General features: G+C 41.5%; 12 protein-coding genes across 40 annotated transcripts in view; 6 read left to right on the top strand and 6 right to left on the bottom strand.

The window, feature by feature from the left end:
* Positions 1–13,404: 13,404 nt before the first annotated feature.
* On the bottom strand, positions 13,405–40,169 carry atf7ip (activating transcription factor 7 interacting protein). 6 transcript variants are annotated; one of them, XM_061273348.1, is made up of 14 exons: positions 38,466–38,739; positions 24,126–24,617; positions 23,688–24,057; positions 22,400–22,575; positions 21,959–22,096; positions 21,774–21,845; positions 21,569–21,669; positions 19,415–19,482; positions 18,359–19,000; positions 17,660–17,761; positions 17,495–17,569; positions 16,969–17,048; positions 16,545–16,679; positions 13,405–14,300 (listed from the first exon to the last, which is right to left on the bottom strand). In XM_061273348.1, exons 2-14 carry the CDS (start codon positions 24,609–24,611, stop codon positions 13,842–13,844), a joined length of 2,904 nt encoding a protein of 967 aa, XP_061129332.1. In that variant the 5' UTR covers positions 24,612–24,617; positions 38,466–38,739; the 3' UTR covers positions 13,405–13,841. The 6 variants fall into 6 exon arrangements, with proteins under 6 accessions (XP_061129332.1, XP_061129333.1, XP_061129329.1 ...); XM_061273349.1 differs by lacking the exon at positions 16,545–16,679 and having other exon boundaries at positions 38,466–38,738; XM_061273345.1 differs by lacking the exons at positions 13,405–14,300; positions 38,466–38,739 and adding an exon at positions 40,058–40,169 and having other exon boundaries at positions 15,122–16,679.
* Positions 40,170–41,832: 1,663 nt separating this feature from the next.
* Positions 41,833–55,806, bottom strand: septin3 (septin 3). 8 transcript variants are annotated; one of them, XM_061273352.1, is made up of 15 exons: positions 53,640–55,806; positions 49,880–50,065; positions 48,930–49,161; positions 48,739–48,851; positions 48,297–48,668; positions 48,120–48,179; positions 45,457–45,867; positions 45,046–45,174; positions 44,393–44,474; positions 44,161–44,298; positions 43,793–43,910; positions 43,533–43,628; positions 43,356–43,452; positions 43,222–43,273; positions 41,833–43,080 (listed from the first exon to the last, which is right to left on the bottom strand). In XM_061273352.1, exons 2-15 carry the CDS (start codon positions 49,956–49,958, stop codon positions 42,960–42,962), a joined length of 2,100 nt encoding a protein of 699 aa, XP_061129336.1. In that variant the 5' UTR covers positions 49,959–50,065; positions 53,640–55,806; the 3' UTR covers positions 41,833–42,959. The 8 variants fall into 8 exon arrangements, with proteins under 8 accessions (XP_061129336.1, XP_061129334.1, XP_061129335.1 ...); XM_061273350.1 differs by having other exon boundaries at positions 48,120–48,668; XM_061273351.1 differs by lacking the exon at positions 53,640–55,806 and adding an exon at positions 50,976–51,170 and having other exon boundaries at positions 48,120–48,668.
* A 624-nt stretch (positions 55,807–56,430) lies between these two features.
* On the bottom strand, positions 56,431–59,598 carry serhl (serine hydrolase like). The gene is made up of 12 exons (XM_061273359.1): positions 59,392–59,598; positions 59,041–59,178; positions 58,499–58,612; positions 58,221–58,262; positions 58,118–58,137; positions 57,940–58,014; positions 57,730–57,836; positions 57,583–57,662; positions 57,475–57,509; positions 57,322–57,398; positions 57,146–57,233; positions 56,431–56,822 (listed from the first exon to the last, which is right to left on the bottom strand). Exons 1-12 carry the CDS (start codon positions 59,447–59,449, stop codon positions 56,682–56,684), a joined length of 975 nt encoding a protein of 324 aa, XP_061129343.1. The 5' UTR covers positions 59,450–59,598; the 3' UTR covers positions 56,431–56,681.
* Positions 59,599–60,249: 651 nt separating this feature from the next.
* mb (myoglobin) lies at positions 60,250–61,663 on the top strand. The gene is made up of 4 exons (XM_061274701.1): positions 60,250–60,310; positions 60,654–60,760; positions 60,842–61,061; positions 61,315–61,663. Exons 2-4 carry the CDS (start codon positions 60,678–60,680, stop codon positions 61,453–61,455), a joined length of 444 nt encoding a protein of 147 aa, XP_061130685.1. The 5' UTR covers positions 60,250–60,310; positions 60,654–60,677; the 3' UTR covers positions 61,456–61,663.
* A 687-nt stretch (positions 61,664–62,350) lies between these two features.
* pane1 (proliferation associated nuclear element) lies at positions 62,351–66,269 on the bottom strand. The gene is made up of 6 exons (XM_061275287.1): positions 66,087–66,269; positions 65,539–65,615; positions 64,973–65,071; positions 64,486–64,565; positions 64,285–64,376; positions 62,351–63,616 (listed from the first exon to the last, which is right to left on the bottom strand). Exons 1-6 carry the CDS (start codon positions 66,141–66,143, stop codon positions 63,467–63,469), a joined length of 555 nt encoding a protein of 184 aa, XP_061131271.1. The 5' UTR covers positions 66,144–66,269; the 3' UTR covers positions 62,351–63,466.
* Positions 66,270–66,674: 405 nt separating this feature from the next.
* On the bottom strand, positions 66,675–71,147 carry zgc:158803 (LUC7 domain-containing protein). Its single transcript, XM_061274672.1, has 10 exons — positions 70,619–71,147; positions 69,800–69,894; positions 69,258–69,356; positions 68,920–69,030; positions 68,693–68,836; positions 68,424–68,600; positions 68,146–68,294; positions 68,035–68,064; positions 67,786–67,941; positions 66,675–67,389 (listed from the first exon to the last, which is right to left on the bottom strand). The coding sequence occupies exons 1-10, from the start codon at positions 70,677–70,679 to the stop codon at positions 67,152–67,154; spliced, it is 1,260 nt and encodes a 419-aa protein (XP_061130656.1). The 5' UTR covers positions 70,680–71,147; the 3' UTR covers positions 66,675–67,151.
* Positions 71,148–71,505: 358 nt separating this feature from the next.
* smdt1b (single-pass membrane protein with aspartate-rich tail 1b) lies at positions 71,506–72,814 on the top strand. The gene is made up of 3 exons (XM_061274673.1): positions 71,506–71,697; positions 72,340–72,503; positions 72,585–72,814. The coding sequence occupies exons 1-2, from the start codon at positions 71,536–71,538 to the stop codon at positions 72,475–72,477; spliced, it is 300 nt and encodes a 99-aa protein (XP_061130657.1). The 5' UTR covers positions 71,506–71,535; the 3' UTR covers positions 72,478–72,503; positions 72,585–72,814.
* Positions 72,815–72,820: 6 nt separating this feature from the next.
* Positions 72,821–85,139, bottom strand: LOC133151538 (TRIO and F-actin-binding protein-like). 3 transcript variants are annotated; one of them, XR_009713931.1, is made up of 14 exons: positions 85,023–85,139; positions 83,695–84,056; positions 82,695–82,774; positions 82,034–82,333; positions 81,512–81,668; positions 80,553–80,704; positions 80,282–80,433; positions 79,151–80,163; positions 78,938–79,077; positions 78,526–78,673; positions 78,380–78,457; positions 77,854–77,903; positions 77,700–77,768; positions 77,223–77,293 (listed from the first exon to the last, which is right to left on the bottom strand). XR_009713931.1 is itself a non-coding variant. In XM_061274660.1 (13 exons), exons 3-13 carry the CDS (start codon positions 77,878–77,880, stop codon positions 72,928–72,930), a joined length of 1,683 nt encoding a protein of 560 aa, XP_061130644.1. In that variant the 5' UTR covers positions 77,881–77,903; positions 78,380–78,457; positions 78,526–78,587; the 3' UTR covers positions 72,821–72,927. The 3 variants fall into 3 exon arrangements, 2 of the variants coding, with proteins under 2 accessions (XP_061130644.1, XP_061130645.1); XM_061274660.1 differs by lacking the exons at positions 78,938–79,077; positions 79,151–80,163; positions 80,282–80,433; ... (4 more) ...; positions 83,695–84,056; positions 85,023–85,139 and adding exons at positions 72,821–73,056; positions 73,147–73,233; positions 74,073–74,177; ... (3 more) ...; positions 75,700–76,285; positions 76,926–77,020 and having other exon boundaries at positions 77,204–77,293; positions 78,526–78,587; XM_061274661.1 differs by lacking the exons at positions 78,938–79,077; positions 79,151–80,163; positions 80,282–80,433; ... (4 more) ...; positions 83,695–84,056; positions 85,023–85,139 and adding exons at positions 72,821–73,056; positions 73,147–73,233; positions 74,073–74,177; ... (3 more) ...; positions 76,129–76,285; positions 76,926–77,020 and having other exon boundaries at positions 77,204–77,293; positions 78,526–78,587.
* Positions 85,140–88,016: 2,877 nt separating this feature from the next.
* On the top strand, positions 88,017–90,351 carry LOC133151539 (ATP-sensitive inward rectifier potassium channel 12-like). Of its 9 annotated transcripts, XM_061274670.1 has the most exons (5): positions 88,086–88,108; positions 88,553–88,620; positions 88,668–88,684; positions 88,794–89,845; positions 89,930–90,351. In XM_061274670.1, exons 1-5 carry the CDS (start codon positions 88,086–88,088, stop codon positions 90,180–90,182), a joined length of 1,413 nt encoding a protein of 470 aa, XP_061130654.1. In that variant the 3' UTR covers positions 90,183–90,351. The 9 variants fall into 9 exon arrangements, with proteins under 9 accessions (XP_061130646.1, XP_061130654.1, XP_061130649.1 ...); XM_061274665.1 differs by lacking the exon at positions 88,668–88,684 and adding an exon at positions 88,705–88,753 and having other exon boundaries at positions 88,817–90,351; XM_061274667.1 differs by lacking the exon at positions 88,668–88,684 and having other exon boundaries at positions 88,705–89,845.
* Positions 90,352–103,380: 13,029 nt separating this feature from the next.
* On the top strand, positions 103,381–107,815 carry LOC133151858 (transcription factor Sox-10-like). Its single transcript, XM_061275246.1, has 4 exons — positions 103,381–103,515; positions 103,783–104,394; positions 104,686–104,957; positions 105,832–107,815. The coding sequence occupies exons 2-4, from the start codon at positions 103,958–103,960 to the stop codon at positions 106,611–106,613; spliced, it is 1,491 nt and encodes a 496-aa protein (XP_061131230.1). The 5' UTR covers positions 103,381–103,515; positions 103,783–103,957; the 3' UTR covers positions 106,614–107,815.
* An 802-nt stretch (positions 107,816–108,617) lies between these two features.
* rnaseh2a (ribonuclease H2, subunit A) lies at positions 108,618–113,491 on the top strand. Of its 5 annotated transcripts, none has more exons than XR_009713864.1 (10): positions 108,618–108,747; positions 108,947–109,078; positions 109,236–109,307; positions 109,501–109,627; positions 109,699–109,786; positions 109,995–110,132; positions 110,215–110,302; positions 110,385–110,508; positions 110,935–111,864; positions 111,962–113,129. XR_009713864.1 is itself a non-coding variant. In XM_061273936.1 (10 exons), the coding sequence occupies exons 2-9, from the start codon at positions 108,952–108,954 to the stop codon at positions 111,083–111,085; spliced, it is 915 nt and encodes a 304-aa protein (XP_061129920.1). In that variant the 5' UTR covers positions 108,618–108,747; positions 108,947–108,951; the 3' UTR covers positions 111,086–111,104; positions 113,363–113,491. The 5 variants fall into 5 exon arrangements, 4 of the variants coding, with proteins under 4 accessions (XP_061129920.1, XP_061129921.1, XP_061129919.1 ...); XM_061273936.1 differs by lacking the exon at positions 111,962–113,129 and adding an exon at positions 113,363–113,491 and having other exon boundaries at positions 110,935–111,104; XM_061273937.1 differs by having other exon boundaries at positions 110,935–111,104.
* Positions 113,492–116,380: 2,889 nt separating this feature from the next.
* mast1a (microtubule associated serine/threonine kinase 1a) overlaps positions 116,381–130,392 on the top strand; it is a 34,320-nt gene continuing 20,308 nt past the window's right edge. Inside the window, exons 1-2 of one of the 3 annotated variants that reach the window (XM_061273917.1) lie at positions 116,381–116,992; positions 124,325–124,353. In XM_061273917.1, coding sequence (XP_061129901.1) covers positions 116,954–116,992; positions 124,325–124,353 — 68 coding nt within the window. In that variant the 5' untranslated portion in view covers positions 116,381–116,953. Of the gene's footprint in view, positions 116,993–124,321; positions 124,354–127,163; positions 127,235–130,392 lie in introns of those variants that run through there. The other 2 variants (XM_061273916.1, XM_061273918.1) reach the window with 2 other exon arrangements.

The following is a 130,392-nucleotide window of genomic DNA, read 5'->3' as shown; positions in this document are numbered from 1 at the left end:
GGAGAGGGAGGTGACAGGCAGAGAGAAACACTATTAGTCATAGCTTGTTGGGAACATAATGCTGAGTTTTTTTCTTGCAGCTGCAAGTGTGTTTGCATGCATGATTATTATGATTACAATATGGACAGGTATTAGACTAGATTGTCTTTATTGGCTATGGGCGAGTTTCGCTTGACATAGCTCATGAGCAGCCTCATTGTTCTCACTTGTTGCCTGCTTTTTTAGCAGCATTTCCCACTGCAGCTGTTTTTCTGAACTTGTTTTTGGACCAACCTGATCTCCGACTCTACCTGTTCTCCCGATCTCTGCCGGCTGCTTGAGCTGCTTTCTAAGTCCCTACCGCCTTGCTTAGCTGACATTGGAAATTGGATTTGGATTTGGGGATTTTGGACTATTTGGGATGACCTTATACCCCCTGATTACTGGCTTTGGACCCAACTTGGAAGTTTGACTCTTATATAGAGAATATAGGAGGTCTGATAACGACAGATTAGTCAGTCTCAATGACGGATGCATAATTGTAATTGTAAACTAGCTAAATTCTCCACGAGGACCCAAGCCAAGCGAGAGAAAGAAAAGGAGGAGGAGGAAGCGAGTGGGAGGAAGGCAGCAGAGAGCAGAGGAGAGAATAAATAGAGACATCCACAAAGAGAGATGGAGGTGGAGGAAGAAACGGCAAGAAGAAACCCTGAAGATGTATCGGGAAAGAGCTGCTGAGGGGCGACACAAAGCACGCGGAAATTTGTGGAAAAGAGGACGTGAAAAGCATGATGACGAAAAAGAAGAACACAGGGTTAAAGGAGGATGCTCGGATTACTTCAACAAAAAAGTGGGAAAAGGATGCGAAATGTACAAAAGCGCAATTGAATCCACAGAGCCAGGTCAAATGAAAGAAGCTATTCCCAAAAAAAAAAAAAAACATCAAGGCTATAAGTATGACAAGTACACAGAGCGACAGTCGCCCATTTGAATTCGTATGTGTAACAGTCGTGCTCTGTTGCCATAGTAACAATTCAAATGTGCTCGCGCAACACGGCGATGGACAGGAAGATTCAACTTGTGAGCCGCGACGCCTCGCATGTCCTCGCCCGATAAGGCGCTATTTTATTTCTTATTTTGCCAAATACAAAGCTGTCCATAAAGAATTGTACACACGCTGTACTACATTGCAGATGGAGATGAGCCAGCGCTCCGCCTTTTAGTGTCCCTCACATTAAAAATGAATCTCCAGACAGCTACAGGCACGATGGAGGCTGACTTAGATGCTGTTGGCCCATTTGGACTAATCAGTACCATCCAACATCTCCACTATTATAAAGGGCTCCCTAATTAATACCTTTTAAATGGCGGGTGTCACAAGTGGATCATTTAACTCGCAGACATCCAACCCTGCGGCGAGTCGAGACCTCTCGCTTGATGAACGCTGACAGCGTTTACGCGGCAATTACAGCCACATAGAGAGCAGCAGCATCCAAAAGTGAGCGCAGCTGCACAATAGCACACTTGGGTGTGCGTGGACGTACAACTCGTAGGAAAATGCGGTCAACTCAAAGCTTCTCATGGGTACACTGATGCATGAGCACAGTATCAACGGTTCATGAAGAAGGTCAAGCACCTTTTGCGTCCTTGTCATTTGACAGCTGAGCCCTCAGTTTGCAAAATATGAAGAAATGCTACGTGCCCCTCATCTAAGGTTTACAAAAAAAAGCACAGATGGAGGAAGCTTATCAAATGGCCCAAACCGCCAACGGAATCTCTTCGTCAACCTGCCGATAAATATTCTGCGTGATCCATCGAGCTATGGACAGTTCATCTGAGTCAAATACTGCACGTTCAACATATTACCGTAATTTTCAGATTATAAATCGCACCGGAGTATAAGTCGCACCAGCCATAAAATGCCCAAAAAAGTGAAAAAAAAACATATATATATATGTATATAAGTCGCTCCTGAGTATAAGTCGCCCCCACCACCCAAACTATGAAAAAAAACGTGACTTATAGTCCGAAAATTACGGTACTCTAGTGTTTGCCAACATTTATTGACCAATAATGTGCACTAGCTCATTCTCACTATAGGTTGCTGGTATACAGTTAGAATAGCCACGACCAAATATTTTTCGAATCGATTATTATATCAATTATCTAATCAATTAATTGAGAAATTGAATAACATTTTGATTTGCATTACAACCCCCCCCCTTTTAGTGTTCATTAACCAATTGTTGCTAATTTTGTATTGTTTACTGACAACTAAACTTTGCTTTCCATATATTTTAATTCAACAAAAGATCATTAGTCTGTTTTCATGAATACTTACTGATAGTGCAGAAAATCCAGAAGAAGATTTTCAGACGGAACGCACCTCCAGATTCTAACGCACGTAGGCGCTCGTAATCGGCCTCGACAATGTCCCTCGAGATTTGAGGTGGTGGGCGCCGCTTTACAGTAGGGCGCGTGAAAGGCATTGCGGATAACGCAAGCTGACGGGCGTATCTATTTACATTAAGTGGGCAGTCAATTGCAGGTAAAGGCGTCATCTCAGTTTACTGACAACAGGCCACATCATTTACATATAATAAATGATTTCAAGGATCATACAAAGCATTTTGAATAGTGTCACATCTCTGAAAAACCTTTAAATGAAAATCCAAACATCTCACAGGAGAGATTAGAAGGAGTCGACAGCATTTGGCATTTTCACATTGTGTCACAGCGTGTCCCCCAATAATTCAGAAATGTTCAGCAATGCTGTTTCACATTCTTAATAGGTCAATCGTCAGCTGTTGATCATGCCTATTATCATTCCACTAACAAGACACGTCGGTTTATTATATCGCCCAGTAGGTCCTCATTATGTTGAAGAGCAGAAACACAGAAATAACAGGAATTAATAAAGGGCATAAAAAATGGATTTGTTGATGCGTTATTTGGTTCAAACATTGTTTTATTATTGTTATTATTCGACTCTCATTCACATTCACACAACAGTTGAGAGAATATTTAGCCACCAAATAAATCCTCAAATCCTTCTATTTAATTACAACTTAATGATTTGTAGGGAAAACCTTTTTGTTTTCCACAATGTGCCGGCTAAAAAAAAAAAAAAACAATCAAAGAAAAGATTTAATCTGTAGTATCCAAACGACAACAACAAAATCCCAGTGCCATGGTTTGTGAATGACACTGGGTGGCAACGACGTCGTGCACGACTCGGCAGCGCTCAGTCAGGTAATGCGATGTCATGCGGCTGTAATGACTCGATCCCTGCATGAGGAATGGAAGTCAAGACATTTTCTATTTGCAGCCTCTGTAATTAATCAATTCAAAAAGTCAAAGTGACGGAACGTATGCCAAAACCTTTTCCAACGTTGGCCACTTATGCAATAGACCACGACAACTAAATCACAGACTGGAAAGACAGGTTGTCACAAGTATTAAAAAAAAACACTTTCTAATTGAGTTGTCAACTGAAGGAATCAAAGGTTTGTGGTAAAAAAAAATTGATGAATGCAGTCAGAGCTTACAATTGTAACGCCTCCAAACACAATTAGCCAACAGGTTTTTTGATTCGCTGAAAATGGACCTCATATATCACCATATATCACACAAAACACAGCCATCTGACTGAGCATTCAGTTCACAACCCTCTTTGATTCGCTTTAACTGCAACTCTTTTGTGACGGTAGTTGCTGCTCTTTTATTACCTCCGGCCGGCCGGCGGCTTTGTTTTGAAATCGGCAAAGAAAGTGTGTTTGCAATATTTTAATATTTTATCACCTGCTCTTACAAATGGACTACTAACACATTAATTGGTACGAGGCTATTAAGTATAACAATGACTGCAGTGATTTAATACACAGCAACTAACACTCAAATGTTGTGAACTAAACTCGTGAAATTTAGGGCAAAAATAATCATCCCCATCACACTATGCTCAACCGATGCTTAACATACAGGTGGTGTTCAAAATGAGCCATCATGGCGTTAGCAACAGTTAGCATCTTGTCTACAAGCCAGAAAAACAAGGGGGAACATTACTTCACTGACAAAGTTCTTATGATTACATGCACTTTTGCCGGGTCAAGAATCCTCTCTTGGCTAATGAGACACACTCCACATCTCCAATGTCGCGCTGAGGCTTCCTCGGCTCTTTAAATAACGCAATCTGCTCTCTTCGGCTCAAGCAAATAGACGAGACGAGGCAGTGCTGATACACACGCTCGCTCACATAGATAGCGCTAGCGGCGTGATAACCAAACACACACACGTTAAGGGATGGGGGAAAGGTTGAGGGCCCATCTATTCCCTGGGGTCTTCATTACCTCATTGAAGTCATTTATTCCACCAAGCTTATAGTATATCTGCTGCTCTGGAATTAAGTTAGCAGTCGATAGACGTTTCGCTCGACGGAAGCGAGGGCCGCTTAACCCTCGGAGGGTCTCGGCCATCATGGTTTCAAAGCTAAACAATATGCTGCCCACTTCTGCTGTATGTTTAATATGTCAAGAGAGTTCTTGCTGGTTTCTAGTCAGCTTTCAGTTATTCTGCATGAGATAGGAAAAATGTTTCCTCGCACAATCAGAAGCAGTAACGCTGTCTTGGGCTGATGTGTGACATCTTTTTGTGTGCCCATTCAAATTTGGTGCCCGGGTCAGAGTGGAGCAGCTGTGTTCTGAATGATGTTTGGCTGAAGAGATGGACAGTTTTTTATTCAAAGAGACGTCATACGTACTGTGGGACACATCTTGTTCTTTGGGACGTGTCGTTGGGGAGAACGCCCAAGAACTAGTGCATAACACTTCAATATATTCAAAATGTGCTGATGCTAATTATTTCAAGGGCTGTCCCTCAGGACAAGATCTTTGCACTAAACTAGCATTGAGCAATTTTTAAATTATTTTGTATGTAATTGTTGATTGGTCATGTTGGATTGGTGTAAAGTTTTGTTCGGGCTTATAATAATAGTTACACAATAACACAAAATAAACCGAGCACCGCGGAAGACTCATCCACGCCACCATCGACTGTTGATGAACCAGATCTCACATTTTTGATGACATGGTATCGACTGAGTGCCCATTAGGATGGAAAGAGGAGCAGAAAAACTACGGCCGGGGTTCTCTATCAAATTGTCATTTTACCGTTAGTGTACTCATTAGTTCGCAGTAATGGGACCTGGTACCATTAAAAACGCTTGCTTGCCTCCATCTCGTCAAAGGATGCTCACTCAAAATCAGCCTTGAGAGTGGTGAGATAAATTCCATGAACCATGTTCTCGCCTCACAAAAGGAAAAGAATATGTGATGCCATAAGATTTTTTTTTTTTGTGCTTATTTTTGATCTGTTTCACTTGACATCACATAGCTCCACCTTCCAGGCTTGCTACTTGCCCCTTTGAAGGGAGCATTGCTCACTTTTAGCCTTCCTCCTGACCAGTGATCCCCTGTGCCCTGCATCTTCCAGACGCCCGGGAACTCACTAACAACCGCCGCTCTTTCCTCTTACAGCTGTGTCACCCCTGCAGGGAAAGAGCCGTGCCAGTCTGCAGCTTTCTGCTTTTCAAAAATCCCTGATCTTCTGCCACTAATTTGGCGACAACCTGCAGTCGCCAGTGTGTGTCTACAAAGGACATATTAACAGGAACAGGTGGTGGCACAGATACAGCTGTTCATTTGCATTAGATTAGCTAAAGAAAATATCGGCACATGGACGCTAACTGTTAGCTTGCGTGCCTGCGGGATTTCCAATTGTTTCCATTCAGTTAGCGGAGACTGATTTGAATACCGTATTTTCCGCACTATAAAGCGCACCGGATTATAAGGCGCACCTTCAATGAATGGCCCATTTTAAAACTTTGTCCATATATAAATCCATATATTTGGACATGCCTGCTGCAGTGACTCAATATTGGTCCATATATAAGGTCCATTTTGAGAAGATTTGAGGTTTTTAGATGCGCCTTATAGTGCGGAAAATACGGTACATAACGAGTCATTCCTGTAGTTTAACACTCCTCACAACTGAGGCTAGCAATAAACAGTTTGAAGCCTCTTTAAAAAAAAAATACTGACATCTGACAAACTTCCACTTGTTGTGAGTGAAGTGAGCTCCAGCAGCGTCCAACAAGTCAAACAATTGTTGACTGGCATACTTCACTGGCTCCCCATTAAAGGTCAGCTATTGATTGCAATTCAGCCAATTACTTTCAGAAGCTTGCAATCAGATCATGTTCCTCCATCTTCGATTCCCACGAGGGAGACGCAGAGGTCTATGCCGGCCGGGGGTTTGACGCTTTCTTGTGAATCCTCATATCTATTTTCTGTTCAGCGTTTGGAGGACCGTGGCATCCAATATTGCTTGGTCTTGTTCCGCTGTCACCCAACAGCTCCCTTTCATCTTCGCACTTCAACCCTTTGCTCAGCTCACGCTTCTAATCTTTCTTTTTTGTTCCATCTGTGTGGAAAAGCGTCAAAGGAGCGTTAAAAGACCCCCTTTGGACGCGACATGCAAAGTGGCAGTTCTTGATGGAATTTGTGATCGTGTTATTCGTTGTCACTCACAACCAGGACGCAAAAAAGGCTGCAGCGTCTGGGAGAGAGAGAGAAAGCAACTGAACGAGAAAAAAAAAATCACTTGTGTTGCACACATTGCAGATCTGTGGTGCAGATCTGGGGAGGCGAGCGGCGTTTGAGCAGCACGCCAAGGAGCGCAGCAGCGTGGGTAGAGGCGGCATCGCAGCATCGGGCCCCCTCCTCTCTATTCTTAGCTCTTCCTCCTCCTATCACAGTCACACATGACGAGGTGTAGGGAGGTAGAATACTTTTTTTTAATATAGAATAGGAGTCGTACTCGCCTATCCGTTTTCAGGTTGGTTATTTATGTTGCTAATGCAATTGAATAGAATTTAAAATGGTGGTGGTGCTTTAAAGCTCTGGGGGTTCATCATCACCTGTAATCCTTCCACGACTTAATCAACATTTGTAAAGCCGCACTTTGTGACCCATCGGGCCAACATCTTGTTGCCCTCAACCGTTGCCACCCTGCACACAGTCAGGACACCCAAGGGGGGGGGGGGGGGGGGGGGGGGGTTGTTGCCCGGCTCCCGTAATCCCTTCAATCTTCAATACGCAAAGTGAAAAGATGCAACATCGCAGCTCGGCAATGTCAGGGCCTCCTTGTCGCTAACGCTCTCAATGTGAGAGCGACGCCTGTGCACAGAGCTGTTGGCATCCAGTTCACACATCCTTGAGTAGGGAGCTTGTCCTCCAAACAGAGTTCAAAGTCAGTACGCTGCAATGTCAGACCACCATAAGGAGTCCGACAAAATATCAATAACAATATGTGGCCTATGTACTCCCCCCAACATATGGTCAGATTAAAAAAAATAATAATAAAGAAGATTCGCCATTTGGATCCGCTCTTCTAGTTTTTGCTCCAAGAAGATAAAAAAGATAGGCAAGGAACAGAATCCGCGCAAGGCAGGAGGCCAAAGAGAGATCTGCGAAGGATACACGCTCTTTGAGCTTTCCGGCGAATCGCTCGTTTATGTCCACCGAGTGTCTTGAGTGCTAGCAAAATAGTATTCAATTGGCAGAATATCATCAGTAAATTATGGTTTATGATTTTTTTTTCTAAATTCTAAGCAGTTGAGAAGAAGGGATGTGATTTCTAACGATGTAATAATTCAGAAGTTATTCTCGCTAAAAAAATAACAAGAACTTGGGTCAGTTGTCTTCATAGTGTTTGCTTATTTGCGAGAGTTCCTTGGTGATGCAATATTCCTTTTTTCGCCTGCAGTGTTTTACATCTTCATGCATATTCTTCCATACAATTCCCACCATTTTTAAAATGTTCCTTTCATCCATCTGAGTCACTATGAAGAGAGAAAAAAAATAACTAGCATCTCATACCATCGCGCTTGCTGCCTTTGTACAGTCGCTTTTGTCTAGACCCGTTTTCCCAGTGTGAAGCCGCGTGCTTATTGAAGTCAGAACCTTGTTATCGCTTAGCTCAATAGTTGAAAAGACTAGAAACAGAAAGACTAAATTCCAATAACATGTCAAGGGAGGCTGCCACTGTTCACATGAACTGAAATACAGCACGTTAATAAGATGCTTTGTGTTGTGTATCAATTGATAAAGAGTAGCAACGTTTATTTTGATTTGAAGGAAGCATCTACTGTCATGTCAATCTAATCAGCTCAGTAGTGCTGGATGGATGGTATAATTCAAACTGGTAGTGATGGGACTGTTTTATTAACCTCAGAAGACGTACTCATTTGCCCAAAACAGCGTCAACATTTTGACTCAAATTACTCAATAATCTTTGGCCTACCTTGAACATTGCCAGCCCGGATCTCCTCACTTCTCTTCACAACTGGCATGATGGAGTGAGCTGGGATTCGATTCCTCCTCTCATAGCCTCGGATGAAGGGTGGGTGGGTGTTCACAGGAAGTCACACACGGGAAGACTGATGGGGTGAGAGCTTTTTTTTTGTCAAGTGTGAGCTGCCAGTGAGTTTGTAGATTCAATTGAGCGATGTCAACTTTTGGAATGGTAACCAAGATAAAGTCAAGTTGGTGGGAATTTTAACTTGCTGCTAAATGTGAATCACGAGGAGGTAAAAGATGTGGGCCGAGGGTGATGGAACATGATGGCGAGATGTTGCTTCATTGGCATTTTTTTTTTTCTTCTCTCGCCTGCTCCGGCGCTGGTGACAGCTCTGCCAGGTCTCCTCCCAGAAGTCTGTGCGAAACACGGTTGCCGTGGAGATGTGAAGGCGATGAGAAGCAGTGTACCCTATGTATTTATATATACTCCTCTTCTTTTCTTCTGTTCTTTTTCCTCATGGACTTTCTATGCCACGGTTGACTTCAGTTTGTAGCCAGACGTGTTTTAGCGCTTTATGGGCTCAAGACTCACACTTGTCTTCTTCAGTCTGAATGAGAGAAGAAAGAGAAGGAGAGTTACAAAATGAATTGTTGGTGGAAGGATGAACATTCTTTGTTTAATTTAAAAATTGAAACACATAGTATGATGTCATTTCATTAACACATTAGAAAATATTTTATAAAAGGTAAACGCTAATTTGTATTTTTGATGAAAATTATATAAAGAGCTAGTTTGTATTTTTTATATCTTTTTTTAAAATATTTTTTATTCTATTTATTTCTTATCTCATGCGCGGATCGGTTGGCACTTTTTAGATTTCGTTGTACATGTGACAATTACAAATGAAGATCTATTCTATTCTATTCAGATGAAGATTTAAAAACATTTATTGGAATAATTTAATTTGGGGTTGACAGAATGAAAAATGTGAAATTCATACGAGTTCCACTTTTAAAATGAAACAACTAAAATTACATTTTAAAATTTAGGAAAAAGCACATCTACAGTAGAACCTCAAAAGTTCAACCAGAGTTTGCATGACATTTTATCTCACAAAGCACATGCAAAAGCCACACAGGAAGACAAGACCCAAGATTTAAAGCCCAAACCTGAAAAAGGTGCAGGTTTAAACCAGGTACATGGAAGTACAGATTTTTTTTTTTTTCCCCTAAATCAATGATTAATTACCTTTTACGATTGCATGACTTTTTCACTTTTATCGCGTATCTTGTTTTGAGTCTAAGGTTGATTCCCAGTTGTTGAGAGTCTAGGTACACTTGCAGCAGTCAGGCCAAGTATTTCACAAGGTACACATCTCACTGTTTCTAGGAGCGGTATCATGCTATAGAAGGTTTTGCACGCTTACAGGCATGTATATTACCTCTGAATCTAATTTTTCACCAAATATGAGTAATTTTGGCGAGTTACGGAAGTAAGACGCCTTGATCACTTAAACCACCACTAATGTGATTACACTCGCCGGTGTTACACCTGTCAACTGGAGGTGCGTTCAATGCCCGCTCACACAGTAGGACATCTCTTAATTAAATTTTTTAAAAAAAAGATGCAAAACAGCAATGCCTAATACTCGAGCACATTGCAGAAAGAACTAGAGACATTTTATTATTTATTTGATGCGCCAAAATTTGAACAGTGGCATATCGACTCAAGTTGACAGCTTTTTGGGGAACTGGGCGTGTGTTTAGGCTGCTCACATTATGACGTCATACAGTGAGGATCCGGTCGTTTCCTTGCATCGGGCGGGGGTGGTACTCAGAGAGCTTTGACTGTACTTAAAAAGATTTATTTCAACGTTGAATTTAACTCCAAGTCAAATCCAACATTTTGTGACATCTCAGCTCAGGGAGATTTAGAGTTTTTTTTGTGTGACGTCCTACGAAAGGTTGCAATAGTTAACAAGGCGGGAAAGAGTGATGATAACCATAGAACCAGAAATGGAAGTTGTAAGGCTTCAGAAAGTGTCCCATTGTTTAGTTTAGTGTGAGCAACACAATCTATTAAACATCAATTCCAGACACAAATGTCATTTGAAATTCTTGAGTCCTAACATTAATACACGTCGGAACTCAGATATCATCCAAGCTACTTTAACTTCTGCAGATTCTAAAACATAGAAGTCTACTGTTTCAAACGAATGTAGCAATATTACAAATTTCCACCAAAATGCACCGTGACGAGAAAACGCAAAAAAAACCTCAATTGCATAATCACGATTACACGCGCTTGCACAATGGGCCGCACTTAAAACGACTTATATAAACCAACGGAGCCACTTGGACCGCATTTAAGTACTTTGAGCTGCTTTCTGCCATCAATTAGAAAAGGTCAAGGAGTGAGGATTTCCTCTTTGGCTTAAATCCTCATCAGGTGATGTACTGCTACTGCTGCATCTAATACACGTCAATGAAGCGGCATACATACGTATAGATAAGAGATGGATAAAGATCAAAAGCCGGGCTCTGGAAACAACCAATTAGTCACAGCGGGGTGAAAGAGAGGAGCTGCTGACTGAGGAAAGTTCATGCACAATACAGTTCCATGCAGATCAGTCCTACTGGCTCATGCTCACTTGTGCTATAGGCTCTACTCACCCAATTAAATATTTTCTGCCACACATAATGTACAGAGCACAGTCGAGATGTTTGTTTGATACGCAAAGGCAGAGCAAAAAAGACGCAGCCCGTTTTGCCTTCATAAATGCAACGTATACACACACACACACAAAACCAAAGTGACGATGTTTCACCCCAAGTTGAAAAGGGGAAGCAACCATAAAAAGTGTAAGAGCAATAAAAACAAAAATGAGGGGGAGAGAGTGGCAGTGTTGGGATCGTTTAGTCATGTCTGTTATTGCGACATGTTTATTATAATCTGTCTATCAGTCTGTCTCACTCTGTTAAGGGGAAGTAAATGGAAAATCATGAGGCTTTTGGAACATTCACATCATTGTTTAATTTACTGATTCATATATTTGAATAGTTAGAAAGGATGAGCTTGTAAAAATGTACGGGAGGGTGCAGGAAGAATAAATAGGACATCTGGAATTCATGGCCAAAATCGAAATAAACAACTCGATTTAATGAGCGATGTGCTTAGTAGTCAAAATTATGTTGAAAGAGTTTCACCTCATATTCCAAGGCGAAGCTTTTTGTTTCCCAAACTTTTCACCTCAAAAACAGAATTACAAATGTTGTCCAATCCCACCATCCAAACTTATGCCACAACATTAATAATACACAACAAACCGAATTTATTACAACAAATAGGAATCAACCAAGAAACATAGCTGTCAATCATCAACCGGATTAAAACAAAATAATAAAATTGCGACCCATTTTGGGCCCCGAGCTTGACTTTGGGCAACTATGGTTGAGTGCATGTGCGTGATATTATTGATGTGTGTTTTATGCATACGTAAAGCACACACAAATACACACAGACAGACAGATAGACAGACACTAAACGATAGTTAACCTACCTAGAGTAACATCTAAGAATCCCGCAAGTATGGTGCAAAGTAAATGGGTGTGGAGAGGGACCAAAAGAGAAGAAAAAAAGGGGAGGTAAAGTCATTCATAGAGTTGATTTCATTTTCTTTTTTTTTTTTTAGAAGTAAAATTGATCCAAATCGATAAGAGATGAGATAGATAGAAAGAGATGGAATGACAGGAGAGTGTCAAAGAGGAAAAGAAATGATGGCAAGCAAAAGTCCACTTTGGTCAGTCATAAACAGAGAAAATTGTACACCAGGTAGATGGAGAAATAGATGAGGAGGCAGATAATGGACAGAGAGACTATGTGAAAAGAAGAAGCACCTCCCAGCACTGCGATGAGGAAGAGGAAAAATATAAAACGAAAGAAAAAATGGAATACTCCAAAGCCTTCCGTGTTTGCTCTTTTTTGTGAGGCAAAGAGTGGGGGGCTTTCGGTTCGAGCCTTTCCCCCCCTCACTCTCTCTGAGCGTCTCCCCCTCTTGCGTTCCTCCTCAAAGAAAGATGCAAGCTTCCCTGTGGATGAGCGTTAAGCCTCCGCCTGCGCAGATGTTGGACATGGCACTCGCAATAAAGTGTGGAGGCGAGAGCACCATTGGTCGGTGTGAGGCGCAACGCTCAACTCAAAGTGTGCTCACTTGCTCTCCTCCAAAGAGAGAGACAGTGAAGGGGAGAGGGAGAGCTCTGTAGAGGTGGGGTCCCTTGTAGGATGCTCAATGAGACGCTCCAAAAAAGGATGCTGCAACAATTGGGAGGGAAGCGAGCCTTGCATTGTGGGAGCGATGGCTCCCTCTGTTGGTACATTCCAGAAAGTCAAACGGTTTCGCTCTAGCTTAGGGAAATATTTGGAGACCCGCGGCGTGGCCCTTTAAAAACAAATGAAAAATTGGGGGGGGCGGAAGGAAAAAAATGACATAGATGAACGAAGAGAAATAAATAAATACCGTTTATTTCCATGTATAATGCGCAAAATTTAACTAATTTAAATGTCTTAAAATCTGGGGTGCGCATTATACATAGGTACAAAAATCCGGATATCATACGGAGGCCGCCATTACAGATGCGCTTTCTTCTCTGCTGTTCACTTCAAACACGCTCCATACGAACACAATGCTCTCGTATCAGACGCTTGCTCGATCACCTGCTCGTTTGCTGTCACAATGTACCCTACACAAATCCGAAACATTTCTTCGCTATTGAATTTGCTAGCGCATGCGCAGTGATACTGACCGGCAGAATATTAGCCGGTTGTTCCCAAAGATGATCTTTTTTCTGAAATAATTTTACGTTTACAGACTTAAGTAGGAACCAAAATTTGGGTGCGTATTATACATGGGGGCGCATTATACATGGAAAAAACGGTAAATAAATAGAGAAAAAGAGAGAAAGAAAAAAAGAAAAGAAAATGGGGAAAAAAAAGAAAATTATATATATTTACTTCACATACACTTCTAAATCCTACCCGCCAAAAATGTCCGGAAAGGAAATAAGGAGCAGCTTTAATAAAACGTTTTATTTGTGTGTGTCACAAGTCTGGTTACCAGACAAAACTTACAAAAATTCTCATTCACTTCCTACCACACATGTATACACTTTTGTGCAATTCTGTTGACAAGAGAGTTCTGGCATCATGTCTCCAGTAAAGCAAAACAACACCTGGGCAAATGTACATGATCCGATAACATAAATGATCTGAACTGGACCATGATGAGGTGGAGAAGAGTTTCACTTATATACAACAGTATTAACCATGAAAAATACATCAAGCACTGAACTACACCATCTGCTGCTGCAACTTTCCAAGTCAGTCAAAAGTCGGCTGAGGACAATTTACAGATACTCTATGTCAACAATGAACAATATTGGAGCTGCTATGACATAACATTGCCTAAAATAAGTAACAAACAGTCAAATGCAAATTATTTTTGTAGGTGTTCAGTTTGAGCTAGGATTGATGACATTCGTGCACTGGGGCTCGCAGAAGGGGCCAAAGCGCCCATAGATGTCTTTGGCTCGAACCGCAAAATGGTATGTGGACCCAGACTGGAACTGGGTCAGGGTGCAGGCCATGGGTAATGGAAGGGCTTTCACCTCCCCGATCTTCTTCCAGTGCTGCTGACCTGAATTGCTGTTGGAGTTGTCCTGGTGGTAGGCATAGAGGTGGTAGCTTTCGACAGTCGCACATGACTGATCCGTTTCAGCCACGCACCAGGACAGCACTATGCCGCTCTCACTTGGCACCAGCTTGAGCTGTGGTTGCTGGGGAAGCGAGGTCCGCTGAGCTTCTGCCGGGAGGCTTGGGGGCACAGGTGCCAGGGGCAGCGCGGGTAGTGTCATGACGGTGCTCCGGGCTGGTGTCGTCGATGAAGGGGTACGGGATTTCATGGAAGAATCCTACGAGACGGAAAGAAAAGTCGTTTGGAAGAAGTCATGGCGTGAAGGACACTTTTTGATCGATCCAACTCAAATTGGGAAAAAAAAATTGTGATGCTTGTCACTGAACATTTTAAAAACCAATAGGTCAAAATGTACATAGGTTTTACCGTATTTCCTGCCCTATAAGGCGCACTGGATTATAAAGCGCACTGGATTATAAGGCGCACCTTCATTGATAGTGACCCAGAGGGCCAAAAAGAAGTCCGCAGGGCCTAGAGCATACTCTATTCGAGCTTCAGAGCTTTGGAATGTCCTACCGATAGATATCAGAACTGCTACCTCAGTAGAAACTAACCTGTGCTGGCCGATTCGACTGGAGTTTAAGTTGGGGCCCTTGACACTGAAACTGGCTGTCTGGATTTCTTGATTGATTGATTGATTGATTGATTGAATATTTATTGATCCCCAGGGGTGGGGAAATTCATGTCGAGCAATCGAGACGACCACCCTCGAAGACACTGCCTTGACAATTGAGTGCTCCTTCCTGCAGTTCTTCAATTTGAATATGGCCATCTACTTTTGCTTTGGATTGTTTTACATTATCCTGGAAGGGGGATCCTCCCATCTGTGGGAGTTAAGATCAGGGGATGTTGGTAATAATTGTCATTTTTGCACATGTGAAGGCCTTTGAGACTCGTCTGTGATTTAGGGCTCTATAAATGAACTTGACTGGCCTGTTTTAGAATTGAAGCTACTGCAGTCAAACGTTTGACTGGGCTTGCGTTATGCATCCACTAGATGGAACTGTGCGAAAGGGGAATGTCAACAAAACAGTCAAATAGGTCATTCCGTCAAACTTTATTAATACCACACAATAATTGGAATGCAAGTTGACGTTTAAATCAAACGTATTGTGAATGCGCTAAGTCAAAAGTGGAGGAGAACTTTTCCCTTATTATTGCAATCCCGTTATTGCATTTAGAATATAGTAACTCTCGAAATTGTTCAACTTAGGTATAAAAGTAAGTTCTTTGTGCAGTTGTAAACACGTCAAAGAAACAGTCTGATACGGTTGTGCATAACTCTACATTGTACCGTTACATAAGATGTAGTGCTCTTTTTTTCAGTTCATACCCTGTCCACTTATCCTTCAAATTCTTCTTCTTCCATGTCCCAATTTAACAATTCGGTGAGTGTGGCAACCAATGTGTCCAGCTCCTTTTCGTCATTATCCAAGTCATCGTCGCTGCTATTTCCTGGCACTTCACTGATTATTCCTGCCTTGGTGAAAGCTCGGACCACAGTCGAGATTGATATATCAGCCCAGGCATCCACGATCCACTGGCAGATAGTGGCACAAGTCACCTGGGGCTGTCTCCCTGTCTTGGCGGACGTGTGTTCGCCTTCTGCCATCCACTGCTTCCACGCAGCTTGCATTCTCGCTTTGAATGCACCGTTGACACCAATAGATAGCGGCTGGAGTTCTTTACTTGATCCATCCGGACTGACGGCAAGATCCGAATTAGTTTTCTTCACTTGTTTTTTGATAGCATCGGTAAGATGAGCACAAGTGGAGTTGTAAATCAATAAGGACGGAGAAATGTGGAAGAAGCCACCCGGTCTCTTGACATAAATTTCTCGAAGCCACGCACACATCGTGTCCTCATCCACGCATCCGTTCGAGTTCGCTTCGATGACGATGCCGGCTGGAAAGTCTTTTTTTGGCAAGGTCTTCTTCTTAAAAATAACCATTGGTGGAAGTTTGTTCCCATTGGCCTGGCAGGCGAGAACTACAGTGAAGGATGTTTTCTCCACAGCGTCGTTCAGAGGAATATCAAAGCTGAGTGCTACCTCGTCCATATTGGTGATGTGTTCTGGCTGGATTTTTTTTTCAGTGATAATTGTTTGGCAGTATGCGTGAAACGTGGACACCTTTTCTTGGCAATCTTTTGGCACTTGCTGCGAGATGGCACTTTGTTTGCGGTTTAAGAGATTACGTCTTTTCATGAACCGAAAACACCATGACGGACCGCCATGAAATTCATCGATGTTCATTTCCTGTGCTAGCGTTGTTGCCTTCATCCGAATACTGACTGTAGAGACCTTTCTATTTGCAGATCTCTGTTCAACAACCCATTGTTCCAGTTTGTCCTCCAGCTGAGGCCATCTTGCTTTGTTCCCACGGAAACTCTTTTGTGTCTTCTTTACTCGGGACAGATTATCTTCTTGCTTCTTCCAATTGCGTACCATTGATTCATTTACCTTGAATTCTCTCGCAGCTGCTCTGTTCCCGTGTTTGGCTGCGTAGCTGAGAGTCTTGAGTTTGAACTCGGCGTCGTATGCGTGTCTCTTGGGAGGTGCCAGTTCAGGGTCTTTGTACACGCAAGTGGTGTTGGACTAGGAGTAAGCACAGTATGGGGTTTTACCACTATTACTTCGGTGACACCCCTGACCACCGTAGCCATAATGCTGCAAGCGATGCGACCTTGTAATCTACCAGTCGTACTCAAACATTTTTTTGGTAGAGCGCTGTGTAAAACCAATATGGACCAATTCCCCAATTGATCCATATAGAAGGAGCTCTGTCATTTTTTAAGTCAAATTTAAGTGTGCATTATAATGGGTTAACAAAAAAAAAGGTACAAATTACAAAACACGAAAATAGAATGTAGTTCTCAACTCTCACCAGTTGGGGGCGGTTTTGCACGAATGAATTACTGCTGGATGCACTCTGGCTGCTTTGTGGGGATGACCTGGCCGCTGCACCTGAGGAGAAAGAACAGTGACAATTGAGATTAAAAAAAGAAAAGAAAGAAATCACGTACACGCTGATAGATTTGCATGCAGTTAGGTGCACAAAGCACCAGGTGGTGCTATAGCAAATTAAGCAATGGGGAATTTTCGAGTTCTCGAAGAAAGCAATTTCCGGATAAACCAAACAAATGGTCGAACGTAACAAATTGTAACAATTTGGGCCCAGTGGGCCATCGGTTTACAATCTACACGCCAAGTTTCTAGGTTACCAACGTGGCACACAAAGTTCACGCCGAGTTACCGCCCTCCTGACTTGATTGTTTGATACTTATAGCTTACAAGTATTTTGATGCAAATATTTACTCTAATCAGGATTTCTTTAGTAAATTGAGTATCAAAATATCAGGTACAAGGAATCCTGAATTAATTTGGTAAGGAGTATAAAACAGAGCGCTTACTGTTTAGAATGTTGATTGGATTTGGACGCTGGGTCAGCGAGGGACTTTGAATCGTAGCCACCTTCACTCCTGTCACTGAGAAGCAGAAAACACATCTTTAGATGCAAAGTTCCTGCATGGAAAATGACTGAATGAAGTATTCTTTGCATTTCCTTTCACTCTTACCCTGCACATCATCATCATCCTCAGTGAGATCAATGACAGCACCTTTGGCGCGGGCTACTGGAACAACTGCTTTGGATGGAGTGGTTCCCGCGGCTTGGTTCTCTACAGATCGAAAACACACAAAAAAAAAAAAATTGAAGGAAAAGTGTTACAAACTAAAAAAGGGGTAATACAGTGACTTATCGGAGCATTGAATTCATTGCAAGTGGACTGTTATAGTTGTCTTGGAAGACATTTTGCCTTGAAACCGGGCAGGCTCCATCAGTACTATTACAATACAGTACAATTATCTAATTTGCAGCAACAAGTACAATTTTTGAACTCATTTATACATTGATTTATTTCTATTTTTGTGAAATATTTTAAATTGTTTTTTGTCACTACATTTATCTTTAATTAAACATTGAGCAAATACTGTCGGGCAAAGTTTTGTAAAACACTCAATTGTTAACTAGCTTTCATTCATATAATTGTTGGAGGAGATTAAAAACATGTTAATATATGCATGGATGTATTCTTAAAATTAAACCGCGGATTAATCTGTAATTTAATTTTATCTCAAATATTGGTATGGGGCCCTAGGAAAATAGAAATTAAATTGTGTTAATCTACATGTGAGCATCTGTGGTTTGCGACACAAAGCAAATAAAAAAGAAAAGAGATATAAATAATACAAAGAAAGAACGAAAAGTATTGCACCTGTTTTGGAAGTCAAAGATGTCCCTTGCGGAGGTCCTGGAGCTGCGGAACCTGTTGCTGCCGGAACCGATGTTGAGGACGAAGATGCCGTAGACATGGCTCCGGCGACAGACACAGTGGAAATCAGGCTCCTGGCTGGGGTCACAGAAACTCCGGCGTTGGGGGTAGTTATGGACCCAGCGCCGCCCTGGTACACGGCTCGGGTAAGTGAGAGCTGGCCGGAGGACATCTGGCTAGGGGGAGCCTGGAGCGCTGGCACCGTGATTGGGGTTGGAATAGAACCCGCAGCAGTGGTGGTGACAGGAGCCGGCTGGAGGATGTACGCTGTAGTCGAAGCAGTGGTTTTGTTCTTATTGAGCGCGCTCGCCGTAGGCAGCGAGGACACGGGGAAGTTGACCAGTGTTCCCGTCTGGCCGTTTGCCATGGAGACAGGCAGCTGTATGATGAGCGGCTGGCCGCTCATCATGCTACTCCCGGGTGCCGTCTTCAGCAATAAGGCGCCTGTAGGACTCTGAGTGGTGATGCCGGTTGCCAAGGTAGAGACGGCATTGGAGGATGAAGTGATCAGCTTTATGATGGGGGCCTGGGAAACCATGGCCGTAGTGGAGGAGACTGAGGTTGGAACAAGCGAGCTGGATTTTGCTGCGAAAGACAAGAAGACCATCAGAACCATAACAGCCACTGCCAGTAAAACATCTTCTGGCAAACACAACTTGTCACATTGGTTCCTTGCTGAACTGGATTTTTATTTCAATTTTTGTAGGGATGAGTTGTATGCTAAAAGATGAAAACAAAGCCTCTTTCATGAGCAGTTAAGTCATTTGATAAAAACGCTGTTTGTTTTACTTTGTAACACATTAAGGAATGTGATATTGAACTTCCGGAGCAATGCAATGGAAAAGTCAAATTGGAAAATGGTGGAAAACATATTTCATTGGTCACAGTGAATTCCCATCAATAACGTGATATATAAGAAATGGCCTTAATAAGAAACATGGTTTAGATGTTTACCAGTAGCTAGGAACCACCAAAGGGTTGTCAAAAAGTGCAACTCACCAGCAGTATGGGGTAAAGTAACAGCTGTTGTTGGGATCTGCTTCAACTCCATGGGTGTCCGGACTGGCCTGTTTGGAAAGATTTGATGCTTAGAGTTGATAGGTAGGCCTAAAGGAGACCAAGCTGCCCACATCAGGAACAACTGAGCACACTATGGTTCATTTGATTGCTCTTTATTAAGCCATCTTTGCATAACTTGATTCTACAGTTTCATTTTTAAAACTAAAGCAAATACCATTTATTGTTCTCACTATCAGTCGGTGTGTCATTTTTGTCTTTTAAAATGTGCTGGCATTTCCACAGACAGTATACCGTATTTTCCGGACTATAAGGCGCACCTACAAACCTAAAAGTTTCTCAAAAGTTGACAGTGGGCCTTATAGTCCGGTGCGCCTTATATATGGACCGAATTCTTACATTTAAACTGGCCCGAAGCATTGTGTCATAAAATCAATCATAAGTGGCCTGCTGAAGACTATGAATCATAAATCAAAAACACTATGGATCATTATTTTGTGATCATAAAGTAATTTGTTGCGACGTGAAGTTGAAATAAAAAATATAAAATGGAGAATTATTTGATTTGGATTAAAAATCTGACATGATGCATTGATGGTGCGCCTTATAGTCCGGTGCGCCTTATCTAAGGACAAAGTTTTAAAATGGGCCATTCATTGAAGGTGCGCCTTATAGTCCGGTGCGCCTTACAGTCCGGAAAATACGGTATATAAAATCACCAAGGATTCAGAATCCTTGAAAAATGAAAAGATGTTTTTACGTACAATATTAAGATTCTGGTGCAGGGCTATTCAATTGGCCAAATTTTCAAATCAAGAAATGTAGTGTGTAGAGTGTTGCATTCACATAATCAAACACTGTAGGAATTTTTAAAATCTTGCAAACCGAGATATCCTCTGCATCTCTTGGATGCAATTCAATTCGGGCAGGCGGGACCACAAGCTAGGCCACCCGAGGGTTGGATCTGGCCACTAATTGAATAACACTGTTTTAGTGCGAATTGTCCCAGTATGCTTCTGTTCCTTTCAACTCTTGTTAAAATAAAAAGCCATTTCTTTCGTCAACTTTTCGAAAGAATTCCGGTCTCCTCTTGACTTGCAGTATTTCATTGATAAGATCACGAATCTCTCTCCAGCAGCCGTTGGGCAGGCCTGGGAATCTATGCTCAATATATGTCCTCATAGTTCTCCGTAAGTTCCTGGGCAGTGCCTGCTTTCCCATTAAGCCCACGTAGTCGACCTTGTTCACCCAGTTGCAGTAAATTTCGTACGGGACTAAGTATCGAAAAATGTAAGAGGCGTAACGGTCAGGCCGGTGACCGTCCGTGTTTCTTTTGGAGTTGTGGTACAAAACTTTCTCCACGTGGGCAGGCAGTGGACGGAGTTTAATGTCCGCTTTGCATTTCCCTTCATTGTATTCGGCCAGATCTTTTGCCATGGTAGTTTTGCGTGGCATTTCTTTTTCCTTTGCCTGCCCCTTGTCTTCTTTTCCCTTCTCCTTCTTGCCAGGAGTCTTCCCGTCACTGAGAGCCACTTGCTGTCTGGGAGTCTCGGGCTGCGGTTCTACCGCCTGCCGACGGAGCACGCTGTTGGAAGGAGAGGTGCAGTTTTAACTACACTCTGCACGGCCCAATGTGATATTGTAGAACGTCACAAGACTCAGGACCCGGCCCGATGTGATATTGTAGAACGTCACAAGACTCAGGACCGGGACCCAAGCATGTGTGTAATAAAGACCTGGACATGTGTCTGAAGAAAGCAAAGTTATACGATTAACAGATCCTGATACGTGGGACATGGAATGGTATGGATTTGGAGGATGAGAAGATTATTTCGTCCGTCTGTCCTTTTTTGTGTAATTCAGTAATTTACAGATAGCAACCCGGGACAATGTCAAGTACGGCTCAGTCCGGTATTGTCACGTTCATACAACGGTCAATTATTTTTTTCCCATACGAGCAAGCACTGCACTTTGCTGTCCTATTTTACATGCGAGTAAATAAAACTAGTATTTATTTTGTCATTTGATGCAAAGTTGATGGGAAAGCGTCTTTCAAATTGCTAAACTGACAACCTAAATAAAAAACTCAAAATGTCAATCAGGGATGAGAATTCATTCTTTGTATGGACACTTTACCGTTGAACTTGAGTGTTTATAACCGGTGTTTTGGTGGTAGTAGCAGCAGCAGAGGCAACGGCGGCGGCGGCAGCAGCGATAGCCGAAGAAGCAACAAGTGCCTGCGGAAATTCAGACAGGCATTCACTATGAATACTTCCACATTTCATCACTCGCTAATCAGATGCAAGCAAACATTCTAGAAAGTATCAAAGACGTCGCTCACCTCGTGTTTTCTTTTGTTTTCTGATGCTTGATTGGCTTCCCCAAATTTCTTGGACAGTCGAGCTATCTTGGCCTGAGTAGGAATAGAAAATTCAAATTGGCATAAAAATTCAAGTATTTGTGCAGTGATTGTCTGATAAAGCGCCATGATGTTTTTTTTCGTTATCCCCGTTTTCTTGAACTTACTTGGAGAGAGTGGATGGCCATTTGGTGCTTTGTGGCACATTCAATTTTGTCAACTCTGCCTTTCAAGTCCTGGAAACCTTCCTCAAGAATTGCCATCTCAAGTGCCTTCAACCGTTCACCCACTAACTGTTGCACAATCTAAAAGAGTACATAACAAAGATTATTTACCGTAATTTTCGGACTATAAGTCGCGTTTTTTTTTCATAGTTTGGGTGGGGGGGCGACTTATACTCAGGAGCGACTTATATACATATATATGTTGTTTTTTCACTTTTTTGGGTATTTTATGGCTGGTGCGACTTATACTCCGGTGCGATTTATAGTCCGAAAATTACGGTAGTTGAGAAAAGTAGCTTACATTTGAAGGTATGTACATCGTGATGCTATAAAACGTATGGCATTACCACAATTGTCAAAACAACTACAATTATAAACATTTACCTTCTCAAGCTTGTGATGACTGCCAGCTTTAGCTGTGATCTTGAGTTCCAGCTGAGCCTCCAACTCGCCTTGATCCATCTTTGGTCTCTTCCCGTCCCGTTTCATCGTCTGGCCCTCTTTGTCAAAGCCCTCCGACAAAGTGCGCTTGATTCCAGAAGAACAATTCTTCTCTGACGCTGTTTGAGAAAGAAAGACATGATGGAGATAGAGTTGCCATTTTAATTCATCACATCATGTTTTCCTACACAAGATCTATTCAAGGCAACTTCAGTTGAAACTGTACCAACACAGATAACCATACCCGTTTTTAAGGAACCGTCTAACTAACCGACAAAATGACCTGGATTAAGGTCAAATCCAGGAATGACAGCAGAGGCAACCCAGTTAAACAATGTTCCGATTCATTTTGAGGTGTTGCATAAAAAATATTCAAATACAAATTCATTTTTGTAAGAACAATTCCATGAGATTTCTCATCATATAATTTGTTCATTCCAATTCTGCACCTGGAGGTTGTCAATATTGGCGTTGTTACTAAAGCTACCCGGTTGAGGACATTTGATACGATATAATGACAAAAAAAAATGCAGCATCATAGCATTTTCGGCATCGGATGTAATCTTTGCATCCCACATAACCCACAATCAGCATATCAAACATGACATACATATTCACAAGGGACTTGATCATGCAATGTAAACAGAGAAACGAGTATCTGCAAATAAAGAAATGAGATGAAGCCAATCGTACCAGTGTAATTTGATGGGACAAAAATAGATCCTTGCCATTGTGGTTGGCAGGTTTGGTCTTATCCTTTTCAAGAAAGCACTGGGCCTGCCCCCAGCTGAAATTTGACTAGGCAAAACAAACCCTTGACTGCTCACTAGCCAATCACAAGTTTAATCCTCATGCTGTATGGTGACGATGGTGACGTAATACCATTTCATAATACAACAAAAACAGCACGCATCTCAGGGGCTAGCTTCCATTATGCTTGTCACTTCCACTGCATTGTACGTGAGCGCCGCCAAAGTTTTTTCAAAAGCACGCTCTGCCCCGCGCTCACACGCATCAACTTAACTACCACGAGAGAGAACCAAGTGGATTTCCATAACTACGGTAGTTCATAATGGGCTAGCCGCTAAAGGAAATTCCACCTCATTGTTCCATTTCAGACAAAATGCAAATATTCCCAGTAAGTCCTGGTGCCACAATTGACAGGGCTATTATCGTCAGAAGAAAGAAATTCAAATCTTAACGATATGAAATGATTGCCAGTGGCTCTTACCAGTACCCGACGGCGGAGTGGAGGATGGGCGCGGCGGCTTCGAAGACTGCTCACTGTCCGTTTTGACTTTTTTGGCCTCCACTTTAACAACGGTAACCTCCATCTTGTCTTGCTTTAGCACGTTTTTCTTTTGCTGATCTTTGCTCGTCTCTCGCTTTATGTCCTTGTCCTGTTTTATATCCACGGATGGAGAGGCCGGAGGAATGGAGGAATTGGTACTTGGAGACTTGATTTGGGCTGCGCCATCAGCCACGGTAGCGTTCGTTTCCATTGGGACAGTGCCATCAGACTTCGAAGGCAAAGAAGCGGATCCTTTAGCAGAGTCCTTAATGGATTCATTAGCAGTTTTCTCTGCTGGGGTTTGGCCCTCCTAAAAAAGAGACATGAAGTTATTCCTAGGTGAACATCAATCACTTCAACGGTGACCCAGGTCATTACCTCTGGCTTTTCCAATACCTTGGTGGAGTCCTGCGGCTCTTTGGATTCTGCTGCTGCTGCTTCAGAGGTCTCCTGCAATGAGGGTGAATTTTTCTCCTCCTTTTTCTGTTCAAAGTCTATTGTTTGGAATGGTGACGAAGGCCCTGAAAAAGGCTCGTCCTTTTCTTTTGGACTTTGGGAAGGTACTGGTGAGGGGGACAGATTGAGCGAAAGAAATGGTGCAGGAGAACTCAGAGAGGTCATAGAGGCGGGGGATGTAGCGATGGGGGAGTTTGAGTCCTGGTGGCTGTTTTGCTCCATGTCCTTTTGTCCATCCTCTTTGTGCGAGCCGTTCATTAGAGGGGGTGGAGGAGAAGGTTCGGACGAACTCGAGGCTGCAGTGAATAGAGTGCCGTGAAGGGTTTCCAGTTGCTGCCGATCACTGATCTTCATGGTTTTCCTGGCGCGGAATATCTTCTTCTTCTCTTCCGTCACAACAACTTCCATTGCTGCCTGTGGAGTGACAAGGAGATATTAGAGGCCAAAATGAATCTTACAGGGTTTATGAAGACCATGTGGTCAATGCGAGGAGAGTGGCATAATCAGAGTTTGTGGTTATCATTACATTCTGCACAGGAACATAATGGTTGTGGCTTCTAAAAAACAACACTAGAGGGCCCTCTAGAGCCCTATGGATGCCAGCCTGTATTTTTCCAGAAAGTTCTTTCGAGATATGCACGACACCCCAAATCTTTTTTTTTTCTCTTTCCCTTCAACAATTCTTTCAAAGATTCTAAAATAATCAACACATATACAACTATGTATGTTCAAGGGGGACACAGCTGCACCGCAGTAAGGGAGAGCTCAGTGAGCCAGAAACTCTCTCATCAAATCATTCTTAATCAAAATCATAAATTCGGCTAAATTTTCAAAGTTTGTTAACCTTTGGCCCGCCATCGGACAAACCCATATGACATTGAAGCTTACAACAAGCAGCAGCAACCTAACCTTCCTCCCATCCCCCATTTTTGCTATTGGTTCAATCCTCAGCCAATGAGAGTGTATGGATTGAGGCCGCTCTCCCGCAGCAGTACAGAGGTTATGCAAAACATGCAAGAGTTTCCGTATTTAAGAAAGCTGTGCGCATTTTTTATATTTTGGGCACCTGAATCTATCAAAGCATCTTTATTTTGCACACAAGGGCTCCATCTGATATTTTATAGTAATTTATCTCTTTATATCGGAACTATATACACTGAAAAAGCAGTTAGAAAACTATATACATTTGATTTTAAGGCTATATAAATTCAGAAGACATGGGTTAGGGTTAGGGTAATGGCAAAACGTCACAACATACTGACAAAACCCATTAAAACGGATTTCCAAGCACACGGTAATTTACCCGAGTCTATTTATGTAGGTTATGCAGCAGCCCTGACCCGCAAGACTCAAGCTGAAAAGTCCTTGTTTGTATTTAGATGTGGGAAAAGTGAAATTCTCACCCAACATCATTCATTGATGACTTTGTCAGATGAGACTTGTGCAGATACGCAACGCACTATGTTCATTCATGACACAAACACTTTCTTAAAACTAAAAATCATCAAGGTGAACCCCAGCAATGTATTAAATATAGCATGAACAAGTAAGGGGCGGAGTGAACTACAAACATGATTACCGCAACATTCCAACATCGGCGCACGCTGGGCTGAGCTCAACATCACCCTCCCCCACCCAGCGGCTTCATTTTCTGCGCCACGACTCAATGCAGTAACTCAAAATGGCCGTTTGCTCTGCTGTTAGCTGCCAGGCACAGATCTCACTAGCTAGCTGAAAGAGGTCCCCTGTCGAAGACAGCAGGTTGCAGTGACTACGTTCAGTAAAAAATGGTGGGAACTTTAGAAAACAAACTTGCTCACATCAATTGAGCAGAAACCATAAGTATATTTTATTCCAAGTAAAATAGTAGCTACCGTTTTTTTCCATGTATAATGCGCAAAATTTAACTAATTTATTGTCCTAAAATCTGGGGTGCGCATTATACATGGGTACAAAAAATATATATTATTTTTTTATTTTATTTTTTTTAAATCCGTATATGATACGGAGGCCGCCATTACAGATGCGCTTTCTTCTCTGCTGTTCACTTCAAACACGCTCCATACGAACACAATGCTCTCGTATCAGACGCTTGCTCGATCACCTGCTCGTTTGCTGTCACAATGTACCCTACACAAATCCGAAACATTTCTTCGCTATCGAGTTTGCTAGCGCATGCGCAGTGAAACTGACCGGCAGAATAACATCCGGTTGTTCCCAAAGATGATATTTTTTCTGAAATAATTTTACGTTTACAGATTTAAGTAGGAGTCAAAATTTGGGTGCGTATTATACATGGGTACAGGCTTTTTTCCAGCATCAACATGCCATTTTTAGGGTACGTATTATACATGGGGGCGCATTATACATGGAAAAAAACGGTAATACGTAAGAACGATTGGCATCTCCATCTGACACCTAATCAAAATTGCTTACTGTGTAAGTTCACCGAAATGCTGAATTTTGGTTATAAGCCTAAACTTTTTTATTTTTCAAATAACATAAAGGTAACATTTTCCTACCCCAAGAATCTCCCTTTTGACAATCCCAGAGCACTTGGCACTTTTGAGGCGGGGTGGGTGAACTTGGGGGGGCTCCGTTGTCTCTTCTTCCCCATGGCAACCAATTGTTCTTCTGTGGGCACAGGTTGGACTGTAGGGACTGCGTCTGACTTGAGCGGTTTCTTAGTTTTGAAGCCAAGATGCTCCATCATTGACCCCTGATAACATTCCGGAGTGAAATGAGCTCCACAAATGACCGGTTGAGAGTCTGGCGACGGGGTCTTAAAATCGTCTCGTTTTGTTTGGACAAAACGAACCCATTGTCGTCGTATAGATTCCGTTGTTGGGAAACGATGTAAACTGTGGGTTCTGTGCGAATTGCTACAAAATTGGACAACACAAACCTTCACCATCTTGGAACAGACGTTTATCCCGGGAAGTCCTATCATCTACGTCATGGTACCATATCATCCAGAATGGCGCGGTTCATGACAGGGGCAGGAAAGATCGAGAAATACACACCAATGGACTGAGTTTGGCTCACGAATGCAATGTTATTTCAAATTCTATAATATTATTTGGGTACGGGTGAATATAATCGAACATTCTGAGTGGTTTTTAAAACATGTTAAAAGTGCCTTTCCATACTCTTTAAAAAGCAAAGAATTGTCAACCATTAGAGGGCTGTTTGTTGAGCCTTACGTACGTGTATGGGGGAAGGGAAAGGCCAAGCAGGCCAGCAGCAGAACATAAAGGGAAGGAAGAGGAGGAGCTCTTTTCAGACTAGTCCATGTTGGTTTTAGAGGTAGGGGTGAATCATGTGATAGGGTGCGTATGCGCACCACGTTGCTTTGTATGCAAATACATTTATTTGTATTAACCGCGGTGCAAAAGATCAAATAGTCTACTCGCATCTATAAAGTGACTGCTACTGAGCAGACAGAGCTGCATACTTATCTGTTGTCTCTATAATTTTATTGTGCAGTGTGTGCGGTGCTTGTGGTTCTCAAGAACAACTTGAACCCACTGCATGAATGGACACACAGCGCTACGTGCAAGAATGTGTAATGTGTAGCTGGGGACATTTCTACAAATATTTAATATGCTATACTGAAGTCATACTATTTGGGTTTAAATACATTTATTTGGTTAGCATAGCAAAAACATGACGTAGAACCTAAACTAAAAGGGAAATTAAGATTAAAAAAAGACAACGGACTAAAATTAAAGGTAATATGTCTGTAAAATTTAAAGTTGGACATTGGTGTTAAATGTGCTTTAAAAACTAAATAAAATGATTCTTTTGGGATACATGTGATTGAGGGCTTTGATAACTGGGGGAAGGGAGAGGCTTTGTCATGCACAGACCTGCAGGAAAACAGGCGGAAGGAGGAGGAGCTCTTCAGGACTAGTCCATCTTGTTCTAAATCTGGGTGCATCCTGTGTTAGGGTGTGTGCCCTGATTTAAATTTATGAACCTTCATGTAAAATATTGATTCCTGAATCTAAGATAAAAATCTGATTCCTGAATCTAAGAAATAGAAAAGATATACCTATTTTTATATACCAGTAAATCTTCTTTGGGAATAATTATGTACAGCATAATGCTTGTCAACATCTAGTGTAGCTAGCTAGCAGACAGACAGAATATGCGTGAATCGCACAAGTAGTTGCCAAGCAACACCCCTCCCCCAACTCTAGCACGGACTAGTACACTGTATGGAAAACTACAGCCGATATGGACTAAACCATTTGGAATGAGGGCGGGGGGGGGGGGGGGGGAGATAAAATGCTTTTGTTGAAGGAAACAAATCAAGGACAAAGACTATCAGATTACACATCCAGTTTATACATGGGTCAAGTTTTGTATACCCCCCAAAAAACTGATTAACTGCTCTCTCATATTTTGTGGGAGCTCCAACACTTGTGTTTTAGTGGTTTCTATTGGTTCTAGAGAAAACTAGTTGCAGATATTAACAGCGGAGTCTGTGACCCAACAGAAGATAAAATGGGAGGAGCCTACGTCAGATCATACCATTCATTTCAAAACTATTTTCAAAGCCATTAGATCTGCATTCTACACGATGAAGAAAAAATACTGAAAAACTACAATCCTAAACAAATTGCATACAGAGACACAGCACAGACTGCTCCAGCGCGCAGTCAATCCATGTGCAGCAGCAACCCTGCTCCCCCGCCATACCCAGTTGCGCCCCCCTTAACAAGCCCCCTTCCACTTTCCTTTTGTCATTTGGACTGAACCACTGAAATGGCAGTGGTGAAATTGTATTTGGTTCAAAAAGGCAAGAGATAAATGTTCACACCATTTAACAATCCTATTACCATTAAAGATAGACAAATTGTACCTTATGGTTTTGAATTTTTTTGTTTACGACACAAGTATGAAAAGAAGCCGAACAAGCACTTAATGGAAAAACAAAACAGACAAAGGTTGGCATATGAAATGAAATGGATAAAAAAAACTGGAGGGTAGCATGGTAGCCTTGCAGCGCATGAACGCGGCGCACAGTCGGAAACTACAGTCTCTCTCTATCTGCCCTCTCTCTACCAGAGCAGACAGAGCAGTTGTTGGGCTGAACCATTCAAATACAGGGGTAGTCCTCAAAAAACAAGAAGGTGGTAAATAGATTTTTTATCTGAAACATACAAAATAATTACTTATATTTTAAACCTTACTTTGTTGTTCACAAAAGAGGTTTAATTGGTGATTTGTTTTTTATCTAAGCTAATAGGGATACTTTGGGGTATATGAAGTGCAAGGTAAAGACAAGTGAAATATACTTTCATTCGCAACCCCTGCCAGTCCTCCTTCAAAATCCTGTTCTAAGAACTAAATAAGCCGTGTGTCGGTTTTTTGCCCATCCCCCACCCTGTGATAGTGCAGACTGCAGAAACACAAAATGGCCACCAGTTCTCCTGTGAGCAGCATGCCCTGCTGAGACATGAGTGAATCCTTGAACAGACTCCGCCTACCGCCCAGGACGGATAAACAACAAGGAAAATCGATCAACTGAAAATTGTATTCTCATGTACCGAACTGCACTGAAAACAAAATGAGCTCTTTTAAACATTAAATGACTCTGTATTCCCCTTGTTCATGTTGTTGCTAAAAGACCATGTGGTGTGTTCTATTTCATTTGAATTAATCAGTGAAAAACTAAAACTATCATGTTCTGATCTTTCTTTGGAATACTCTATATATACTATAATTATAATAACTATAATTCTACGTCTTGTAAAATCAAAGACAAATCAGTGAGAGCTCCGAGTCTGCATTCCAATAATACTGCGCACGGTGCATATGGTTCCCCTCCCCCTACCCTCACTGTGCTCATCTGGATTCAGTGAAACTCAAAATGGCCACCAGGTCTTCTGGTGCGTTGATCCTGATACCTCGAGCATGTCTTGTGTTACACCACTTCATTTGTTTGCATAGCTTTTGCAATTATTTCTAGACAATATCCAAATAGAAAAAGATGATGCCTCAGAAGCAAATCTCGCACAATGTTGACAGTAGCATTAGAAAAGATTACCATGCGCTCTTTCTCCACTTGGGTGGGCATGGTTTTGAAATGTTATCCACTAAATATAAAACTAGAGTAGTCTACCCGGCATCAGCTGATAAATTCTTAATTGGTAGAACTGTCACGTATGTCTACGATTTGTCCCTCTCTCTCATTCTTGATCACATGACAACACGAAAGCTGTAGACACACAACTATAAATGTGAATTCGGATGCTTATTCCGAATCCAGTTGCTGAATCGCACAACCAAAGATTAAGACACGGTAGTTAAGTGTACCCGAGTGCACAAAAAAACTGAAGTATCAATTGAAAGCAAAATAATAAAAGAATAAAAATTCAGCACAAATAACGTGAAAATTTGCAATCCAAAAGCACCGCCTCCTCCTAGCCTGCCAAACGAGAGTACGCATAATTTGGTCTTCTTTTCTCACCAGCTAGCACAGGCTGAGTAGAAGGAAAAAAAGGGAAGAAAAGGTGGGGGAGGGGAAAAGCGCCAGTTTTCACACAGCGCATGTTGAGTATTCTTTAGCGATATGCGACTGTATCAGATTATATAAGTGCAATTAAAAAAAAATAAGAAAAAAAAGGGGCAGGGTGAGACACAACAAAACCAATATTGTGCCAAATGAGTAACCTCCGAGAGGTTTAAAAACAAAACAAAACAAAACAAAGTTCTCGTGAATACGTGTTGCGGTGTTGTTGCTGAAAGTTTCATAATGTAATGAGCAGCTTTAAAATGGCTATGTTTAATATTTTTACAGTTGGGCTATAGCTAGCATCAAACAGTCGGGTCTGAAAGTAAGAGGCAGACAGAGCGCCAACACCCATCCCCCACACCAGCAGTCTGCCTGCTCCAGTTGGAGGTTTTTACAGCCCGACACGGACTAAACCATTGCAGCAGAAATGGGGTTTCAACACAGCCGGAAAGCAAGGACACATTCAGTTTAAGCTTAGTTTAGTTCACATTATTGTTTCTTTTTCCCTGAGTTAGCCAACGAGAGCGTGTTCTTAAGATAGCTGCTAGCGCTCACGTCTGTTATGATATAAATGTGGCCCAGCTCTTCATTTTTTGGGCAAATAATTACAATCCACCGATGCCGAGTTTTTTTTTGTTCATGAGGAGAGCGCATAGTCCAGAGAGTCACAACAAAATACAAACATTCCACGATCTTTAGGCCTGAGACCAGATCAACCGCCGGTACTCTGAGCAGCATGACACTTCCCCTCCCCCACGCCCCGCTTTCCCTTTAATCGATTGCAGTCAACACGACGTTTCAAAATGGCTCCTACTGCTCTATGTAGTTACTGCAGAAAAGCTCCTGCACCTAGCTCTGCAGATTTAGTCATGTTTCATTGAGAACCATTCTTGTTCTTTTTTTTTTTTTAAATTTATGTTTGTAAGATTAAATCTGAAATGTTATTTAGCAGATATACTTTATTTACAGATCTTCTAAAAGTAACATTTCAATTTAGTTCCTAATTAAAAAGCAGGCTAAATAATTCCGACACTTGAAAACGGGATGCATACATTCGATTACATTAAGCTTGGTGTAGAAAGCAAAAAGAATATTTGAAATACACTTAAGTACTAGAACACCTACAGTGCCTTTAAAATGTCAAATCTCAAATGATCTCCCCCCCAAAAACCAAACGCCTTCATGACGATATTTTGGCCCACCCTTCTTTGCACTACTACTTTAAGTCAGCAACACTGGAGGGTTTTGGGGCATTAACGATTTCTCAAAAGATAAACAATGATCACGTTTGCCGTAGCTTGTTGCCTTCCATTTTAGGCATTAGTTCAATACAATGTGTTAAATAACACTCAACTTTAAGTAAGCATGGCTTGTTAGAAATGAATCGTAAGAACTGAAAATGTTTCCAAATCAAAAATTAAGTGCCTTTGAAAAGTAGTCCGCCTGATGTCGAGACCCCAACCAGACACTTACGACTAGCTGAAGACATCCAAGTGGCCGCGCTTCCCAACCGATTGCCAAGGGTGAAAGGTCAAGGTGGGTAGCTGTTAGGCACTATCTGCTAACGACTATGACTAATAATCAAGTCAGTGTGTCCACCATGAGATGGCTACGGAAGCGGATCCGAACAATGTGTAGCTTAAAGTCGGTGTTTGTTTATCTCCAGGAAATTTGGACATCTTTGGTTATATGGGCCAGGCATGGATCAGGCGGTAGGGTGGGTCGTCTAATAACCGAAGGATCGGCCGTTTGAATTCCAATCCGTCTTAGTCATGTCTCATCGTTTTCTTGCGCAAGACACTTTGCCCTTCTTGCCGCCGGCGTTCGACAGTGGTCGGAGGGGCTGTGGGTGCACATTGGCAGCCACGCTTCGATATATTTTTATTATTTTGTTCTTCTTTAAGGACAATCCATAGCATTTCACTCAGATTCAAGTCCAGCTTTTCACTAAGTCACTCCAAAACCTTTTCAGAAGTTGACTTGTCAAGTGTGTTTTGGATCATTGTCTTGATGCAGAAAGTGCGCTTCCACTTCAGCTCATGAACTAATGGCTGAATATTCTACTTCAGGATTTTTAGGTAAAGAGCCGAATTCATGATTCTATCAATCACAGTAAGTTGTCCAGGAGTAGGCAGCCCTAGGCCATCATTGATACAATGTTTTTCTGAAGTGGTGTGTTACTTTTAGGACGGATGTAACAAGACACACTTTAATGAGTTCAGGTTTCGTCTAGTCAGTCGAAATTATTCTTCCAAAAGTCATTTGAGTATTAAGACAAGCCTTTAGGTTCGTATTTGTCAGCAGTAATGCCTTGCCTGCCTTGTTTTCCTCATTGAGTCATGCCCAACACGGACCTAAACTGAGGCAAAGGAATCCCCACAGTTCTTTCGATAGACTAGAGTTCCTCAAATTACCAGAGACAAGTTTAAAGATTATTCTGCTTCTGATTAGATGTCCGAAGTTCCTGTGTGACTTCCTGGCTGAGTCGTTACTGTGGTTATGTGGTACTTAGAGTAGGCCGGCCAATCCTGGGAAGGTTCACCACTGTTCCAAGTTTTTGCCATTTCTGGCTTTCACCCTGGTTGGCTTGAGTCCTTAGGTTTTACGAATAGCTATGTACTAGGGGTGTAACGATACATCGATACACATCGATTAATCGATATAATGCTCTACGATTTATTGGCATCGATGCTAAATGTAAACATCGATTTATATCGCCGTGTTTGACCTCGGACATTAGACGCAACTTTATTTTGAAATCCAGTTCATTGTTGCTTGCTTCCCCTTTCCGGGAGCAGGGAGCAGTGCGCGGCGTTGCTGCACGTGAAAGGGGAGTCGACAACTAGTACGCGGCTCCTGGGCTGGTGCTATGGCTAGTGTCCAAAAAGACGAGGAAATTTGCTCCCCTTTAGGCTTCAAGTCATTCGTTTGGAAGCACTTTGGATTCCAAAGAAAAGATGGCTCAACGGACAAGAAAAACACTTGCAGTTTGTAAATCCTGCCATGCGGTGATCAAATATTCAGGGAGCACAAATCTCGCCGCACATTTAAAGAAAAAACACGACATCAAAGTTCAGTGTTAAAGTAAGCAATTTGTATACTACAATACTCTTGTAATTTCCTAAATAAAGAGTTTGCAGTACCTTGTTGATTTTGCGTATGAATTGTTGTAAATCAGGATATTGTTCTATATTTTTTATTTAAAAAAAATAATAATCGATCGTAGAGCACTATATCGCGATATATCGTGAATGAATCGCAGCAGGCTTTAAGATATCGGCAAATATCGTATCGTAGTTCTTTATATCGATATTATATCGTATCGTGACAAAACCCGCGATTTACACCCCTACTATGTACCCATTTCAAGACTTAAGGAAGTCAATTTCTCATCGGTTCTTGAATTTCTTTGGATGGTGGCATTTTGTTGTCGCTTCTTGAGATCTTTGGGCTGACTTTGATTTGCCAGACCGATTCTAATTAAAAGATATTTTGACTGAACAGGTCTGGAGGTAATCAGGATTGTTGTGGTGAGTGAAAATGATCTCGGCTTTCCGAAAAATGTGAGCAGCAACAATTGATTCATGATTTAACAAGGGGGGCTTGTAACTTTTTCCACACAGGTCCAGGTAGCTTTCAATATTTTTTCTTTCCTTAATGGTAAGAAAATCACAATTTAAAGACTCTATTTTACATGGACTTGGATTATCTTTGTCCGATATTTACGCAGTCTACCCTGGAAAGCCAATCAACAGGCAATGGGATTGGGACTCAAAAGAGCCACGAAATGAAAATATCAAATTTTATTTTACTGTGTGCTTCCTTGGTCAATGTGCCTGTCTTTTCAAAACATCTAGTCCATGGTGATAGCTGCCGTCTCCAAGGAGCATGGAGAACAGTTTGATACCTACAAAGTTAGTTCCGTGAAATTGATTTAAATGGCGATTTTGTTTTTGGCAAAACCACCAAAGCAAGATCATGGACAGAAATGCAGCTTTGATACACTGGCACTGAAAGAACATAGCTGCCAGGTGTCCTCCAAGTCATGGAGACCTTTTTGGCATTCCAACTGAAATGACTTTGAAAATATCTGGTCTACTGTGATCTATTCCAAGACGACTTTTACACATACCGCTACATTATTTTGAACAGCAGTTTCAATGCAAACATATATCAAGGTTGGAGTTCAGTCGGCCATTTGTAGGGCACTGTAGTTGGGATTGTTTTCACTAGTGCTGTGCACGACTGAGTTGCGATTCGTTTTGCATTGGTTTTCCATTATTAATTTAATTAATTTTACACAGTTGAATGAGATAAGGAGACTACCGTATCATTTTCCATCTGTATGGAATGCACTACAATATATAGATGTGACCTAATCCCGTCAAAACGTGTGACGTGGTATCCAGTCCTGTTTTTGTTGATTTGAAAAACACATTTTCGATATCCTGAAAACTCCTACCTTGTTTGTATTCACCGTGGATACTGCTAGCCCAAAATGGCTGCCACAACCCATAATGCAATGCAGTTCTCTACACATAAGAGTATTTATTACTACACTACACAATGATTAAGCCCAATTGTAATAACATGTTATGCAATATCCTACAGTTTGATTTCAGAACATGTGAGCAAGAAAATACACACTTACGATGCACTTTGTTTTCATTCGACTTATTTCCACGACCTTAAAACCAAGGTATGTGCCGAACCATGATTAATGAATGCCAGTACAGAGTGTAAGGTACGGGATGTACTCATACCAGCCTACTTCTATGCTCTTCCCCTGACAGACATTCTTCACTCATTCAGACGTGTGGTAACGTGAAATTGCTGAAGTGGCCATGATCTGCAGCCACTGGAGCTACTTTTGTCCCATCTGTCCCATTTTATACAGGCCAAATACAGTGCCTTGCGAAAGTATTCGGCCCCCTTGAACCTTTCAACATTTTGCGACATTTCAGGCTTCAAACGTAAACTCTCCCACCTCAGCTGTAGTTATCTGCAGTTCATCCAGAGTGATCATGGGCCTCTTGGCTGCATCTCTGATCAGTCTTCTCCTTGTTTGAGATGAAAGTTTGGAGGGACGGCCGGGTCTTGGTAGATTTGCAGTGGTCTGATACTCCTTCCATTTCAATATAATTGCTTTCACAGTGCTCCTTGAGATGTTTAAAGCTTGGGAAATCTTTGCGTATCCAAATCCGGCTTTAAACTTCTCCACAACAGTATCTCGGACCTGCCTGGTGTGTTCCTTTGTCTTCATGGTTCTCTCTGCGCTTTAAACAAAGCCCTGAGACTATCAAAGAGCAGGTGCATTTATACGGAGCATTCTATTTATCATCATCAGTCATTTAGGACATTATTGGAACATTCAAAGATCCTCACTGAACTTCTGGAGTGAGTTTGCTGCACTTAAAGTAAAGGGGCCAAATAATATTGCACGCCCCACTTTTCAGTTTTTTATTTGTTAAAAAAGTTTAAATTATCCAATAAATTTCGTTCCACTTCACGATTGTGTCCCACTTGTTGTCGATTCTTGACAAAAAATTTAACTTTGATATCTTTGTTTGAAGCCTGAAATGTGGCGAAATGTTGAAAGGTTCAAGGGGGCCGAATACTTTCGCAAGGCACTGTACATTCTTCCCAGATGGAATAACACGGAACTAACATGTCAAGACAAGGTCACAAGTATTTGAGCGTATAAGATTAAATTGATTAATGATCTCTGATTTTGGCACATTTCACATCTATTTCTTATTCTTGTGAAGCCATCGAGTCTCAAACTAATTAGACGTTACATTTTATCCACCTATCCTAATCATGCAATTAGGTGCCCCCTTTAAAAATGGGCTGAGAAATGATAAAAACTGCATTTTTATCCACATAGGTGGGTTTTGAAAATTTGCTCTTGTGAAATACTTTACACTTAGCGTTCAGAACAAATGTATTGGTTATTATGACTGAAGGGTAAGACGGACATACTCTGATTAGTGCCAAATTAAATCGGTCTTCAAAAGTATGCCTGACGTGCTCTGTCGTCTAAACACGGAAAAAAACACCACTGGTTACTTATCTATTACTATATCTACTTCAAGTCTACGGGATATATTTTTAAAGGGATATTCTGGACTGCTTGTCTGCCCAGCTGCTGAAATTAAGCCACACCCACATCCAAGACCAGTGTGGCGCATGGAAAACTACTGGCCTGTACCATTTCAAACCAAAAAAGGGGGGGCTTTAATGTCAAATATTCACAAGGAATGCAGTAGATTGGCACTCACCTGTAATCGGATTCTCTTGCCAGAGGCCACAGGAACATGATTAACCTAAATCTAATGGAATCTAAAAGTATTCAAATGTCTTACTTTTTTATACATATACGTATAAATCAAGTTGTGATACATACAGTGTCAAAGTGAGTTCATTTTATTTATTTCCCCTTTGTTACACTCACAAGATTGCCAACTTCTAAACAAACCTGTTCCCCCCAAACTCTCATCTCTGCAGTCTGCTGGGCGAGGTGCTCGCTAGCGCTAACACATTCAGTCCAATCGAATGCTTTAAGTATCGATACGGGAGACAACCCGAAGACATGGATTCAAAATTGATCTGTTCAATTCATCACATACCTTGGGCGTCCTGGTAGAAGGTAAGATGACAGACCAAATAGCGGTGCAGAGCAATTAAAAACATCCAAACAACTAGTCAGACGACAGACAGTAACGTGATGTAATCCCCTGTTCTTCTTTGAACCAGTAGGGAACACAAAACAGCACCCCGTCTTCCGTCTATTTCGGTTAGGCTTCAAGGATGCCTGATAGCATTTCTCAGCATTGACTTTAAAAGTAATTTCTTGCTTATACAAGCGATAAAATAGCAGTTAGTATGGTAACAATGTATAACGCCAGTACAAAAAGATCGAAGGTCGACTGGGATTACTGGCGTCGTATAGAAGATCACAAACACAATAGGTAAAATGTTGAGGTCAGTTGAAAACGGTTTTAAACCCCCGTCTGTATCCTATTTCGAATGCAAATGATCAAACTGCTAACATGCTAACAGTTAGCATGGTAACATATATGGTGCTCCAATTGAATGGCCACCGATGATCTCTGTGGAAAGTACTTGATCGGCTTATGGCTTCCATTGAGGATGACAAAATATGACCAGCAATTATACTTTGCATCCTGCAGCTAAACATAAACAGCCTATGTGCAGTGTAGCGCCCCCTCCTCTTTTCTTCAGTACTGCACATTACCAAAACAGTAACTGAACCATATTATGTCAATTTAAAATAATGTTTTTGAATAAAATTGGGATGTTAATTTGGATAGACTGTTTTTCTATCAAATCTGATATATTTACCGAAAAACAGAACTGACAGATTAATTCATCGATAAAATAATCGTTAGTGAGCAGCTCTTAAAACTGGAAAATGTACAGCTAGTCCATGTGTTATTTGGTTAAGACATGTGAAAAGTTAAACATTTTCTGTCAAATATATTTGGAATGTAAAATAAATTGTGACACGCTTTCGAAAAGCAAGCGCTAACCGAGCAGGTCTGGTTAAAAGTGTAAAATAAAAGCCTCTGCAATTCAAAGAAATCTTTACAAAAGGTATAACAGGTAAAATATGTCCACACAAAGAGTAACCGCAAAAGAAAGTATTTATATGTTGTGACAAATTGCAAAAATAGTATTTGGTGCATGCTAGCTATAGCCGCAGTACCATCACTCACCAACAGTGGCGTCGTCAGGCGATGTTGCCGCGATTTTTTCACGTGTCCCGAACTGCAAAAGAAACAAGTCCGCTCCTCTTCCACGCCTCGATGTGGTGCCAACACTACTTTTTTTAAAAGTCCGCTAGCACAGGGAAGATGTGAGCTGGAAATCTGGAGCCAAAAAACTGTGCCACAACGGCAGAGGCAGCGCTGTGGTGCTTGGTCCGCCTTTGCGCTCCCGAACCGACTCCAGTCCTACCTCAGTCGTCCGTCCGACCGCCTGCAATCGCTCCTCCTCTTTTCCGACGCGCACAAAAAACGACTGTGGCGCGGAGGCGGGACGAGTGAAGTGCTCGAGGAGAACCACTTAGAAAAAGGAGGAGGAGTAGGAGGGGGAGATGGTGGACTCTACCAATCCTCGAGTCTTAGTTAGTGCGTGTCTCTAACGGAGATCATCCACAACAACAGCACAAGCCTCAAGGTAGTTATAAAAGTCCACACTAGACAGAAGCTGAACTAAAAGAAAAAAAATTGGGGACCAGACTGAGACAGAACGCGATCATGGCGGATTGGTGGGGGCTGCGATTGGTTGACCTGAGGGGAGGAGTTAAATGTTGGTGGGGGGGAGGAGTTAGTTGGAAAACCAATTCCAAGCACACAGTTCTTAAATTTGGGGATTAGATTTCACACTAGCTTGTCATTTTGGAGTATTGGCCACAATACAACAATACGTAACTGTGGTATGCGCATCAGAAAGACGTTATCTAAATAAATAAATCTACAGATGCAGATTATTAAATTAATGTCTGCAAATCACTCCAGACGTCTCTTGCTAGTATAAACCAATATTGATTGGCTATATTGATTGCATATACATCAGCCTGCACGACTGATTCTCAAAGGCATGGGCAGAATTACATGGCAGCACATAAAAACTGAAATATGAAACAAAAATCTCAACACGCAGAAACACTACTCGACCCAGTGCAGCCAAGATGGACGCTATGCACCAATCAATGATCCCACAACACTTTAATATCATTTTAATGTGATGTTAACCCCCCCCCAATAGCTAAGAGACAATTTAGTTTCGGCAACACTGGAAACCACTGGAACCTGCCACTGTTAGCTTTCACGCCTGCTAGCTACTGACGGTACACCAGTACTGCTGTAAATGGTACCATAGACAAATAAGTAAAATTACAAGATTCCTGATACGGTATTGTATATGCTCAGCAGGTCGGGCTAAAGAACGGGTTGGGGCTCGTGGGCCATTCTTTTGCCCCTAAAATGTTTGGTCGAAGATAGAGTTAAACTGCAATACCCTATTCCCGTGGATGTTTGAAATGATGCAGATCTGATAAGTGAACACATGAAGCAAGCCACAAGTTGTTAGAATGTAATCAAACAACTACTCAAGCGCAAAAACCTCACTTGTTTCCACTTGGTTAATTTTGTTGCTTATTCATCACAGGAGTTAAGGTGACTTTTAATTCTAATTAAATAGTGTTATATCCACAAGCAACAACAAGAATCAACCCCCTTCTTCGCATTAAACGTGTCACAATCCCAACAATAGAGTCACATGTCAACTTCCTCATTCTGCTTACCTCATGCACCAGTCAGCCATTTTGTTGATGTGTTGGAAACGTGCAATTCCCCTGGCCGCCACAAGGGGGGAAGTCGTGCTAATATAGCAAAGCAGCAAGACGCTTCCTGTAATAAACTGCTTAATTAAACCCTTTTGTGTTAAAAACCTGGTTCTGCTCCAAAAGCCATATGGCAAGGAGCAAGAATTGAGAGCTGAAGTGTAAATGTTATTTCCGTTCCTCACAGAATTGCACAACAAACCTGACCTGTCGGTTAATAGTTAGCAGGTGATAAGTGAGCCTATACTCACACAACATGCACACAGGAAGGCCTGAGCCAGATTCAAATCCGACACCTCTGAAGTGTAAGGCGGGCATGCTAACCAGTACACCGTCCGTGAAACGGGTTTGTAAATCCATAATGGACATAACATTGATATCGGCGTTTTGTCAGACTTCAGATGTTAGTTCTTCCTTCTCTTTGTCCACCCGTCTGTCGGTGGGAGTCATACCTTGCACAGTACTCGCTCTGCCCCAAATATGTAATCCACTTATCACGGTCGCCAAGTGACCTTTTGGGGTAGGATGAGAACGACTTAACCAGGAGAATTTTACGAGAAGACAGTCTTCGTTTCTTCGACAAAATCTCATAAAAATCTTTGGCATCAACACACATCACATTTCATGTGTGTTGTTAAGACCTGATGATCCGACATTATCAAGACCAATATGATCAAGTTTGTAGGACCACAAAGAGTATGCCATCAGCCAGGTTGGTGCCGGAGCTTCAGTACAGAAGACAAATGAACATTCGAAAAACGGACAAAATTTGGACGTTCTTACAGTGCTTGCACATCAGGTCCATTGAAGACTACAAACCACAAAGTCTCGCAGCCTCATGAAACACAACAGAAAACTTCGGAGGGGGGGAAGGGTTATACACCCAAAGTGATCCAATTCAGTGCCAGAACAATTTTTTATACTGGTCAGTTTGGTTGCCTGTCTCTCGTGCAAGACTGACCTCTAGTGGCCATACATATACTCGCTTGTTGCGGTACCAAACTTTGTCCACGTACAATTTGTGCGGGGATGGGGGCGTGGGGGGGACTCGACTGCTTTTTGACGGAGCTCGCCGTACACACATTTCATGTTAAACCGCTAATGCAGGGGTGTCAAACTCATTTTTTTGACGGGCCGCATTGTAGTCATAGTTTCTTTTAGAGGGCCATTATGACTGTCAACCCAAATAAATGTATAACTATATACAGTAAAAGCTAAAAAACAAACTCGTTTTCAAATCAGACGAGTAAAAACTGGTCAAATATTTAAAAAAATATATATAATAAAAGTGATAATTTGCAATTCTAGTAATGACATGAATTTGATGCACAATTTGTCTTGGCGGGCCACATAAAATGATGTGGCGGGCCGTATCTGGCCCCCGGGCCTTGAGTTTGACACCTGTGCTCTAATGAATTGGTAAGTTGATGACTTTAAACCACTGATTAAATGTTTTGTAACTTATTAAAAGTTCAAACAACGATTCAATTGAGATTATTCACTTGCACGTTTTTGGAATGTTTAAGGAAACCAGACTACACAGAGAAAATCCACACTTGGCTTGGCTCGTAAAACTGTGTTTAGAGATCAAATCTATTCTTTAAATTATGTCTGATGGCCTTCACTTGAGGTGAAATGTTTCAATAAAAACACATTCGGATGAAAGGATTTCCATGGGAATGTACATTTATTAAATAAAATCCCAATAAATAAGAGAAATAAAAATGCAGACTCGGTATTGTTTCAAATTATATTGCGTTCAACGATTAACAGCAACTTCGAAACGTTGTGAGCGATTACAAATGGAAAGGATGAGCGATTTGTTCAATCATGGGCTGCCTATTTAGTTTGCAGACGGCAGTGTTTCATTCCAATGATTGTATTTAACTTAACCTTTGGAAATAATCAATGTAACAGAGCAGTGATTGGTTAGGCACACAGACAATTTGGATTCAAGCATGCAAAAAAGTGAACAGATCAGAAAAAAAGTGACACGCTCTTTACATCTCACCCGACTGCAACAAAATCACAAGCACGTTCAAATTGCATCAGACACCTCATATCTCAAATAAAAACCACACTAATGTGCACGTTTGTATAAAACCATGACTTTTGAAAAAACGAACCTGATTGATAAAAGTGCCTGAAGTTTTGTCATATTTGTAAACAACAGCAGAAATTCCATGACATTTAGACTTAGCATGTTGTTGGAATCCTGTGTTCTACGTGTAGTTTGGAATCACATAATAACAGCTAATTATGGACTAAATTTTAAATAATGACCGTAGGCAAAAAAACAAATATTCTACCGGAATTTTCTTGCGATGGTTCAGAGCGATACAGTGGAAGAGTGCTGCCACTAAGCGGTAGAAAGTAGTATGGCACTTTAATGACGTCACGATTAGTCGGAGTTAATTAAAGATTTACCCAACCTTAACAGGTTTGAGCTCTTCCTATTGAGTTGACTGAAATATATTTAAGTGCAATTGTAGCTTCTTTAGAAAAAAATAATAATTTTGAACCTGATCGAATGTATATGCCAAACAAAAGTAATGAAAAGATCCTATACGTCCATCAGTCACAAAACCTACAGACTAAACATAACGGCATTCTCACTGAGACAGATCCTATGCTTCGACGAACCTACAAACACTTCCCAGTCAGTGTCAGTCTTTCATATCATGGCACCAAGACGCTGGGTGGCACACCCAAATATTAACTTACTTTGACAAGCAAGGAGGGTTTATAAAAAAATACCAATAAATGACACTGATATGTACACATTTACGTGTGTTTCAAGCATGCGGCGATGCCGGTCATGATCATATAATGTCGAGCGTATCTGTCGACGAACGCTGAGTGATTACAGGTTGCTTTCCTGGGAGTCGACGGGGTGCAGGCCTCCGTTCTCATGGAGTCTCTTGGCACGGTATGTTTCGTAGTGAATGTTGTGAGTCACCTCCTTCAGATCTTGCAAGTGAGACCTGTGCAAGCAAACGATGACTTTGTGTTTAAATGCAGTCGATTTGACCTGTGCGTGAACTAACCCTAACCCTAACTGAACAAGAAAAGTCCCATTTGTATCGGTTCTATGTCCTAAGAATACAAATGAAGCCGCCATTTACCTGATGATGAAGTCTCTCAGCTGGGCAAACTCACAGTGATTCATGTTTTCAACTGCAACAAAACAGAATGAAAGGCCTTCACTCGTCGATAATTCTCTGTGGCGAAGGCTGGAAAATGTTCAAACAGCTCTCACCTTCGACAACTCCCCATGCGGTCTTCCTCCCCAAAACGCGCTTGCCATTCACTTGATATTCTTTGTCGCTACCCACCACAGCAAAGGGCATCGCCTCCTGTGGGCGCGAGACATTTCCATGAGATTTGAAGCCGTTTTGGCTAGCGTCGTGTGGGGACACCCCCCGGGATGGCTTACTCTGATCTTGTCGTTGTCGCTCTTGTCCTCCATGTCCTCGTCAAACTCTTTCTGCGGGTAAAACTCGATGCCGTTCATCTCCAGTTCCTTTTTCACCTGCATCGCCACACATTTCGTTTATTCAACAAACTCTTTTGGCCCATCATTTTTTTTTTAATGCCCGAATGAAAACGACAGCTTTTAGCGGTATCCGGGGAATATCGAATATTCTCAATAAGCACACCATGAAAAGGTTGCGCTTTCAATGGCACCCCACTCACCCGCTGTTTGAATTCCTGTCTCTCTTCGGGGGTCATGGTGTCGGCCTTGGCTATCACGGGAATTATGTTGACGGAGTGACTCAAGCGCTTCATGAACTCCACGTCGAGCTGCCGCAGTCTGTCTCGTACAGTCGATAAATGAAAGATGAGTAAGTAGGTTGGGGTGGAGGAAGTAGGCTGCTGTCACTCTCCGTGAATGCTCGAGTGTTAATAATCAGAATGGCAGACGGCTGCGCGGGAAATTAACTTGTCATGTCTCGTCTGTCTCATTAACCTTCACTGCTCTGTGAGTAGGAGGTTCTCTCCTTGGCAGTTTGACAATGTGGACTAAAAGGCTTAACGCAGTTGGGATCGTTTCAGCCACTTACGAGTGTCCAGTCGGGGAGATGAAATAGAGACAGCAGTGCACTCTGGTATCGGGAATGCGCTTCTTTCTGGTGATATTCACTTCTTCTTTGAGGAACTTCTCATACTGCTCATTGATGTACTTGCAAATGGGCTCCCAGCTGAGGACACAAATGAACAAAAGGCTAAATTGAGCAGATTCCCAAAATAAATTGTCACCGCGTTTAAGAGAATTAGAAGTGGAACACAACCCACCAGTTGTCATTATTGATGAGGTCCCCAAATCCAGGCGTGTCGACAACAGTAAGCTTCATTTTCACGCCGCCCTCCTCGATAACTGCAATGAAGCAATAAAAACATCTTCACTATTCCGTTGCACGCAAATCAAATAGGAATGATAGTAATTATTTTTAAAAAGTGTTGCCTAGCAACCAGTCCCGGGTGTACCCACCCTCCTGCCCAAAGTCAGCAGGGAGAAAAGGCTCCTAATTAGGCCAAGTGTTATAGAACGTTTTAATTTATTGCAAAATATTAAAGTGTCATTGGCCGCTGCAGACGTGGCCATAAAAATGGACCACCCAAGCAGCTTATCACTGATTTATCACCTCTAACTCCCTGGTGCTCTAAATCATGGAGGATCCTGTACAATGTTTATCCTCGTGCCAATCTAGTGGCTTTACCAGAAAATGTTGTTTTACATTGTATGAATTGGACAATTACTCTCTGCCCTGAATTGTTTACATATGGGTCAACATATCAGCTCTGTGTCAGAATGCAGATCCTCCGAGTTCCCCCGAGAGGTAGAACGATGAAAGCCTGGCATATAAACAACTTGCACGAGGATGAGTTGGAAAGTGCATGATATCCTTTCTAAAAATACAACTTGCTGAGTCGCTGCGTGTACTCACCGTGAGAAACAGATTTGATCTCCACAGTTTTAGGGATCTTGTCATCACGGGACCATCCTGCACTCCTCCTGCTCACCTGCGACTTAAACAAGGTGTTCAACAGGGTCGACTTGCCCAGACCGCTGTGACCTGACGGTGAAAAGGGGTCCGAGGTGAGTCTCTTCACACAAAACATAAAAACAGCTGATTTATTTATAAGTTGTATTTTTTTTCATATAATTTAACAGCTTAGTTCAATTTAATAAATAAAAACAGGTAAAAATTAACATCAACTTGGAAAGATATGGCTAAATTAGTGCAGGAAATATTAAATGACTAATAATAAATGTTTTCGCTCCAAAGTGTGCTCATGTCTCACAAGCTTTTACGTGACCTCTCAAGAGTTATTAGGCACCTGACAGTGAAACTCACCGACGACCATGATGTTAAAGTCAAAGCCCGTCTTCATCGTCTTCTTCCTCATCTGCTCGATGATGGTGTCGATTCCGATGTAACCGAGCAGAGTGGACCCGCCGCTGGTGCTGTTGGAGGTGCCGTGACCATGGCTACCGACGTGGGCTGCAGCGTGACCCGCACCGTGGCTCACATTGTGGCCTACAGCGTGAGAGGCGACACCGGCATGAGCGCCCCCGTGGCTCGGGCCGTGATTCCCGATGGGCACCGGGATGGCACTGGGAGGCGCCGCCGATACGCCACCTACTCCTCCTATGCCCGGCCCTTGAGGCGGGAAGGGGTTGGATGGAGAGGGAGCACCCACATTAGGGGGTTTGGCAGGGACGGCCGGTTTGGGTCTCACTTCTGGAGGAACTATGTCCGACATGGCTGTAGAGGAGAGGGACAACAATATCAATCTTCATCCAGAAAGTCTGCCTGTTACATGTGTATATAGGTCAGTAGAGAAGCTGGGTCACCTCCTCCTTCCTCTCTGCAGTCAACACTAGGGATGGGCAAAGTATGGCTCATGAGGCAGAATTGGCCTGCTCTGTGTTTTTTTTTTTTTCTCAGGAAATTTGATTTATTTTTGCATTAATCTGGAATACAATATGAATACTTTGCTAATTGACTTTGTGGAAGTACTAAAATATTAGTGCAATTAAAAATATTTTAGGACATTTAAAATGCATTAGACATGTAAAAATGATCATAAAAAAAAAAAAAAAAGCTCATCAATAATTTATTTGTTCCATTCATTTATCCATGTTGTCTTATAGGACTGGTTATTATTGTTGAGAAAATGATCATTTGATTTCCACATTTAAAACTGAACAGAACAGACAATCTGTAGGGGTGTTCCATTTGAAAAGTATTAGTCACTACAAAGTACTGGTTAGAACCACACTTGAGAGGTTCTGGATTTGAATCCCCAGCTTTATTGTGTGGGATTTGATGGCGTCTCAAAAGTAAGCTGGGATAGACTTCAGCCCACTTGCGACTCTAATGAGGACAAGCAGTACAGAAAACGGATGAATGGATATGGAGACAAGCTGCTACCTCCAAAGATTAGGAATCATTATTTAAATCAATTGAACTAGAAATGGAAGTGAAAGTTAAGGATCCAATTCAGGCTGTTCTCAGTTACCCAGACAAGCGTGACTGTGACAACATTTGAGTTGAAAAAAAAAAGTACCAGGCTGACAGATGGTAAGTAATAATAATAATAGATAAAAGCCAAGTGAGGACCCAGCCTGCGGGCTTGTCCGCATGGAACTGCCGACTCTTCTGTCGGGCTTCCTTTCAATGTAGCCCAGTCCGCATGAAGCAGGCCACCCTGGCTGTCACTGCACATTTTACAACATGCACAAGCCATTTGACACACATACATGCACACTGTCACAGCGGCGCATGCAGAGATGAATAAGGGCGAGTCGCCACATGATGGTGATGGACTTACGTCATTGCAACCTGGTTCTCGCAATAAAACACATGCTTTTGTGTGTGAGGTTAATTCTAGAAGAAAAGCCCACGTTTAGCGGCTGTTTCGGTTGTCTACATTACAAGCAGCCTGTGTCGGCCCCATTGTCTCCCACGGAGGAAGAACGAGACGGCTAGCGGCTAAAAGGTACCACGCGCAGGAATGCTAACAGCTGCTGCGTCACTAACCTGTTAGACGCGACGAGGTCTCTTCGAGAGGCCGCTAAAGTTGCCTAATTTTAATAAAGTAGCTTCTGCCAGAGCGGTGGTGAGATGAGCAGATTGTTCTGGGTATCTCTCCTCCTCCTCTCCTTCCCGTTGGCTTTGGAGCGCCCTCCCTCCTTTTCTTTTCCTCCGTTACCAAGGCGACACGAGAGGAAAGAGGGCGTGGGGAGATGCGGTGCGCATGCGCAATACAACCACACCTCAGGGGATGCATTTTCAGCCATCCATTTTCTATATCGCTTATGCCCAATTGAGGTGGGGGGTACACCGTGGACTGGTTGCACTTATGGACAAAGGCCAAGAATTAAGACCTGAACCTGTTTAGAATGAAATAAAACGATTTTGAAATACAATAGACCCCCCTCCAAAAAATCTTGTATTTTCATGAGGAAAATAGCACTAATCAGAATTAAATCACACTCTTTATGGAATCCCGGCCTCGGCCACCTGGAGGCAGTATAGGACAAACAAACTGTTCATTAGACGTCTCTCCACATGAAGCCCGCTCCATTCTTTAATCCAACCTGCTGGGCTACTCATTGCATTAATTTAGCTGTTTTCTTCAAAAAAAATAATTTCAACTATTTATTGTGAATAATAAAATGTAAATATTGACAAAAAAAATCAATGATTTGACAGACTGTACTTTTAAATGACATTTGTTATTTGTAAATAACTTCATAAAGAATAAATAAATGAGAAAGAATTATATCACCTGTTTGCACATTCTCAATCTCCTTCCATTCTTCCTCAGCTCTTCTTCACATAATATTTAAGTGCACCACATTGAAACACTTCGCGAAACCAATGTTTTTTTTTTTTTTTTAATCAACATGTCTGCTACTCTACTGATAAGCAGCGATATGTGAGTCTGATCACGCCCCGACCCCCACGAAGACCCTGAGACGGGCTTTGGTGCGCTCTCGGTCAGTACTCACCTTCATACACTGAATCTGGGTAGAAAATGCTGACGTAATAGGGATCCTCTGGTTCCTCCCCTGGAAGACAAATTTCTTTTGAGCATTCAGGTGAAGGCCTGTCAAGGTTGAAAGCATCTTGTTGCAGTTTGGTGCAAGCTTCATGAGCTCCTTTTTGAAAGTCACGCTCTTCACTACCATTTGCTGATGAGATTCCCTTGTGCCGTCCAGAAGATGTTTGCACAGGATGCACCAGACATGTCTTAAATGATGTTCCTCTGTATGTCCACCAGGGAGCCTGCGTTGTTGGAGGCTTCTCTCTTGATTGACAACTGTGTTCCAGATCAACATCCGTCCAAGGCGTGGACCAGAATCTCTGTTTGTCTATGGATTCAACATTGACTGAAGTGTTGGATGATGGACTTTTAGTATCTTCTTTCGAATGCCACCTGAGTTGAGGGTCAAAGGGATCTTCTCTCCAACATGTTCTGGAGGCCTCAGGAGTCATCCATGCATCTGTTTGGTTTTCACAGTGCATTTTCTCATATCCAGGCTGATAAACACGATGATCTTAAAGAAACAAGACAAAAAGTAATTATATGGATTGTGTTTCTATTACGCCAAGAAAATCTGTGTTTACCTCTACTGGGAAAATCCAGGGACGCTTTCTGATTAAGCCTGGCTTGGGGCTCAGTCTGGTCTAGTAATGTGGTGGGAAGACCAAGACACGAAGATGAAGAAGCAGACCCAAAACTGAAAATAAATGAAAATGAACAGGAAATTAAAGTTGAAGGGGGGAGATATTATGGAATGAGCTTGAATACTGCATACCTGACACCCTTTGGTTTAAACGGAGGGATGTCAATCCCTTTCCTTTTGACAGGAGCAAACAAAAGAGCAGATGAAGAATGAGGAGAATGAGGAGGATGAGGAAGATGAGGATGCTCTTTTGCTTGTTTGGAGGACGCCGACAGCCGAGGGATTAAAGGTGACAGTCGGTCAAATACGCTCATTCTTCTTTCCTGCTGCTTCTTACCTTGGGGAAATGTGATTAGACAGCAACCTGGAGAAGAATGGAAAAAAAAGAAACATTTGTCTGAGGCTTTTAATTTCTTCTGGGGGAAAAGGCAATCGGCTAAACACAATGTAGGTGTACAAATGGAGACCCAGCTAGACATTTATTTTTAGAGACAGACCAGGATTTACTCACTGTGAAAATACACGGTGTAGCACTATGAACACAAGATGTTATTTTTTGATAGTATATTTACTCTCACAAATGGAAACTTACCTCACAACTCAAGTTTATATATATGGCGCTTTGAGAATAACCACAGCTAAAAAAAAAATGCCAACAGGATCTAAAGCTGCTACATTTTGTTTGGCTGTGTCCTTCAATGAGAATAAAAATTAGCCGTTATGTAGCAGAATGACTAATTGATTGTTTACATTTGATTTGGTACGGCTCAGATCTTGAGGGTATAATGCAGTTTTTACAATATGAATGAGCTTTTATTTCTGACATGTAACCGAATATTACAAAACATACTGCCATCAATTTGAAATGTCATAGAAACTAAAACTTTTTTTTTTTTTAATCAACAGATGAATTGCTTATTGAAACAATGGTTTGTTGCGGTCCTTTTGGTCATAGATTCATTGCGCAATAACATCCCAAAATCTCATTTAATAGCACACATGAGATTCTGGGGTTCACTTTAAATATGCACATCCGCAACAATAAAGATTTTTTTTTTTAAAGCAATTAAAATATCACTAACCTGCATATGTAGGCTGTTGTCTGGTTCCTATCACACTTGAGTGAGTGAAGCAGACCAACACCATGACAAGGAAAGACATAGTGGGCGTCGTGGGTGGACAAGTGACATTCTCGTGATTCCTGCACACTGAGCCTGCACTGTTGTTTCACACCCACATTGCATCCTCGCTCGGAGCTCTGTCCTGGTCTTGACATCACACATAATCACCATTACATACTATACTTTTATTTTTGTTACCATCAGATAAGGAAGCGCACAGTCAGGACAATAACAAAAAGATCTCTGTCGACTATGAACACACATTTGCTGTTTTTATTCGTTACATATTGTACTATAGACACTACAACACAGTGGCACAAACCGTCGACATGCTTCTCAGCATCTGTTGGTATGTGGACACTGCCAGGGAGAGGAGGGAAAAATTCAATGTAATTACATCAGGGGTGGGCAAACTCAAGGGGACCGTTTTAATTTCAATTCATTCGGAGATGAGGTTGCAGGGAGAAAAAAGTTAAAACATGTTTTAAAAAAAAATCTAATGTAAGTACTTTTGGAATGTAAATTTGTTAATTTTAATATATCAGTCTACCATTGACAGAAAATAGCCAAATATTCCATTAATACAAATATTGATGAAAAAATAAATACATCAACATTTTTGAAAAATGATAAAAATACTTTGCCCATCCCTAATTGACAGCATCAATGGCCACAACAGTAGGTACACCCAACAATGTGATCCAATACAAAAATTGGCCTTTATAGTAATAATCATGCACAGTTTTGATTGGTTGTGTATTTGCATTGGTTGGACAATTGCACTGCATTGTCCAAACAGAACAACAAGCTATTTTCTATATGCAAACCAAATATCTAAAGTCATGGCAAAGGGGGGTAGAAATGAAAAATAAAGTCCTGGAAAATTATGCAGGGTGACCTGACGTGTCTGGTATTATATGTCACTTTAACAATAGGAATACATAAGTCAACACCGTTCTACAGTACACTTGAAATGGTCGCCAAACTACAAAAACAACACCAATGCATGTTAAAATTTGGCACAAGTGGACAAATGGCACAAATGTTGACATCAAACCTTTTCAAAAGCCATCATGCCCCTTCACAATCTCGTTCCGGCATCTTTTACAGTAGAAGCCATCTGCTTCACTTTCGTCTGATTCACCCCTGAAAAAAAAATACAATATGCTGGGGATCAGAGAAAAGTTGGTGTGATGGGATAAGGCTTATCAGATCATCCCTCCTCTTTCCATTGTGGAAGTCCCCCCGCCGCCCCCCCGATCATATGAGAGCATCTGTGTCACCATCTCTACAGTTCACGCTGGCCACCAGCGGGCGATGCCTGACGTTTTTGTTGCTCCACATATGTGTGTCGTGCAGCCCGGGCTCCAAGAAGTACAGACACGCGCCAAAGCCCGCCAGTACCAGGACTGAAACCAGCAGGTAGAGCGGAACAAACCAGTCCAAGAACAACCACGACATCACTGGGAGCTTAAGAGGTGTGGGGCGGGTCCAAAATGGATGAGAAGAGAGAAAGCGGTCTTGATGTTGGGAGAGAGGAGAGGAAGACAAGAGTTCATTAAAAACAGAACAACAAACAAACTGTAATGTTTTCAAAGAGGAAAATCGCACTATGGTTTTTACATTATACACAAACCTTCTAGTGTGCCTACCTAAGCCACTAGAGGGCGCTACAATACACTCACAAGGGCCACCACGATTTTCAGTGACTACTTAAACTTAACTGACATTAGCTGTTTTTTGCAGAGGATAAAGAATATATGCCTGTGTAAATTCCGATTTTTTCATTTCATTTAAGCAAAAGTAGTGTTTTGGCACCAGTTAAAATCGTTTTGGGGCAGCATCAATGATTTTTATTTTCATAAAACAATATGTTTTATGTACATATTTGTCAGTTTATGTCCTGAGTGGACTTGGCCTGTCCTCTATGTGGGTTTTCTGCAAGTACTTCAATCGTGTTGGGTTCACAGTAGACTGTGAAGAATGTGTTTGTCTGTTCCCAGCGACTGGGTGGCGTCCAACCGAGGGTGTGCTAGCCTCTCACCCAAAGTCAGCTGGGATAGGCTCCAGCTCGCCCATCATCCTAATGAGGTTAAGCACGATACAAAATAGATGGATGGAATGGATTCGTTCCACATTATTTTCTGAGGGGGGGGGGGGGGGTACTTTGAGAAATTAGGCATGGAAAACACTGAGGTTCCACTGTATTGAGTGAGTAATGCATGCGTCATCAAATGTGTTTCCACAAATCTTCTCCATGTGGAATTCAACATACAGAAGAAGGCAAGACACAGTACTAACATCTGAAGCCCACAATCAGCACCACACTTTTCCCAGATATCGCTAAAACAAAAGCCACGGAAGACATAAGCGCTCACCTGTGCACGGAGCTGGAGCGGCGCCTGAAGGTGTGCGACTCGGGTCCGCTATGAAATCCGTCCACACTGGGGGAGATGTTCCGTCGCAGTTCTCAAAGTGTCACGCAAAGAGAAGTCCAAAAAGATGACAGTTGCTCTCTGAGAAGCACGCAAGACAGATGCTGCATACAGCTTCATCCTCCAACCTCATGCCTCTGACGTTCAAAGGAGGGGTGCGGTTGCTATGACAACACCCCTGCTCATGGCAGAGAGGAAAGAGGGAGTGGGAGGGAAACTTATATAACTATCATCTTTGTGTGTGTGTGTGTGCGAGTGTGTGTGTGTGGGAGGAGACGGCGGGTCCAAGCCCTTCAGATGTCTTCAGCTTGCCGCGTAAAATCAATTCCACTCAATTTAACACCCAGGGCCAAAACGCTGTTTCTCTGACATAAAAAGGAGGATGGTGGTGTTGGTGTTGGTGATGGGGAGGGGGGTCCATATCGACTGTGATTGAAAGCGGCCGCAAAGATTTTAAAAGACTAAAAGCTGATTAATTATCGCTCACGAGGACAGAAGACAAAAGCTCAGCACAAACAAAGTTCGGTTGCTATTTTTAGACTGAGGAGGGGATTTATAAAAAGCAGCCGGATGATGGCAAGGTCATAATGATGACATTTACAAGTTAGAAATGATGATGTGACACTTTTAAGGCGAGAAGAAAGGTGTGTTTCTTAAGCATCGTAATGTTAGAAAATGCCAAGCACTTTTTATGGGCTATGGTGAAATAGCAGCTTTACAGATGCACTCTCTGCTCCACAGGTGGTGTGTGTTTTAGTAAACATATGACTTTTATAACGATTGCTCGTGTTTAAAAAAAATTGCAAATGATTATGATAAGTGGCATTTCATGGGTATGTTTACACAGTAGTCTGAATTTATCCGCCTGGCCTTTTTGCAATCACATAGCCGTTGCGGCTTTGCGCATTGAGCTAATTACTTGTGTGATGAGATCCAAGGCAATTACTCACAAAAGGTGGTGTACGGTAAATTATTCATTATTTAATGCAGCATCAACAAGCTGCTCGATTGAAAGCAGGATATCACCACCAGTTGATCACTCAATCATTTTTGTGTGTGAAATAAGTTAAAATAGAATCTAGTTTAGTTAAATCAAGGTACCACTTTTGCTGGGTTGTGACGAATGAGATCATCGGCATTGGCAGGGAATACAAAAACACTTATGTGCACGACAGTTTGTTCACTCATAAAATACATTCAAAACTCAAATTAAGCTCTCAACAGGGATGGTGGCGTTTTCCAGGAATGCGTCAACTCACGGATACTTAGGAAATTACAAAGCTGACCTGACACTGTGAATGAAGGCGTGGAGGCTTTCGGCATCACGCTGGAGGCAGCAGGCTCAGCAGCAGCATTGAGGAAAAAAATTAAATTCAATTCAGATATAATCCTTGATGGTCCAAAAAAACATTCACAGTCGCATTTAGACTTAAGGATGATTTAGTCTTCCAAAAAATCGTGAGGCAGATGTCTTGACTATATATGATGTTTTTCAAATTTCCATTTATCTGAATGCTCTAAAGACCATTCCACTACTGCGTTGGGCAGATAACTGGATGTAGCCAGTAGCCAAGTTTCGTCGTTCTCAACAGCACCTCTGCTGGTTACCATCCGGTAATGCAGGCATTTTAACTGCTTCAAGACGACTGGACTCAATTTCATACAGAATGCAACCCACATCCATTCTTGGATGTCATGAGGTTGTGTAACTAATGAAGTGCCCAGTGGAGCCTAACAAAACAAGTACACTATAAAGAAAGCTGGTAATGTTTGAAGGGAGTCTCAAGCCTCCAAAGTGTTGTAGCTGACGACAAAAAGACACTTGGCCCGTCGGGGCCCAAATGTTACGCCTCATTTTTTTTTAAAAGGGATGAAGAGCAACTCACAGAATGAAGCCGCTGGTCTCTGGTGAGGGGGAAGACAAATCCTGCCAAAAGAGATGCACAGCCAGCACACCAGGGCAAAGGAAGTGAGATTATTTCCTGCGAGAGGAGATAAAAACAAATTCACCCATTTCCCATTTTACGAGCCCCTCCATCTAGAGCAGTGTTCAAGTCGGAGGCATCGCCGCAAACGAAAAGATGCCTTCGACCAAAATGATGACACATCAGTGTGTCAGATATGATTTCATTTTCACTGTTTCAGCACTCTTCAATTTAGCCCAAAGTGTCCCGCACAATTGGATGATGATTGCTGCTGCCAAAGAACTTCTTTTTAATTCACTACTCACTGCAGAGGGGCCAAATGCGAACATTTGTATTGCAGATTCGTCAATTAAATTCCCTACTTCATCACAATAAATGCGATACGTGTTCTACTGCGGGTTCACGAGAACCACCTGAGCTCAGACGGCAACACTCTAGGACTTTACCTGAAGGTGTCAAACAATTCAAACGGAATAGAATACAAGAAAAGGGAAGTTTAGAGACTGGTTGAGCATTCCAACTTGCAAGACTCGGACATTTAAGATGAGTCTGTTCCACCTGAAACAAAGAAGCGTGCATACGGCTAAGAATCACCTTCAAATTATTTGAGCGTTTTTGTAATCAACGAGAGAAATGAGGCAATTAGGAGACAAACGCAACAGAAGAGAAGTGGTTCCCTTAACACCTGGGGAGTGTGTGAAAAAGCTGTGTCAGCAGGAATCGAACGGACTATTTATATGGCATCAGTGCACAGTGTGTGCGTGACTCACCCAGGCTGTGTTCCACACTTGTGCCCACCGAGACCTATTATGGGAGATCATCTCAAAACACACTGGTTGTTACAGAGTGTTGCAAGTAACCTTTAAATACCATTAGGTCATACTGCAGCTATTGCAATTTAAAAAATAAATAAAAAATTGTGCAGTTGGAAACTTAGTTGAACGCTTGTTTATATTGGATGCAATTCCACTGTTGACCAATAGATGGCAGGACATTATATGAAAATTGTATCAATTTAAAAGAAGAAAAACAGGAAGCATTTCAGCACAGCCACAGAAAGCAACAATATTTGTTATAATAATTGAATATATAATGTACATCTTTGGGCATGATTATTGATGTATACTGAGAGATAAGTTTGTTTGAAAAAACCAATATTTACTATAAACAGAAGAATTGGTGCATTATTGCATTGCTTATATTTTTGCTATCTATTACTCGTGCTCACCATGTATTGCGTTGAAATGTGTTCATATTATTTTAAGTGTGTTTAAAGACCTTTAAAGAAGTTCAGCAAATACCTCGGGAGTATTTAAACAGGGTGTGTCTATATATGGATTTCTCTTACTACAGCAGTGTTTTGGAATAGAACTCCTGGGATGGTGGTGGAATGGGTTCAGTAATTTTGCTAATTCAGGCAAAAAAAAAAAAAAAAAAAGGTTATTACTGACCTCTTAAAAGACCACAATCATAGAATTTCATTTGAGCCCATTAACTGCAAAATTGTATCAGGTTTATTCTGATCCCAGCACCATCTCACAGCACATTCCACTATTAAATTTAATCGAAAATCCATCCTCTCCATCCAACAAACATTTTAAGTTGCAATGTGCTTTCGCATTAACGACTACTGGCCTTACACGCAAGCATGCACGCACGCACACACAGTGTTTTCAAGCATCTTTGTATTGCTTACATGTGATGACATTTCCGTTAAATAGCAAATACAAAAACAAATCAAACTTTTCAAATGCACTGGGACATTTTAGAGCAGGTCTTGAAGCTTTGTAAGGTGAGAGAGGTGGAATTCCAAGGGTGCAAGATGCTTGCAATGCAAATGAGAAATCCTCTACAGACCAGAGCAGCCGGACCACCTGACCAATATGCAGCCCCAGAGCCGCTGTGGTGCTGCTGCTATCCTCTGCTAGTTGCCTTTTGATTTATTCATGCAACCTCTGAAATATTAATGGCCGAGGGAGTTCAAAGTTACTGATTTAAGGGGTTGCTCAAAGGCAGCGGGTAGCTGGTGATATAGCAACCGCTGTCCGATGTTGCAGGAGTCGACTGGCCAGACAAAAATAAAATAAAATAAACAGCTAGACAGAAAAGCAAAACAGAAATCACCAGGGAAATGAAGAGGCTGCTTCCCATATTGACTGTAGCCGAAGGGCCTGAAATGTTAAACTGTTTTTTATTTTTTTATTTGCAGTATCAGGAAGAGTCTATGGAATTTTACCCTGAGGGCAGCGTAGATGGTTGAGTAAGAAGTCTGAAGGCAGAAAAAGCCTGCCACATAAGGCAACAACATATTGAAATTTATTACAAATATGTAGTACGGTTCACAGGTGAGAAGTAAGGATGGTGAAATTAGCAACGTGATTAATGTGTGTGCTGTTATTTTTCCTACAGATTCGCAGTAAGTACATCATCTTTGACCGTCGAGGATAAGACTTTGCTTTGGAGGAATTCACAAACTAACGGTGCAACCACCTCTGGGTTGTTCAGATGGACGTGATGGTCGCCGGGTACCCTCACCACCGAGTGCTGAGCGGAAAAAAAGAAGAGACGAGTGAAGGGAACATTAAGATGCTCCCCTTTCCTCGTCTGATGGTACTCAACCCTCAAGAATGTTTTGCTCAGTCTCCTCATTAGCACAACTTGACCGCATTCCGTTATGGGGTCACTTAATGAAACATTCAGACTGCCGCTTTCGCATCTCTGCAGCTGCTTTTTATTTATGTGCCTGTATCCCGTCTTAATGTCTGTCCGTCGCTCATTTTGGCTATTCCGCCTGTTTCGTCAGTCAGTTTGACTGCATAAATAAAACGTAAGCCAAAAGCACACCTACTCTGCATGAACACACTTACGTTTTTGTGCCTATAGGCCTGCAGAAGCTCTGATGAAAATTTCTTTTGGTCTGGTTCGGCAAACATTTTCTCAAAGCCTTCATTTGCACTGCAAAAAAAAAAAAGATGAGTTGTAGAACTCCAATGCTGAAGTACAGCAAGCATTCTTGTATATGTCAGGTCAATCAATAACTCACAGAAGCACCAGAACGGAAGCTTGTATCGTGGACAGCATCTCTAGACTCTGTTCCAAGCTGATACGAGCAATGTTTTTCTTCATGCGAAAAAAAAAGGCAACATTGTTAATCCCTGTGACATTTTAGAGATGAACACATACAACAGGAACGTACCAAATTGATACGGAAGTCACGTGAGAAGGCAACTCCTACATGAAGAGATTGCAGTGAAAATGATTCCAAGTGTGAGGCATGAAAGTAGAGAAGACTTTGAAAACAAACCTCCTTCAACTTGAACGAGACCACGTTCTAAAAGATTGTGCGCAGACGCCTCAGTCAGAGTCGGGTTTGCTGCCAACAACCTGAGACAAAAAGAAAGAACATCAATAGGCAGACTCTAAACACGATCGTCTTGAAGACGTGCTGCACCTCTCCACTGCTTTCTCATAGGTGTAAACTCGCTTGCTCTTTTCGGGCTTCTTTTCAAACTGAAGCATGTCGTCGATGCCTTGTCGCATGATTTTGGCCATCTCTTTCTGTAACAAGATGACATTCAACAATTTCGACCACTCGAGAGATGACGTTTCATTCCAAAACAATGGAGTTCTTGGGGAAGATGAATCATTCTTTTAAATTTACCGCATCAGTGGGTAAGAATCCATAAGAATCCAGCATCACACAAGCTTCCACCATCTCAGGGAATAGAGCACTGAACTGCAACAAACACAAGGTGGCTCGAAGTCAGCACTGATTACAACGTGTTAAATGGCGGCTATAAATAATGACAGAGGTCAAACAGCACACTCGCCTAACTTACCATTCCAGCAATACTACCTCCTGAAAAGAAACACGACGGAGATGTGGACGTTTATCAAGGATCAATATTTAAATGGATGTGACTACTGCAAGGTTGTGCTCACCCATACTGTGGCCCAAGATGGAGAATCTGCGCCAGCGGAGGGCTGTGGGAGTTAATTTCACAGATCATCAGGCAGCTACTGCATCTCATCACAATAGAACAGATCACATTGGTTTTACTTGACATAGAACATCGGGGCTTGTGAGCACAGATGGACAACTTGATTGAAATCAATAAGAGCCTCGCCCCCTATAATCATCTTGTATCAAAAAATGTGTGCAAATCAGATTAATACAAAAATATGCTAACAAAAACTGTGTGGAAATAAAATGCACTTACTGTCAACAACTCTCTGAATATCGATCACATATGAAGGAAAAGTGTAAAAGACGCCAGGGGGACGATGCGAGGACAGACCGTGACCTGCCAGGTCCAGCGCCACATATCGACACTCTGACAGGAAGAAACAAAACAGATGACGCACAAGCCAAGAGTTATTGATATGGCACAAAAAAAAAAATTATTCTGAAGAAAAAAAAAGTACTTTATCCATTTATTTGTGTTTGTTTGCGGGTTAGCTTTGTTGAATTATGGACTGATTGTCAGTCAATCAAAGATACTATTATTCTTTAAAGTGTATTTTGGTTTGACTCAGTTATTTTAGATTTTGTAGCTTTTATTTCCAAGTTTTTTTTGTCAATTTCATATTTACTTATGCGGCATGTTTTTTGTCAGCTTATTCTACATATTTGTCTCACTGTTTTTATATTGTTTTTTTTAATCTTTATTGTACATTAGATTTTTTTTTACATTTTCCATCTAAACACTCTGCAAACAACAGTAAACATTTCTATTTATGCAAATTTGATATTTTTATTTACCTTTAGGTAGAAGAGGAATAAGAGTATTGAAGGAACCACAGTTGTCAGCCCAACCGTGCAGGCATAGGACAGGACGGCCATTCTCAGGACCCCAAATTTTCCCTCTGATTTCTCCCCAGGGGACAGGTACAGAAAGTTCTGGAAGAAGAAAACCCACAGTGTCATTTTAATAATGTCCATAAGCCTGAACTGAAATATTCTACAAAACACACATAGGAATGCCCATAAATGTCAAACTATGAGGTACACTGAGATCTGAAGGTTACATTACACATACAATACTAATATTATATTGATATCATTGCCTGAAATAAAAGTCATTCAGGAGGGGGGGAATCGAACAGATGTTACCTGTTTGTTTCATTGGACCAGTGCAGAGATTTCTGAAGTTTTTGTAAACACGTATCATTTAGAGCGTAGAATTCTAATAAGCACGCAATGTAATTTAAAAGTCTGAATTAGTTCAGACCGTATCAAACACAAAAAAACAGGAGTGATAAACTCTTCAACGTCGCGGAACAAAAACTTAAGCCTACCGGTGCTATGGATTTCCGGGTTTGTTACGCCACGTGATTAAAACAAAAGAAGCAATTGGACAAACGCGATCACGTGACCAATCAGCGGAGGGGTTTACCTTTCACCGTATTTCAATGTCAAGTATTACTTTTCAAACTTTTTTCAAGTAACACCTCAAAAATGCTCTTCAAGTTTTACTGCAGTGAACAAGAAAAGTTTTAAATATGTTTTTTTTCCGGGGTTTTTTCCCACAAGGTTTTCAAACTAATATTGTTTGATTGAAACTAATTAATATTTTATTTAATCAAAATTGAAGATCATAAAGGTGACTGCATTTTGCTGTTGGACTGCTTTTTCTTAAGGTCATCCAAGGAGTATCCGGTGCGCGTAATAAAATTTAAAAGCTCCAAGTTTGGGATCCAATTAACAGCAGTATTAGAGCTTGTAAAAATCAATGCTGCATCCTACTCTTTTAGTATAAAGTGCTGCTATTTTGTGGTTCAACCCAGGTCAGCATTACACTGCTATAAAACAGGCACACACGCTGCATATATTATGACAACAGTTATGCTTTGTTTGTCATTCTGTTATTGATCTTGTTTATCTCGCTTCTTGAGTGGCACTTGGTGAGTGTTAAAGCCGTTTGGAGGGACGTGCGTGATGGGACAGAGGGTGGGCATATATAAGGCCAGGCCGAGGGTGTATGAGAGGTCACAGGAACTGGATAACTGCAGGATCATTGATATCATTAGAGGTAGGTTTCTCAATTTTACTGGCTTCATTTAATATTAGACAGTGGAATTTTATTGGCTGAAGCTAAGGAATTAATTTAACATTGCATGTGAATTTAACTTTGAGGATTAAAAATTAACCATGCATGTGTTAGAAGAACATGGCACACAATGGAGCTTGCATTGAGGTCAAAGCGGAGGTAACGTATTCATAATAACTTTTATGTAACGCCTAATGGCTGCTGGCCATTAAATGTAATGCTGGAACAAAAGGATAATAGTCTTGGTTTTCTTCTTCTTTTCTCTTTGAATTTTTCTCCAATTAGCTTGGTATTCAGTGTTCTCTAATCTTCCTCCCACACACAGTTTCTCCAAACATATCCTTAAGTCATGGCTGACTTTGACACAATTCTGAAGTTCTGGGCTCCAGTGGAGGCGGACTTGAACACATACGGAGGTCTAGTTCTAAGTCGGTCAGTTGCTTTTTGTAGAATATGCAGTCCAAGACAAAAAGGTCAATTGATAAAAACAACCAGTGTATTTTCTCTTCACAGTTTATTCACTGAGCACCCAGACACCCAAAAGCTGTTCCCCAAGTTTGCAGGAATCGCCCAAGCCGACATGGCCGGTAACGCGGCCATTTCTGCCCATGGTGTCACAGTGCTTAAGAAACTGGGGGAGCTGCTGAAAGCTAAAGGCAACCACGCTGACATCCTCAAGCCTCTGTCCCAGACCCACGCCACCAAACACAAGATAGCCCTCGTCAATTTCAAGGTCAACCTGAAACACATTGTCACAAAAGCTACATTTCAATTCCAAATTTCTATCCTGCTGGCATTTAATGCATATTCCCAGCTTTGCCAGGAACTGTCAGATGCTCAAGGCATGCCACAGTTACATTTCTCATCTCCCATCTTGAATAAAGCCAGCTGTCTTTCGTGACACTAGTTCTGGAACCTTTCCGACCCCTCATAATCTTTTTGATCGGTATGTTGGTAATTTGTGGTCTGCTGTTTGACTCTTACAGCTGATCACAGATGTCATCGTGAAGGTCTTGGAAGAGAAGGCAGGACTGGACAGCGCCGGGAAGCAGGCTCTGAATAACGCAATGGACGTCGTCATTGCCGACATTGACGCCGACTACAAACAGCTGGGATTCGCCGGCTGATGTCCGCTTGCAGAAAGAAATACGGCTGTCTGGAATTTTGTTAAAATTTAGGACTGCTATTTTCAAATTATATATATATTTAGTAAAATAGCTGAATTATTATTAATAAGGTGTTCTTGAACAGCTATTGCACAAAGTCGGATATATGGAATGTTTTTTTTGTGTTTGTTCACGTTTAACTACTAAATAAAAATGTGTATAAAAATCACTACTGACTGTATTGATTAAGATGATGCACTTTCCACCAGTTAGGGGACTGAAAGGTTTAAGAAAACTAAATTGAAGATTTTTTATAGACATGTTTTTTTTTTTTCAAACCACTTTGACCAAGTTTCATCCATATGTGCTTACCTTGAATTATCGTATAAGACATTTTGGTAAAATATTTTTATTTTTGGCATATAAAAGAATTATGGAACATAAATTCTTGGCATAGTCTTATGAAAAGACACAATTTTGAATATTCTGGCATATAAACAACCGTTAAGGTCACTTGGTAAAATTCTCGGCATATTTTGGATCATTTCTAAACAGCACCAATGCTATGCTGACAGTAGCAACATTCCACAGACCCTTTTGTCACCCCCACCATGTCTGACTCCACGTACGTGAACTTGAATAATGGATAATTGCCATGATGATAAGCTATTAATAGTCAATGTGCCTACAAATCCAGGAAGAAGACGTGACATGAGGCACAACCACCCTGCTCGTGGGTCTTGTCCTTCAATATGTCATGCCATTGAAATTTCTGAAAAACAAATTCCTTCAGTATAGTAGCAATTTTCTGATGGTTTATGCAACAACATTCCCAATTGAATAATTGAATTCTGACATCGATTCACTACATTAAGGATGGTCTTCAAATTATCCGTTTACAAGAAATAGTCCCAAATTTCTTTGTTTGGCAACTTTTATTCCAAACATTCAAATACACAAACAATACCGAGCTTCCCGTTTGCTATCAGACAAAATCCCTGCATAAAACCAAATAAAATTGAGGAAGCAAAATAAACACGGAGAGGAAAAAAAGACATTCGAAAATGAGTGAGATGAAGCATAGGGTAGAAGTTTGGGCAGGCTACCGCTAAATAGTGAGCGCAGCTTCACATAAACACATTCATATCAAGCAAAGTAAAGGACAAGGCTAATTTGAGCAAAAGGGCATTTAATATTTTATGTTGACATTTATAACAAGAGCTTGAGCAACCATGGTGGTAATTTCATTGAGTCAGTTGTTTTTTAATGATTTGGGAAGAAGTTCATCTTCCTTCTAATATTACAATTTATGTTCTTCAACTTTCCTGACATTTCACTTTTACTATTCTATCGTCATGCCGATTCACAAAGTACTGCATTTTTGGATTAATATTAAATTGAAAGGAATGGGACAGCTTCAGTTTCAAGTAAGATGAAGCCTGGCAGGGATCTTTGAAATTATAATTTTAAAAAGGCTATTTTATCAGTTAGTTCTTTAAACCGGTCACATTTTCACCATTAAAGTTAAAAAACCGCCGGGGCAAAGATTGCAAAATTACCAGTTACATTCCTCAGCCCCCTCACGTGCCTCCCAGTATCTTGCCGCCATGTTGCAAAAAACACAAGTGAACATGAATGCCATATAATTGCCATGATGACAACCTATTAATAGTAAGCGTGCGCGTGCATCGGTGCAGGATGAAGACGTGACACGGGGGCACAAAGACTGCTATCAGCAAGCCCCCTTGGGGTCCTCAACCACTGCACTGCGATTAAATATTTGACTACATTTCAAGCCTCTTTCACGGAAAGGAATCGGTTTATGCGGAAACAGGAAATATAACACGTTCTATTTAACTGCTGGATACAGAACGGACAAAAATACTTACAGGTTAGTTGATTTGAATACGGCACTGTGTACCGACTATTTGAGCAAGCACTTAAATAAAAAGAAAATATGAGCGCTAGTGGAAGATTACAAAAAACACACTCGTATAAAAGTCTGAACCCATGCCAGTTCGGTGGCACAAACTTAATCATAATCCACCTCATTGGTCTCAGAGGGCACGGTGCACATGGTCAGGTTGGACAGATAGAGGGCCGTCGTCATGGGAACGAGACCGGCCGCCACCTTCAAGATGGTCATCAGTCTCTCCGAGGCATTGGTCACACCATCTGCCGTCTGCAGGGAACAAATATTGAGATTGCTGTCACAGCGGAGAAACTGAAATCCACTGAGCAACAACACGTAGTTGCTCACTTTTTCTTTTAAAGATTTTTTCCTTTTGGGAATATTCTTTTCCCCTCTTTTTTCTTGACAACTTAGAGGCTGTACCTAAAAGCCTAGGTGGAAAAAAGGTAGTCAGGCAACTGGAGCCTTTGAAAGGCTTCCTGTCAACGTTACCCGAGTGTCAAGATACAAGGTGGCTAAATGTTCGGAATACTAATGTCTGCTAGTAGATGTTCAAAATAAGGGAGAATTCCATTTGGTAGAACCTCCAACGTGGAACCACTTGGAGTTCAACCAACACTTTTGACACACCGTGGTGACTTATTTTTATTTAACTTATTTCCACACTTATATGACAATAAGTCATTTAAGGTTGGTACATAAGCATCACCTCGAACCGATAATTCAACTAATTAATTTAATACATGTACATGATTGTTTGAATAATTTTCAAACTTGCTAGTCGAATAGCATCGCAGGATCAACTGTGTTCGGCTTGCAAATATGCATTTAAATATTTTTCCAGGATTGAGCAAACATGATAACCAAAAGGACTCGGACACATTCTGGATTTTTACAGTGCCTATCCTATGTATGGGATGAGGAAAGTTGTCACCAACCTGATCCTCAGCAAAAAGTAGCGTGCAGTGCAATGACGCGGCCAGCTCTCTGAGGGCGTCTAAGCGCTCTGGGGGGGCAATGACGCTGCGTGCTACGAGAGACACGCAGCAAACGGCTTAATTTTGTCCTCAAAAACAAATACTTTAGAAAAATGAGGTACTGTAAAGAGTGAGATGAGTTTTATCCTCCATTTGACGTACCGTTGGTGGCCATGAAGCAAACCTTTCCAAGGAAATATCCAGGGTCCAAATATTTGAGGGAGGCTTGGGCAGAATGAAGACTGTGATGAAAAGAAATTAAAATAAAGACCCAGATGGAGTTTAAAGTGTCAGACACTCCATCCAGCCATTTTGCAAAGCGCTTTGTCTTCATTTGGGCGGCAGGTAAACAAACGACGGACCCGAATCATCGAGCTTTTTCAAACTGATTCTGTTGCTGGTTTGATCATTGTTTTCCGGACTCAAAGTAGATCCTTGCAAATGCAAATAAAAAAACATTTTTTTTAATTACTATTTTTAATTTAAGCACAAAAGTCTCTCTAAACGATGACTCGATTGTTAAAATAGTTGGTTAATTTGATAATCGATTAGTTGCTGATCAACTCTGACCAAGAAATCGATTACTTTTGTAAATTCTATATTACGTAGGTTATTAGCATACAATTATGGTTTGACAGAAATACAGTACCTGACTTCAGAAGCGAGATTGATGATAAAAACCACCAAGTCTATCCTGGGCCGGCTGTGTTGGTTCTCGGAGGGCAGAGGCAGACTCTTTGCTAATCTCCTGTTTTAAAAACAACATTGACAAATCAGACTGCGTAATATCAATATTAAAAATGTCCACTTGTAAGCTAATGAAAAGGATTTACAATGCCCCTCTCGCTCCAAGATTGATCAACGCACTTGACAATTAATTGGGTGTTAGTAGGGCAACAGCTCACGAGTGTCTTAACATGTCCTTGAATAAGACATTGAGAACTAATTACGCACAATGGGGCACTTTGCGAGCTGCCATCAGCCAGGATTGGCTAAAGTGCCCCCACTGCTACTAAGGAGCCATATAAATACAGTCCATTGGGCAGGATAGACCTAATGCAGCATAAAACAATTAGTTCCTTTTTGAGAGCGATGATGGTTCATTTTATTGAATCGGAACACTGTCACAGCTCAGTAAGCCGGAGACTCCAAAATGGCTATTAAAATACATTTTTCCGGTAATATCAGCAGTTTGGGGGATGAAGCACAACTCACACATTCAACGTGACTGCTGTCTCCTCCACAAGAGCTTCAGCTAATCTCTGCTGAAACTCCTCTTCTCGCTCCACCAGCTGAATTGAGAACATAGAAAAAAAGGATGAAATCTTTTTCCCCAAAGTATTTTGATACAACATAAAGATATTGGTCAACATTTCTTTGCATGGATTTTGAGTAATTTTGGGGCGCTGAATTAGAATCTGGTGTTCGTTTTGGCTAACCACGTCGTGCTTTTTCGATATGAAAACCTTTTTCTAATTATATTTTATGCAGTAAGTTTAAAATTCGTGCATGTTGCAAAAAATGCATTACCAAACGTACTTTTATGCCCTCTATGTCCTTGCACTCTATAATTGGCCGCAATCTACAAATACTAACGCTAAACACTTTCTTCAATTAGCAATTTTTAACCTAAAACACGCAAACGACACTCATAAATGTGACAAGGTTACTTCCAAAAGATTTGTAGCGTTGCAGTTCTTTTAATTACGGTTTAAGTTTTCATTCACGCCGTAAAAAACAAACTCTAAAAAAGCTCAACTTACCAATATACTTGCGGTGTTCAAAGCAAGCTGCCTACTAAAAGGTTTCAGCAACGACATCGTGAGCTAAATGCAACATTGGACTTTAACAGAGGTTTTAAGAGTGCAATGTTATTGTTTTGCTGTAGCCTCCTCCCTGCGCCATTTTTCTTCTTGCGCGCTCCTTTTCAAATCGCGCGTGACGTCATCACATTTGCCCGGTTTTAACTCACTGCCACCTAGAGGGCAAAATGAGCATTACATTGTACTACCATCGTAAAGTGCAGTTTTGTGACGTAATTTGGGACAAAGCGCACTTTATTTCCATATCTTGGTAGATATCACAACCTGACAGCTAGAAATAACCCAGCTTCAAAGTATTTCAATAAAGCTTTAGTTGATACCTTTTAATAGTGAGTGTAAAAAAAACAACAAGCGTACGATTGTGCGACACATTGCATATCAAGCAGAAAGTTTATTACACTTTATGGCAGCACAGCAAAATAAAAGCCCCCCCAAACCCCTTCACCACCCCTCGCAGACAGCACGCCCCTCCGCCTTATGATAAGATGTAACCATGCACATCATGTCACATCAGACACTGAACAGTAGTAGTTGGATGACTCTGCAAGTTTATTTTCAAGTATCTTAATCTTGAATTAAAAGCCAATTTTTAATGTCAATACCAGATTTTTGGAAATCATAACGCACTGTAGTGGTTATGTAACGTTAATATTTCCAAACCCTGTACAATGAGGCACACCTACTGAGACCTAATAGTCCCAACGGGGAAAAAAGACAAACATTGAAAGTTGAACTAATGACTAAAAGGAAACCAGCAGGATGCGCGCAAGGTTGAACAGACCTCTCCTCACTCAAAATATCTCGGCATAAACCAAATTAAAGTCATTAAAGTTGCTTTTTTTTTTTTTTTTAGACTGACAAAATCCCTTGAGTCCCGCGTTATCTTTCCACCCTGCTAATGAACACATGCCCATTTTGAACGTGCCTTTATGTCTCTCTCATCCTTGAACAATGAACGATGGATTGACGTCGAGACGTGCGCCGTCCTGATCCTCTCTGTCATCTTTAAATCTCTCCCGACTCCCGTTCCTCAGAGCTGGAATGTCGGTCCCGCTCCAAGGACAGCGATCTCTCCCGCTCCTGCTCCCTCGCCATGTCTGGGGAGGTGGACCTCTCCCGCTCCTCCCAGTCTTTGAACTCTGCCCGGTTGTCACGCCACTCATCCAAGACGGGCTCCTCACTCCGCTCCTTGGGCAGCGAGGGCTCAAAGTCACGGGTGTGTGATGATCTTTCTCCGGAGGACCTGTTTAGAAGATGAGCGCTTTTAGGGACACGTTCATATTTTTGTGACCCACAATTCAACATTGCCCATTTCATCTGCACAGTTTTGTCTTGTATCTACTTAACTGGCCACAGAACTGAATCACCTTCAACCTTAATGAGTCTGTTGAGTCTTCAAGAACCAACTTAAATTAATTTGGGATATGAGCAATTTCTTTTCCCAGTGGAATTGCACAGCTTAGTGGACACATTAATGAAGGAAAAAAGTTTTGAAATGAAATGACTCATCTTGGGCTCATTTGCCATTTAAACTGGTTTGTGTACTTGACTTGTATTTTTAGGGTTAGGTCGAGTATTCTCTAAACAGATGACTAAGGACACAAAGGAAAGGTTTTGAATGTTTCAATGGTTGTCCCACCTCTTTCTCTTGTGCCTGTGAGAGTGTGAATGCGAACGGTGTCTGTCCTTGTGCCGATGCCTCCTCTCTCGCTCCCGATCCCGGTCGCCGCCCTCCTCTCTAGAACGAGAAGAGCGGTGGCGCCTTGAACGGTGGGAGGACGAACTGCCTCCGTCTCTACATATGAGCATGGGAAAATGGATCAAACATCAAGCGGTGGACTTTGGATTTGACTCACACTTGACTTATTATATGTAAAACAAAGTATACCTGTATCGCTCTCCGCTTCTGGATCGCGACCTGGATGGGAAAACATCATCACGTAAGACTGCATTGTACCTGATAGCAGGACGGCGTAATGGCAGCCGGGGAACCTCTTACCTCCTGCGCTCCCGCTCCCACTCTCGCTCACGCTCCTTCTCTTGCTCCCTTTCCCGTTCCACCTCCCACTGTCTGTCCCGTTCGTCATCTCGTTCTCGTTCCTCTCTGCGTTTGGATCGCATTTTGTCTTGTTTCTCCACCACTGCGTTCTGCATTTGGAATGGGACCAGACCAAAAATTCAGATGTGCCAAAGAGCTCTCCGTCTTTAATATGTGACTCGCTCAGTGAACACTCTAGAACATTCCAAACTGTATCGGCCGCAAGTAAGCAGCCTTACCTTGAGCTTTTCCAATTTCTCGCGAATTTCAATGAAGCCCAGGTGAAGTTTGCCCCCAAAGTGGTCAGCAAGACGCCGATCGTTGTCATGGAGCCCCAAGTACGCAGAGCATACTTCACACACACGCAGTTTTTGCTGCTGGAAACTGGAGGCTGGCATTGAGTTTCTGTAAACATCCTGAAAGAAATCAGAGATAAGCGGCCATTGTTTCTGACTGGAGAAGCACCTTGACATTCCCGGCCAATAAGAGGTTAAAGCGGTCTTCTAACCTCTGCTTCTTTCTTCAAGGCGCGGGTCTTCTCCACCTTCTCAAGCAACTGCTGGGCCTCTTCTACGTTGCCCTCGCCTCCCAGCTGCTCGGCGCTGGCAAGCAGCTTCCCGATCTCTTCGTTCAACTCGTGGACACGCTCGGCCTAAGCGAAGCCGCTGAGATTTAATGATGCAATGATTGCAGCTAATTGGTTGCTTTTGATTTGATTGGTGCCACAATTGTCACCTTTGCTGTTACTTCAGCACTGATCTCATCTTGAGTCTCTGCTAAACGCTTCTTGGCCAGCTCGGTCCTGCGGTCGCAGTCGGCGATAAAAGACTGAAGGTGCTCAGCAGCCTGAAAACCAACACACAAGATCTATTGGTAGGTGGTCACGTGCCATGATGGTTTCTTCACCTTGACAAAACTGCATTATATACTGCATTGTACTAGAAAGTACAATTAATAGTGAACATCACAAATAAGTTCATCGTAGCTGATGCTGGCATCCTATGCTTTGTATTGCCTGATAATAGCAGGTCACATTTTTGTTTGGATTCGTAATATTCCCATTATTGACTCACATCAAGCTCAAAAAAGTATTCATTCTCCTTGGAGGCAATCTCAAAATCTGCTCTCAGGGCCAGGTCATGGACTTTGACACACTCGCCGAGGTCCATTCTCTATAGGGTGAAAAAAACAAGTGCATTAAAATCAACATTTACACAAGCTTATTAGATCATGGACAGGTGCAATGGTGAACGTAGTCAGTTGTTGACTTAAGGCCAATATGACTTCTGAAACATGTTTGCTTTGCTAGTCCGCTAGAATTTATTTAAAGAAATAATAATAAAAGGTCTAAATGGAAGGCTTGGTGTTTATCTTCAACCTAAACTGAGTCTATTCAGTGGAATATGCAGGCTTGCCAAACTGAACTTGAAATACAAACATCGGCGCATCAAACTAAGAAGAGATGTCCTATTCTCCAACTTTGGCATCATCAGTAGCGTTCCATAGGGCTGCAGCAAAGATCAAACTAATCAAAACAGCTACCTAAAACATTGTCAGAATGATGATTAATAACAAGAACATGGATATTTGGTGAATGTATGTGTGTGACACTCACAGTGCCTGAGAGAATGTCATGAGGGCAGGAATCCAAAAGGTGACTTTTGCACACCCGGTCATCTGAGAATTTAATCCTCTGCCTCATGGAATCTCCTATAAAGAAAATAAAAAAAATAGCAATTACAATAACAACTCACTTTTACTCTATGACATCACTGTCATTATACTCACCAATATTGTTTTCTTAGTGAGGTCACCACTTAATCACTTACCTTTTATTAACACAGATGTCATCATCGATGACTGTAGTTTAATCTCACATTGCACTAATTGTAAAACTATCTTTGTAGCATATTTAAACTACTATATACTTGTCACTTATAATGACATCAAAAGCGAGTTTTTCTTTATATATCTTGAAATTATGTTAACACTTCGATGCTGTTATTATTGGTACTACATTACTTACGTTGTTTGTGTATAAACTAAAGATTTTTGAGCAATTTATATTCTCTCACGGGATGGGTTGAAGTTAATATCTATAAATCGACAAATTAGGTGCAGATCGTTGAGCCACACTGGCGTGATTACCGCGAAGGAGCCCGTTTAAAAATGAATGAAAGCCCCGAGGGGAGCCGTAATAAATAATACACGCAATGTTTAAACAACATTTTAATGCCAAATTCAATACTACTGTTGACATATGAACAGGTAGCTAACTCGCTTCATGACTGGCAAAGCATGCGAGCCCTAGTTAGCAACTAAGCTAATGCTAGCGCCAACACGAACTCCAAGGCACGCATGCTAATGTTAGCAGACGAGGTGAATTTCTGCCATTTTAAGATGAGTTTCTAGTTGACGACAAAACCGTGCTTACCGTCTCTCCCCGTCCCCATGAGCTGGTCCAGCATCGCTCGCATCTGAGCCTGGGCCGACATGTTAGTGGCGAGTAAGTTCCTTCTCCGGTGCGGTCTTCACACATGTAAACGTCCCCTGTCGCCTAGGCCTCGGTCACTAACTTTCCCCACCACAACGCAAAACTTTTAGCCAGGAAGCTGAGCGTGAGCGTTTCAGTATACTTGGGGGTTATTGGAAAAACACCCCAGTCAAAAAGAAAAAGTGACTTTGTGGTCGGGCTGGGAAAAAAAAAAAGCGAAGCGCCTGTTTGAAAACTGGCGGAGTCACCAGGTCGTGTGGCAGTGCAAGTCAACGCTGGCTAGGGGTGGCTTTGGTTCAGCGCACTGAATCGATGGAGGAGAAAAGTCACAACTTCCTTTGTAACATTGTGTATAATTGTCACCCGGTGGCTAAAAGTTGACCATTTTGATTTCGGCGTTCTTTTCTTCCGTCTTCGAGTCGACTTCCCGTCGGCGCGCGTTCTCGCGGAGAGCGCGCACACCACTGCTTCCGCCTCTCTTGCACTGCTACTACTAGTTTAGCAACATCAATTGTTTTTTCATATTTTGTGTAAAAGTCTGAGTGTTTATCTACATAAATGATAAATTAATTAAAATAAATAAACATATACATTTTATACAATATTTAATTGCTACCATAGTTCAATCAGACAACGCGGTAAGCAGCTCATCTAATACACAGGAAGAACTTTAAATATTGTGTTTGGTGACGACTCTGTGTATGACTTTATTCGACGATCTTGGTTTAACAGCATTTAAAAAGTAATTCAACTTCGACCCCGTGTACGATAAAGGCTGCTAATGAAACTGACGTCATCAAAAGGAAACACCCGGAACGTCATTTTTTGACACCGCCCACAATTTTACACTAGGAAAAATGGCGACGAGTATTTTACGGATCTCCCTGCGACCTAACATCAGGAATGCTGGACTACTGGCTCGTAACAATGCTTCAAAAACATCATATCTAAACAGGACAACGCAAACTCGGAATGCAGTTTCGTCATCATCGGGGGCAGTCCTACCGAAACCAGATAAAGTAAGTGTTTTGGAGGTCGTCTTGTCAATGCGAGGAAAATGACTAACCGTGTGGGCGGAATTTTACTTTTTATGACATCTTTTTTAGCCAATCGCTATGCTGATACGGCTCTGTATTTGTCAAATGAGCCAATGAACGCGTGTTTACACAAGTTACAGGCAATATGCGGAAGTACTTTTTGGCTATATAATAAAAATAATAGCAGATGATTGAAATTACTCTCTCCGGGAAAAAAAAAGCATTCCAATTATCGTAAATTTAACTAATATTATATTACTTGTCGAGCTCTTCAAGGAAAACGCTCCTACCAAATCCTGCTTTTTTTTTTTTTTTTTGCCGTATGCGCAAAAATGTCCAGCGCAAACGATGACTAATCCAGTACTGTACCTGTCAGCGTTGAGTGATTGCCAATATTTATAATTCAAATATTTCCCCCCCTTGTGCTCCCATATGACCTAAAGAAAGTACAGTATTTTTTGTTAGTTCATATTAACCTTCCCTGTTGGGTTTTAATTACTCGATTATGATCATGTGTAATCAGATTAGTGCACAAACACGAATCCATATGCATCTACAAATATTAATCTTGGGTAATCCACTTTTTAAAGTCTAACATCCATATTTTGCCATTATTCCCGTTAGACACCCTTCGGTCTCATCCGCATGACTGCAGTGGTGGTGCCATTTCTCTATGTGGGAACTCTAATCAGCAAGAACTTTGCCGCTCTCTTGGAGGAGCATGACATCTTCGTTCCAGAGGATGATGACGACGACGACTGAACTGACATTGATTTATGCAACCTTGGGTAAGGCATGCCCAAATTTGTGCTGTTTTAGTTTGTGTTGCATTCTTCAACTTGACCTGTATTTTTTTTATTATGTACAAGGTGCATTGTTGAGTCCAAGAATATCATAAGGCAGAAGAAAAATGAGGAAGATGAGGCATTTATCCTTCCAGATGCATCCACCTACCTCTGCCCATCTCTTTCCTCTGTCCTCTACACTATCTGTCACCTTAACATATTTTACAAATTCTCATATCATGTGAGGCTTAAATAATTAAAAGCATTCACTCTTGTTTGCATCTTGTGAACTCAATAAAGCAAGTCGAAAACCATCTGCGTGGTGGCGTCACAAGTTTTGTTGCATCACTTGTGTGGAATTTTCTTTATTTGGATTGAATGAGGTTTTTACTAGTTTGCTTCATTGGTCACAGGCTTCCCTCGCTTTCTACTGTCGTGCAGCATTGACTAGTCTCAAGTGTTCATTGAGAGCATCCACCTCCAACCTGCTTCGACCCTTCAAATCACTCAGCTCCACATAAGCCTCCTTGTAGCGCTCATAGGCTGCCTGCTTCTCCTAAAAAAAGCATAATTGAACACTCCTTGCTAAGATAATCTAGCCTTGGCCATAATGCCGGGGCCAGTGACATGGTGTTTGTATCCATACCTTAGTGAGAGACTGGACTTCACTTTGAAGGCAGTTGACCTCTTTCTTAAGAGACTGCACCTCATTTTCTTTGGCTCGGAGCACCATCTAAGAGGGGAAACGGTCAAGGAGCTTGAATATGTTTTGGACTGAGGCTTTGGACATAGAGAATAAAAATATTATAGATTATAATTATTTTATATAGCAAGTTGGTGCAAATATTAGCTTCTTTGTCCTATATAAAAATATAGATTATAATTATTTTTATATGGGACAAAGTAGCTAATATTTGCACCAACTTGCTATCTTTTACAGCTGTCAGAACAATCAAAGTGGAAACTACACGCCTCATGATTTTAAAATCATGCTAATGCACATTTATTAGCTGTTATTAAAAAAAAAAACAATGAGTCATTACTGTTAAAATCATTTCTCAGGATCATAAGCATTCTGACAAGTCCCATAAAAATGCTTAATAAAAAAAAAAAGAAAAAAAAGCCACCCTGACGGATGATGATTTATAGCTGCTATTTTATGCATGACGAGAATTTGGTTAGAACGGTTTTAAAATCGTTAGCGTGGGGAGCGCCATTCTAGAGCGATTCGCTGGTCAACCAGTAGAGGGCAGTGTGCGCTGCTCAATGAAACCAAACATAGGGAAACTAACAAGGCCATGATAAATAAAGTATGATAATGATGCATCAGGGACTCATTACTGGGATGGAAGGCAACACATTAAGCACCCTTGCTCTAACAATTTATCTCTTTAAATTGGATCCAAAATCCCTCAGCACACGTCTGCCAAATCCAATTTCAGGTACAATTAAAACAAAACAATAGAACTAGGCCAGGGTGCGGCCAGCTGGTCACAGTTTCCCTACGTTTTTTTACGTAAGAGTTGAAATTGCATGAATTTGAATTCAGCCACAGATTACCGCCGTCACTACCTCAACTTCTGATGCCACGTTGCCAAGGGACCGCACGTCCGGTCTCTGTCCTGTGATGAAATAGCGCATGCGGCTAATCTCTTCGGCCAGCTTGGCTTTAAGCTCCTGAGAAAAAGAAAAAAAAAAAGTCACTTATATGCTTTGACTGATGAGGTTAAGCAATGTTGCACAATCAAACGGGGTGAGCATAATTGAAGTTGTTTATAGTACACCATATAGAGTTCTGGAAATCATTGACCTGGTTCTCGCTCCAAAGCTGTTGCAACTCTCTTTCTTTGCATTCCAGATCGCTTTCTTTTCTTTGGCTGCTCTGCTCGGTGATGCTCAGCTGCATACATTTCTCGGAGAAACGCTCAGACAGGACATCCAAATCACGATGCCACACGTCCACCGGCGACCTGACAAACAAATAAATGTATGAACGTCGAATAACAAAAAATTTACGGTAAAAAGAAAAAACTTGCTATCGACATCTTAACAATTTGTAATTTTAGTATTGACACATAGATGAAGAATTTATCCTGGTGGGCCAAATATAATTACACTACGGGCCAAATTTGGCCCGTGGGCCATAGTTTGATGCCTTGCAGTATACAGTACACAAGTGTGGTGAACTGGAACACGAGGACACACGGCGTCACGGCGAGAATGTATGATTTGGTACATGTGGCTTCTGCAAGATGCCTCCACACGTGCGTCTCCCCCAGGCAGCCGACTGGCCTTCTCCAGCTCCTCTTTGTGGGCTGCTTTCAGGGCCTCCATGGCTGTAATAATAATGTTTGCCAGTCAGGAAATAACTCCTGCCTCGTGCTAAAACATCACATGGCTCACTACCACCAGATGTCTGTTACCATGGGAGCTGTTATCTTTTCATTGTGTTTTATAATATTTTATTTTTAAAATATACAATGATCCCATTTTTAATAAATGGTCTTTAGACTCAACCTTTAGCAGAAGCTTGCCGTTCCTCCTCCAGCGTTTTGTTTTTTCGTCCCTCTAACTCGCCGATCTCCTTCTCGTGTTTTTCCTGCAGCTCTCGCAGTTCTTTGCGATGGGATGCTTCCATGGCTTCAAGCCGGGCCACGCAGGGGGCCCCGGGTCCACATGGACTGTCCACGTTTATCAGCTTGGCGGGACGCTCTCTTTTAATACTCTCCATTTGCTCTCTAAGCGACAGTGCCTGTAAGATGAAAATGGAGAAGATGAATGGAAATGGAACTCCGTTAGGCATTTTTATTAGAATAGTGCTCAAGCGATTCTAGATTTTTAATGACTCAGGTAATGTGATCCACAGAAATTGGATAGATGGCAATCTGATTTCTTCTTGGTCATCGAAGACATCTTTAATCGCCCAAAATTTAACCGAAGATCTTTTGTTATGAAGGTGAAACATCTTTTTTGTCCATTTGAACTATTTCCATTCTCATATTTGTTGACATAAACACTGATCTTGTGAGCACCTTCAATTATTTTGATTTGTCATCATTTACAATATGAATATTGTTAGTAAGCTATTTCAGATATCTTCATGGAAACGTCATGAACCTAAATGAGCCGCTCTGTGTGAGCTATGAAAATGAGTCCTGCTCCGGCCCTGCAAGTAAAAGTGTCCAAATACATTCCTCACCTCCTTTTGAAGGGCTTCGGCTGTGTTTGTTTGAACAATGTGTGACCCGTTTACAGTTGCGAGAGCCTCCCTTGAGAAGTCACTTGGGGAACTGGTGACAAAACCTTCGTCCTTGTTGGTTCTTGAGTGACAGTTCTGGGTGTCAACACGAGAATCAGAGGCCTGGACTCCGATGAGTGACTGCGCGCTCATGTCCCTAAATGACAGGCTCTCAAATTCCATCCACTTCCTGTTGACCTCTGTGTCCGTAGGGTCAATGACGGGCACGGGTACACTCCCCCTCTTCAGCTCCATGCAGTCCCACCGGCTGCTCATCTCGCTGAAGGGGGCAGCGTCCTCAAACCACTTGTTCCTCTCCTCCAGCCGTTTAGCCCAATCCCGGTCCCAACCCTCTTCCTGTTCTTCTCGTCTGAGAGGTTCTGAGCTCACCTCCGCATGCACGTCCACGTCTGCTGGCGGATGGAGGCCTTCAACCGGAGGGGAGCGGGCAGCTGTGATGTCGGAACAGGTGAAGCGAGCAGCCGGTTGGCATGACGACGGGCCGCGGGAGAGGGGGTTCTCTTTCTGGCTGCCGCTTTCTGATTGGCTGAGGGGAGAACGGGGCAAAGTGAAGGGGCTAAGGTTACACATCAGAAGAAAGATAGGAGGCCTCGTCGTCGACAGACCACCCAAACGCACGTCTTTGATGAACCCGGGAATTTCCGACTCCTTGCGACATTCCTTTATTCTTGGAAGAGATGAGAATAACGGGATATTATAATCAAATGTGTGTGTTTTTTGTTTCTTGTAGTCATATTTATTGTGGCGGAATTTACTTTCCGGAACACCCCCACAAATAAGTGGTCTCAACCTATCGACATTGATGTATAAGCCTTTTTAGCAAATGGCAAAAATCCAAAACTAAAAACACAGAACTGAGAAAATAGGATGGAGCTGGTTTTATTACAGTCAATCAATTTTTAATGCTTTTTGAGTAGCGATTTTTTTATTTCATTGTGATGTAAAAGTGTTTTGGCCTTTACCATATTTTGGATTATTATCTTTTTCTTTTTTACAAAACAGTAATCTATCTTCTTTAACCAACCCCTAAGGGTAAATGATGTATTTTGGGATTGGAATATGATCTAAAACATGTCAGAAAAGGTATTTTTAGACTCTACAGGCTTTTACCACAGGCTATTTTTTTTCTTCTTTCAAGCCAGTTTCCAGTATGGAGCCACACTCACTGCGTGTTGTTCTGGATGGCCTGCTTCAGTAACGTCACCCAGTTCCGCCGCAATCTAGAGGTCACTGCAGAGAGAGTGAACACTGCCCTCTTTGTCTAGAAGTAATCAAAAGACCCAGTAAACACACACACACGCACACACACGCACACGCACACACATCGTTAAACAGGAAGCAGTCAAACGTATAATAGATATGAAACTGAGCAGGGTAATAAACAATGCTGATACATTTTGTAAGTCAATTAGCCAAGTGGAGGGGGGGAAAAAAAGTACAATACTTGAATCTGGAGCCCGTAGTTTTTTTCCACGTCCCAGTCTGACACGTTGACACAAGTGGATAAGTGAATTTCTCCGTCCAAGTCATCTGACTATTGCACAAGAAGAAAACAAATAGTCAATGAATTCATAGAAAACTTGAGTTATGAGATACCATGAATAAATCAGAATTTGGGAAGCCCTAAAAAAAAAAAAAGCAAATGATGCAACATACAGTTAAATAACAAGTATAAGAAATCTCAAAATCATTGTCAGGCAGGAAACCTTCTTTATCCGAATTTAGTCAATTTTTATTTTCATTTTTTCAAATCTGTACCATCAGTCCCCATCAGTCCCCATGTATTGACCAAATGTTGAAAATGGCTTCACTTTCTTTATTGATGCAGTGCAATATATTAATAGCTTAACAAACATGTCGTGTTTTTGGTTTCCTGAAAAGTGCTAAGAGGGTTCCGTCTGGCATCAGTGATAAGTGGCCGTTTGTGCTTTATCAAATACCTCCTCAGCCTCTGGGTCCTTGTAATATCTCAGCGACTCATCATCCAGAACAAACCAGTGTTTCCTCCACTATAAAAAAAAAAAAAAAAAGGTTTCCAATATATTGGTGGCAATTGTACAAAATGAATGAAGATAAAAAATAAATTATTTTGACCTTGTCGTTTTCATCCAGTCGAGACATCCACCCCTTCAGAGTCGCGGCATCTGGAAACGGAAGTATGAGTGAGCATTTTATTGTGGTTTCCGTGTCAGTTACGACAGATGAAACAAAGAAGACCAAACTTACAAAAAAAAAACTCTAGACTAGTGTGTGCCACTATTAGAATAAATAGAGAAAAAGCTGATATTTCTTCATATGGTGGCTGAAGAGGTTTACTATAAAGAGGATGTACGTAATTATAGTAAAATAAATTGCGTGTGTTGGGAGCAATAAAGAATACAAAACAAAAAGGCTGGGCTTAGTTGTATTTAAAAAAAATCCATCCTATTAAAGTGTGAACAAAAGAAAATGAAAAAAAAAAGAAAAACTACTCACATGGTTGATGGTATCCAATGTAAGAGTGGGGATCAGTGAAATTAGACATGAAATGAAGTTTTTACTATGGCTGTGTTGGTTGAATGATTCTACAAAAATGTAAATAAAAATACACCATTTTCTTCCTCCTACACAAGAGCTTCACCTGTGTCTGCGGACAGTCGTGAAGTCCTCGCTCATCCGACTTCGAGTCTCTCTGCTCCCCACTTTGCTTGTCTGAATTCTGTGATGGAATGACCGCAGTGTTAAATAGATTGTTGATGTTTTGGTTTTAAAAAAAAAAAATGGCACCTGTGTACGGAGAGATGTTGACTGTCTTTGTGATAAGCGACCGTTCTCCGAGTCCTTCTTCTCTCTCCTGTCTCTCCCTCGCTCTCTACCTCTGCCTCTCTCATCCGAAGGAAAATTCCAACTGTAGAAGTCGGCCTGAGGTTGATGGCTATACGATTGCATATAAAAGTTGTTAAAAAAAAAAGTTAATTTTAACAATGTAACAATGTCACTCTTAAATCTCATTCAGTTTCATGCTCCCAATATAATCCATCAAAATCTACCCTCCCAAAAATATTTTAATTAACAATGACCATAAATAATTAGTGAAAATAATAACTAATATAAGTTTACAATAGGAGCTTTTGCTAATCTTTCACCCCACACAAGCAATCATTGTATTTTACGGTAAAGTTATGATGCCACCACCAACCTTTGAGTCCGAAACCTTTGCTCTCTACAAGGACTTGGACTCTGGTTCCTCTTCGTCAGACCTGGCAAGTCTTCCTCTGACTCCACTTGGATTGTCGGAATGTCAGCCAGTACGATGTAGTCTTCCAATGTCATCCCCACCTCAGAGTTAGAAAAGCAGGGGTGCCTAATTTTGTGGCAAGTGGGTCAACTTCATAAAATGCATGTGACTTACCTCCTCGAGCTCTTGAGCAGCCGTCTTGGGTTCAGAGAGGAGCAAGGCCTCCATGCCGCTCCTCACGTTACTCCTGCTTCTGTCACGGCTGATCTTTGTAGTTTTGCTCTCGTCCATTTCCGTGATCGCGACAGGTGGCGGCGACCCAGCCGACCCTTGGTGATCCGTGCCATGTTTCAAACTACGAGAGATGGGAATGCCCAGCACAGACTGTGAAGATCCCTGCCAGGATCCAGGAGAGGCGCTTAGTTTTGGTGAGGTGTTGCTGTGTGAGCCATTTCTAGACAGAGAGCCTTCTCTGGTTCGAGGAGATCTTTGGAATCCCTCATTTGTGTTCTGTTGAAATATTGAGGAGGAGGTACGGCGGGAGATGGACTCCAGATTTCTGTAGAGCCTCTCAGAGTCTAAACTATGCTTGTTGGAAGCTTGTGATGGGCTTTTGGATTCTCGGCTACATCCTCCTTGTGCTTCATAGCCTCCGTTTTGTGAAAAGGAGTCGGTGCGCTTGTGAGAAGCTGTTAGTCTGGACGGTGACACCGTTCGAGAGGCAAAGGAGCCTCGTCTACGTGATGAGCTGGACCTGCTGGATGTACGCTGAGAGGGAAGGTGAGACGAGCCATGAGATCGAGTCTCGCTTCTGGAGAGAGAACGTATTCGGTGGTCTGAGCTCTTGTGTCTGTCTGGGCTCACTGAGCTATGACGTGTTGGAGAGTTCCTCGATGACTCGGTCTCCTTTCGGAAATTGGAGTGGTATGAATACCTCTGAGGAGATTCGCTTCTCCAAGTGTCCAGCATGTACGTTTCAGGGTTCCTCCTCTGGGAGGGAATACCGAGATTGATGTTCCGATACGGGACAGAGGCTTTGGGTTCAGGGACGTAATTGTTGGGGAGTGGACGACCCCTCTCGTAGTAGCGATAAGATTTTTTGTTGACGTCCTCTGTCAGATGTTCACTATCAGTTCTTCGGTCTGGAGAGAAGTAGCCACTTTCTTGTTCCCTGACTCCTCTGGACTCTGAAATCCAAATATTTGAATCACCGGAATCGAAATGAGGTAAGCTGCGGAAAATTGCTTTGTAATATCAAATGACTTTTTAGAATTTTTGCCAGTGTCGTGTTATGTGCAGAGTGACCTGAAGTTCTGCGGGATCTGTTCCTGCCTCTCCTCTCGTCCATCCAGGGACTCCCAGCACTGCGAATGGGAGAAGGGTCCATCCGGGTCATATCTCCGAGGGTGACACAATTCCTTTCTGAACTTGGGGACCTGCTCCTCTCTGGACTGTGGCTATTATTTGTAGAGCTGAAAAATGAGGGAGAAGGACAACAACAAATTGGGTGCTAAGTGTGTGCCGATGCGGAAGTAAAAAAAAAAAAACAGGCTTAAGGACATAGATAACGTGTCACCTAGATTGTGTGTCAGCGTCACAGATATCAAGTTCGCACTCAGGACTCAAACTGCGGACAAGACTCCACTCGTAGGTCCAAGCATCTGTGACGTCATCACCGCTGGCACTTGAGTTCACTTCAGATGAAACTTGCTCATCATCAGCCAACTCCTGAAAAAACACAATACAATCATCAATCTGGGAAAATGATATATTTTTAGTCCGTCCAATTTTTCTTTGGTCATTATAGCGACTTAGCTCGCGCCAATAATGAAAAGTGACACGGCAGAGAAAGATTGGAAAAGAATGAATTGCAATTTAATTAGACCACATTAAAATAATATTTTTCACAATACAATACGACAAATTGCACTTACTGTCACCTCTATCTTCCATCCAAATCAGCTTCCACCAACAATTATGACCCTCTTCATTCATCTGGCGGAGCTAACGCCTCTACTGCACGCCGGGCGTAACACAAGCTAGTCCCTGCTCACCCTCATTATTATTTCATTTCTCTTTTGCATTGTAAGAACCGCCCACATGACTCTTATTTTGATCCCTTTTTTGCCTCATTAGTGGATACGTTTTGATCCTCCAGATTTCAAAGTCCATCCTGCTCCTTATGTATTTAGAAATAAAATTACTTCAAATGAACTCAATGTTATTTCTTGGTGGACCATAAGTGTCATATGGTCATCTCATATTACAACAGATTCCCTTTGCTTCCGATGAACTATCATCAATTAATCATATAGATTCCAACAGCACCTTGTTGTTTCACTTGGTTGATATCATGACCTCAATCAAGCCGATGTGTCACCACCTCGTGCTAGGCGTTCTAGTATTTTCTTTTCCTTGGCACTCCTAATAATTTGTTGGCTGGAAGTGGACTAAACTTTAGACCATCTAAAAGCAGGTCTAAGTTGTGGCGCATGCGGTGTAACACAGAGGTTTTTGATTGTGTCATGTACACACCCACTTTTGTGAAGCATCTTCAGGTGCAGTGTTAAGGTGCATGTGATCTGGCCGTAAGCAGGTGCTGCAACGAGACGGGTCAAAGGTGTTGGGCTGGAAACGCCGGCAATAGAAGTCCTCAGATGGTAGAGACATGTCGCCTGTCGTCCTCCGGCATCTGCCATTGAGTCATTATTAAATTATGATTGACTAGCTTTCAGTTAATATTAGTGTGGACTTATTTCCCAGGAGACTCTTGGTATAATGAGAATAACAAGTATTAAAACATTTTAATTAATTGTTAACTTGTTGATCAGGGCATGTTATTGAAAATGAAATGATATAAACAGAATGACATCACATTTCAGATTTCTTATTAATTAGAAATGTGGGCATCATCAGAATCAGCACAAAAAGATTATCTGGCAAAGTTTACTTGCATCTCTCGTTTAAAAATTTAATTTAAAAAATTGTTAATTAAAATTATGCTCAGGATCATACAGAAGCATCTCAATCAAAGCCTATGTTGTCAATAGTTTTTACCTTCTTGAAAGGTTTGGTTCCTCTCTGGAGAAGTTTCCTTTAGGTTCAAATAGTTGTTCTGGTACTTTGATGCATTGTTCCTTGGTTGAGTTCTTCCAAACTAAAGTTGATTGGTTCTCCCACGGGCCCACATGGAGACTACGTTATATCCGATACCATCATCTTTACAAAGTGGACTGACTTCTGACAGCTGTCTTATGGAGAAGGCGAGGTTGCTACACAGATGGTTGCCATGACAGTGAATCAGCATGGACGTGAAATAAAAGACAACGACACCATCTGATCCTGGAACAGAGCACACTAGTACAAACAGTATGAATTTGGTAATAAGGCCTTTTATCTGAGTCTGCCTAGTAACTGCAAAATTAAATTAATGGAGGTGTATAGCAGGCAATGGAATGCCATTTTGTGCCTGTGGACTCATTGGCATTTCCAATATCTATATATTATCTATGGTCCTAATAATACGAATGCAGATCTAAAAGGAAATGACAATTTTGGTTGGATAACCTGAGCCTACAAGAAACATTTAAACCCACATGACCTAAAACCCAAATTAAAAATAGAGTGGGGAATTGGCCTTAAACACGGTTGAATTGATTATTAATATGTTCAATCTAATCAATTCCAGAATATTTAAATAATAAAATTATATCTGTACCTGTACCAACAAATGTTCCAAGTGTTAAGGTCACTTTGAGATTCAAGCCACAGGGGGGCGTCCTTTTAGAGCCAGCAATTCTGTGTGAATTCAACCCATTTAAAAAAAATAAAATAAATAAAAAATAACAACTATGAAGCCAAAGCAGAAAATGGCTATAATTAAAAAGGTTGGCAATAACAATTAACAGGCAACTAACTATTTTTGTGTGTGTTTATAAACAGCAGTTAGCTCACAAACTACTTCTACCTTAAAGTTTCTCAAAGGGTACTTATTATGGTATCACATAATTTGCTATATATTAAGCAATATCATAATATATTTAAAACTGTAACTAATACTTATAGTACAACACTGCATAATTTAGGTATCCGCTGATACCAAGCCCCCGAGACTAAGTGATTTCCAAGTACACTGTCTCCTTGATAACACTTAAAATATGTTTTGCATGATTTGACTTACAAACCACAACGTTAGATACAGTTGTACAGCCAATACAAGAAGGCTGTTGTTCTTATAATAAACACTTTTTAACTCTAAGAAGGCATCTTGTATTATATATCCAACTTCCAGTATGATGCCATGACGTTCCACATCAATCCAAACAACAACCACTAAAATAATCGTTTAACGAATAAATCATCTAACGGTGGAATTGAAAACTGAAGAATCATTTACTTCATCTTGCTAGATTGACAAATCTCCTTCAAGTTTTTTTTTTTTAATATTAAAGTTTAGATTAAATTAATTCATTCACAGGGAGAACCACTCTAGGACACACACACGCACGCGCGCACACTTTTCACGCCCCCCTCGGCCTGCTTTTCTATAAACAAGTTGACCTGGATGAGCCCTCAAAGTGAATAATTGGCATGACATGCAAGCTTGGGAGTCATCAAGCAAGGCCACTGAGACCCCCCCCCCCCAAAAAAAAAAAATACACCAACAAACCTCATCATCTGCCTAAGAAATCTAAAAATGGACTAAAGAGGAGAGTTACCATGATGCAAATGAAGGCTTCTGATGGTTAATTCAATCCCTGATCTTCTCAGTGAGCTTTGTGTCTGGGGGGAAAAGAAAATTGTCCATTGCTCCTGTATAAGTGTACATGTTTTGGAATAAATATATTTAAAGCCACGACTGTATAAATCACCAAGTGGTTTAAAAAAAAAAAAACAGTGACGACTTATCTGCTTCATTCAAATGTGTTACTTGGACTGCGAGTTCATCTCGGCCCACTCGTTCCTTTTCTCAGCCCACGCGGGCGAATCTCTGACCTCTGACCTTCAGCCCACGTTTCTGGGCGCTGCAATACAGGATCCCTCCCACGCACTTAAAACACCCACCTGTTGTTTCAGCAAACTAAAAAGAATATATTTTAAAAATAAACTGCGCGGCGGGAGAGTATGTGTATTTATACACACAGAGAAAAGCGAAGATACAGTTTCCATGGAAACTAAAAAGTTTGGTCTGGTATGCAAACTGTATCAAAACACAGGCTAAAAGAAACTTGTACACACAGGCGATTTGTTTATGGTAATTATTTTCTCTCCAAAGGTTGCGTGATTTTGGACACAGCCTAAGGACACTATGAAGACCTTATGAACTATTAAGATTGTCGTAATTACCAGCACGTGTAACTGTTATATAACATCTGCTTAATCAGCACATAATGACTCTCAACTAACTTAATCACTTCTTTTGGCACTGGTTTGAATCTGAGGTCGGCTCAGGGTAGATCAGTGTCGTGAGGCATTGGGCTCTGTGCAGTTATCTTTAAAGTATGGGACAATCGAGGAATTAGAATGAGATTTTTTTTTTTTTAATTTAAATGAATTTTTCTAATTCCACACATAGCCCCTCTTGAGGTAAATTTAAAAGGAATGAAAGGAGTTGCTGCGATTGGCCACGAAATAAGCCAGCTGTGTTCACTCCCACAACGGCGCAAATGCCCATTTTCGAAATAATGCAAAATAATGGAGAAAATACAAATAATGAATTTATAATTTTATCTTCAAATTTTACTCACCTATAGTCCACCAATACAGTGTGACTTGTGTGTGTACATATTCAAATTGAAATGATCTTTTATTTGATTCTTGTCCAAGCAAGCCCCTCAAGATGGAAAGACCACATTCTTCAGAACATTTCGGACAGCACACGATTCTAAGTAGCTTTCCAAATTCAAAACCTTGGAAATTTCACAATAATATTGAAAAAAAATCGTGATGTTTCGAGTCAAGCCTGAGTTGGCTACATGCTAAATCACAACATATTTCCACACAATGGGCAAAACAATAGCAAATACAAATTGGAAGATAGTCATACCTCTCTCTCTTTCTCTCTCTCTCATGATCTCTCTCGCTCAAACACGCATACACACACTCACACAGGCACGCACAGATCGAGGCAGATGCCCAAGCTCGAGGCAGCAGTGAAACTCTTCACCGTTATGGAGCAACGATGACCAAGCTCACATTGGAGACATTTACAAGTTTGTGCAAGACAAAGCACGCAAAAAGAAGTTGCGAAAATATTAGAGAAAAGCGAGCAGCGACCAGACTCAGGATGACGGCAATGACAGTTCCCGAATGATTCACACTGCAGGAACATCAAGGTGAGTGTCATCATTTATTTAGAGTATTGAAATATGACCAATAAGTCGAACATAAAATAAATGCCGACTATCTTGCCTACTTGCTGTATTGATCTAAATTTTTATCCAAATCTGAAAATATAAAACAATTTTGAATCCCTATTTAAACTCAAATATAACCCAAACGCTCAGAAACACGTTGATCGATAGTTCAACAAAACGTTCATCTGGCTGAGTAAGCCGACTGTAAAACATGTGGCTAGTGTAAACAGGGAGAGGGTAAAACAGCTGAATGGATAAAATCATTTTACAGTTTAGGGTTGGGGTTCGTCACCCAAGCCTCCCCCCCCCCACCCCTCACCCCCTCCTACCTCACTCCTCTTCGTGCCTGTCGATTGTCCCTGCAGGCCGTGCATCGATTTTCAGCACTGGACAGCTCCCGTGGCCCCAATCAGGCCCACGTACGTCACACATGCCGCTTCGTTTGCAAACCGCCCCATCATAACTTGTGCTTGCATACTTTCAAGCATTGATTGCAGCTGACGGTGGAAACTCTGCTGTAATCTTCAATTGTCAGTTCATAAATTAGGATTCCTGTGTCTAAAAAAAAAAAAAAAATCTGAAAAAAAATTAAAATACCACCCCATAAATTTTAAATTCTTTAATGACTTGTTTAAACACATTATAATATTATCTCTAAACTGAATTAGAATATTGTGCAGTAAAAGTACAGAGCTAATGGAAGCTAGGCTAACATGATCTATTTAGTTAGTTTAAATTTATTTAATTGTAGGTTGTATTGTCGTAGAAATGGAGAGCACAAAATAATTCGACTTTTCTATTTATTTGATTGTTTTTAGACTTTTAGCTATTATTTCTATCATAGTCTGGGTTTTTAAGAGAATCATAGTGTTGCATAAAGTGATCACAAGTATTTTCATTCTCCTGTGTTTTGTCACACTTTCATTCTCATTTTTTTTTCTGCAAATACCATTAGATGGAGTAACATCCTCTGATGTCATAATCTCGTCATCTTAATCTCTACTGTCTTCTTTTCTCTTTACACTTTGTGCAATTTGTAAACATCTCGCTTTTTCTCAGAAAGAATCTTTCACTCACGCATTTTTTCTCTCTTTCATTCTTCTCTGTTCATCCCTCCGCTCGCATCATTAGAGTTCAGATTGGACAGTTCAGGCCGGGTCTCGCGGCAACCACCTTTTATATTGTTGTTTGGACTGGGAGATTAAGAGGCATGATAATCTGGTATTTGACCAGGGCTTTCTCCATCTTTTGCCTTGCATGAGATTATGTTGGTTTCCCTGACAAATTTGAATAAGGCTGACGTCAAGCATGCGGGATCTTCTCCCGATAAATCTTGATTAGATCACGTGGCTGCCGATTCGTGTCGTGTGGCGCCATAACAAAAAAAATACACAACTTTATTTCTCTTTATCAAGAGAAACGTTACTATGGCAACACACACCACAGTAAATTTACTATTCCCAACGACAGAAAAGTGACCTAAATATTTGAAAATAGAAATGAACACAGTGTAAAATGGTTTGCCCTCACTTGAACTGAATGAATCGTTATATTGATCAAGTGAAACTGAAAATTGTATAAAAAAATGGAGTAGTTGCACTTGCTTATAGAGGCGCTCGTCTTTAAGAAAAAGGCTGAGTTTCCACTTAGAGGACATTTTCCTCCAGATGCCGGAGTCGTTGTGTTGACGTCATCCTCCTATTTGGGGATTATCCAGTTGAAAATCACTCGGGATCCGGCCAATCAGAAGCCAGTTGGCGACATCTGTCCTTGGTGCGAGTCTGGGAGAGCCGCACACGTTACATGACGCTAAATCCCATCAAGATGTGTATTGGCGTGTATCGCAGAGTGTTTATTGATGATGGATATTGTTGTTGGAAATATTGCTAAAACCATCCATTACTATCTTGCTTTAACACAAGGCACTCATGTCGAAGTGATTGGCAAAGCACCAATGATGCCCTTTACGATTGCATGCGATTGACCCTGCTACAGTATTGCTTATGCAACACTTTTTTGCTTCTGCTGCTTCTGACATAATAAGCCAAGCCAACTCGCCCCTCAACCTTGTCATGGGGCCAACCAGCAGATCAATTGTTCCTCTAACAGTAGATTACCACTGATTCATGTCTTTTTTAGACCTTTGCCCCCACTGTTGCCTGTCTGGTTTTCCACCCCTAGTAAACTCCCTGAGGCAAACCACTAGAAGGACCTAATCAATAAGCTTTCATTACGCAAAACTGTCTGCCCTGTCCGTGCATTAGGGGAAGGCCAAATGCTTGATTTTTTGGGGGGGGGATATTTGGATGGATGCTTGGATAATTTTCCCAGGAACATGTGCATAGCCTCTCGATCCGTTGCCTTGAAAAAATGGACGAGTACCGATATCAGGTATCGGTTTGATACTTGCCTTATTTCAAGGTATCGAGTACTCACACGTGTTGCTGATACCAGTTGCTGATAACAGTAATAGTATTATTCTGAAAAAAAAATACGGCAAAACATCTTCAGGCTTGGTTATTAATAATATTTCTGAATTTGAACTTTTTTGTAAAAATCCAAGAAAGGTCTCTAAGGTCACACATTTGTTTTCAGCTCCCAGAAAATGTCATGAGAAGACGCTGGTCCCAAGTGCGAGACCCACCTGAGCTCATACTGTATCTCAGTCCGGCAAGAATACTTTCATGGTTGGAACTGCCCGTCCCAACCTTCATTACTGCCCTTGCAGACATAGACTGATGATCACCATTGCCATGGGAGCAGTGCGAGTCAACAGGTAAGATACCGAAAACATACCAAAGTGCTGATTGATTGCGTCGCCTTTCCCGCGGCGAATTATTTACATCCTGTCGCCGTAGAAACAACTCTGTTGTAGATGCATACATGTATCACTCACAGTCATGAGAAGTTGACCTCTGCTGAGGCCAAACGGACGTCCGTCTCATTCGATTGGCTGGAAAGTGGCGCCGGACTACTCCAGTGTGGGTGGTGGTGATGCACTTTACAACAAAAGGCATGACCTGCCACATACAGCACGGATCAATTTGATGAATGTGGTGGCTCACTGCCCCAACTTGGACCCAAGCTCATGCGGACTGTGACAATCCCACTGGAAAATGGGACTTTCCAGGAAACACAGGCATAGAAAATAAAATGCATTTTGTCAGCTTGAGTTGTCCCACGGTTTAGAAACATTTTTCTCTTTTCTTCTGTTTTCCAGATACAGCATTGTTTCCACAGATGAAGATGCCCTGAAGATCTCAACCTTGGGCCTCCACAATGGCCACAGTCCTCTGACTCAGCAGACCTTGACGGGGTTGTGCATGCAGACCCAGGACGAAGGAGCGGGAAAATATCCTGCGGGCCAAGAAGGACGAGGGGCTCTATCTCTGAGAGTGCCGGACGACTCCACGGTCAACAGGTGCCGGGCTTCGCCGTCATGTCGACACGCCGGCGCCGACCTGGTCACCTGTCACCTGCGCAGCCGATTCGTGAAAAAGAACGGCCAGTGTAACGTGGTTTTTGATAACATGGAGGATAAGCAACGTCGATACCTGGCTGATATTTTTACCACCTGCGTGGACATACGCTGGCGTTACCTGCTGCTCATCTTCACCGCCACCTTCCTTTTGTCCTGGTTGTTTTTTGGTTTGGTCTTCTGGGGAGTGGCGTTGGCTCATGGAGACTTTGACCTTCACTTCCCTACGAAGGAAGGAGATTCTCAGAGCAAGTCGGAGGACAGGCGGGACGAGTGGCGGCCATGTATCCTACACATCCAAGGCTTTATCGGGGCGTTCCTCTTCTCCGTAGAAACGCAGACTACCATTGGATATGGTTTTCGTTGTGTCACCGAAGAATGCCCAGTGGCTGTGGTGACCGTGGTGGTGCAGTCCATCGTGGGCTGCATCATTGACTCCTTCATGATAGGCACCATCATGGCCAAGATGGTGCGTCCCAAAAAACGGGCTCAGACTCTGCTATTCTCACATCACGCTGTCATCGCCTTGCGGGATGGGAAACTGTGCCTCATGTGGCGCCTGGGGAACATGCGGAAGAGCCACATCGTGGAGGCTCATGTGCGCGCCCAGCTCATTAGACCCAAAGTGACCGCTGAGGGCGAGTACCTTCCTTTGGAGCAGACAGATATCGACGTCGGTTACGATGACGGTCTGGACCGGTTGTTTCTAGTGTCGCCGCTGGTGGTGGTCCACGAGATCAACAAGACCAGTCCTCTGTATGACCTGAGCAGTGCTGATCTTCAGAAGGAAGACTTTGAGATTGTGGTCATCCTGGAAGGCATGGTGGAAGCCACGGCGATGACCACTCAGGCCCGTAGTTCCTATTTGGCCAAGGAGATCTTGTGGGGTCACCGTTTTGAACCGGTGGTCTTTGAAAAGGGGAACCGCTACCACGTGGACTACTCTAGCTTCCACAAGACGTACGAAGTGCCAACCACACCACACTGCAGTGCCAGGGAGCTGAGTCAAAGGGAAGGTCACAGACGGGCGTCCTCGTCCTCCGCTTCGAGTTCCTCGCGGTCCCCATCACCTCTTGCTCCGAGGGCAGCCCGCCACCTCCTAGGTCTTCATTCCCCGAGCGCTTTCTGTTATGAAAATGAAGTTGCACTTTGTTGCGGAGACGATGAAGACGAAGGGGAGGTAGACAGCCTAGGGGTCAAAGGTGACAGAGGAGCAAGTTTGCAAGATGACCTTCCCGTGGGATTCAAGGAGACATTTGTAAAGGATCAGATGGTTGAGATGCTGTGTGTGCTGGACACTCAGAACCAGATCAGTCTGGATAAACTGCAGCCCGATCTCCCTTTATACGTCAGTCGAGAGTCTGGAGTCTAAAGCTGACGGCAAGCCAAAGGCTAACCTCATTGCACTAATGGTGGATACAAAAAATCAGTTCACTTTTTGAACTATACAAGGAAGGATCGTTTTGCTGGCATGGGTTTTGAGAATTGTACATTTTCATTGATTGATCGAGGTATCGATTAATTTCCTTCGACAAGTTCATCTCAAAGACTTCCTTGCTTTAGTCAATGTGTGTATTAATCTGAGAAGGAATCAAGCTTTTGCTCTTGACTTCATTTTTTTGTAAATATATTAGTGTTTAATTTTAATATGGAACTGATCATTTTAGTTCATACATCAGATGCAGCTGCTAGAAATATTGCATTTTAGGGTGCCATCACACCTATAGTTCACTTTTTCCTGTGGGATTCAGTCGATGGATTTGTAAACTTGGTCCTTGGTTTTGCTCTCTTTTCAGTTTCACACGGTAAAAAATAAAATGAGATAAAATAAAATAAAAAAGGAACAAGGTTTGGTGTATGCGCTCAAGATGGTTTTGGAAAATCATCAATTAACAAGTTCTAATTAAGAGCCATTACCAAACCACACCAGAGATTTTATTTTTAGATTAGAGATTTTTGTTTGGTCCGCTCAAGAGTTACTGTGTTAAAGGAGCCATATCATAGTAATTAAAAAAAAAATACATAAAAAATAGCTTTTAGCCATGCAAATTCCTGACCAAAACTCCCCCAAAGTGGTGTTTTTCTCCGTTCACTTATCTTGGAGGTTCTTCTCCAATGTCCTCAAGTACTAGTCAATAGTAGTCATTGCTTCATTTCTGTTTGGTGCATTAAATAAACCTTTTGTTTTTTTTACATTAGTTTTGACATGTCCTACTTTATGAGCTGTCATTGAACGCACCTCAAATCTACCGACGAACAACTTACTTCCGGCTTACTTCCGGGTTAATATAGCCAGAAAATAACTCATAATTAAAAAGAAATTCGAACGCCATTGTGCCAAAGGTAATAAATAATAATAAACACGCATGTAATTGTCGTTGGAAAGCTTAAAATAGCATGATAGAGTTTATTTAATACTTGAGAAAAAGAAACGCAGTGATGGGTGAATGAGTTGACTTGAGTTGGTTTCAAACTGACCTGGAGCACCCATCTAAAAACACTTGATTTGTCAATATTTTTGTCAAACAAAGCAGATAATTTTTATATAAGTGGTCTACACATTTCTAGTAGTCTTTGCTTGTTTGGCAAACCATTAAGGCTTTAGGTGTCCTGCTCAAACAAAATCACACCACTGTTCATGTTTTAATGGAACGAACCATTATGCATTTAAAAGGAAGCATGGATTCTCACAGTTTTAAAAGTTATTTCCTTACATTGGAACATCCTTTTAACATCACGAAAGGAGATGTCAAAATTTGCATCATCTGAAAAAAAAGAGTATGAGTGAAGAGCAGAATTCAAATAACTGTAAAACATGTATGAGAAAATGCACTTTATTCTTCTTTTATCAGTAGATACAAACAGTGTGTTGTTTTGTATGATAAACAGCGAATAAAAACAGTTTTTACTGTTACACTTAAATGAATTGCCCTTCCTTGCATTGTGCACAACATTCTTTCTTTTCAGGTGGATTCTTCCGTCTGTGTCCACATTTTACTTTCAGTTTGCATCAAAGGTGATTTAATCTAGGTAAGTAATGTGGATGCAAGATTTGTTGTGATATGAGAAAATTGAAACTCGACTATATTATAATTAGTACAGAATATGACGTATTTAATTCATATTGGGTTTCAGAATAAATACAGTAAATCCCTTCATCTCATCTCTGTTGAGATGATTATAAAATGCTGCTGATATTTATGTGTACAGTATATTATACCTAAAAGAAACTAGGGCACAACAGTGCTAGAGGCTCCAAAACCAGGTTGGCATGATCAGGACAAGAAGGGCAAAGAACCAAAATAACTTGTAATAATTCATATCCAAAAGTTCCACATTGGAAGAACAAGTGCATTCATGTAAGCCCTGGCCCAAAATATGCTCATTTTCCCTCAGGTAAAAGATGAAAATGGAGCAAAAAATGGAGGTAAAAGATGAAAATGGAGCAAAAATAATTTACTACATGAACAAAGTGGGAGATCACAAGGAGGACAGATGACACGCTTTGGGAAAAAACATATAGGACAAAAAAAAAGTTATTAAGAGGACAGACAGCAAGCAGTGCATTTAAATGGGCGGTGTTGACGCGCCCCCATGTGGCTGAACCATGCCATTGAACGCTCAAAAATAAAAAGGCAAAATGTGCTTTTTAGCCCCTCATCTTCCTGCAAGTGTTTTATTATATTTTGTGTTCATGTAAGAATCATATTTATGGTTTGATTTTTTTAAATGACATATTAGTTAGTAGTTCCATACTAGTTGTTGGTCATGGTCATGTTGACCATGACTACCTTAAATAGTATAATTGACACTAAGAAAAACAACAAAAACATAAAACAAAGTCAAATGGCATTTTATACACATGTGATGTGACGAGTTCCTTAAAAATTATTTTGCATTAATCCAAGGAAAATAAAATATAATTGTGACAAAAAATATATTAGGAGAAGCTCGGCTAACTACATCCCACTTAACACACCCCACGCCACTGGATAATAGCTCAGTATAATCTTTCAAACACATCAATAGGGCCTTTGCTGACTTTGATCGCAAGGGAGGAAAAAGGCCGATCACGTGTTCAGATTTCTTCTTAGTGCGCCTAACTAGCATAGCTTGTGTCAGGCCAATTTCCTGCTGAGGATAATTAAGTGTGATCCGCAAATTCGCCTCCCGCTGCTACTCAGTTTTACCTCAATATGTGCTCTGACAGTCATCATCTGACCAGATGAGGCATCTCATCTTTTCATCTCCAGCTCTTTCCCTTGTCATGGCGTCCCATCGCTCTCCTGCTGTCTTCTGAAGTGCCCCGCAAGTTCTGTGAAGGAAAGTAGCTGGCTGACCTCTGCGACCTCTGTAAGGGCTGCTAATGGCTGACGAGAGGTCTACCTAATAAGGTGCTGTCTTCATCTCAATGTGTGCTTTCATGTCTGTGTGTGTATCTGCTGGCTTTTCTGGCCTGACTGGACACTGGCGGCCCGGGGCTGTGTGGCCAGAGATGGTGACAGTGCGTGTGCTCGGCAGGGGACACTCTTTAGACACTGGGAAGGACGGGGGTGATGGCAATAATGCTGCTGATGGCGGTGGGGGGTGTCTTTGATTCCATAATGAGCTGTTGTGTGCTTGCCGAGCTGCGAGGCAGCTCGCTGGAAGAACAGAAGAGCTTTGTGCGTGTGTGAGAGCGTGCGCGACTCAGCTCAGCAGAGGCCGACTGGCCTGGGAAGCACCACAGGGCAAACTTCTGTCTGTCTGTCTCTGCTCGTCTATCTGCCAGCTTGCCTGTCTGTCCGCCTGTCCCAATTTTTATGGGTAGCAGCAATGCTAAGATGAGCACAAAATGACGTTACAAGTGTACTGTTAATCAGATTTTTATTTTCATTTTACAGCGTTCGTTTTGACAGTGACACATGCATAGATTCTAAGAATAGTGTAATTCAACTTCATGGTGTGACTTGTATGTACACACCTCAATTAGCTACTTCAATATGATTAATGTAATAGGCCCAAACTAACTTTATTTAATGCCATTTTTTTTTTTACACCAGCTATTTTGATTGACATTAATTCAAGAAAAAATAACATACAACTACAAGTGCAACAATTAATAAATTAATGAAATGATAATGAATTATTGAAATTAGTCCAACTATTTTAATAGTTTAGATGCCTTGTTTGATTTGTGTTCAATTAATTTTAGTGTATTCTATTCATTTTTTTTTTCTTTTTTCTTAGTTTGAGATTAGTTGTTATGTCACATGTCTTGCTCATAGTAGATAAGAGAAAGGACGTGGACGTTTTTATTTGCCTAGTGGTGGACTACTTGGGCATTTATTCTGGTTTGGAAATACAATGCAGTATGTGTTTTTAAAATTACAAATTTGACAGATATCCAATTAATTTGGAAAGAGCCGCACAAAACCACATGCTGTCATTGTCATTTTTCAGCATGCTTTAAAGAAACAAGATTGATTTGACGAAAATAAAGACTTTAAACTGCATGGAGACTTATTTTTCAAAATGTTCACAATTTTGTAACCACCATGTTTTTGTTTTGTTTATTGAATCTGCAGTTTTTGATTGAGAACTTTGTCAGGAGTAAATCCAAACAGAAAGCACAAGCTGATAGAACAATTGTCTTTTAAATGTACACAATAATGCCTCGGAAATTAGTTTATTTTTTTAAATAAAAGCAAACACACCTTAAATAGTAGAAAACTCATTTATTGTGGAAAACTTTTTGCAACAAAACATGAATTGTCACAAATTTAGTTCTACTCAGTGTTAGTCATAGAAATCCAAAACTAACATCACAAAAACATTGCAGTTTTTTTTTCCCAGTCTTTTATTTTATTCTTAATAGAGCAGCCATGCCAACCCAACATTACAAATTGCTTATGGGTGAGTCATTGACCATGATTCGCTGATTTGACTCATGTGACGTTTGCAAGCTGAGTCGTGATTGGTCATTACCTGAGTCCAGAGCAAGTGGCAAAACCCGTTTTTAAAGATGCTAATTGTACAAGAAAAATAATGAGGTCATCAAATTAATTGTAGATCAATTTTTTTTATTGCTGAAATAGTTAAATAAATAAAGCATCACTTTGAATACAAAGAAAATGACAATATTCCAAAAACTTAAAAAATTTAAAAATAATAGACATTGTCATCAGTGGGTTGGCTATAAAAATATCCGTGATTCAAATTTACTTTTGAACAGTGTTATTAGCAAGTCAATACACTAAAGTGAGGGTTAATATTTTTTTCATGGATTCCTAATTATCTAACTGCTAATATTGCAAACAATTTCCATGACCATCATGTCACAAAGTTGAAGATTAGATATTCAACTGACACACCACACTTCACGCTACAACTGGAAATGTAGAGGGGGGAAAAAAAATTATGTGGGTGCCATGAACATACAACCCCGAGTCCAATCCATTACGCCCACTTTGATTCTGGTCTCTGCACGCTTGCCACTCCAATGAGTGGTGGTGGGGGGGGGCACTATGTGGCAGCTTGAGACCAATCAATGAATCTTACGACATCGTCGTCCGGGACATATTTTAAAAAAATAATTGTGATGGTGAAAAAAAGTCTGTGCGTGTGTGTAAGTGCAGCGGTAATTCAGAATTATGTCCCTGTTGACCCCTCATCGAATCTGACCCCTCTGAACTGTAGGCAAACATCATTGCACATAGTCTAGAGGCAATTTAATTTTTTGGACTTTATTGAAGAAACAATCGAGAAAAAAATGAGACTACGAGGGAGGGCAGTCCCCAAATCGTCACAAATTTCTTTGCCCAGATATCTCATCCGTCCGTCTCTTTGTCCTGCTGCCTTTCATGTCGTTCCTCTGCGAAGACAACAGAGTCTTTCATGTGGACGTCTTTTCCTCAGCACCCTCGGGCCCTCTTTTTCCTCTTTCGTTCTCTTTATATCGCACAGACAGACTAATTAAATGTTCTCCTGCAAGTCTGCTCCGTCCTTTCCATTTTCTTATTTATTTTTGTTTGATTAATCATCAACGCCGTACATAAGATGGCTGACCAACAAGCTACATTCAAAATGGCTGAACAACACAAATCCATGAAAGCAATGAGACCAAGAGCTTCATTATTTAAAAAACTTTCTCCAAAATTATTTCTCCATTTAAAAAAATACAAATGACACTCTTGAGCATTTGGAGGATGAATTGAAATGCCTCATTTGGCAGTGTGACCTTTCAGCGCAAATATTTAACAACTAATAATTATAGAAGCTTGTGTTTTTTAATACCCAAGCACCATTGGTGATGTTGACTAAAAAACCACAGACAAGCAGCAGCAGCAAAAACATGCGAGCAATTTTAGTAGACTTTCTACTCATGCCAGCGTTTCATATCTCCTCCCTGTGGCAACATATTTAAAGAAATTGACCATCTTAGCGCAATACGTGTTGTCTGTCTGCAGCCTCTCATATTCACAAGCCAGCTAATTGCTTAATTGGATGCTGATTGAAGTAAAGCGATTTCAAAGAGGCTCGGACCCCAGGGTTGCCCTAGGTTCATCTGCTCCTAAATACCTCTTTTCATTTATTTACTTGCAGATTTTTGACAGCAATGATGTGGAAATATAAAGCAAGGGCCAGAAAACAGGTGAGCAGTGATTGGTTGTTATCCGATGAACTTCTTTTTACTTGTATAACAATTACGAATGAAGCCAACATTCTAAATCTTGGTAAAGTCTGAGCAAAATGCAGACAAATCTTGATTGTAAACAGATTCCTTGTGAGAATTTTATAGAAAGGCTTGAAAAAGAATGGCTCTTAAACTGGCAAATCGGCGTACATGACTCTTAAACTGGCATGGGTGGCTGCAGGGCACAAGCGTCATAAAGTTGCTGTCAATGGCGCCATTGTGTGTGTGTGTGTGTGTGTGTGTGTGTGTGTGTGTGTGTGTGTGTGTGTGTGTCGTTATCATCCCCATCTTCATCACCACCATCGCATTCTGCTTTTCACCGGCACTTTTGCATGTGAGTCACAGCAAAAAAAAAAAAAGACTTTTGGTTTTTTTCAAAGTGTTTTTGCATCTTTTTATTTACAATTGGCTGGCAAACGATAGAAAAAAAGATATAAAAAATGAATACTTAGTCGGTATTATTTATCTGTCCTGTTACAGTTAATAGTTGTTATACTTTAGCTTGTTAGCCGCCACAAATCAGTTAGTCCAGTCCAAACATGCAAAAATGAAACGCGAATGAGTTGAAAACAATGTCACCTACATTTACAACCTAACATGTAACGTTCCATAAAATGATATTCATTCCATGATTTCCATGATTTTCAATAACAATTTGTGACTGTTCACTCGTCAGACCACAGCGCACTTTTCCACTTTGCATCAGTCCATCTCAGATAAGCTCAGGCCCGGAGAAGCCAGCAGCGTTTCTTGGTGTTGGATTAAAAAAAAAAGGCTTTTGTCTCACACGGTGGCGTTTTAACATGCACTTGTGGATGAACTGTGTTTACTGACAATGATTTTCTGTGTTCCTGAGCTGACATGGCAATATCCTTTATAAGATGTCTGTTACTTAATCCAATGCCACCTGAGGGGTCAAAGGTCACGGTCATACTTGTTTTGCCCTTTGCTGCGTACGTGCAGAGAGATCTTTAGATCATATTATGGAGCGTACGTCGCGTCCATGAATTCCTTGCCGTACTTTTCTATAATAATGTGTTTTAGTATGGTATTGATCATTTCTATATTTGTGACGTGGTTTTAAGTCAGGTAAATTGTCATTCAAGGCCCGCCAGTATTATTAACAAATCAAATAATCAGCATGAGATTAATATCCATCCCCCAGTCTCCTCTCCTACACCCCAAAACTTTTCTAAATGTCACCCTTCATCCGCTTGTTGTTCTGTTCCCCCCTGTCTGTATGAAGTTAGTAGCAAATAGATGCGGGCCTTTCCAAACAATAGTCCATTCATGATGCCCTTGCAATGCAATGATGATCCCGCTCTGGCCTGCACCAGCCTCCACAGCTGCACTGGAATGTAATCCAACAAGTTCTAACCCCCCCCCCCCCCCCCCCACACACACACACACACAAACCCAACATCCAACCCTCCCTCCGGCTGCCTCCTCCATCGCTACCATGGCCACCACATCACCAGTGCTAACACCATTGCAACCCAAGTCCCCTTACCCCCGCGTCCCCCCCCACCAAAAGGAGGCAAGAAACTAGGAGGTGGGAGCTGAGGGGGGGGAGCACAAAGAGAGGATTCATGGTGGGTCACATACACTAGCAGGAAAAAAGAGCGGCACCCATTTAGGAGTGGTGCAGCTGCACTAATTCATTGGGTGAAACTGAGAGGAGGCAAAAAAGGAGGGGCAGAGGTCAGAAAGCAGAATCATTTTTTATTCGTCTCGCTGCATCATCCACAAACACCTGCATCCCTCACTTGCTACGGGGTGAAGAAAAAAAAAAAAGCGAAGCAAGATCCCGGGCTTGTTTCTTCACCCACGTGTCACCGTCTCATGACCCGTTCCCAATTTGACCCTTGAGTTTTTTTCCCAGCCCTTTACAACCCACACATCCTGATGACATAAGGCCCTCCGGCCAACACAGTCACGGCAACCCCACTGTGTCATCTTCAATCATACGACAACCTCAAAAAGCTTTCAAAACTCACATTATGTACTTTTAACAAGGTCTACAGTAATGTGTGGAACTGGTAGTCCAAGTATTTCAATCACATGTTTTTTTTTTTTTTTTAAACTAATAGCCGCACTTTGGAATTCCCCCTGTGCAAAATGACTTCTTCTGGTTCCACAAGCAAAGATTTTTTTTTTTTGTGATTCGTCAATAACCTTTCATGCCAAACTTTACGAAGATCTGTACTGTGTAGTAAACAAGCCACCAAGCAGAGAGATTTTTTTATTTACGTGACGCTGCTGTGTTTATGCTAAAGTAGCATTGTAGGTTGAAAATGATCAATTACTGTAAATTGTGACAATGTGTGTTAAGGAATGCATAAACTGTATTTATATATTGTGAAGGGTAATGCATCCTGAATTCTCTGATTATCTTTTGTTTCCATGGCAACAGTCTAAAACTCCTAAGGGGGATTTAATATTTCGATGTAGTAGCTCAATTTTCCATGTTGTGCTTCTTGAGACTTTTTTTTTTACAAGTTGAGGCTCAATCTCGCAAATCACATCCATCTATTATCTGACCCACTTATCTACTTTCTCGCACAATCCACGGAATTCTTGACACTCAGTTCATCAACGACTCAATTATCATGCCTATCCCGGCTTCCGAGATTTCCGAGTCACACTATAAATTCAGAATGCTGGAACATCGGCATCATTTCAGACCCCTTTTGTCACCATTTGGAACAAGTGTCAGCATTCTTTTCACCGCAGTGACACGAGAAGGAGGAATGCCTCCCCACCAATTATACATCCATTTAATGCAGAATGTGACCCGGCATGTGAATATTTGACTTTCCCCAACTACATCCGTTGCATGCTCTCTACTATTGTCCACTTTCCCTCGATTTTATTCTACCCCAGCTCTTTTTCTCCACCCAACGTCACACATTTCAGGAATTCCCTCCTGACAGGAGGAGAGGGTCTTTTTGTCTGCTGTGTCCAATACGAGCAACTCGGCCCAAATGTCAATCCTACACAATTTCACTTACACTATTTGCCAACAATAACAATGCGGAAATTATGCAGTAGTATTTTAGAATAGAATAGAAAAAAAAAATAGTGTCAGAAGCAAAGTCAAATGCCACATATGAACAATCGCCACGCCAATGGCTTCTCTGAGATGGACGGATGGACGGAAAGTGGAAAGGTTCTCTGGTCTGATGAGTCCACATTACTGATTGTTTTTAGAAACATGGGTTTTTGCTGCAAAGATGACGGTATGGGGTTTTGTTACGTGCCAATGTCACGGGTAACTTGCAAATCTTTGTCGCTTTTTACGAGCCAAATTATTCATACTTCTTTTGTATTGAATGGCGTCAGTTTGGTGAGATTGGGACCAAAACATTTCAAATGATTTGATGCGCACTTGAGGTGTGACCTTTTCACCTCCCATCAGATCATGAGACCTTGTCATTCCATCGTCTTCCCTCTTAACCCCCTCCCAGGAAGAGCTGTGTCTCAGACTCTTGTGACACTGTGGTTGGTGTGTGTGTGTGCGTGTGTGTGTGTAGATGGAGAGGCTCATTACTGCAAGTCACATGGCAGGTTAGCACAGGCACTGATGCACCATGTGAGCTCTATTTTCCTTTTTTGCTTACAGCCACAACCCCCTCCCCCCCTCTCTGACAACAAGAAAAGTTACCAAATGCATGTGGATGATTTAATATGAAGTTTTTACATTATAAATCATGTTTGTGTTGATTTGTTTATAAGGGTACATATTTTATTGATTGGGTTGATTTAGGTTAAGTTGAGTCACATTCGTTGAGTTTAGTTCAATTTAATGGCTTGCATTAAGATGAGTTAAATTGGGTTGAGGTAAGATGACTTGAATTTTGTACCGTTTGGTTTTACTGAGTTGAACTAGGATGACGTGTGTGTGCTTTTTTTTTTTTAATGTATAGCTAAGATGAATTTAGTTTTGTTTGATTAGTCTGGGTGATGATAAGGTGCATGCTTGCAGAATAAAAAGCCAGCCATTTAATATTAAAATCATAACTCCCATCAAGTGATAGTATATAATGTGCGGTGGTGTGTTTTCCAAGTAAATCTAAATGTGACAAGAGGGGATGAAGAAGGCCTGTGTTGCAGCCTGAGCATGAGAACAACCTGCAGGCGAGGGAAAACAAACCACAAGCATTTTATCAAAGTCATCTTCCATGCGAATCGGTTTGCTTCTTTTAATGCTGCAATGCCGTCAACAATTTTTTATTAAACAGAACTCAAATGCTTCGGGCCAATTCTAGAAATGCCGCGGGCCGCGGTTATGAATTGAAAAAGAAACTTTTTCTTTTGAGTGATTGATGTCTCCAAATATAAGAATACACGCATATATAAATATAAATAAAGTGTCAATACAACTAGTGGCGCGTGATTGCGCATGATGATTTCTTTTACATCGCGAATTTTTTTTTACGAATCATCTACACTTTTTTGCAATATAGGAATTATTCGTTTTAAATCGAAATTAACGTTATATTTATTCTAAATCTAATTTTAAAACATTTGTCTAATTTAAAATGATGTTTATGTTTGGAGGGAAATACATTTTTTTGAGGAGAGCTGCTAAAAACAACGAAAATATAGGAATCGAATTATGTCGTGTCCCTTGATAATTCAAAATAAAATGATTACACTTTTTTAACGCTTTTTTCAGAACGTTTTATAACTCAAAAAACATTTCACCGCGATTTAAAATGTATTCTGTGACTACTGTGAGTGCGAAATGCATAGCACAAATCCGTAAAGCAAAAATTAAAACTTGTCAGGGCGTAAACCAAATTGACCGATTAATGCACCCAAATAAATGACCTTCCACTTGGTGTCCAGTGTAATTACAGCGCGCGCAGACCCACAGTTGGCTCCCTGGGGGTCGTGCACATCCAAGTGCATTAAGTCAACTTCTCTGCGCAAAACCGCAGTTTCCTCCCCTGCGCACGGCGCCAACCTAAAGAGCAAACACTTTCAACACGCTCTACAACAAAAATACATCACTCACTTCCAGGCCTGGTCCGATGAGTTGATCAGTGGGGTGCAACCTGGAACCCCACCCTACCCCCTCTTTTTCCCCCCTCCCTCACCTCCACCACCAATAACACCTTCACCCCATGCATCCTCCTCATTATAAATCCAGAAAGTTGCAAAAAAAGGTGTCGCACGCAGAGAGCAAGCAGGCAGAGACATCCATTCTGCTGAGGAGGAATTTCTCTGTGTGCGCGACCAGTGTCAATGCTCGGACATAAGGGGAGAAAGGACGCACACATCGCTCTCTGTTATCATTTTTTCCCCTCCTTTCCTCTCTTCATGTTTGTAGCACAAAACTGCTTTTTGTTCCCCATTTTTTCATTTACGAGGGTTAATGGATAGAGGCTTGGGCGTTTGATCACATGGCTACAATTCACCTGAGACGCAGACAAAGAGAGCAAAGAGAGACGAGCGAGAGCCATGATAGACACAAGGATCATTGTTGCGCTCCCTGCAGTGCGCCGCGAACCGCGCGCGTGTTTGCGTGCGCGCGCGTGCGTGTCCTTCCCAAGTAGGCCACGCTTATCTGCGCAAATCGCGGCCTTCCAGCGGGTACAGATCCTCCAAGTCACGCAAGGCGAGACGCACCGCATCAGTCTCGCTCGACTCTGAGAGGAACGTTCGAATTAAATCCCAACGTGAAAAGAAAGAAAGAAAAAAAATCCCCCCCAGTTGACAAACATGTGAATGTGAGCCTGTTCTTCTTTTCAATGGTCGCTTCTTACCAGCGACTGTCCGCTTAAACAACCAACGAGTCTGTTTTAGGATGAACAACTGAGTCAATAGTTTGCATTTTATTCAGCACTTTGACCTGCAAGTCAACAAACATTAAGGGGGAAATGCGGAGTGTCACTAAAGGGAGCATTAGCTATCGATCTTCGTATTAGTTTTATTCCTATTTTTGAAAATGTCCTCATAATTAATTTCTAAAGGGAGCTAAAATGCTTATAAAAAGCTAAGTTGCATATTTGCACTCTAAATTATGATCATTCACGAAAAAAAAGAAAAACAAGATATAAATCTAACTAAACAAACAGTATGTTGTATTGGGTTTGCAAAACTGAAATTGAATCCCCAAACATTGGATTAGCACTTCTGGGATATTACGTGTTTACATTTATCTTTTAGGAATAGAAATATAATAATAGAAAAGTAATTCCTACGTCATTCTTTTTCTCTCCTTGCATTAAACACATTGCCTTTCAATATAATCGGTACGTATAATTTATATTAATTAATTTAACATCCATTTGTAATCATCATTTATTCGAGGGGTTCTATATTACAATCAACAGAGATATATCGAAATAAGCTTTTGTAGATTTTTGCTTCAGCCAGATTGGAGCGCTTCAACGTCCTAGACACCTGTCGAGCTTCATTTTCTTCGTTTTCATGACGATATTTTAATCCTAATAGCTGTAACTCGACATTTCCTGTTTGACAGCCAATCAAACCGGAGAAAGCCAATTTGGGCTATTTCGATCCCCCTCCCTTTCTGATTTAATGCGGCCGCAAGATGTAATAAGTCAGTGGATGATTGTTTATTTGTTTGATGTAGCATGTCAACACTCGCAACAAAGCTGGCCTTCTCCGTCCACTAAATGGCTTCACTGTGGACTCGTTTAAAGCGACTCTCATGTCACATCTCACCTCTTCTCCGAGGTTTGGAACCGTTGCAGCGACGTACGTACAGGCCCTTCGTTAACGCCATCCCGCTCTCGTCCAATCAGCTACTGGCAGGGTGAGGCGATAGCCAATTAAATCGCCCGGTTTCGTGAGGGTGGGCGGGGCCAACTGTGTGTGTTGGAATGCTGCCTCTCTGGGAATGTTTTCCACTTTCAATCTCCCTTTTTTTTTTCTCCCTCTCGCAGTCCTTCTCACAAGGCGCTCTTTAAGCTCCGGTGTCGCCACACAGAGCAGCCATTCATCGGCTCCACTGCCAGCCACACGCACTCCCATGTTGAACCACTGCGCGTCTCTACAGGTAAGTTATGTATTTTTTTTTTTAAAAACAAAAACAATTATAAAAGTCAATGGAACGTTTAGTTTTAAGCGATATTGATTTGCTGGATTTTGTCGGATTTTTAAATTTGATCTGATGAAGTTTTGAATCGATTAAATCAGCGACACCAGATTCCATTTAACTTGTTGCATAAGCCTTTATTTTTTTTAATTTACTGAGCATGATCAAATATGATTTAATTAAAACTTTGATCATCATTTTGGTATAACTAGTTGTGTTTTCCTGCAGGTGTAGCGGATTTCGATGCGGAAAAAAGGGATCTGGCCACATTTACGCACCACAATGGCTTCGTATTAAAAGTCCAAAGTACCGGGAAGCTTCGAAAACTCCACATACTATACTAAAAACTCTTTAAAATAGTTTCAAAGTTGTTGTTCAACAAATTTAACTTAAAACAAAAAAAATGTCCGGAGAGGAGCACAGTATGTCCGAAGCGGAGCTGAGCCCTGGAGGTTCGGACGACGTTCACTCACTCTCCCCGAGCCACGCCGGAGCTCCACCCGGTCACGACTCACCTCTGACCGGACCCCCGCCTCAGCTGACTTCGCTCTGCGTAGCGGACGCCTCGGGAGACGAGAGATCGACGGTCAAGTCGGAGGAGGACGACGATCGCTTCCCCATTGGCATCCGGGAGGCGGTCAGTCAAGTTCTCGACGGCTACGACTGGACCCTGGTGCCCATGCCGGTGCGCGTCAACAACGGAAACAAAGCCAAGCCTCACGTCAAGCGGCCCATGAACGCCTTCATGGTATGGGCCCAGGCGGCCAGGAGGAAGCTGGCCGACCAGTACCCCCACCTGCACAACGCGGAGCTGAGCAAAACCCTCGGAAAACTGTGGAGGTTTGTACGAAAGAAAACACAGCACCCATACAGTAAGACTTCATTTCCTGCGTAATTTGCGCCAAAAGGAGCAAAATTAGTAGTCCAGATTAGTGGACACAAACAGCAACTAACGCTTGTTGTTTGTCCGAGCGTGTTTAATTTGTATTTCAAACCACGCAAAGTCATTTGAGCAACCAATTACGCGCGCGTCTCGATTTACGCGCGGCGCCAACGCGTGCTATTTGCGCATATTTTAACTTCCACATTAACTTAGGAGAGTAAAACCACTCCTTGTTCTCCTTCCTGCAGGCTGCTCAACGAGAGCGACAAGAGGCCATTCATCGAGGAGGCGGAGAGGCTGAGGAAACAGCACAAGAAGGACTACCCGGAGTACAAGTACCAGCCCCGGAGACGCAAAAATGGCAAATTGACGCCCGCTAATGAGTCGGACAGCCCGGGCGAGGGGGAGGCCAGCCACTCCCAGTCGCACTACAAGAGTCTGCATTTGGAGCATAATGGAGGCGCGGGGTCACCTCTGGGCGACCTGCACCACCATCACCATCACCACCACCACCCTGCGAGTAGGTGACACTCCATTGGCCTAGGACAAAATATATTAAATGTTGGGATCGACTGGCGCATCGTTAATTTCAGAATTAAAAAAGACACAACAGTAATAGAAACGTACACATTTACTCAAGTACGGTGGTCCACAAATAGTCAGGTCGTCATTATTAACCAAGTGGCTCATCATTGGTGGGTTGTCACTGTAGGTTCGCCACAGAAAATTAATCCAGTTTGAAATTTAGTTACTCGATATAATGTCCAACTATCTATGCCGGCGACATATAGTGACAGGAAGACCAATGTCATGCTCTTCCACGAGGTAGCACACAATACATGGTTAACCGTGTTATTATTATGTGGGTATGCCGTGAGATTGTTTTCCTAATTTATAATACGTCTCAGTGATATTTGGGAAATGGACAGACAGAACTGAAATGTATTCACTAGATAAGTCATGTAACTTCTGCCACCTAGTGGAAGAGAATTTCATTTTTCTGTCTGTCGATTGTATTTTTGACTTTTTAATTTGGATACCATCTAATGTTTATCTGGTACATCTAAAAAGTCAATTGTTTTATACTATCTATCATTATGTTAAAAAAAACACCAACAACTGAACGCTACTTTACAAATGCACTTTATTGGATTCGAGCAAAAGTTAAAGTCGTGATGCAAAATTTGAACATTTTAATTCAGTGATTCTTTTGCATGCCGCTAGAGGGAGCCCACGTACCATCAGTGGTACTCATACCACACTTTATTATTTAGAATTATTTATGTCGTGTATTTATTTTATAAATTTCATAATCTAAAGACAATTTACTCAGCAATGGACAATAAATCTAATCCTGGATGTGTTGCTAAACTAAGAATATCTGTCGCTTTCAGGTCAAGGGCACAGCCCCCCCACACCACCAACCACCCCAAAAACAGATCTCCAGTCAGGCAAACTGTCAGACAGCAAGCGGGACGGGGCTGCAGGAGGGGCCGGAGGAGCAGGGGGCTCCAGGGGACCCCTCGGCGTAGGTGGCGAAGGGCCTTCCGGCGGTCCTTCGTCATCCAGCTCCAAGCCCCACATCGATTTCGGCACCATGGACATCGGCGAGATCAGCAACGAGGTGATGTCCAACATTGAGCCTTTCGACGTCAACGAGTTCGACCAGTACTTGCCCCCTAACGGGCACCCCCAGGGCGCCGCCGGAGCCTCCGCAGCGGGGACCTCGGCCTCATCCTACGCCTACGCCCTTGCAGCGGCTAGCGGCCATTCGGCTTGGCTCTCCAAACAGCAGCAGCAGCCTCAGGGCTCGCCCACTCCCGCTGACCACTCCAAGGCCCAGATCAAAAGCGAGTCCGGGAGCCATTACGCCGAGGCCTCGTCGTCGCCCTCTTCGGGCGCGCACGTCACTTACACCCCGCTCAGCCTCCCTCACTACGGCTCTGCTTTCCCCTCGTTGGCCTCCAGAGCTCAGTTTGAATACGGAGACCACCAGGCCCCCGGGGCGTACTACACCCACTCCAGTCAGGCCCCCGGGCTGTACTCAGCCTTCTCCTACATGGGCCCGACACAGAGGCCTCTGTACACCACCATAGGCGACCCCTCCAGTGTGGCCCCCTCCCACAGCCCCACACACTGGGAGCAGCCTGTTTACACCACACTCACAAGACCCTGAGGGCGGAGTCCAGGAATATATGGGAAGCGTGTGAGCGCAGCGTGTGTTTGCTAATGGGAGTTTGCGTGACTTGTGCGTGTGTGTGTGTGTGTGTATGTCTATGCCATATTGATGTCATATTAGAGGTTTTTACTTTTTTTAGCTGATAAAATGCATCCAAGGGGGCGCAGTTGTTCATTGTGGGGTCTGCAACTAATCTAGAAGATACATTTGGAAACTTTGCGTGCCATCCGGAATGTGAGTGAAGATGTACAGCAACTGGAGAGGAGGAGCCAATAGATTGTTTTCTATACATGAATGATAACCCAGGAAAGGTTCACAGACTGACATCATCCCGTTTATTAACCAAACTAAAGGAGACTTTTTTTTTTTAATCTTTTTTTATATGACTAGTGTCATTGATATTGATATAGTAGAGTAACTTTATTGTGACTGACATTATAATATACTTACACAGCTTCACCACTGCTTCTGGTTTCGTTCAAACTCGGCGCCCGATTAAGGGTTATTTTTGGTGACTTTTTTTCTTCGGCGATAACTCTTGTCTGTCTGTGTGTTTCTGTGTCGCTATCCTTTACTACTTTTTTGATCTGAAGCATTTATGGGAATAATAGGGAAAAGAGAGGGAAAGACAGCTTCTATTTCACAACTTTGATCCATCTTGGATACTTGACCTCAACTCTTATTGCCATTTTGTGCCAATAGCAGAAAACGCTTTCCACGCCTGCTCATTTAAAGAAAACTATCTCACTTTTTTCCCTTTTGTAATAATCTCAAATCTCATCGCTAACGTGTTGTAATGAGCAGTAGTACAAAGTTCCCTTCAGATAATTGGCCAGCTTTGGGTCCTGCTTAAGGATTACTTGGAATCACATGTACAATTGTTCCGCACGTTTTCTACTCTACTGTTTTTCCTATAGAGCTGCCCAAACAGGCTATCATACTTCCTTTCTGGCAATGTGAATAATATTCAATACCACGGGCTTTACTTTACAATATTTGATGCAAACTTTCACATTTTATACTGACCCGCTTCCCATGCAGTTATTATTATTTTTTTTGCTATGAGAAGTATGCCACAACTTTTGCTTCCTCCATTTTTTGTATAATTCTGAATAGTTTTGTAAAGTGTTTGCCAAGTATTTTGCTTCCTTACAAGAAATAGCAATGTTGAAATATTATTGTTGTCATCTATTAAATCAATTTATTTATAAAAAAAAAAAAGTGAGGTCTTTTTCTTTGTCAGTGTAAGTAAAAAATTGTTTTATGTGGCGCTCACATTTAAGATCCAACACACGCTGCACTTAGCAAACGAAGGCCAAAAAAGTAAATGATAAATACGCAACTGATGTGTGAACTGTAATAATAACACAAGCAGTGCCCCAGCAGCTTAAGCTATTTAGTGTGTTTGTATGCACAGTAGGCTAAAATGAACTTCTAATTCCTAGCATTTAATCGGCTGGGGACGGCGTGTTACTCCAAAAAAACAAAGAGAGCCATTGAGCAGGCGAGGGGGATAGAAAGTGAGAAGGGGAGGGTGTTAAGCAGGGAACAGGCCAATTTCAACCTTTTAGTAATGGCCTTCCTCGCGCGCCGAATTCTCATTTCCACCGGAATAAATGCATGTCTGACAAAATTAATCTTAAAAAAGCTTCAACAGGGGGCTTCATATCAAACCTGTTCCTTTATGTGCTTAGCTTGTTTTAATCAAGTGATGTCACTTAATATCTAATGGGGGTTACATTCATAATTGGGGCATGACCAAAAAATATATATTTAAAACTGAGTAAAAATAATAAATAAGTCACCACAGACATTCAATTCAATTTTATTGATGATTTTTTTAAACAGAGAAGCAGGCTGTACTATTAGTTGTGGTTGATACATCTGCCTAGATTTGAACTTCGGTTCGGACCTGAATCAAAAATATGTGCAACATAGAATAAACAAATATGAAGTTTTTATGTTCCACCCCAGGCCATGGAGTGGCGGTATAATAAACATCCGCTGCTGGCGCTGTGACGTCATTATGAGGCGCGAATTCTTCTGCTTCAAAGTCTGCTGTCTTCTTTATTTACACACGCACAAATAGTAAATACCCAAACTAGGAAAATAAACCATTCTTCCCTCCAAGGTAAGATTTAATAAACTCGGATGAGAATAGACTAGCATACTAGACGTGTCATGCCCGGCCGGTTTGTATCATTTGCTAACAACTTCGCCGTACAACATAGCATCTAGTTAACCTGTTGGTCATAGATAGACTTAGCACAACCGTTTGAGCATACCAACGCGCCACTGTATTAATTTAAGTAAAATATCTTCTCGAGCAGCGGTCATGGATACCAGCGCCTTCGACGCCGATAACTCAGTCAGCTGTCTGCTGTCCTCCATCGTTCCTGACGTGTGTAAGACTGAAGACTGCTGCCTGGGCATCGACGAAGCGGGCAGGGGACCAGTGCTGGGTATGTAACTAACTAACTAACTAACTAACTAACTAACTAACTAACTAACTAACTAACTAACTAACTAACTAACTAACCAAATAACTAACTAACTAACTAACTAACTAACTAACTAACTAGCTTAATAATGCAACAATGTGTTTTTTTTTTAATCCAGGTCCAATGGTTTATGGAATATGTTTTTGTCCCATTTCCAAAAAGGAGGATTTAAAGGGCTTGAAAGTAGCAGGTAATTTCTTCTGCCTTTTTATTTGCCAAATATATCAGTTTTATTCACAAAGCACCAATTCCCAACAAAAGTTATCTCAAGGCACCTTACATCTGGAGCAGCTTGCACATTAAGAACCTAAGTCCAAGCAAGTACTAAGTGAGAAAGGCAAGGATGAAATAATCATCACCTTTTATTTCTTATCCCTTTCTAGATTCCAAAACTTTGTCAGAATCAGAAAGAGAGAATCTATTCCAAAACCTGGACGATGCCAAAGGTTTTGTGGGCTGGGCCCTGCGTATTCTCTCCCCAAATATCATCTCCACCAGTATGTTACAGAGGTATTGTTGGTGAATGCAGTGTAAAGTGCATGTGTAAATCAGTGCACCAACTGCACGTCTGCTTTTGTCAGGACCAAATGCAACCTGAACACCCTGTCACACGACACGGCCATTGGGTTAGTTCAATTTGCACTAGACAGTGGCGTACAGCTCAAAGAGGTAAGTAAATATGAGTCACAGGAACATCCCTGACCAGAATCCAAATATATAAATGCTGTACTGCAAAAGTGTGGTGGTATCTTATGGAAGCATTTGTTTTAAAATTACAATAATGGAAGTTGATCAGAACACTTTGGACATTCCACTTGTCACAGAATCATAAAATTACTATGGAAGTGGCCCCGAATGTTTCACCCCATCTCTGCAGGTGTTTGTGGACACTGTCGGCCCCGCCGAGAAGTACGAGGAGAAACTCTCCAAACTGTTCCCAGGCATTGAGGTCACGGTGAGGCCAAAGGCTGACTCCCTCTTCCCTATCGTTAGTGCAGCCAGTATTTGTGCAAAGGTCCGTTTTTAAATTTTTAAATTCCACAATGATGACTTCAAGTTGTCCCGTTGCTAACATATAATTACATATGGCTGGTCAGGTGGCCAGGGACCATGTTGTGAAGAACTGGAAGTTTGCTGAGGACCTCGAAGACGTGGATACAGAATATGGCTCAGGATACCCGAATGGTAACAAATGGCATACTTGGTTGCTGCCTACGGTTTCATAATGACTTGTGTGATATTTGCAAAATTGTTGTTGTGCTCATAGACCCAAAGACTAAAGCGTGGCTCTTGAAGTATTTGGACCCAGTGTTTGGCTACCCCCAGTTTGTGCGCTTTAGCTGGAGCACGGCCCAAACCTTGATTGACAGCAAGGCTGTGACTGTCCATTGGTAAGTGCTATAGAAATTCTTTGACTTCACAGAGACATACTTTTTTTTTTTTTAATAGTTTCCAGGTGTTTTGAAATAAATAAAACTGTATTATAAGACTGCTTTCATTCAGAGATCTGAAGCAGAAGATTTATTAACCAGACTTAAAAGATGATTTACTGTGTCCGACTCCTTACCCTTGGTGATCCATAACAACTCATGAACAACAAATTAAGTTAATGGCCTCTTCCACAACTTTTAAGATCAAAAAGAAGAAAAAAAATGCTTTGAAATTAGCTTTGGTTTGCATTCAGACATTTACATCCCCTATTATGTGAAACCCGCAATCTCTTTCATTTCTATCATACGCGTAATCTGCCAAACATGTGATCTGAGGAGATGAGAGTGTGAAAAAAATCACACTTGTGTTGTTGAATCTCTCCTCAGGGATGATGACGAGGAGGATGGCGAGCAGGCGGCACAGCGGCTGGCCAACAGGTCTGTGCTGTCCTATTTTGGGGCGCCAGGTGGCGTCAACAACAAGCAGACACACCGCTTCTTTACAGAACGCAGGCTGAAGAGTATGGACACACTCTGAGGACTGGCCGACATGCACTGTGAGTTGCTTGCACACAAGCAGCATTGTGGGAAAGTCTTGGCTTGATTTACTCATAAATTGTATTTAGTATCCGTTTTACTCATAAAATATTTTTTTTTTATAAAACATATCCTGCAGGGGTTTGTTTGAATAGGAGCAGGAACAAAACATGAGGCAGGGTTGCAAAAGATATTTTAATTCCAATTCTGCCCTCTAGTGGCAGTATTGATAACTGCATATGTGTTGGTAAAAGCCTTTGTTTTACATTGCTGAAATCCACATTAGTTATGCCAATAAAAGGCAAAAGAAAATCCCTCCAATCACTCATGGTCGGTTATATTGGCTAATATAACATATTGCCAATACATGCAGAGGAATGACACTATCTTGCACAATAACAACAAAGGATTGGTAGATGTTTGAACTCAACAAAATGGCTTCACATAAATGGAGATAATAAATAACTTTCAGAAGCAAGTACTTGATTGAAGAAAGCAAACGACGCGTTTAAAGCCGGCTTCAGGCTCTTAGACACATTTCAAGACATTGACATCAGTCTTGCTTTTGTGACTAACAGGCATAAAAATCACATCTAGAGCTTCTGTATTTAGACACACTCAAAAGATGACGGATGAAGACATCCGCTAGATTCGCTCCTTTCCAAGATGTTAAGGCGTTGCGCTGCTCTTGAGATGGATGCCAAATTTCGCAGCGTCCCCGAGCAGTCGCTGTTTTGCAGTGCATCCTCTGCCTCTACTTGAATGAAGACATCATTTGGTGTAAGACGAAATCACAAACCAGATGCACCGGCTACCCGCAGCCTGCTGTCAATTGGCATTGGGTTTGTGCCGAGACTCCTGGATCTTTTTCCCGCAGTTCATAGCCAGAGTGGACACGGCGAAAGAAGACAGAATGATAATGGAGCTCCCAACAAAATGAGACGAAGCCCCTCTGGCGGTGGCCCTCAAGGCTTTCTTGGAGAATGACTCCCGGTCGAAGGCCCCGGTGACCGTCGCGCTCTGGGCTGTAGCTTCCATGGCTGGTTCAACTTCTCAAGCCGTTCTTGTGTGTCTTTGGTGCGAGGCAGGAAGACAACACCTTGCCGCCTTTAAAGTATCCAGTTCTGTCTGGTTCGTTCTATGCGGTCAATTTATAACCTCCCTTGCTTTGTGTCTCAACCCTCTTAAGAGCCACTTCTTCCCCTACGTCAATGGGATTCAAAATAGTTTGCATGGCCGCCAAGGACAAAGGTGGAGATTTATTTCAGATCAAGACAGGGTGCCCTAATGCCATTAGATCACCCTGTCGTTGTCCGACAGTATTAGTGGAGTTCTTTAGCTAAGACAAACTGGAAAATGTCAGTGTCATCATTTTTGGTGCCTGTATAAGATCTTTAAAAAAAAATAAGCAGGAAAACCAAAAAGTTCGAAGGGGCACATGAGGTGAAGTTAGAAACTGGCAGCTTGTTTGTGTTGGCTTTGGTCAGCGTCAGGGAATGATTGACTGGATTATTATTAGAGTTGGTCAACACTTTCAGTTTGTTCATTCCAGAAAAAGCATTGATGGTACACTTCTGTTGATTAGAGAAATGTTAAATCCACAAAGCTCACCGAAATAACCCGAAACGGATGAGACTGGAATGTACTTAAATACATAATGCAAAACCTCAAGGCTTCTTAATGAATGTCCTTTGAACAAAAATACAAAATAGAACTTCAGGCAAGTCGCTGTATGTTTACAGAATTTTCAAATATGATCAATTGGCTATTTTATCTGAGCGTTTTGTTCTTTTGTCAAATCAGCCTTTTTTATTTTTTTTTATTTACATTTACAAATAGTTATTTGCAACAAATATCTGCACTGCTCTGAATACCCGTTTAGTCACGAAAATATTGTGGACGTTCATTCTTCATGATGGCATATTAATGTAAGACAAGAATGTCTGATATCCTAAAATCACGCAATAACAGTCGCATTGATTTTTCAGACATGGGAACGCTTTGTACACATTTATGCTTTTAATTAAACCACCTACTCAATCATGCATTTACCACTTTGTGTAATTTCAGTGTAGATTACTTTGAGGTGACAACTCTAACACCGTACCCAAATACAGTATGACACTTGCTTGTTATAGAAGCACCAAATACCTGATAGCTGAGCTCACACAGTGTTCGTAATCCTTCATCTTCTTACACATAGTCCTAGTTTCCTTTCATGGTGTCTCTTAACTACACTAATTGGATTGTGCCTGTTCTTCTCCTCCGATTGACACAGAAAGTCTCCATGAAAGATTGCGTGTATGCTGACAACTCACGCAAAGCTGAGAAGAACCTTTTTTCTTTCTTGCATCTTACATAACCATATTTCAAAACATGCCAATAAATCATTAACCAGTAACCACAATGTCCAAAAAAATCAGCATGTTTCATTTTATCATACTATGTACGTTGTCTCCTCTTACCACATGGTGTCACCGTTCAACCAAAATGATTTGGACCAATGGCGTAAAGTAAACCACTAAATTAGATCTAATCACAATGTCCGGTCACACTGCCGCAGTTTAAAAGCCACTTAACCCCTGACACTGCTGATATCACTTGACCCGTTGGTCACCTTAGCTCACTTCTCGTCTGCATCTCTGGCAGCTCTGCATGTATGACTGCTGATTGCGTGTTCTTTTATTTAGAGGAGCTTCTCTGCAGTGAGCAGGGCTTTTAGCACTCCTGCAGTTTGACCCACTTGTAGGCAGACAGAAAGAAGGAGAGAGAGAGAGCAGAAGCCTTGATGACTGGAGGCATTCGGAGGAGATGGCGGATGAGAAAAGGGAGGACTTGTTCAAAAGGGATACGGTCCTTCTCACACCAGGGCGGCTACTCGGAAATAGGGATTGCGAAATTTGCTCTACAAATTTGTGGTTTGCCTTTATTATTATTTTTTTTTCGCGGAACATATCTTCCGGTATCTTTTCATATTGAGCTCTAACATCTCACTAAAGGAAAGTAGTAATTGGTGTCAAGGAAGTAAGCTGAAGTGATGCATCCAAAATGAGGGAGTGAAATTTGTGTGTGTCAGGGAGGAGCTTAGTTAGGCTAAGGGAAGTTATGGAGAATGTTTTCTGCTTGTAAACGCGCTCCGAAGGGGATTTTGCTTTTTAGATCAAATTTTAACACGATTGTAAGATGAGGTTGAAATGAAATCGTTCAGTCCTGCTGGATGACTCGCATCCGAATGAGCCGACGGAGGATTCATCTTCAAGGGCACTCGGAGTGATTTAGATTGTTTCCGTGTGAGTTTACTATTAAAATGAGAACCTTGTGAATAACAGAAACAATATCTCATGATAGAATAAAAACGCACGGCAGCCACAACAATGAATCGATTCACCGCTTTACAGCAAATGTGACATTCGTATATCGTTTTAACTAGTGAACTCATATAACCTAAGCAACTACTTTAATAAAGCAGCAAAAAAAAAATGTTTGAATGCCGCCCCCCTATTATTTTATTGACACACTGGCACGCACTTAGAGCACACGAAGAGATGTGAGCTGACGTAGCGTTTGTGAGACGGGCTCACCGTGTCGGGAAATGCAATGCCGCAAGCTGCCGACATCTTCTGCATCCCGGCCCCCATGCCGGGCTTCTGCTCGGGAGTGCTGACCCCATGCGACCTCCCTCAGGGCGTCTTTTCAAACAGGCTGACATCATTCCTAAAAGCTTTTGTCTGTGCCTGTTTTTGCCAACCGTGCCACGCTGCCCTTCCCGAATCACACAATTAATGAATGAGGGAAGAAAAATGCAAAATTCATGCACGCTCATCAATTATTAAACGCTAATAACAAAAAGCGGCATAATAGAGGAGTCCGACAACCTGCTAACTGGGTCACGCTCTCAAACGAAATATTTCACCTGCTGTTACCGGCTCACACTTTGACGTTTTAGAAATATTTTTTACTCGGCAGCCACATATCGCCACGTGCTCGGTCTTTTGTATTTTGCAATATGGACAACAAAGGGAATTCAAAATGAAGAACAAAGGAGTCTTAAAGTGGATAGATACACATCTTCTATTCTTGGTAGCTGTGGGTTTTTTGGAAAGTTGCATTAAGAGCTGCATAATGAGGATGACTGATAAAAAAAAAAAATCGAATTGTGATTTGTACAAATACAACATATTAAATTAACTCATAAGAGGCAATATGTATGAAAGACAAAATGTCCAACAGGGACATGGTGATGGACATGTTCCTTCTGCCGTGTATTAGTAACTGCTTATACTAATATACCACAGTGTTCTTCCATTAAGAGTTGATTAGCTCATCCCTTCACTTGTCAATACAACCACAACGTGTGAGCGGGAAGTTTAGTTGATCCCTTCCCCGGAGGTTTTTCTTGTGTAATGTGTCTGTGGAGAAGATGTTGCTCTTTCAATCACCATGATGGCACAATGTTTCAAAAGCTCGGTCATTAACAGTTGGGCACTGACTCAAGGCAGACGTAATACTTCCTGCAAATGATCCTCTGTGACAGTGGACGTGATTAAAGTAGATTAGAGTTGGCGTAATCATTATGTTTTATTCAGATGAATAATTTTGTATATACCGTAATTTTCGGACTATAAGTCGCACCGGAGTATAAGTCGCACCAGCCATAAAATGCCCAAAAAAGTGAAGAAAAAAACCAAAACATATATATGTATATAAGTCGCTCCTGAGTATAAGTCGCCCCCCCACTCAAACTATGAAAAAAAAAACGCGACTTATCGTCCGAAAATTACAGTACTGTGGGTATAAAAAGTCAACACACCCTGATCGTCTTCAAACTTGGGGTGTTAAGATGAAAAGTTATTGAAATCATTTCATTTCATTGCACGCTGTTGCTATGGCAATAGGGCATTTGCAATGGAAAATGATGCCAATTTTAAGGGTCTAAACCTGCGTGAAACATCACGTCTGGAAAAAAAACATTTGACATTTTAGAGAGTTATGGTCCGATGTCCCAATACCCCAAATTGGGAGAGTTATGAGGGCCCTTTAAGCTGCTTACAGCTCAAGTTTGGTTTTGGTTCTTTTCCCGTAGCGCAAAAACGGTAAGGTGCTGCAAACTCCATTAGACTTTAGTTCATTTCCTTTGAGATCGATGGCTCGTGCTCACAAATATTGCATCGAATCGACCCACATTCTTTGCTCAGCCACTTTGCCGGAGAGGGGCGGGGCCCTAAGGGGTCCCATGTGTGAACTGAGCTCCATCGGATCCCCGCCCCTCCCTCCCGGATCGTCAGTGCGGAGCGTCTGGTCTCTGAGGGGTGGGTCAACGTCACCGGGTAGTAGGAAGCGGTTGTTGTGGCGGAGCTGAGGATGGAGTAGAAGAGCCAGTGGAAAGGGAGGAACACAATGACACGAAGCCCCGTGCTTGTGAGGGGCGCTCGGACACAACCCTTTTGCGTGAACGGTGCTTTCGTGCGGATCTGAAAGCTGCCGCAACGGCGTTGCCTTTATTTGCGTGTTTACAGCGATGTGCAGTTAATCGGGCGTGATGATATGGTGTTGCGTTCACGGAACTCCTGCGCGGTGTCACTATCGCGGATTTCTCGACCCGACACCGGAGAGGCTTTATTATTATTATTATTTTTACTTCAATGCGTTAGATTTGTAGTGTATTGATTCTTACCAGTGATATTCGTTGTTATCGTGGGATTTATTTATATTGCTGGTAAACGATGTCCACACTGCCTTTGATTTTTTAGCTAAATTGACTCGCGGCGCGTGCTGGGGGGGGAGTCACGTGACATCGTGGCGTCGTCTTGCGAAGTCGCTTAGGAAAAAGAACTACAGGGGGCCGAGACACCTTCCAAGACGTATCACCATGGACGACTCTGGCATCATTCGAAGAAGAAGGCTCCAGGTAGGAACTGTATTCTTTTGTTGATGTTTAACCTCCATGTCATTTTTTTTGTACTTTATTAAATTCTGTTTTTTAAATAACCCACACAATAAGAGTCTTACTGTAGCCAGAAGTTAAAAAACAAGAACACCAGCAATTCTTCCATTTTGTCCAATTTAGTGTCCACTTATTGTTAGTGCTTCATATTGATGTACAAATTCATTGATTTCACAGAAACAACCTATTTACCTGAATTTGGACCATTTCTCATCCTTTTGTTTATTTTAACATGACTCAAACTACCCAGTGGGTATCTGATTTAAATTGACATGCAACATTCAGGTTTGATGTCATATTGATGGACAATTGATTCCCACTGCGTATCTTCTTTTACCCTGCACTGTATAATATAGCTTTTATACAGAGCTAAGAATTGACGGTGTGTCAATTTTCCATATGAGTTCCCTTTTTTTTTTTTTTTTAAACATGTAAGGTGACCAATACAGCATAACCATATCTCAATTGTCAATCATTGACTCTGACGGGAAGGGAAGCAAAATGCGGAAATTTAGCTGGATTATTGGTAATTGCAGGTGGTACCCCGTTTTAGCTCATCACATTGAGTTCACACAGTCAACTTGCTTCTAGCCACCACTAAAAGCATTTATGCAGCTAATTAAAATACTTCTACAACGTCGCCTACACTGGCATGTAAAAATGTCCCCATATATTGAAGCAATGAGTCAATTTCACTGCTTTGTCACATTATTGGACACCACAGATCAACTAAGTCACATTCTACAAACAAATGAACTGAACAAGAACAATGCAAAGAGATCAAAAAAGGGAAGTTGTAAAGTATTTGTGTGGAAGTTAGTTAGCATGTAGCATAGTTTTAGCTAACCATTGACACATTAAATAATGATGTATCAGAAAGAAGCCTATTTTACTTGTTAGCCACAATGCCATCGTTGGGCTATTAGATTGATTCCCATTTTTTTTCTTAACTATGCTCGTTGATTTTTTTTCTGCAGGTCACCTTTGACAGAAGTTTATTTATAACCCTTAATCATAAAAGCAATGGAGACAAAAATAGGTAAATTTGTGATGTAGCTTTATCTTATCACATGATTGCACATTGCATCATCTAATCCAACCAAATAGCTTTATCAGCTTCATACCACACAACAAAATGGCCACCCTTGTTTACAATTGAGATCAATTCATTCATTTCTCAAGTTGTAACCGAAGGCAGCTCTGTCGGGCAGAGTGGACGACAAAACTCTGGTACGGGTTTCAGATGTACGTTAAGCTGACTTGAGCCTTGAGCGCTAAAAGCAGCTTAGTCCGCATCTCGCGAACGAAGTCGGTTAGTCGATATCTCGTACACCGTTGGCTGGCAGCAAACATCGGGGGTGAGATTCCGTCAAGGTTTTTCTAGCCGTGAAATGACTAGTAAAGCAGCACAGGCCTTCAGTGCACAACTACTGACTGCCACTTAGCTGCCTCAACGTGTATTAATTTACAATTAAAGCGCTCGGCTGCTCATCTTGCCATCTGCCGCACAAGGCTACTCATCATTTATGAAATATAGACTTGCCCAATTGGACGACTATGCTGCCCAGTTGGTAATTACTGGGTCTGACTGTAGGTTGGATTAAAGAACACAAAATGTACTAAATAATGATGTTGGCTCATGCATATCTGTTGTTTGAAATTTGCTTGATTTGCATCTCTCTTATCGCAGGATGCGGGGAAATGTTAGACATGCACATTAAAGCCGTCATACAACCGCAGAATCGTTATTGCAGGAACATAATAATCGGGTTTTGAATATATCTCAAGAATGTGGGCAGCCGAGAACTATTCGCACCCGCCCAAATCCTCACAACATCATTGAAATGTAGAAGCCACACTTTAAATTCTAGCATTACAATGGTATGTTGAAGTATTACAATGATAATCTCAGAATTTTCACACAAAAAATGTCATAATTTAATATGACAGTTAAGGCAGATTTCCATTTATGAGAATAGTTGTAATTCCTCAAGTATAACAATTTGATCATTTTCCTTTCTCCCTTTTAATTGTGACTCTACTCAAGTCAAACTTTTTTTTTTCGGTTTAATGAGCTGGTGCACCTACTCACTCAGTTTGACTGTACTTTGACTGTGTGAGTGTGTTGATGTGTACAATATGAAATCGACCCATTACCTCCCCCCCAACACTCTCCGCTTCCCACTGAAGTGGTCGATATCAATATCGGAGACAGAGGAGGTCTAAATGTTGAGGATGTGGCACAGTTGTCAGGCCCATTAGCAGGACTAATGGTGGCCTAAGAGCACCGTGTACCCTTGGGGAGGAAGCAGAGGGGTGCCCTAAAAAGCCTCGAGGCTTAGATCAAGGCGGTGGGAGAGAAGAAGGCAAGTGTAGCCGTGGGCTTTGGCAGACCCCATTTAAGTGCTTGTTACAATATCAGGATCCTTTTTGAGTGTGGGTCAATGTTCACTTGGGGAGGGGGCCCAGATGTGTGGAATTTTGATTTCAGGGTTATGTTTCACATATCGCTTCCATAAAGTGGTTTTTATCACACCTGGTCCTGCCTAACGAGTCAGTCTCGGTTTACGATGGCGCTAACGTAATTTCGAGGAATAAACCGAACGCGCAAAAATACGTCAGCGCCAAGTAGGCACGCTCACGTTACCACCAGCCACAGAATAATCCCTCAGGATAACCTTTCAGTGACATTTGACAATCGCTGACTTGAATTTGATCGGATTGTCAGCGTCTACTTACGCTTTTTCGGACTAACTTCTCCTGTGTGGTTTGACGATTTTATTTTCCTCCTTTAAGAGGATGTTTGAATTCTTCAGTATTGAGATGAGACATTTCCTTCACAGCTACAGACGTGAAGGTTATTGGGCCATCAGTTATGCTAGGTGTCAGGAACCCGCTTAATACACTGCTCTCGTCGCAAATCACCGTGTGCGCCATCAGCGTTATGGAGAACACCCCACACACACTGAGAATAATTTGTCCAATATTTTCTTCTGGGCACTGTGCCTGTTTTCAATATGCTAATCACATGGGGATAAGAGTCACTCCAGAAGTGACAGCTAGCTCACTTCTGCCACTCACTGCTTTGTTCCGCTTCATCGAGACGGGCTGTAAACAACACTCGGGCGTCGTCTGTTTGGAGACATTGTTTCCGTTGGTCGCTTTTTCGTGCAGTCCAAAATGTATTGGATGTATTAGAGCCTGACTACAGAATCAGAATAAGAAAGCTGCTAGCAATCCAGAAACAACTTGTGTAACCCAGAAAATGGTCAAATAACATTTGGGGTTGTATTTAAAAACGAATCCAACGAGGAGGTAATAAATGCGAAGGTCGAGCATCCTCACAAGGCTCCGAGAAGAGTCGAAGCTGTAAAGTTGGACTCTTGAAGTCTGGTGGACCATTCAAGTGAAGAATACACAGTGTGACATTTGCCTTGCAATCAGCTGTCACTTTTTTGGGCAGCAGAAACAGAACAGAAGCTTTGATTCCGCCCAGAGCGCCGACACAATTGCTTTTTTTTTTTCTTCACTCCAGATTCCAGTTAGTGTTCTTTCCCTTTTTTGGGTTAATATAAACCAAGTAAAAAAAGAAACACAGGCTTCAGCCTTCTGTTATCTGTTAAGCAGAACAAGTTAAATATTTCAATGTTTTGAAAGGGTCCTCTTGGAACATAGCAAGGTGAGCGAAAAGCAAATTAATTATTTGTAGTTGTTGCATGGATACATTCATTTTCCCAAAGATGTCACTGCGTGCGTGCATCGTTGACTCTGCCAGCAAAATGACGCACAAAATATCTCGATTGTTTTGTCAACACATGAGAGATATAATTTTCAAACAGTAGAAGCACAAATCAAAATAAGCCAAATGCTCCAACATATAATTTACATTATTATATCTTAAAATTAAAAAGCATAAATATATTAATTATTTATCAATGTTATTATATCTTACTTCTAATATAAACATTACTTTAAATATACTTTAAAATATTCAAACATTTAAAAATATTTGATGACACAAAATAATGAATGCAAAATTAAGAAAAAGTTTAAAAAAAAGACTGAAAATCCCCAAAATATTGATATATTTTTTTTGAAAAATCCAATAAAGTTTAAGATAAACAAAATATACAAAATATTAGACAACAAATAGACAAAAATATTACAAAATAAAGAAAAATATTGCGCACCCCCCTCCCTGTTTGTTCACTACACGAAAAGATACATTTACAGTACTTGGACTTGCCAAGGTTGTCATAGTCCTTTAAACTGAAATGAGAACAAAACAAGATGGATACATCACGTCCAGTCGCCTCCGACTGGGCACACATAAAGAGGGAGCAGGTGTCGGGTTTTTAGCCATTAGCTACCCCTTGCCACACCCCGTATCGGAACACACGCACGTTAGCACATGTTCCTCTGAGTCACTCTGGCCAAGCTTACTTCCTCTTGATGATGTAATTCATTAGCCATCCCAGGAAAAGCGCCCCGTGATGGGTGAAGTCATTCTCATTAAAAACAAGAAGTAATCACAATCCCACAAGAGCACCATCACACAGGTACCGACATCCCGGCTCTCATCACGAAAGCTCACAACAGAGAACCGGCTCGGAAAAATTTCAATATTTAAAGTCGAATTTAAGATCAACTGACTCCGGTGTGTTCTGTAACATTAATAAATGATGCGAGGAAACTGTTTTTTTTATTTTTATTGTTGACGTACTGTGAGAGGTGTTGCTGGCTTGTCCGCCAATATTACAGAAAGTAGGCAATCCTGGGTTGTCATGGCAATGACGACAAGTGATTTTGAAGCTGTGATACTTTATATTGTTGCTTGAAAGAACACGTCAGACATGTAATATAATGTCACTTTATAATATCCAATGTTTCGCGGCCTTTGCTTTATCTAAGACTGCGCCATACAAATGCCGCCGGTCAAATATCTACATATTGATCTTTTGACGTCAATGTAATTGAGGCTTATTCTGTCCACAAGCTTTCAGGCTGATAGACATGCCTTTGTTAATTATTTGAGTCGATTCATTTTTTTTTTCTTTAATGGAGTCAGATTTTCAATATAATTGATGGAGAGGAAATCACTAGGTAGAAAAGAATTGACTGTGTTCTGCTAAGCACAACTTTGCATCAGTGAAATTGTCCCAAAGTCTAAACTAATTGTTGACGTTGACCTGGAACCAAATTTGTTCAGAAATTGTACCTACCGTATTTTCCGCACTATAAGGCGCACCTAAAAACCTCCAATTTTCTCAAAAGCCAACAGTGCGCCTTATAATCAGGTGCGCCTTATATATGGACCAATATTGAGCCACTACAGCTGGCGTGTCCAAAGTCCGGCCTGTGGACAAATGTATATATCTTATATATGGACAAATTTTTAAAATAGGCCATTCATTGAAGGTGCGCCTTATAATCCGGTGCGGCTTATAGTGCAAAAAATACGGTATATATTCATTAATTATAAATAATGCAATTCAAAAGGACTGGATTAGATTTTACATTCACATTTAGTTTTTTTTTTTTTTTTTTTTAACTTGTTTTATTGTCCTTTCTCCGGATTAGCGGTGCAAATGATTTCTGATTGCAATGTTTATTAATGACCCTTTCCCACTGCTGTTATTTAAGATCAAGGAGTAGGGGGTGGGTGGAGGCCAAACTCAAACCGGTCGGGTTTGATTTTACAGGCGCATTGGTAAGATTGTTTTGATGTGAAAGCTCCAGCTGTCAAGTCACGTCTCATCAACTCGCCTTTGTTGCCGTTTTTGGGACGCTTATGTTTATATTACAAAGAGTTCGATGCAGGCGAGGGAAATGAATTGAGGGCAACCCAAATGATTCGACAGAAGAGTAGTTCCTTTTGGGACGTCATTAGTCGTCTCGCAGTTGTTGATTTTCAACATCTGACCTTAACGTTGTTAGTTCGAACAGACTAATCCGACAAGAGATATGTAAGCCGATCTCTCCGACATGGAGTCTAATAGACTCAAATTGGCAACGGATGGCGCATCGGAGAGGGTGCGTCCCACTTGATCTTAATCACATCAGTGTCCTCGCTGCTGTGTCCCGTCGTCATAAAATGAGCAGAAACCGTTTTAAAATTGACTTTTGCTTCACTCGACCTGCCGTTTCCTGTCACTCAGAAAGCCCCCGAGCTTCGACGAGATCGGCTGTTGTGCCGCTCATTGGATTAGCGGCCTAATCACAAACCTGGCCGTGGCTGATTCATAGGCAACATTACGGCTCTCAACTGAGATGAGTTTATTTTTATTGGATGTGCTGATCTGTTTATATCGCCAATTGTCCAAAAAGGTTTTTTATATATAAATCTGCTCAGAGGTGAAATACAATGTTGTCCAAAACTAGAGTTCAAAATCATAACTTATTCTCTGTTTGGTAAGTTTGCCATTTTATAGTGCTTTTTGTTTGACTGTGTATAGTGAGTGCAGGTTGCCCCCTACAGTGGATGAAAAAATCTACACACCCCTGATCACTTGCCTGATGTATAAAAAGTAGAGCAGGATAGATCATTCCGAAATCTTTACAAATGATCGAAAATAAAAAGTGGATTTTTGATCTGCTGTGCTACAATTTCTTCAAGAATTTTTGAGAATTTACTTTCAGGTCAACATATTTTATTATATTATTTATATACATTTTTTAATCAGGAATGTAAGTAAACCTTTTGAGATGATCAAAATCTGCCCTTGATTATTAATATAATAATAGTAATAATAATAATATGTTAATATTTATGATTCAAGGGTTTGATTCAGAAACAGGTGTATTTTTTTTTTCTGAAACCTCATAGCTGTAAATTACAATGCATGGTGAAATCTGTATTGCGCAACCTTTTCTAGCTTGACATTGATTGATTTTTGCAACTCATTAGCAACTTTAAAAATAAAATCAAAATATTGACGAAAAAAAAGCCCATTTGTGAAAGATTTGTCTTGATGCAGACATGAGAGGATGAAAGCTTTCGTGTAAAAAAGAATTCAAATTAGAAACCCTCTCATCTTTCAAAAAGTTAAATATCAGACTATAAGGTATGGTAATTATGCGGGTATAATTGCTTGAGCCCACTTCAGTCTATAAATGAGCTACTGCTCTCTTTGAATAAATTAATGCACTTTTTTATGAACTCATTAGCACATTTCAAGTTTCAATCAAGCCAATAGTCGCCAGTAGCATTTTATCTACGGTAACAGTACACATGGATTATTGTGTTTTGAAAAATCTAACATCCATCTTTTTTTTTGTTTTCTTTGTTGCCAGAAGGATCTTCCACTGCCACGGAAAAGTAGCAGGTATGCTCTTTTGTATTAAATGTTATTTTTATAATTGCACAAGATGATACTGCCTTTTATTAGCTATCATTTGCCATTTTATGCATTGCATGGGTGGTTTTCTGAATGCAACCGTGGCAATTGGAGAGCAAATAGAAATGAAGGAGGCAGAACTCAGTGCTTTGTTTAGATGTCATCGAGAGACGGAGCACAAGGACCCTTAACCACTCGTGGGTGGGCCCCTGAAGTGTAATTTCAGTCTTAAGAGCTGTTCATTATTCTCTGTGTTGGTCAATTTGTATACCTAATTGTTTAATTTATAAATATCTGCGTTTAATTTCATATTTGAGCGAATTACTAATAAGCATATGACATTTTTCCAGTTTAAATCTCTCAATTATTGACTCCATAAACACCTTCATAATGATAGCTAATCTTTTAGAGCCAAATTGAGAAACAGAGCCATCATGTTGAAATTGCGGAAGCAGCAAGGGAGACATGTTTTATTGCAGGGCATACTTTTTTTTTTTAATGAAAGGATTAACAAACTCGCCCTCTAAATGTCACATTTAATGCCGGAGATTAACATTCTACGACAGCTTTGCAAAGCAGGATCACAGGTGGATTTTGTCATGTGAATTCCAAGTTTTACTTTCTTTTTTTTGCATATTTTTGGAGCAGTCAATAGTTTGATTGGTGGATTTATTTCAGCTCTAAATTTTAATCGTTTTGTATCCTGTGTTTTTTTTAATACTCGTGGGACAATTCAAATTTTAAAACATTACTTAAAAAATTGCCTGTATAATGAAAATGAATTTTATGATAGGGACGCTTTGTCCTGAGAAGATACTAAATTTACATATTTTCCGATGGGACAATTGAATCTAAATTCCACCAAATCAGAAGTCAACCAGCTATTCCGTAACAGATTGATATTGGACAGAAAATGTGCATGTGTCCCTATCCATGGTCCTGAAATCTTTTGTGTCACACTGAGAGACAAATTTGAGTTCCCCGCTGCTAGATTGCAGCCTCCAAAATTTAAACCAAATTGACTGCATGTCTTTTGTCTGCTAAAAAAGCTGAGTTGAAAAACAAAGGGGGGGGATATGGGGAGGGGGAGTGCTAAATCCCCGGAATATGCTTATCATTTGGGGTGTGCAAATCAATTAAATCTGTCTTGAAATTGTTGCAGCCCGCAGCCATGAATACATTTTATTACTGCCGCCTTGTTATCCGTCTGCTTATCATATAAACGGTAGAAGCAATTGAAGATATGTTATGTGCGTGTGTGTCTTATTTAATTGTCTCCGTATTCTGCGTACACCTTGAGGGCAGAGGTGGCAGGGCTGTCGACGCACACACTGTGTATCTCAATGCTTGAGTAATTACGACCACTCTTCACTTTTACGGCCTGATTGTTGCACCTCTGCGCGTGCCCGTCCTTGGCTCGGCTGTGTTTCGTCCGTGGCCTTTTGACTCGCAGCATATGTCGCAGTGGGAGATAAGGGAGAAAAAGCTTACTTGGGGTCATCCTGGGGTGGAGCTCAAGTTTGTCTTTATTAGCGAGTTAGATAAGCAATTATTGACTCTATCAAAAATTCCATTTTTATCATATCATGGCGCCCACCTTTCGATATGACAACCTCCATCTATTCTCCACCATGTATATTTGATCCATTCCTACATTGGAGACGACATCCATTATTCAATTAGTCCACTCGGCACCACTGTGTAGCTGTCGCCTCGCGTCAGCTTTAACGTTTGCTGGGTTTGTTTAAGCTTGAAAGGGGGGAGGCAGCGTCGTGTGCGTGTGTGTGTGTGTGTGTATGTGTGTGTACACACTGTCACACAGTAATAATGCCTCCCTGAGTGGCACACTGCTGAGATGCGCCTGTGACATGTACGACATGACGAGAACTCATCCAATCTGATATTGTACTGGTGCATTATTAGTGGGAGATTGTTTTCTTTGAACCAGTAGGAATTACAAATGTATGTATATAGTGTATATACATAATATATATGTATATATTACGTATACTTAATTGAAATCAACAGTGATAAAGTGCTTTGCATATGGACCGAAAATGGAAACAAGTGAAACTGTAAGGAATATTTTTTTTGGGGGGGGGGGGGGCGTGGAAATGATTATTTAAATTTCCATTCATGTGTAAATGAGGAAAGATGATTTCATATGCCAGTGTTTTAAGTTTTGAGCATGGTCAAAGAAGGAAAATTAAACTTCAAGAGCCCAGTAGTGAATAATAGCACTACTTCAGACTGTGATTGCTGCATGAAATGAATTGTTAAATTTAGAATTTATTCATATTGACAAAAATTCCAGTCCAGTTCATCTTGTTGAAAATCAGTAAGAAGATTGACTCATACTTTCAAAAAAAAAAAAAAAACGTGCCAGTCGGTTTTTCTTTTGCCAGCAAGTCAAATTGTGCACAATAACACATGCGCCCCCATTAAACCCCCATGCCCCCCTCCCTTCTTTCCGCCCCGCGCTATCTCTCCTCAAATTAGTCTCCGCTCGGCTGCTCCGTCATGTCTCCACCGCCTCCCTCTCGCATCCCGTGTCTCGCCCTCTCATCTTTTTGATTCTCTCTCTCTCTTCTCCGTCTGTCGATTTGTGCCCCCCCCCCCCTCTTTCCCCCACCCCTCCCTTTCTCATCTCTTCCCGGCTTGGCACACACAATCCAGGGGATGCAGCCCTCGCTCTTTTAACTCTTGTCTCTTGCCTGAATCTTCCACTTGTGATGTGCGTGTGTGTCGAACTGGCATGTTAGCGGTTGCCTCTTGACTGCGCTCTGTGTGTGTGGAAAACTCAGCTCCGCTCATGTTCACCTGCCAACACAGCCTCTGCTGCTAGCGACATGTTTCGACGCACAAAAAGGTAACGATGCTTCCATTTGCTGCTCTGCTCTCCTTAGCATTTAGCTTGCTGCTTGAACTGTGTGTGCGTATGTGTGCGTGTTTTATTTTCGGGTGATATTTCCATTGTCCCTGCCAGCAATCGTGCTGTCTCACAGCTGTCTCCATTTAGCTTCAGCAATATGGTGTGTATGCCCCGTGAGTGCTTTTGTTGTGTTATCATGCCCAGTTGCACACCTCTTGGTGTGAGAAATATAACACGGATGTATAATAATGCAAAGATAATAATTCATGTGTGTGTGTCCTGAACAATTTGTCCGATTTATAATTTTTTGCTCATATATGCAAAACTTAAAACCAGTCATTTGAAAAAATGCTTGAAGAAAGCAAAATGCACTAAGAAAAAAAATGTGACTTCGTTTGAGATATTTAATCTTGGTAGGATTTCATTTTTGTTGCAGTGGAATGAGGGTTTAGGTTGAAGGTCAAAGATCAAATCTTGTGATCATCAGTTGCGATGGTCAAGGGCAGCGGCTAAGACGGGCAAACAGGTCAAGGAGGTGTCGAGTAGGTAAAATGATCTTATGTGTAGCATGGACAAACTTATACTTGCCTCTTTGTGTGTGTCAAAAAAAAAAAGAAAGGGCAGTAGGTCGCATTAGGAAGTAAAGGCATTATTGGGAGCGTCCAGGGAGTGCTTGTGTAGCGGAGAGCCAATAGTGGGCAGTGCAGTGCTGAGAGTGCTGTCTGTCTGGCACCAATCCGGCCGGCTCTTTCCGCTCTCTGGACAGCACTTGCTATTTTCTTCTCCCTCTGCCTCTATTGTTGTTGTTGCCTCGCTTCCTTTCATTTTATGTCGCTCATGTCCACCATCTGTCGTCTGACTTTCGATTTCCTCGCCTCTCTCACGGGTGATGTGGAAGAGGTCTACTTTGTGTGTTTGTTGCGGAATGGCAAAAATCCCAAAGGGGACCCGCATGAGGAACACCAGTAAAATCTAAAGAAGGGTGTGAATGCTGAACAACTATTTTTTAAAATTTGGAAGGCCCAAAATGTGTACTCTAAATAAACAACACCGTACATAAAATACTGTAGTGCCTTAATACTTGTATCGTAAATCACCTTTACCCATTGAAATGAATGGGTATTCCATTAATCCGTTCCAAAACAAAAGCTTCATGAGGTAATTTTTTCATGAGAAAAGTAGCACTCTGTTGTATAATACTTTGTGAAAATGTGAAAACATTTGAGTCATGGTGCATTTTTTTATAGTATTTTTTTTCAATGCAGTGCTTAGGTGTACCTAAAGTTGTGGCCGCTCAGTGTGTAAAAGAATAATATTCCCGTTGAGCCGCTTAAGCTACTCTAGTAAACACATCATGAAGAAGAGAAGAGAGGTAATGGAAATCTGGGCGACAGATGGTGGACTTCAGGGACTGGAATATGGAGGAGCAGAAACAACAATGGAAGCGTCGGGATGCATGCTAAAATCGAGAGGGGGGGCGGGGGGAATAAGACACATTAAGGTAGTGGAAAAACGACAACCCCGAGATCCCATCACGTCTCATGTTGCTGAATAAAGCTTTTTATTAGCGTATTCCACTCATCGCTAATCATTTTGTGTTTGTGTGTGCAATAAATTCCAAGCGAGTCTCATATCTACCAAGAGCGAGACCAAATTGTCTCGTTACCTTGCTTGAAAAGGCGATTAACGCAGTCAATAGGGTTCACCGCCAGGCCATGTCTGTACCCACACAAAAAAAAAAAAAAAATCACATCTGAATCCATTTTATGGCTACTCAGATATTTTAGTTCAGGCTAACTCTGTCGTCCCTAAAGAGCGTAATAAGGATGTTTTCCCGGGTCGGCGGTGGGATAATGTTATATGGACACTGCTAAACAGACTTAGCTAAAAGGAAGGAAAAAAGAGCAAACAACAGTGAGGGAGAGAGAATAAGAGATAGGACAAAAGACAAGAGTGAGGTAGGATAAAAGGCGCTGCCTCAGGCCATGTCTCGGCCCACATTTCAGAGAAGCCCACCGAGGTTAACTGTAGCCAGGACGTTAGCCTTTAAGTCATTCACTCTGTCTGCTTGTTTGGCTGAATCCATCTTCTTGCCGTTCCGTGGGGGCTTTGCTTGTTGACACCATATCAAAAGGAGATCTCAGGTGGTGTTCAAAAAGATTTATGGCCACCATTGGCTTCACCAGGTTGTCTGTGAAAGGACAGACTTGCTACACTGGCAAGTGGTTAAAGGGAAACTTGACTCAAAAAGACAAAGGTCCTGTTGTATTAATTATAAATGTGCCATAGAAAATACTGTTAAATCACCTAGCGTGGGTTTTGATATTCATTTAAAAAAAAGATGATGACATTAGCGGGAAATGCTAAGCTGGCTAATTGGAGCGCAAAGCTACAATGTCTAAATACATTTAACACTGGTTAATAATGTTACATATTTTATATTATTACGTGTCAGTGTTTACATATGGCACATGGAAATAGCCAGCGGATATATTCTTTAAATCACAATTAGTGCCATTGTAAATCACGCCTTTAGCTTTCTTTAGCCGCATGTAAATGACAGTAGGATGGCGTACAATATATCGCATGGCCGCTCTGTTAAAATGAATCAGCGCCAGCGATGTAGGCAAACACAGCATCAAACACGGAAACTTCTTTCCGTCTTCCGCTCGTGTTGTTTGTACCATGACAGCACCATCTGTTGTTGACTGGTGTTCAGGTTGACCCCGAGCATCACGCCCAGTGTTTTTCTTTTGATAGTTTTAGCAGATGCTGCTGTCAGCCCGGAGACTTAATTATTCGCAAACATGGAATTTTGGCAACTTGCTATTTATCACTTTCTGTGTTTAATTATTGCGTGTCAGTTTTTTTTTTTTAATTGTTAAGTAAATAAACTGATTTTCATTTCATGATGCTATACCAGCGCCAGGCCCTTCATAAAGTACACTTGCACATTTCAGAGACCTTACTATAAGAGCTAAATCCCGCCCAAAAAATAATCTGTTCAAAACTGTGGTTTATTTTATTATTGACTTTCATAGTGTTTATCATTGTGGTGTCACTAGAATAACGGGAGCGCTTTCTAATATTTTGTAACTTACTTGAAGTAGGGAAAAAAGGTCCACAGAAGGTGCAGTGCAGCTATTAATAACACA

Source organism: Syngnathus typhle, linkage group LG3, assembly GCF_033458585.1.
Source record: "Syngnathus typhle isolate RoL2023-S1 ecotype Sweden linkage group LG3, RoL_Styp_1.0, whole genome shotgun sequence".
Taxonomy (NCBI): domain Eukaryota; kingdom Metazoa; phylum Chordata; class Actinopteri; order Syngnathiformes; family Syngnathidae; genus Syngnathus; species Syngnathus typhle.
This window is presented reverse-complemented; position numbering and strand designations above follow the sequence as displayed.

Excerpts from the sequence above, each read along its gene's own strand:
- serhl (XM_061273359.1), bottom strand. The coding sequence starts at position 59,449 with ATGATACGTGTTTACAAAAACTTCAGAAATCTCTGCACTGGTCCAATG. Across the intron at positions 57,837-57,939 it reads GATTCTTACCCACTGATGCG|AAAGAGATGGCCAAAATCAT; the intron begins GTAAATTTAAAA and ends ATCTTGTTACAG. Across the intron at positions 57,663-57,729 it reads TATGAGAAAGCAGTGGAGAG|GTTGTTGGCAGCAAACCCGA; the intron begins GTGCAGCACGTC and ends TTTTTGTCTCAG.
- LOC133151538 (XM_061274660.1), bottom strand. The coding sequence starts at position 77,880 with ATGTCTCGACTGGATGAAAACGACAAG. Across the intron at positions 76,286-76,925 it reads GCCATCCAGAACAACACGCA|CCAATCAGAAAGCGGCAGCC; the intron begins GTGAGTGTGGCT and ends TTCTCCCCTCAG. Across the intron at positions 74,837-75,017 it reads ACGGCAAGCTTCTGCTAAAG|CCATGGAGGCCCTGAAAGCA; the intron begins GTTGAGTCTAAA and ends TTATTATTACAG.
- septin3 (XM_061273350.1), bottom strand. The coding sequence starts at position 49,958 with ATGTCTTTCCTTGTCATGGTGTTGGTCTGCTTCACTCACTCAAGTGTG. Across the intron at positions 45,868-48,119 it reads CCCAGATTCAGTGTATGAAG|CCATGTCGGACATAGTTCCT; the intron begins GTGAGTACTGAC and ends TCTCCTCTACAG. Across the intron at positions 44,299-44,392 it reads CTCATCAATAATGACAACTG|CTGGGAGCCCATTTGCAAGT; the intron begins GTGGGTTGTGTT and ends TTGTGTCCTCAG.
- pane1 (XM_061275287.1), bottom strand. The coding sequence starts at position 66,143 with ATGTCGTTGCTGAAACCTTTTAGTAGGCAGCTTGCTTTGAACACCGCA. Across the intron at positions 65,616-66,086 it reads TGAACACCGCAAGTATATTG|CTGGTGGAGCGAGAAGAGGA; the intron begins GTAAGTTGAGCT and ends TTCTCAATTCAG. Across the intron at positions 64,566-64,972 it reads AATCTCGCTTCTGAAGTCAG|TCTTCATTCTGCCCAAGCCT; the intron begins GTACTGTATTTC and ends TTTTCATCACAG.
- LOC133151858 (XM_061275246.1), top strand. The coding sequence starts at position 103,958 with ATGTCCGGAGAGGAGCACAGTATGTCCGAAGCGGAGCTGAGCCCTGGA. Across the intron at positions 104,395-104,685 it reads ACCCTCGGAAAACTGTGGAG|GCTGCTCAACGAGAGCGACA; the intron begins GTTTGTACGAAA and ends TCCTTCCTGCAG. Across the intron at positions 104,958-105,831 it reads TCACCACCACCACCCTGCGA|GTCAAGGGCACAGCCCCCCC; the intron begins GTAGGTGACACT and ends TGTCGCTTTCAG.
- zgc:158803 (XM_061274672.1), bottom strand. The coding sequence starts at position 70,679 with ATGTCGGCCCAGGCTCAGATGCGAGCGATGCTGGACCAGCTCATGGGG. Across the intron at positions 68,837-68,919 it reads GTGCTGAAGTAACAGCAAAG|GCCGAGCGTGTCCACGAGTT; the intron begins GTGACAATTGTG and ends GGCTTCGCTTAG. Across the intron at positions 67,390-67,785 it reads CACAGGCACAAGAGAAAGAG|GTCCTCCGGAGAAAGATCAT; the intron begins GTGGGACAACCA and ends TCTTCTAAACAG.
- LOC133151539 (XM_061274662.1), top strand. The coding sequence starts at position 88,017 with ATGGTTGGAACTGCCCGTCCCAACCTTCATTACTGCCCTTGCAGACAT. Across the intron at positions 88,109-88,552 it reads GGAGCAGTGCGAGTCAACAG|ATACAGCATTGTTTCCACAG; the intron begins GTAAGATACCGA and ends TCTGTTTTCCAG.
- rnaseh2a (XM_061273936.1), top strand. The coding sequence starts at position 108,952 with ATGGATACCAGCGCCTTCGACGCCGATAACTCAGTCAGCTGTCTGCTG. Across the intron at positions 109,628-109,698 it reads TCCACCAGTATGTTACAGAG|GACCAAATGCAACCTGAACA; the intron begins GTATTGTTGGTG and ends TGCTTTTGTCAG. Across the intron at positions 110,303-110,384 it reads TGGCTCAGGATACCCGAATG|ACCCAAAGACTAAAGCGTGG; the intron begins GTAACAAATGGC and ends TTGTGCTCATAG.
- smdt1b (XM_061274673.1), top strand. The coding sequence starts at position 71,536 with ATGGCGACGAGTATTTTACGGATCTCCCTGCGACCTAACATCAGGAAT. Across the intron at positions 71,698-72,339 it reads TCCTACCGAAACCAGATAAA|ACACCCTTCGGTCTCATCCG; the intron begins GTAAGTGTTTTG and ends TATTCCCGTTAG.
- atf7ip (XM_061273345.1), bottom strand. The coding sequence starts at position 24,611 with ATGGAAGTTGTTGTGACGGAAGAGAAGAAGAAGATATTCCGCGCCAGG. Across the intron at positions 21,846-21,958 it reads TGGCCATCCACTCTCTCCAA|GCCAAGATAGCTCGACTGTC; the intron begins GTAAGTTCAAGA and ends ATTCCTACTCAG. Across the intron at positions 17,049-17,494 it reads TCCAATCAACATTCTAAACA|GTGCAGCGGCCAGGTCATCC; the intron begins GTAAGCGCTCTG and ends CTTTCTCCTCAG.
- mb (XM_061274701.1), top strand. The coding sequence starts at position 60,678 with ATGGCTGACTTTGACACAATTCTGAAGTTCTGGGCTCCAGTGGAGGCG. Across the intron at positions 60,761-60,841 it reads GGAGGTCTAGTTCTAAGTCG|TTTATTCACTGAGCACCCAG; the intron begins GTCAGTTGCTTT and ends TTCTCTTCACAG. Across the intron at positions 61,062-61,314 it reads TAGCCCTCGTCAATTTCAAG|CTGATCACAGATGTCATCGT; the intron begins GTCAACCTGAAA and ends TGACTCTTACAG.